The sequence below is a fragment of the Lissotriton helveticus genome, chromosome 9, assembly GCF_964261635.1.
Source record: "Lissotriton helveticus chromosome 9, aLisHel1.1, whole genome shotgun sequence".
Lineage (NCBI taxonomy): Eukaryota > Metazoa > Chordata > Amphibia > Caudata > Salamandridae > Lissotriton > Lissotriton helveticus.
Window position 1 is genome coordinate 686644181 of NC_136070.1, and position 144179 is coordinate 686788359.

General features: G+C 45.6%; 1 protein-coding gene across 1 annotated transcript; it reads right to left on the reverse strand.

Annotated features, from left to right (window-relative positions):
- Positions 1-2121: 2121 nt before the first annotated feature.
- On the reverse strand, positions 2122-92619 carry VPS51 (VPS51 subunit of GARP complex). Its single transcript, XM_078660777.1, has 10 exons — positions 92359-92619; positions 72569-72698; positions 55337-55483; positions 31629-31848; positions 30353-31139; positions 27743-27958; positions 20187-20405; positions 19355-19476; positions 9015-9102; positions 2122-2915 (listed from the first exon to the last, which is right to left on the reverse strand). Exons 1-10 carry the CDS (start codon positions 92536-92538, stop codon positions 2655-2657), a joined length of 2370 nt encoding a protein of 789 aa, XP_078516903.1. The 5' UTR covers positions 92539-92619; the 3' UTR covers positions 2122-2654.
- Between the last annotated feature and the right edge of the window lie 51560 nt (positions 92620-144179).

The following is a 144179-nucleotide window of genomic DNA, read 5'->3' on the forward strand; positions in this document are numbered from 1 at the left end:
TCTTCTAGCGGCGGTCCAGTCTAGGAGAAGAATGCTTTTAGACTAATTTATTAGCTGCCTGAGCAGCTTGATGCATATGCACGATTTTATGGGCTATCTTTTATGTGACATTATATGTATTTATTTTATTTTTCCACTTGTTTCGTATTACTTTTATACCTAGTGGCAACCGAATAAAGATAAATCTGATTCTGATATAGTTTTCCTCATCTTATACTTCTTCAAAAGGTGCAAGCAATAACATCACGCATACTCTCAAAATTAGATTACACTACTGGACTCTACCACTGCATCCTACTCTTAATAATGAGAAGGTGGCAGAGAATTCAGCAACAAGACTACTTCTAAATTAAAACATAAACATTTGCATATCTCCTGTCCTGAAGCCTCTCCACTAGCTATCTACCAATTGCAAGAAGATCTTCTTTCGAGCTGTTATGCTTCACTCACAAAACAGTAACGGCAAAGGACCAATGTTCCTTCATCACCAAATACATCCAACCTAGGAACTTAGGTTCCAGGCTGGCACCCCATTTCATAATTCAAGCTTACAGGAAGATAAACATTGATGACACTACTTTCTCTGTTAAAGTTTTAACTTATTGAATTCTCTACAGGCAAAGTTTAGAACCCCCTTAGAACCATCTGTTGAATTCACAAGAATGTATCACCTTGTTCAAAAAACGATTGCCAACACATATTCTGACCTCGGTGTCGACAAACAGATGTATCTACACTGTCCTCTCATAAACAAGGGAGAACCACATCAGCTTAATCTCCCACAAAGATCAAGGGAGTAGCAGATCAGTAAGCGCTTTAGTGAAAGATTCTATTTAGGTTTTCTTTGGGTAGACAATTGTCTATATAACTCTACAAATCTTGGTATAGCTTGCTATCGGTGGGGATAGGCACTTGCCCACCCATCACATGGGAGTAGTAAGCACTATACAAATGCTAGTGTAATCTGCATTCCCACATGCTAAAAACGTTGTTTCTTTGTGAAGTTCCACATCCTTGGATAGCATGCTATCTTATACAGCCTCCTCTATACCCCTACAACTACACATGGAAAATTGTCTCGACTTAAAACTAGCAACTTTTCTCTCGTCTTCCTTTCTATTAAATTACTCTTTCCTTACCCACCATCCTCTGCAAGCTTCACTCTCTCCGAGTACAGCCTACTCTAAGTTGCATGCCTGTCTGCCTACTTTCTATTGTATTTCTGCAAATTGTCCACATCATGTCTGATATATCACAGCCACCTATACCTTAAAAATACCTTATTGTCTCTATTCATCCCAATGTACATGAACTCATGTACCCCCACTAATAATACATCTTACTCTAATTAGTTAAACTACCACAAAGAAACTGGAGTGAATGCATGGAATGTTGTATGCACAAGACTTATCCCAATAAAAAAACAAAAATCAATAACTGGTGGATCAGCCGCTAACCTTGGGTTTCCAAGTAGCATTTAAGCTGGCAAAAGTGCCTCCTCAGCACTACATAAATGCAATACAGTATTTCTGGTGGAACTGCTTGGCTGCAGTGGATAGTTCCCACTGTAGAGCCTCTCGTCATCAAAAAACATCCGTTCCAGTACCCTGAACATTCCCAGAATATCCATATAGCACATACAGGCCAGCCTGTATGGGGTAAAAGCAATAGCCACAGAATAAGCCACTATATCAGCAGAGTCCAGGCCACATTTTAGAATTTGCTTCAAGGAATCAAAGTTGTCGTCTAACAACTCACAAAATGTACCCCTCAGGTAATATGGGAGACTAATAACAAGCTTCGATTTTTCATACATGGCATGGACATACCATAAGATGAGGCATTCTGTTCACAGTCCAAAGACTACAAGAAACAAAACCTTCACACATTATGGTATCAAGTCATTTGGATTCGCCGTCTTGTGCTGCCTTGCGGAATGCAATGCGGTTTCGCATTAATGCCTCAATACTCTTACAACAGTTGAGCTCAGGAGCCTATACAACTGCGATTTGGTGTGTGCCCCTAAAAGGAGACTGCTGCAGCTTGCCCTGCTATCAATAGATCACAGAGCAAATTAAACTGTTCTCTCCATCTCAGAAAAGAAACAAATTGCACTGTTGATTGCTCTATTTCGTGGCCAATACATTTTTTAATTTCATTTTCTTTCAAGTTGATGTATTTTCACCACAAAACATAAGAAAAATAAATGGTAAGGCGAACAGGAGAGTACGTGTTTTAAAGACACTCTAACCATTTTAATAGGGTGCGTGTACGTAACATTTTCAGAGATCCAGGTAAAAAGTTCCAATTCATTTCCTTTCTCCCTATAACAGGGGCTGCTCTTATCTTGTTACTTTTTACTTTACCCCTTAGTGTTGTCCACTCAGGATGCAGCTTATTCCTTCATTAAAGCCAGTTTCCAGACAAAGCTTTCCTCCTCAAGACAGGATGAAGGCAGAGATGGGTAGCAAAAGCCCCGCTAGCAGACAACTCTGTACTCCATGGGTTATTATTAATAATGTGCAATGTTAGCCGGTCCACAGATGGCTCTCTCCCATAGACACAGATGATATCCATACAGCGTGCAAGGTGTAGTGGTTCGCGCTTGCCATGCTCCCAGACGCTGGAAAGGAAGGCAGCAATAGCCTTCAATGCTAACCACGTTCACAGATGACCTCAATGACACTCTGTTCCATCGGCACGAGGTCGAGGCAACGATGCGCCGTGCTGGCCACAATCTCATCCAGCAGGAAGTGCACCAGGTTTTCATCAGAAACAAAGCGCCAGAGGTAGAGCTGCAGGTAGTAACAATCCACCTGGATCTGCTGAAGGCCGTAGCGCCCAAAAGTCCGCAGGCGCACGCACTCTAAGAAGGTCTTCAAGCTGATCTTAATGATGCCAGTGAGGACAGAGACCTGGGGTGAAGGAGGTAAGAACAGACAATGAGGAGTAATAAGACCACAAGTGCACGCCACAGAACCGAAACATGTCTACTGTTTAAAGCAGAGGCCTCTTTAGAGAAAGGTTTTACAGACCCAAAAAGTACAATTCATTAAGCACAGCAAGATGTTTTCTTTCCCTCTCAACACACCAAAACAATGATCATTTTAAAAAGCTGTACATTGTCCATCATTTTATGTAAATGTAGAGGTACTTGTATAGCGCACGTCTACCCGGGGGCCTCTCGGCGCTTGTACGAATACCGCTGAGGAACCCTTCCTGGCCTTTCCCTGTGAAGTGTCCACTCCTGGGCACCCCCAAGGTGAAGCCAGGCATCCTAGCGTTGTGGGGGCCGTTGTGGAGATTAAGCAAGCTATTGCCCAGAGTTGCAGAGTGGGACTCATGATTAGGATAGGCACCGAGGCGAGAATTATCAGGTCCGAGGAAATTGAGCCCAAGACCCGCCGAGGCGGGAATTGAACCCCCGGGTCCCGGGCCAGACTTCTGCATCAGTGTCTGCCGCTCTAACCATTGAGCCACACTTCTCCACTATCCAAATCTGCATGGCTCTTTGACACAGTTGTATCAGTGTTTCATTTAACCCCTTCAGCGCTGCGCGAATTCCGCTGCGGTGCTGAAGGTTCTAAAGAACCTATGGACTCATGACGGAACGGTTCCGTCATGAGCACAGGCCAACCGACGCTCATGACGGAACCGTTCCGTCATGAGCATGGAAGGGGTTAAAAAAACATAATTTTCAGGCCCTTATCAGGAGGCCACTGCAGCTTGCACCACCCCTTGCCCCTAACAGCGCTGCCAATGACAGAACCAACACAAATACTAACCATCACACCCCACAAATTTGATAATTCAGACTATTCCAGCCTTCCAAAGCTAGAAGAATGGCTTGGGCAGCAGGAATTAGTCATTTTAAATGTTTACTGAACTAATAAACAACTGTTGTGTTCATCTATAATTTAGACAAGCAGTGCCACCATGTGGCAAACTTTCATAAGCGCCGATGTTCAGAATGAAGTGCCTAAGCACAGAGTTGTCTCCGATATGGACAAACGACAGGCACAAAAATACTAACACAGGTATACCATAAAAAGCCCCCTTGATGTGTGAAATAAAGAATGGTGAAATCAGAATAGAGGACAACTCTTGTCGTACTTCAGAGTCACCAGAGATCCTACACCGAATTTTTGTAACAGCGCACAGTAAGACACTTAGCTAAAAAGTATTCCCAAAGTGTTTCAAATCAAAATATTGAAACAATGCTGCTGTGTAAGAAGTGTTATGCGGCAGACCATGGATAGTCTTAATTATGAGCAAGCAGAAAATGAGCAGGCTAGGGTACATGGCAATATCCAAATCAACTATTAATTTTTATTAGGAACATTTTATTACCATTATCTGGAATATAATCGTAAACAGTATAGGCTTCACATGTGATCATCAACATTACAATATACCATTATTATACAATATACACCACAATAAATAGACACTTACAAGCATCCATTCTATAAGGATAACGTACCCCCAGCCATTTATTATAAGGATGCTGCAAGTCACCGAGTTGTTGCATAACCATATAGAGGAACGAGGCTGACGGCCGAGTTCCTTTATAAGGTTATGGAACTCTTGAGGTCACTAGCAATATCTGTATTATATATGCTAGGGGGTGCTTTATCCCATTTAATACATGGTCACACCATCACCTTTCTCACAAGCCATTTAAAACCTTGGTGCATGGTCTAAACTGCTTGCCAATGTTTTTAATAAAGCCTGTAAAGTGGGTTTACCTAAATCCTGGTCGCTGTCAGCGATAGTACCAGTTTTTTAAAAGGGTTCTAGAAGTGACCCGCGCTGTTATAGGCTAATTTCTTTGATTGGTTCTTCTGTGAAAGTGCTAGGACAAGTGGTTTTGGCCAAGCTTACAGACTGGCTGAATGATGGTAACATCCTCTCTAACCTCCAGTATGTTTTAGGAAGGGGAGAGGTACCCCCGATCAGTGCCTTAACTTGCTTTTGTTGACCGGGAAATATACCATTGCGAAGAAGGGCACACTTCATTTAGCATTCATGGATCTTTCTTCGGCTTTTGACAAGTAAACAGGTCCAAGTTATGGCATCTGCTCTTGAAATTAGGATTAGATGAAAATATAGTACATTTTCTGGCAGATCTGCATCAAGATCTGGGCGCCACTGTACGATATGATCAAAGAGGGAACCTATCACGTAGCATCCGTATAATTAAAGGAGTGAGACAGGGCTGCATTTTGCCCCTTTGTTATTCACTGTATATATTAACAATCTTGAAATTGTTCTATCGAGTGCTTGTAGTGATATCCCGCGTATAGGAGAGAGATTAATTCCGGCCCTGTTTTATGCGGATGACGCTGCTCTACTAGCTAGAACGGCGAATGGCCTACAGCAGCTTTTAACCACTTTTGCTTCATTCATGAAGTCCTTGGACTTGGATGTAAATTTCTCTAAGTCCCACATTAGGATCATGGGGACCAAGCCAAAGAAATGTAAAAGTCACTATTGTGAGGGAAAGAATCTCACACGGGTAACGTCATTCTCATATTTGGGAGTGTTATTTGACCAAAAGGGCTCCTGGATCCCACAAATGCAGACCAAAAGAAATTTAATGGCAAGATCAACTGTTGCTGTTTTAGATTTTGCTCGCAGATTGGGCTCTAAACCCCTACAAGCTAAATTAAATATCTACAGGGCTAAATGTCTGACCATTGCGAGCTATGGTTCAGAACTTTGGGGCTACAGAAATGCCGGGAACGTGCAAATAGGGAAAATAAATTTCTAGGAACTTTGCTAGCCGTACCGTCATCGACATCCACCTATATTATTTATCAAGAAATGGGCATAGGTTATATAACAGACACCATTGGAATGGCTCCTCTGCTCAAATGGATAAGTATTTGGACAAATCCAGAGCTGGAGATGAACCGTGTCATCATTCGTGACTGTTTAACTCTTGACTTGGCAAGGAGCATCCCATGGTTACATTATGTCAAAAGGACTGCAGCTTATTTAGGCAGACCTGAGCTCTTTGGTTCCCCGGAGAAATTGTTAAAAGCAGACAAATTGTGGGTTAAAAATATGTATGCTCAGGTTTCTCAAAGTGATAGAAAGCAAACCGTCTGTTCGGGCTCATCAGCTGATATGTACATCATTAACGATTGAGCCATACCTAACCATTGTGTCTAACCAGCACCATCGCTTCCTATTGGTTCGATTTAGGTTAAACCAACTACATTTGCTTTTGCCGAGCCAAAGGGATGGAAAAGCTGGAGGACTTAGATGTATGTACCTGTGACAATTTCTCTACTCAGGATTCTCTGCATTTTGTTTTATTTTGTGAATATTTTTTGCATATCCATAATCGTTTTAAAATACCGATTTTAAAAGGCAAAGGTTTTACTCATGCAAAACCGGCTTTTATTTATTTGCAAATGTTGAATAATATATGGGAAATTTTTAATATAGCTAGTTTTGTAACTGCGGCTGTCAGGATTAAGAAGAAAAGAAATGCTGCTAATAATGTGCATCTGGTGTCAGGACTTGTACGAAATGTTCCCCTTGTTATTCTGTATATTAATAATTTAATTATGTAACTTTTGATAAATCGTGATGATTATGTTTATTTACTATTTTTTGTAAATTTGCTTGTAATGTATTTTTGTAGTATACTTTTATGGTTTTAATTAACCGAATAAAGTGAATTTGACTGACTGGCATAGGCTCTTTCATATGAAAGAGCGAGCATGCTTGCAAACACGAAGAATAAAAATAAAGCCTATAGTGCACAATTAAACACATCAAAAACCTGTTCGATATTTGTTGCAAATAGATATTAGAAACAGTTCAATACAAATCAATTTTTTAAAAAGCTGCAGTATCGACGAAGGCGTACAAACATGCGGAAAGGTTCTAGCTTTTCTCTAACCATCTAAGGAGTGCCAAAAATTAACATGTCCTCTCTGCTTGCCATTGTAAGCTAGAAAAATAGAGCAAAAGAAAGAAAAGCAACGTTCAGTTTTAGTTGCAAAACAGCAGCTCCAATTTTGCTCCATGACCTGGCCTGCCTTTCACCTCGGCTGCTGGCTCTGGCAGCAGGCATTGACGTTAGAACTCAAATGTAATAACTTATAATAGTCGGGTTCTGATGTCTTTTCTTTATAATTGGCAACTGTCTGCGTCACAAGTCACCAATTATAAAGAAATCCGAGATAGGCGAATACACGGCGATTATAGAATTGCATGCGTTATAGAAAGTTATCAACAATATAATCAGTGCAGCAGGGGATACCATTGGAGTCCACATCTCCCCATGGCCAATCAGTTAAAACACTTCTCTCAGCAATAGGCACTGAGCATCTGAAAAAAGATGGAAAGCAGCTGCACCTGCTGTCAATCCATTTTGACCGATCAGGGCAGACATCACACTGCAGTACAGTGACCACTGGTGCACTTCATAAGGACCTGATGAAATTGCCCCTCAGCTCTAGATGCTCACACATCGCTTCCCAATCCTGTACCACCTGGGCTTCCTTCTTCCAAAGATAGCATTTCAACCGTGACCTAATAACGCGTGTCGGTAAGCCGGAGCACGTTCAGAGGAAGTGTTACACTCTTCCATGTTAAGACTTTGTCATTCAACCAATAGAAGCCCCAGTAATTAATTGCCAAATTCTTGAAGTACCACCTGGCTTCAGTCCTTTGAGGCTCCACATGGCTAGACAACAGTGTCAGTTTTCCCTCTGATTTGGAAATGTACAAGGACAGAAAGATGCTACCTTCCCTTAATCGGACGTAGGCTAATTTACGAATAGTAGAGCTGACAAATTATTAAATCTTGCATTGATGGAACATCTGACAGATTAAGGATAGAGCTGTCGACCGACAGAGATGCATGGTAACAGAGAATGGAATTGTCTACTTCTTCGAGCTGCAGATACACTGCATACTCGTCTAACTTTTCGAGCTCCAAGGTGAAAGAGGAAGACAGAGCAACTCACTGACAAACAACGGCTAGGTCCATCAATGGAAATATGAGCCGACTAGCTACTGTGTCTTTCAATCCCTGGAGCCTCCTGCTGATAGAGGATCCATCTCTGGATCTTCACACTGATAAAGGATGGCACCATCCTTCAATATTTCTCCAAGATGATAGGCTCACAATGAAAGAGGGTGGTGTCTTATCACAGGATCTCCATGCTGATAGAAAATGTCATGCAATTTCTATCTCTGGACCTCCCTGCTATCAGAGGATCACTTGGTCTACATGCTGGTAGCCTCACAGTGAAATAGGATGCTGTCTTCCATCTCTGGGATTCCATGCTCAGCAAGGGCACTGGTACCTTCCATCAATGGATTTTAATGCAGACAGCTTCACAATAAAAGAGTATTCAATATTTCATCTCCAAGCTGGCAGATGACATCAACTTCCATCAGCCATAGCTCTACAATGATTTCTTCCCTCTCTGGAGCTCCATGTTGTCCGAGGAAAGAGTATTCCTTTAGGTGACTAACAATGGCTGCTGAGAACACCATTAAACATCAACGGAGCTGCATGCTGACTGAGGAAAAACTAAAGATGGAGTCTCCCATTCCTAGTTCTTTAAAGACCGATGATGGGAATGTTACTTCATGGAGCACAATTTTGACAGGGCAGCACATAATACAAATGTAAATTTCTTGCTCGTTTTCTATTCTTCATGGTGAAGGATGCCTGAAACACATACAATTTGCAAGTACGTGAAAACAAAGGTTTGCCCAAGAAAGATCATGGGATACTTCTATTTAATTACTTTGAACTCCCAATGAACCGACTCACAGAATGCATTAAAGGTGTAAATGAAAGGAGATGGGCTAAAACATATAGAGCTGACGTACTTCACTGGGGAAACATCAAGAGCCACGTGTTGGAGAATCCTCCTAACCACAGAGATGAATCAACATACGGTCCTAGGAAAATGGGGTCAATATTGGGCACATTCCACTTAGGACCCCTGCCAGCATGCAACCACACCATTTCTACTCACCTTGTTAAACTCCACTGGGCTGAAAATGTCAATGCGCTCAGAAAAGAGCTTCTGGATGTTGCTCAGGAGGTTGGTGTCCATGGGGGCACTGGGTGAAATAAGAACGTACAGTTCAATAGACATGCAAAACCCCTGTTTATAGCCTCAGCTCTGATGTACACAGGACATGACGCATGATGGATGGCTAATGCACGTTTGTCGACATATACACTGAAAGAGTATCTTCAGCTTCTGCTGAAGTGATCACTTTAGAACTCCTAGAGGGCCCACAGAATGAAAAAAGTGGAGACTCAGACTCCTGTACTTCAATAAGAGACCTAGAGCCCTTATTTCCTTCCCTGCTAATCTAGGGACTGTCAATCACCATAACACCCAGCTATATACTAACAACAATAAAATAAACTATAACCAAAGAAAATTCGAAATAAACTATAACCAAAAAAGGAATGTCCACATCACGTTTCAGAAGTGTTGGGCTTCAGGCCCAACTGGTTTGCTTCTGAATGCATCTATTATCACATGCTTAAGGATTTAAAACCTTTCCAAGTCCGCAAAGGACACATCTTTCAGGAAAAGAACTCGAAGAGCTTTCATGCAATTAAAATAAGAGCTGAACATGTTACAGACTGGTAGAACCTATGGAAATGTCAGGCCACTGGTCATTAACAGGGAGTATACTGTGAGGATTCCACTGCAACCCAGAAACATTCAGCTTGATGCTGCACCCGTCTGACCTCTGCAGGAAGTCCAGGCACCATGCTTTCATTCACATGGTCGCCTTCCTGCACACAATATTATGCTTGGTAATGGCAGGAACAGTAGCTAACTCGGCCTGTCTAAAGCCATTTGTCATTACAGTCCAAAAAGGTGATGCTTAGACAGTGCCATTGTTCTGCCATGGCTGACTTCAAGGGTCTCATTACAGAAGGCAGGAAATTCCCAGTATAGGGAGCAACGTCTATTACAAGTAGTGATGAAATAAGGCAAGCTTGAGAATTTTCAACCAATTTCAACTACACAAAGCAGGTGAAAAGTCACACTAAAAAGCAGTTGGTAAATCGGGAATAATGTATAGGAACCGTTGTTTAAACCGCAATTATCATATGTTAATCCCCATTTCTTAGAGAGACAACTCATAAAGGTCTGTTATTCTTTCAAGCCAGAAGTACCAATACCTGCAGTATTTATACTTTCTGTGGTGGAAAGATCTATTCGGAATTTTTACCTCACAATCCGGCTCAGACAATGTTAATATGTTAAGGTTATCACCTTAATAATCAGGAAGAAAAATGCTCTTTACACTGTACACATCTGTTCATAGAGTGAAGTGTTGTAGATTCGCATGTTTTGCATACTCTTGCCATCTAGATGTTGTCATCAGACATTTGCAAGCTGTTTTTGTTTGAGCTCCTCTCTTAAGTCACTCAATATGTTGTGACTTCTCCACTTGGTGTACATGGACCATGGGCATGGAGTACATGTTAGATGGTTTTCGCGCAGCGGGTGTGAGAATAGGTGGAGCGAGAATGTTAGTAATGTTAGTATGGTGAAAAAAGTGTAATGTGCAGTGAAGTACAGTAAGTAAGAGATATGCAAAAGATACAGGATTCCCAGGAGGAGGGCGTATCTAAGTAAATCTACAGTACTATACATTAAGAACAGATGCTTACAGGGTAAGCAGCAAATGTGGCTGTAGATACACGTGCTTAGCATGGACAGAAAAGCAGTGCCCACCACAAGCGATGGCTAGCATGTCGATGATGCAGATGTCTGAAACAAGGTCCTTAGCACCATCTGGCCCACCATGACCTGTTGGCATGCTAAGATGTACACACAGTAGTGTGTGGTGGATAAAGTGTGTGGTGTTATCAGGTGCCTTACAAATATCCGCCAGTGTGATGTTTCCTGGAAAGGCCTTGGTCACGCCTTTCTTGCAGGTGGAGGAGTGAGGATGGGTGCTAAAAACCTCTTTGATTTATGATAGTAGCTTTGAATATCTTTAACTAACCACCTAGCTATACTTGTCTTGGGGATGGGATAACATATCTGAGTCTTTACAAACAAGACAAAGAGCTGATCTGATTTACAGAATGTCTTGGTCCTGTCAATGAAATACATAAAAGCTCTTTTGATATCCAATGTGTGCAGTGCTTTATCCGCGCTGGAATGTGGTTGCAGGAAACAAACTGGGAGCTTTATGGTTTGGTTAAGGTGGAAGGGTGATACCGCCTTAGGATTGGTTTTAAGAACAACCTTAGTGGACCGAGATGAAGGGCTCCTGCAACACGAGCACCTGCAGTTCACTAAAGAGGAGTTCATTGCTTCAAGTAAGGCCACCTTCCAGAATAGGATCTGAAATTGGCATGACTGAAGAGGATCAAATGGTGTCCTCATAAGTCTGGTGAAATTCAGCCTGGGATCGGGAGGTTCGCTCAGGGGTATTACCATCTTGAGACCCTCCATGAAGGCCTTAATCACGAAAAGTCTCAAGAGGTACTGTGTTCCCTATTCTGAATGTGGACTACAACTGCAGCTATGTCTACATGCATGAATGTGTAGAGGAAGCCTGCTTTTTGAAAATGTAAAAGGTTGGCGATAATATCCTGAAACGTAGACTTTAAACTTAGAATACAGTAGGGAACAAAACTTTTCAATTCTGCCTCATAACAAGCCCATTTTGTGGGGCATTGGGATTGCTTTAAGATCGACATAGATTCCTGGGAAAGGATGTGGTACCTGAACTTTAGAACCTAGGGTGCCAAATCGCAAGGTTGAGCTGTCAGGGATCCAGATGCCTCACTCAACCACTCGTCTGTGTGAGAATGTCTGGCCTGAGTGGGATTCTCCTGTGAGGGCTCATGAACGTCTCAAGGAGAGTGGAGTACAAAAGTTGCCTGACCCAAGTTGACCAGAACAAGGGTTAGTGATGTTTGCTTCCGTTTTCTCGCTATTTAGGGAAGCACTGGGAGAGGTGGAAAACAGTAAGTAAACATCCCTGACCAATTCATCCATAGAGCTTCGCTCTATGGATGAATCATTGACTGCATTTGTGTATATTTGGAAATGAAGTCAGGCCATTTAGCATTTTCTAGGGTTGCGAACAGGTGAATCTGTAGAGTGCCCTAGCATTGGAAGGACCTGTGTAGGACCTTGGAGCGGAGTTCGCACTAGTGGACTTGTTGCAGCATCCTGCTGAGCAAGTCTGCAAAGTTGTTGTCTACCCCTGGGAGATGATTGGTCATGTGGTGAATGTTGTGGCGGGGTGCCCAATGGCAAATCCATTGGGCTAAATGAGACAGATGAGGGTAGTATGAGCTGCACTGCTTTTGTGTAGAAGTACATGGCACTTAAGTTATCTATTGTGATGAGGACTACTTGGTTCCGAAAGGCTTTTAAGGTGCTTTGAGATCTAAGTCAATGGCTAGCAGCTCCAGTTAATGTGGTGACCCAGTTGTCAAGAGGACCATATTCCCTGAACAGTCATGTTACTGAGATGCTCACCCCACCCATGAGAGAGCCGTTTGTGGTGACTGTCAATTGAGGTCAAGGGTCTGCAAAAGTCTGGCCCTGCAACAAGTTGTTGCTGTTCTATCATTGCAGGGAGTGGCATGCCTTGGCCTGTACCAACACTAGATCTAACAGATGTCCCTCCGCTTGGGACCAATGAACAGCAAGACACTCTTGGAAGGAACTGAATATGAAGCCTAGCCTGTGTAACAATGGTGATGCAGGAAGCCATCATTCCTAGAGGGTGCAGGACAGTCTGCACTGTGAGGGGACAATTAGGCTGGAAAAGAGGAAGCAGCTGCTGAAAAGCTGTGACTCTCTGCTGGTGGGGTATGTTTTCCCCTTGAGTAGATCCAATACTGAACCTATGAAGGGTTAACAAAAATGCACAAGAGCAAGCTGAGTGCGGATCAACAAAATGACAGCCCGAACAGTTTCTTGATGGTAGCTTGAAACATCTGAAGTTGATGTTGAGGTAACAATGGAGCAATGGCACAACGTGGGGAAGTATAGCTTTCCTAAGACCAACAAATAGCAAAAAAAGGCACAAGAGCAAGCTGAGCGTGGATCAATAAGAGGCAGCTCGAACTGCTCCTTGATGGTAGCTTGACACATCTGAAGATGCACCACGGACACTTGAAGTCGAGGTAACAACGGGACAACGGTACAACGTGGAGAAGTATACCTTCCCCAAGACCCATAACTTAGTACTATCTTCACCTCAGGAACTTCAGTGCATAAGCATTTAGTAATCTATTTAATCTAGAGTAATTTCTAATTGTCTCTGGGTCTCGAGGTATTTGAATTTTAACTGACGATGACGAACTGGTATAATGCAAACTTTTAAACTTTCAATCATATTAATGACTATAAACTGGTATTAAGAAAAAAATTTAATTTCAGAAGCTGTATAAAATGAATTCTTAGCAATTTCTAGCAAATCTTCACTTTTTTGTAAAGGTTTTAATGAATCATGTACAAATAAAATATTTTACCTCTACCTTTACCTATAAGGGTTGAACCTGGAGAGCCTTAGGTGGGATTTGGAGGCATTTATGGTGAAGCCCAGGCTGTGGAGCAGCGACACCACTTTTTGTGTGTGTGTGTTAAACACTGCAGCTTACTGCTGTTCTTGATCAGTCAGTCGAGGTTGGGAAAAACGTTAATTTGGATGAGCAGCCACCACTACTACTAACGAATCTGTAAACACCAAACAAAAGCAATGGTGATCCCACAGAGAAGTACATTCAATTGGTAGTGTTTTCCATGTACCACAAAGTGAAGGTACTATCCTATAGGCATCCTTGAGACGAGATCCATGAAGAAATCGATCTGTTGAAACAGAGGGATGACATTCTGCGGGGTCGTCATTTGAAAATGTTTCGATGCTATGTAGCGTTTAAGGGGCCTCCGGTTGAGTATGGGCCAGACAAAGCCATCCTTCTTGAGGATGAGAAAGCAAAGAGAATAGACACTGCTCTCTTGGTGTTGTGGGAGCTCCATCTCAATGGTGCCCCTCTGTAAGAGTGTATGCACTTTTTTTTGAAGGAGAGAGGTGTTCTTTGCTTCAAACATGTAAAGGGTCAAATGTTAGCAGAGGATTTATGTAGTTTGAGGCAACAGCTGTGTTAGACCACTTCTTGGACCCACTTGTCTGGTGTGATTTCCTATCAGCTAGAGATAAACTTGTATATCCTCTCTGCAACAGATGACATGTTATTGCAGGTCGGGAGTAGGGCAAGTTAGTGTTTGGAAGTGGCAGCTCCTTTGCTGGAGCCACCTTTGACCCTACCCCTGCAGTCATCCCATGTAGGAGCCTCTATCCCAGCTTTGTGGTAGAAGGACTGCTGTTACCTCTGCCAGGTGTGTGGTTTCCTCAGGCAAGGTTACAAGACAGTGGGTTGCTAAACAAACTGCCACCCTCTTGCCAGATGCTTCAATCTGTTTGCTCGCCTTGTCTGGAGGAGGGGCGTCACTGATGGACTGCGCAGACACATGCTTGCCGCAAATGTAGACCACTAGAAAGTCAGGTGGAACCTTCCCCTTGATGTATGATGGGCCAGCAGGAGAGGGTTGACCTTTGTTTCAACCCTTGGGGTCATTCCCCTCACCTTGACATGGACTTACAGTCAGTCAGTCAAGTATGCTTTATTCGAGATAAAAAAACTCATAAAAGCAAAACACCTTTAAAACCTTACATTCATGACAATGGTAATAAAAACATATTTACAATCACAAAGAAATTTAAAAGATAAAGCTACAAGACTTCCATTTAAAAATTCAATTTCGAACCACATGGACTTACATTTTTCAGGAGAAAATGTTAACATTGTTCAGTACACTCGGATATGGAAAGCATCTCCACAAGGAAGTTGTTATCTTCCTGAAAGACATGCACGTCTTCCTTGTGGAAGGCTATAGCCCTTGTGGTGTCTTCAGGGGGTGAGGACCCAGTGGATATTTGCCTAGATTCGGGTCATCAGGGGATCCGTATTATAGCCATGCCAGGGATCATCAGTGGGGCCTTCACCAAAGGGCTGGTCATAAGGGTCAAAAGGGCCATAGGGGTCGCAGGGCTGCAAATTAGAAAGAGGTGATCGGAGGCAGTGGGGGTGGTGTGTATGGGTGTCATGGTGGTGGTGGGAGAGGAAGGGGTGGTAGTGGAGGTAAAGGTGTGCTCTGTGGTAGAGGAAGAGGACTTGTTGCTGTGTCTTGGCATTTCTTCAGTGCCGGCTCAAGAAGAGGATTGAAAGAAAAGTTCCCACTCAAAGACCGGTCTCCTCTTATGAAAAAGAGGCCTTGAAGACAGTGTTGAAGATGGTTTTGCTGTGATTTTGCCTGTAACCTGATGGATAAATTGGCCCTTCTGCCTGGTGTCCAGTTCTTGTTAGAGCTTCTTGAGGATTGGAGCCTCAACATAGTCAACGACTTAAACTTTGAGGTGGGACTGTCTCTCAGCTTTGCCGCCAAGGCCGGATTCAGCATCGACAGGGTCTTAGCCACCGGAGCAGACAGAGTCTTAGGTGCTTGCTTCAGGTGGGACAGATAGTGCTTGGCACCCTTGGAGGGTCTCAGACTCAACTAATCATGCAGTCAACGCCCTTGGGTGGAGCCTTACTCGACTCAAGTTTGTTTAACAGTGTGGACCTGAGCCTGGAGATACAAGAGCCCTTGGCTTGCCTTTACTCTGCATCCATGTTTGGGGTTCGACGTCCTACTCCCTCAGGAGTGGTCCTCTACCTTGGTGTGGGACTGCTTCTGGGACCCTGGTTTAGTGATATAGGCCTCAGGGACAGAGGGAATATTCACCACCCTGATTGTGGTCTTAGAGTGAGGGTAAGTCTTTGGTGTCAGATTGACATCCCTCATCTCCTTGAATTCAGACTCGCTCAATCACACTGTTTCTGGGCTGGGTGTTAGATGCCAGGCCGAGAGACCAGACAGTGTTCTTCAGTGCAGCGGGTATCGTCTTCCTGAAGATGTCTAGAATCTCAGAGGTGCTCTATTGGCACATCCTTTAGCGTGCCTATTACTTTTGCCTTCAATACCGGAGGGTCTTTATGGACCTGAAGTAGAGGTACGGCTGACAGAAAGGGTCATCATGGTCGGGGACAGGCACAAGTTACAAACCTCATGGTGATCCACCCACGGATATTTCGACTGGCAGAAAGGGCAATTCTGTCCATTCCATCATGCGCACAACATTCTCTGGTGAAGGGACAGAGGAGGTTCTCGACCCCCAAGGTATGGCAAAGCCCTGGAAATCCCGGGAAGTCAACAACAGTCTTCAGTGCTGACACGATAGGGAGCTAAACTTACTGGAGCTTGTTTAAATTAAAGGAGCTCAAAACACAACTGATCAAGGACAACAAAAAATATTTTCAGGACACAATAAACTCAGAGCCCACTTGGTGCACATCCAAACTCGATGTTGGAAAAAACTAACTAACTAATGTAGACCAAGAGAAAGAGTCACACCAAATCTCGTGACTCGACAAACTCCTTTAGACAACAATAACTTGCAAATATCTGAGCACAGTACTAGATGGCAAGATTATGCTAATTTACAGCCACAGAGGCTACAAACCTAAAGTTTCAACAAAGGAACTATTGCTCCTCTCTCGATGCTATAGATATGGTCCAATGTGATCTGCAAGTGAACATGCTTAAGGAAGGAATGTGTGCATTAGCCAGGAAAGTCTATTCCTCCTTCTTATCGTTTGCCTAGTGGTCAGGTAGGGGGTGAATATGCTGTGTTTTTTTTATGGCCTTGGGCACCTGAATGACAAAGATGGATAAAAAACTAAAAAGTTTCAGCAGCATGGGAATACAAGCCTTCATGGTATCCAACTAAATTTGCTATGCTGCTGTTCATACAAAATAATTTGCCCTGGAGCTAAAAATTATTCTGTTTACAAATACTGAATTTCATTTTAGAAAATTTCTTTTGGATACATTTTTATAAAGGGCCAGTTTTCCATCTACATTGATCAGCCTGGTCCAGAAAATAGTGATCCAAACGGCTTTGTCGCTCCTTGATGGCAAGCATTCCTCTGTCATTCAGAATGTCTCTGACTGCTCTTTAAAAACGGTCAGTGAAATGTCCGATAAACCCGGCAATGAAAACAAGCGGAAAGATACCCGGCTGGCCTCATTAGCTAAGCTAAACTTTACAACAGGAGTCTTTCTAACCCTCCACTAAGACAAGATCCAGTGAGGTTTCAATGAACACTGCCCAAACTATCTGAGGTTTGATGTGATGGTGCACTGCAATATAAATGATGGGAACATTAAATGTCATTGGTCCTTTTTGGTCTTGATATCTGCATCAGTAAGGCAGTCTGATTTTCTATTAAGTAAACCTAACTGGAATTCAGATTGAACCAGCCTGGAGCTATCTGCAACACTGCCTCTATAGAATGAACAGCCAAGTTGCTCGATTACGGACCTGAAATAACATACCAGGGCTGGCACATATAGCCTGTACTCTTGTCCCATTGGCAACATGGATACCTTGTTGCTGTAAAGTCCAGGGTTCATCCTTGTTATTGTGCCTAGAGCTGGAGGTTTTCTTGAAAGAATGTAGCATCTCAGTGGCAGAGGAGATGCCTCGAGAGAAGAGCCAAGCAGAAGGAACTCTGTGGTATCGCAAAGTTGTATTTCCAAATCTTGCCAATAAGGTAACTTGGCACTTACACTTTTGTGCTGTGAAAAGTTCGCTAAAAAGACAACCAGTTCTGAGGTTTCTCGAGGTACAGAATCTTGCAAGAATAGAAGTTCACAAAGCCAAGCTAGCAGTGAACAAATCTTTCCAAAAAGAAAGACATGTCTTAAGCTCCAGCCAAATAACTTGGCCAAGTGGCACCATCAGTCTGGTAAAGGCACAACATCCACGGCCTCTTGAATGTTTCATTGACAAGGTTTTGTGGCCACATAATAGCCATTCGCCGCCAACTCCAACTGATACAATCTAGCCCTGTAAATGCCTTTGAGACAATTGCAAAGATCATCCGAGCTCCTCGGTTTCTGAAACCTAAGAACCAAATGGGAAAAAGACACTGTTGCAATATGACAACATAAAATATTCGCACTTGAGGGGCAATGCTTTCCAAGGTCATCCCCTTGAAGTTTTACTCCATATAAGGCAGAAGGTAACTTTGGGGCCCAACCTCTCTCCTTAGACTGACCAGTTAATTCATGTTCTAGCCCTGCCAGTGCCCATAGTAAAAAGCCTCATCTTGGGATTTTCCCATTTTCCAACAATGTATCTAGCATCTATACTACGATATTATTAGATGTTCATTCTAATTTTGATAATTAAGTGTTTAAGGGCTATTTAATGTTTTATTTCACATCTTCCCGTTTTCCAAATCTTCCGTGTTTTTTAAAATATTGCCTTTAGAGCTGGAGACTAACACACAGCGCAAGCTGTTTGGTTGCAAAAGACCTACTGTAGGCGCACTTAGAAATTACAGGGGCTTACAGTCCATTAACATTGCTTATCATAATTTGGCTTTACTGTCACTTATTTGCTTGCTTCTTTTCCAAGGGTTCCTATAGCCTCCTTACCATCTCTAGGACTGGCTGGCTTCTATCCTTCCACTGCTCACTCTTGGGCAACTGTTTTTTTTGTTCCTTTTGCTTAAGCACTCCATGAGAGTGCATGTGTTTGACAGCTCTCTACCTCTTGTGCTTCTCCGCTCCCAAATACCCACCCCACGCTTCCTCTTGCTGTCTCATTTGTGTTATCAGGGCACTCTTGTGTGCTGATCCCCCATGAACCTCTCTGCCTCCGCGACATGTCATGGTGCTTTCAAGCTCATAAGCTTCTCCCCTGTCAATGTGTTGCTCTCCCTCACGTGCTACTTTTCCCTTTCCTTGCCTGCTCCCTATTGTGTCAACACTCCTGGTAATGGTGCATGGGTGCTCATACAAAATTGCATGGCTGCATCATTTCTACTTTTCTTTTGCTTTTTACTTTTGGCTATGATGCATAGTATAGCCAAAAAGCACTAGCAAAGCTAACATATCCCAAAGGCAAGACCTATTAGCTTTGCCAAAGCAAGTTATAAATACACCTGTGACACCCTCAAGTGCGGATACTTATAATTTAAAATTATGCTCACTGATTGCTGCATATATCCAACAACAACTCTGGTGAATGAAAGCCTTTGAGCTTGGCCAACTCTACTGCTGGTGAGACAAAAGGCATTTCAAGTAGGTGTTCTGATTTGTTTCCAGATAAGGGACATTGTGGGAGCTCAGCTAATGCATTTCCACTAGCAATTCTTCAACTCCTGCATTGAGTAGGTTTTGTGCAGATTCCATATTACCTGGGAGTATAGCTTGGGGCATAGCGGGTCTGAAGACGAGAGCTGCTGTAGACAGAAAATGTCCTCTTACTGGAGTCGCTGCTGTGTGCCTTACGCACACCTTCCTCATATAGAAGCCCAACCTACAGCAGAAACGACAGAAACATGGGTTCTTAAAATAACATAACATAACATAACATTCCCATATATGTCTCCTAAATCTGATCATTTCACCACACTAAACAGGACTACTTTGAGCACTTTGAGCTTTACTAAATCCATACAGTAGAATTTAGAAGCCAGTTTGTTTGTACCTTAATTGGCTCTTAACAAAAAACATGTACCTCTTACTGACACACTGTTCTTTCTTCAGTGCAAGTCTTTGATGAAGAAGCCCACTGGACACCTTTCTCCTGCTCTCTAAACATGTTTTATTCTGTCTTGTAACATGGGTTAGCCTAATGTACAGAATTACAACTGAACCCTTGCTAGCACAATTCGGATGATCAATCGAATTACGGGAATATGAGGGTGACATATTTCTCCTGAGAAAGATCTGAAAAGGATAAATGGCAAGAAACGAATCTCTAGATAATCCCTTTAAGTCATCATATGCATGAACATTCAGCCATATCACACCGATGCACCATCTATTCCCCGCTTCCCTCCAGAAAGCAAATCACTTTTTTTTTTTTTTTAACAGTGACAAAGCCACAGTTCACTATTACCTCAAGTCCAATCAATGTCATCCACAGAGCTGCGCTTGCGGAAGCAGAAGTGTGGGGAAAGGTGTGAACATAAGGAAAAGTACAGCCCCCCCCAGCCTCCTCTTCATCTTTACATACATGTTTACCTGCACATCAATAGAAGTGGTATCTTCCACCACCCGCTTCATGACTGCCCGGACGTTACGAGGTTCAATGGTGTTCACCCAGTCCCGGGTCTCCACGCTCTTGCGCAGCATCTGAGAGATGATCAATCCCTGCACCTTCACATAGTGGTTGAGCAACTTCTGGGCTGCCTCCCGCGCCTCAGTACACAGGCTGGTTACTGCAGTAACAGGCGAGTGATCCTGCCAAGATAAACGCGTGTTTATATTTTGATTTGTTACAACGGACTGAAAAAAGGGTCTCAGCAGCCCCACGTTTTTTATTTTGGGTGAGGACATAGGACAAGAGCTGTTCGTTTGAGGTGAAAAAAAGGAATACTGGGCTCAAGATTCAATTTGCACTTTTAATTACGTTTTTTACAAACATGTAACAAAAGGAATAGGTTACTTACCTTTTGCACCTCTGTTGGTAGCTTATAGTGCTGTAGATACACATGCTCTGCATACTTCTGTCATCTAGTGTTGTGCTCAGACATTTACAAATTGTTTTTGTTCAAAGAAGTCTTTTGATTCACAAAGTATAGTTACTGCTCCTTTGGCTGATAATGTGCATTGGCACCAGCTCCATGTTAGATTGTTTCAGCAAAGCGGGTGTGTAGGGACATGAAGCGTGCTGTGTAAAGGATAGTAACGATGGAAGAGGTAAGATAATTAGAATTGAGAAAAAGAACTATGTGAATCTGCAACAGCCAAAGGCTTCCTAGGAGGTTGGTGGGTGCATTTGAATTAACAGCAAAACATGCCACTAAAAGATGTTTTCAAGGTAACATATTTCGTTCGTGGCATGAATGGCTGTAGATACCTATGCCCAGCATAGACTGTAAAGCAGTTGTCCTCTAAGGGGTGGATAGCCGGAGAATGTTGCAGAAGACTGGATAAGACAGCTTGGCACACTTGTTCTTGTTGACGTGCCAAGACATCCACAAAGCAGTGTATAGTGAATGTGCGCACAGTGTACTAGTTAGGTGCTTTACAAATACTGGTATGTTTCCGAGGAACACTTGAGAGGCTCCTTTCGTGCGTGTGAAATGCGGCATGGGAGTGTCAAGCAGATTTCTTTTAGCTATGGCACAGCAAATGTCTCTGCACTTGACAAACCATGTAGCTATGCATGCCTTTAAAAGAGAAGATCTTTTGAGCGGTTTGGAAAAGCCAAAAAATACCCGTCGAGTTTCATGAAAAGGCTTTGTTCAATCAACATACTACAAAGGGCCAAGCTATACAAGAGTGAAAAGAGCCCTCTCGGCTACAGAGTCCAGTTGTTTTGTGGAGAAGTGTAGCTCAATGGTTAGAGCGGCAGACCCTGATGCAGAAGTCTGGCCCGGGACCAGGGTTCAATTCCCGCCTCGGCGGGTCAGGGGTTCAATTTCCTCGGACCTGATAATTCTCGCCTCGTGCATATTCTAATCATGAGTCCCACTCTGCACCTCTGGGCAATAGCTTGCTTAATCTCCACAACGGCCCCAACAATGCTAGGATGCCTGGCTTCACCTTGGGGGTGCCCAGGAGTGGGCACCTCACAGGGAAAGGCCAGGAAGGGTTCCTCAGCGGTATTCGTACAAGTGCCGAGATGCCTCCGGGTAGTCGTGCGCTATACAAGTGCGTAATTATCATTAACATTATCATGTGTTCAGGATGTGATAGCAATAAGGAATGCCACTTTACAAGATCGGAACTGTAAGGGGCATGAATGTGGAGGATCAAAGGGTGGGCCCATAAGTAAGAACAGTATTAGGATTCCAGACTGGGGCGGGGCGATACTTGGTGGAATAACCTGTATGAAACCCTCCATAAAGGCCTTGACCACAGTTATCTTGAAAGTACTCGAAACGCGTCATTTGAAAAGGTCTTAAATAAATTTAACATCCTGCCTGAAAACGCGGGGTCTGCTCTCTTCTTTCGCTGCGCCGTTGGCGTGGAGGTTCGAGGATTTGCTGTGTGTATATATATATATATATATATATATATATATATATATATATATATATATATATATATATATATAGGCAAGGCCTAATTTTTGCAAGTGAAGTTAACAAATGACTTCTTGCAATGGAGGGTTAAGTGGTGTATATTTTTAGGAATACAATTGTGGACTAATCTGTTCCACTTAACAGCACAGCAGGCCTGGGTAGTGGGCGTGCGTACTTCTTGACGGATGGACATGCACTCTTGAGAGAGGCCGAAGTAACCAAACACTATGACTTCAGCAACCAGATCACTAGATCGAGCCGCCTGGGATTGGGGTGTCTGATCTTGCCAGGGTCTTTCGTGAAAGGTCAGGATGTTCGGATGTTCGCTAGCTTCTTGTGGGGGATTGACATTTCCAGGAAGGTGGAGAACCACAGTTGCTGGCCCAAGTGGGGTCGATCAGAATGAGAGGGAGAGGTTTGCCACAGCTCCCAAACCACGGACGGATGGAAGGGGAAGAGAAAAAAAAGCGTAGGCGAACATCGCTGACCAGCTCATCCATTGTGCATTGCCCATGTACTGTGGGTGTGGGAATCTGGAGGTGAAGCTTTGCTATTTGGCATTTTGGGAGGTGGCAGCAGGTCGATAACTGGTACATTCCCCCTCCCACAAAATTGGTGGGAATAGGACTTGAGTATGTAGGTGCTGAAGATGCGCTCCATACTCAAAAGAGATGCGTTTGTGCTGATGGTCACTTGTGAAATCAGGTTTATGAAATGCTTGCACTGCAACATGATGTTACTGTTCCACCACGTAAGAAAGCGATAAGTGCTGGCCCTTATTAACACTAGATCTTTCCAATGACACTCCCCTGGTGTCCATTGCATTGCAAGGTAATTCTGGAATGGGGACATGTGTAAGCGGGCCTGGGGAAAAATGGCTGCGTGAGGCCATCATGCCTAAAAAGGTGCTTGTTAGGACGGTTAGTTGCTCATTTGGCTGAAAATGAGGCAGTAGCTGCTGAAAGGCCTGCCCTCTTGCTTGGCTGGGGAAAGCTTTGACAGTAACTGTGTTTAGTACCTTCCCCCTCGTAAGGGTTAAAGTTGCATGTGGGTCTTGACAGTTTATATTTAGGAGCCCATTTTTTTGAAGGAGGGAAATTATTGGCTGAGTATGTGTGAGGCAATGTTGCCTGCTTGCACTCTTGGTCAGCCAATCGTCAAAGTATGAGAATACCCCAATGTCATTCTGTCTGAGGTGGGCAGCCACCACCGTGAGCCACTTTGTGAATACTCCGGGGCAGTGTAGAATCCCGATTTGTAGCACTCTGAATTGGTAATGCTGGCCACTTACCATGAATTGTAGGTAGCAGTGAAGAGTGGTATGGATAGGTATATGGAATTAGGCGTCCTTTAGGTCGAGAGCTGTCGAATTCACCTTGCTGTAGGAGAGAAACGACATCCTGTAGGGTGACAATATGGAAGTGCTCTGAAAGGATTTACTGGTTGAGGGCCTGAGATTGAGGACTAGCCTTAGGGAGCCTTCCTTCTTGGGGATGAGAAAATAGATTGAATAAACAGCCCTGCCTTGGTATGGCACTGGCTCTATTGCACCCTTGAGGATGAATACTTGGACTTCTTGCAGAAGAGACTGGTGATCTGCAGGGAGGTTGTGTCTGCATGGTGAGATGTTTTGTTGGTTGCAGTGAGTTTCAGGCAGTACTCGTGTTGTATGATGTAAAGTACCCACTGGTCAGAAGTGAACTCTTCCTAAAAGTAGAAACCCCTATAGCCTTCCCCCGACAGGTGTAGTGTGATCAGAGGAAAGGGAAAGGGAGTCACTACTTTGTGGAGGCGGCCCCTTTGGCCGCAACCTCCTTTGGTTCTGCTGCTGGTGTTACTGCCCCTGTAACCAGCCCTTGACTAACCTCTTGTAGACTGTGGAAGGTATTGCTACTGCCTTAGGTAGGATGTGAAAGATTCGAGGGATGTGGTTCTGTTACCTTCCCTGTATGGGGACCAACGAAATGAGCCCCATGGTGCGAGCGACTGTAGAGCCCCATCACCTTGGCTGCATCAGTGTCTTTGATCTACCTGCGGCCCAAACAGATGTTCATCCAAGAAACAGCAGGTTCAGCAGATGGTGCTGGTCCTCTGGCAGTAAGCCAGAGGACCAGAGCCAAGCATGAAGGTGGACCAGGATGCTGGTGTGAACACACCTGGAGGCAATGTCAGCTGCATCAAGGGCAAAGCGGATTGTGATGCTTGAAAATGTTTTCCCTTCAGCCTCAAGTTCCTGACCACATTGATTATATTGATCAGGGAGGTGTTCCTCCTTTTCGTCCCAGTGTGCCCTATCATACCTGGCAAGGAGGCCCACAAAGTTAACAATTCGTCAGCATCTGGCTGATTGCACAGCCACTCTTTTGCCCGCCACAACATTTTGTTTGCACTCCTTGACCAGCGGTGGAGAGTCCCAGAGCCTCGGGCATTAGCACTCTTGCATGCTGCGTGGACTACTAGGGAGTCAGGTGGAACATGCCAGAGGATACAAGGCAGGTTGTTAGGCAAGGCTTTATGTTTTTTATCTACTCTAGATGTGGCAATCCAGGCCTTGACTGGTTCCTGGAATGTCTCTGGCACAGCCTTCAGCATTCCCTTGAGAATGGGACGAAATTGGAGGGTACACTGTGCCTTTGAGAGAGTTTTGACCAGGAGTCACCATCTTCCTGGACGACATGGATATCTATCTTATGGTACTTTTTCGCTCTATGGATGTCTCTGTGATAGGAGGCAGTATCATCTGGCGGAGACGGTTTTGCCGGAAAAAAGCCAGGGTCTTTGTCATCCAGGGCGTCTACGTTGTAGTCCTACCAAGGGTCGTCCCTTGGTTTCTGGTCACAGGGATCATCATAGCCTCATCTAGGTCTTTGGCACAAGGGTGTACCCATCAGAAGAGTGCTGTGACGCTAGCGGAGGTGGCACATGTGGTGTTGGCAGCGAGGGTGGACGAGGCGGTGGATAAAACTGAGCTGAGATAGAGCTAGTGCCCCTGTCCCTGTGTTACTTCTGCATTGGAGAAGGTGTAGGCTCCAGGGCAATCTGCTCCTCGAAAGACAGCCTCTGCTTCTTTGGTAAAATGTTCTGAGGCATTGGTGGGGGCTTGATGGCAGTTCCTCGTTTGTGGTTGTATGAAGAGCTTTTTCTAGGGACACTGGCGAATGGGTTGTTCTGAGTCCTCTGAACTCGTCATCGATGACGGTGAGTGGATTTTCGGCACTGAGTAAGGTTTCGGCATTGAAGCTGGTTCCCATGCCGTGGTTGGTTTGATCACCTGTGTCAACTGTTCCAGTGCTGTGGTATGTTTGGGCACCTGTGTTGAGTGTTCCTATGGCGTGGTTAGTTTGGTCACCTGTGTCAAATGTTCCTATGCAGGGATTGGATTGGGAACCGGTGTTGTCTTCGGTGACGGTTGGTATTTTGGTGCCAGATTCTAAGTATTTTATACAGGCCTTTGAGGTGGGAGAAGGGAGTGCTGTTGGTCTGAGAGTTTGAGCTCCGAGACCTTCTGTCAGTCCCGACCATGGCCTGAAGGCAGTGGCAAAGCTGTTTGGTAGTGTTCAATCTCCCTGGGCTCGATGCCCGACCCAAGAGTTGCTGGCTTTGCAGGAGAATGCGGTGTTTGTGCAGCTGACAGCCATGACTCTGCCATACTCACAGTTGGAGTCTTTGGATCTGCAATTACCTCACTTTCAGAATCGTCTGATGAACAGGCCTCCTGGCTGAAGTATAATAGTGTTGCCCCAGAGGGCCTGGATTCCTCCTGCTTCTCAATGTAGATGTTGCCTTCCTATTTCTCTGCATTCTCTGCTCGTGTCAGTACCAAACGGCTTTCTTTGATGTGAAGGAGAGGCAGGACTGGCACGTGGTGTTATCATGTAGGAATGGGATAGGCAGAGATTACAGACTGGAAGGTGGTCAGTCTAGGGAAACTTGGAATGACACTGGGTGCAGTACTGGAAAGACAATCTTGACATAAAATGAACCGAAAATGTCAAGCAGAAGACAGCAGAGGTAGGGGCAGGAAGGCTCGAGCAGGGGCTGACGCCCCGGTTGACGGTGTCAAAGCTGGTGTGGTTGTCAGGTGATCGTCGGCAGTGAAGAAGCATGAAGATGGTCAGCAACCGGAGACAGCGAGTCAAAGAGGCCCGCCGAAAGGCACTAAACACTGAGCCCGATCCATACAGGTCCGCTCCTGATGGCGGGGAAAAAAATCTAACAATGAAGCCCATGGGCAAGGAGGAGCCATTATGCCTCGTGACTCGAAAGACTTCTTCGAACAAAAACACCTTGTAAATGTTTGAACCCAACACTATATGGCAGGAGTATGCAGAGCCTGTGCATCTACAGCTACACATGACACAAACACTGTATTTTGGACATACCATTTGGTTCTATGTATTATTACTTTTGCTTATGTAAGTGTAGCTCAAAAGTGAAATTCGTCGATTAGCTATACAGCAGAAGGGGGTGTGGATATTAAAGACATGCAGGCAGGGGGAAGCAAAAGAAAAAACCTAAAAGAAATAGCAAAGCAGCACTAGAAAAACATGAATGAGCTGTGCTAATAATGAGAGAATTCTCATATAACCTTTAGAAAAATATAGTTAAGGCATCACATTTATCAGCAGTTGGTTATTAGTGATATCTGAGTAATCGCTCTGCCAAACTACTAGATACACACAAACATTAAAGTTTGCTATTGGCAACTGAATTCTGAGGATTCAGGGACAGTTCAAAGATGAAATTTGAGTGTTCCAAGTTTGTTAAACTAATGTATAACTGGCCGGTTTGAAAGCTACTTATTTGAACAGAACGCTGTGTTGCCCTACAGCCCAAGAAATTGAGAACCCTTGCTTTTATATCACAACTGTGAGAATCTGTTCTGTGCAATAGGGTTATGGCTGCATGACAGCTGGTGGTGTAATGCTGTGCTGAGGATTTTGGAATGTCTCATCTTTCTCATAAAAGCAATCACTAACGTTTCAACTAGGAATCGGAGGCTTGGCACTGGTGGAGACAAGAACTCGACTAATGGTGTGGCGCTTCAACCTCATAAGCCTGCACCTTAACCGGGATGACAATTGGTGATGGTTGAGTCAGGAAAAATGTTCAAAGAACGAAGGAATGTAAGAAATCACCGACCATACTGTTCCCTAATGCAAAGCATTTTTGATCACTGATGCACATGTGCACAGTGTAGGAACTGGCCCCAGTGACATACTCTGTAGGGTTACTGCACATTACTATTTTAACTCATGCTGGAGAACAACTCTTAAAAACTTTTGCCTTCACTCTAAAGGACCCTGATTTAGACTGCTTGCAGTTGTTAGGGTGATTTGCAGACAATGGAGTAGGTATTATGGGGACTATCTGTCTACTGATTTCCCTGCCTAAAAACATTTTAAACATAAACCCATTTTCAACAAACAAACTGAAATGTATACATAGATTTGAAATATTATTCAATGAAAATAGTTTTTTGTAGCACAATATGTGCTCAATAAGCAGGGCTGTGTTGTCCCACAAACAGGTACCCAGGCTCATTACCTGAACCAAGAACTGCTCGTCTGTCAGAGTCAGGATGTAGCTGATGGTGGACGTCTCGTAGTCCAGGCAGAGGCGGGAGAGGAGCAGAAGCAGAGTTGGTGGGGTGAACCCGCCCTTGTCGCCAGTCGTCTCGCAGAACTGACGGGCTGTCAGGCAAATGTATTTGATAAAGCCAACAATGAGGCCCTCACGCACGCCCTGGCTGCAGAACTCACCCTTAGAAAGCAGAATCGGAGGGGTAAAATTAAGGCCGCAGATGAAACAAAGTAACACAGTAACACAATTTTGAGAGCACTCGCTGGACAGTTCAAATTTGCTGTGATAAATAATTTTTTACAAGGAAGTCGATATTTCATCTCCATTGTTGCTACAGGTATACAACTTTTCTGACTGTCCAATGCCAGAAAGCAAATGTGTTTTTTTAAATTCAAAGTTTTAATTGAGTTTAGCTCAGCCAATTAGATTATTTGACAGAATACTAAATTAGAGCAAAACGACAAGATTTGCCATAAAAGATTGTCAATGGATTGCAACACGAGGACTCCTGTGAAAGTTGTGAATGGAAGAAGAATAACAGTGATTTCAGTAATCTACTACGAGTTTAGAAAAGTGGGCATCAAGAAGGTCATGATAGCTCAGGGTACCACTCTCCATGGCAGCTCAGACCTCTGCTGCGATTCTTCTGCAGCTCTGAAGGCACTGGGTATGATGGTGAAACACTTATTAACACTTCTACCTTAGCCAAATTCAACAACCTGCGCTTTCGGTTTAAGACCTAAACTCACCCAACAGCTGCACTGAGCTCCATTATCAAATAGTCTATTTCCGCATTACTGTCCCTAAACTAATCACTCCCTCCCTCCTTCTAGCTGTTTAGGGTAAGTACCCCTGCTATACCATAATAAAAATGTTTACTCCATTTTTCTCCTGCAATCTATTAATGAATATCCCGATTTCTTTAAATCAGAGAGCCGAACCTTTCCCTCATAGAAAAGATACGTTTTAGGTTTTTCAGTGTCATAATTGTAGCTAACTTCTTAACTCTTCTTACCAGTAACAGTCACAGCAGTTCATACTAGAATGTACTAACAGCCCTCATAAGTGTGGTTTTCCTAAATGAACAAATGCATTTTAGTTCTCCCAGTGAACGGGAATAGATATCATGAGATGCTCTTTGTTAGAGATTCAGTGCATTTGGCAGTCTGGATTGAAATGTTGTTATACATATATAGACTATTACAGTCACAAATATGTAGGAATCTGATGTGCTGTCCTAGTGCTGTTGCAGTGGTGGGTCATACATGTTTGTGAGTGATCTCTGCGCATGCAGCTGCAGACATATACTGTAGAGAACGGCTGCCTGCTCCTCTTCGTCAAATATAGACTATCTAGTTTTACAACATGGAATTCAGATTGGCTGTCCTTAACAGGAGCACTGTGAACAAAGGGGAATCATTTCACCCCATTAGGAATTGCCCAGTTCAAACTATCACTAATTATAGACTTGATTATTGCATTTGTCTTTTTATTGCTTTGTAGGTAAAACTAATGTGTCACCTCTAGATGGCTCTGAATATACCAAACAGGATATTAAGTGACAAGAAAGTTCAAGCGAGGTCTCCATTTGTATATATGTATGCGAGTACTGGTTTTATTTATTGCACTACAAATATCAGAATGCACTGGATGAGGTAAACAACAGGTGGGCAAAAGGAGGGGGCTCTGAGGACAAAATGAGAGGTGCTTCAGGGAGGCACATCTTTCTTACATGTGGAGATGTTTCATTTTTTGGTGGAGATGCGCTGTTAAAACAGTAGGATCTATCATCACCTCCTTGAAAGTAGGATGATCTTTGATGGTTTTGATGCAGGACGTAGGTTATTCAAGAAACCTGGGCCAAGCACATCAATTTACCTTCCAGTTTTGCACTTATTAGCGGGTGTTGGAGAAGACATTATCATGACTGCATCTAAGGATACTTTCTAATCAGCACTTTTGACAGCATGATGTAGGTTTATTTATAATGCGTTCATTCCAGATTGCCTTGTTGGTGGTGCATAAAGCATTAAATTGATGCACATTCCATTCTGGCACTTGATGTTGGACAGTGGAGACAAAGACAAATTTAAAATAGAATGCATGTTTAGATGAAAGGTTGCCCCCCCCCCACTCCCCAAACCAGGCAATCTACTAACCATTTTTTTGTTGCTTATGTCAAAGTGCAGCTCTGAAAGGGTAAACAATTAATTTGTAGGGACATCTTAACTTTCATATACTGAGAGAATTGTCTGTCTTGGAATGTAGTGAACAGGGACGGCCTTGTTGATAAATATACAGCCTGTGTTAACTTGTCCCCAATCAGTCAAGTTACCTCAACAGTGTCTGGTATTTACAAACGGTAATTGCAGAGAAAGTATCCATTTGTTCAGACAATAAATTGCTGCTTTCTCTAAACTCTGCAGCTTAGGGTCTGTGATTTGAGAGCAAGCAATTTTACCTAAAGGAGAGCTGTATACGTTTGAGATGATACAGTGTCATGCCTTGGATAAGCACACATGTAAATTAATGACGATCTACTCAGTTAAGACTGGAGCTCTGCCGTACAAATACCTTGAAGTAGGGCTTGTTGGAGAAGGTAATATCCTTGGCGGTAAACAGGTGGACATAGGCCAGGACTGACTTGATCTGGTTCAAGATGGAGGCTGAGATGTTGCCCAGAAGCTCTGCCAGGTTGGAGTGGTCCTTGCCCATCAAGCGGGGGGCAGCCAATGATTGCCGCACGTCTGTCAGGCAATCCAGAAAAAAACTCTGTAGTGCCAAAAGGTACTGCCGGATGCGTTCCTTGGCAGCCCTCACGACAATCTCTGTTCCTTCCGTAGCAACACTGGAGGCAGGTAGGAGCTTTGCCACGGCCTGGAGCCGCCGGTGAAATCGGTCTAGGGCACGGACAAGGAGAGAGTTGTCGCCAATGCCTTTCTCCAGCTGGATCCGACAGTCCACAACAGCAAAATAACGACCCATGAGCTGGTTCACGAAGGACACCAGCTTTACCTGGGCCATAGCAGAAATGCTCTTGTTAGCCTCTCCACCCTGGGACAGTCGGTTGATAAAAAGTTCTTGATAAGAAGCAATCACCAGACACATGTTGCTCACAAAACTGTTACATCCTTGGTCAACAAACTCCAAGATGTCACCAAGCTGGGATGCTGCAGTGGTGGCAGAGGCTCCAGAGGGTGAGCTAGGCAGTCCCAGATCAGCCTGCAGGCTTTTCAGATCATCAGCCAGTCGGGACTCTGCATGAGACAGAAACTCATCACACAGCTCCTCGGCTGGCTCATCCAGCTGCAGCAGTAGATCAACACACTCTGCCAAGTCCTGCGCACTGGTGCCACCATCCCTGCAAAGAAATACAGTGGAGAATCATGAACGCAGAAGAATAGAAATGTGGGTAAGAAATAAAAGGCAGGTTTGTAGGTGCATTTCAAATTAATAATTCTATGAAGAACATGCGTAACAACCAGATGTAAATTTGTGGTTTAGGTACGAGGTAACACCAAACAACATAGGAAAAAAATAAAGTGTGGATTTGGGGTTTGGGGAAGCGGGGGGTTAGAAGTAGCAGGAAAGGTTGGCTACTTAAAGCGGATTTAGACTTTGGCAGATGGGATATTCTGTCACAAATGGGACCGGTATCCTGTGTATACTATAATCCAAGTGTGTTATATCTTATGACACTTGTAAGGCGGCGGACAGGATACCCGTCACATTTGTGAGGAATTCTGGGAAAGAACCACCTCAGATGACCTTCTATAATCTATAAAGAGATGGGAGCTTATAATGGAAGAATTAATCTAAAGATCTAGGAAGACTAATATAAAGCAGGCACCTGAACTTCTCTCGCAGCTTTTGCGCCAACTCGCCCATTATCTTCTGGCAGTCATTCTGGATTCCCTGAAAGGAGGGCATATGCTGATATTGGTGCAGAATAGAACGTGCCTTGCCATGGTAGCGCACTGCCTGAGCATATGCCTCCATCTCAATGCATTTGTTCAGGCGGGCAGGCAGCTCGAAGAGGAACTGTAACTTCCGCAGCAGAGTGTGGACACCTGGACGTGCAGAGGGAGAATGAAATAGTGAGCAAGTCATAGGTCAGATTAGAACTGTGCTTTGTGGTTAAATGCACTTCACATTTTACATCCTTTGCAGCATCAACGTTTTCCTCCTTTCAAATAGTGGCTGCATGGCTATTGCCCATGCTGGTGACATGCAACTATTTTCACGATAAACAAACCACTACCATTACTAAACACAATTTGAAAGGAGTCGCCAAGGAGGATCTCAACACTGTGCTCAAGAATAAATTAAATGATTCCCTTCATAACAGAATGGTTAAATAATTCTCTGTTATTAAAACAACTGAACAACACTCTTGCAGAGTTGCTGAAATTACTTGCAACATTATAAATAAAAAAAGGATTAAACCCAAATTCGTGAAGAAATTGTGGCTCAAAGACAACCTTAAGAATGCAAAGATACTCTTAAAAAAACTTGAGAGTAGAAGAAAAGGAAAATGTTACTTACCTTCTATGCAAAGGTTTATAGCTTGAAGTGCTGTAAATTCACTTGATGCAAATTCTACTGCCATCAAGTGCTGCGCTGGATTGTTTGCAAGTAGTTTTTCTTCTATTAAAGGCTTTTGGGTCAAAGGATGCACTCGGACTCCTCCCTTTGTAGGCAAGGTACATGGGCACCATCACAATGTTATATTTTTTTCAACACACCGAGTGAGAGCAAGTATGGAGTGGCGAGTGAACGCAGTATGGTGCTCAGGTGATTATGAAAGGAATTTAATTAATAAGGAAGAGATCTGACAGTGTAGACAAACTTCAGTCGAGGACGGTGGGTGCATATGAATCTACAACACTACACGCCATGAACAGACGCTTTTAGGATAAGCAACATTTTCGTTTCATAGCATGTATTGCTGTGGATACGAATGCTCTCCATGGACTATAAAGCAATACTCCCCTACAAGTGGTGGCATTATGCAGATGTTTGAAGTAACTCCCTGGCTGCGGCCGGAATTCTGCGCCTGTGCGGCACATTCCGATCGCGGGCGTGGTTATGACGGCTCCCGACCGTCATCAGCACACGCCCACCGTAACTGATGACGACCGGGAGCCGTCATCAGCACCGAAGGGGTTAAAGTCCTTAGGACTGTTTGACAATCCATGACATGCTGGCGATCTACGATATCCACACAATAGTGCTTAGTGAAAGTGTGTGAGGTTAACTAAGTGACTGCTTGCTTTACATATGTCAGCTAGCGTAATATTGCCCAGGAAGCTCATGATGGCTGCATTCTTGCATAAAGTGTGCGCCATGGGTGTAATAGGGAGGGCTCTTTTGGCTTTATGATAGCAAGTCTTGATGCACTTGAAAATCCACCTAGAAATTCCGGCCTTAGAAATAGGCTGGCCCTTGTTGGGTTTGGCAAAGGCTACAAACAATGGTGAGCTTTGCATAAGGGCTTGGGCCTGTCAATGTAATACAAGACAGTCCATTTCACATTCAGGGTGTGGAGGGCTCTCTCTGCTACAGTTCCTAAAAACACATACTCACTAACCCACCCATACACATAATCATCCACCCATACAGTCTTGCACACATGCTGTCTTCAAAATACATACAAATAGTGAGTCACTCATTCATGCATCTGTGCTCTAAGTAATATCCCCCACCGAACCATACTGATACTGATACTCAAAAAAACAACTAATAACCCATTTACACACTCATGTAGCTCCTCACCAACCCATGCAGCCACTTATACACAAAGTGAGACACAGATACAGATATTTAAATATTTAAACATTACTCGCTAATATATGTATTCACTAAGATACATTTAATAAGTCAGTTAACCAATCAATTTTACACAAAAAAAATCCATTTAGACATTTATTTACCCATTTATTCTTCCATCAACCTTTAGATATACATATATAAAAAAAAATTATTTTTCAGAAAGATACACATTCACTGGATGATGTCATCAGTGATGTCATTTGAGATGTCATCAGTGATGTCATGAGTGATGTCACTGACCATGTCATGAGTGATGTAATATGTGACGTCATCAGCAGTACATTGCACGCGCAAGTTATAGTGAGTCCAACTAACTATAACGTGGGAATTTCAATGGTTTTATGCGAGTAAAATTTCCACCTAACTATAACTGGTGTGAAACCTATGGTTTTTTCAGTGAATTTAATAGGTTTTTTAAATGCTAAATCCTAACTATAACTGGTGTGAAACCTATGGTTTTTTCAGTGAATATATATATATATATATATATAAATCCCACAAGCGAGCGCAAGCGCCCGCAGCGCCCTTTCCCAGCCGCTTTAATGAAGGCGGTCCGTTGCGAGGCAGGCAGCCTCTTCAAATCCCACAAAATCGTGTTTACACCAAGCTAGAACACGACAGCAACGGACACAATAGAAGTCTGTGCAGCAAACGGAGATTTATTCTTCGATGGTCTCACAGGCAAGAAAAATACTCGACGCGTTTCAGTGCAGACGCACCTTAGTCATGAGCAATGGATCTACCGGTGCATACGTTTTTAAATACCACGTGACACTTGTGAAAAAAGTGAAAACAGACTCAGTAATTTAACAGTAATTACAAAACACGTACTCAGCCGAATACATGCATAATATTGTGTACTAAAACAAAACAATAGAAAGATACACAACCGCTTTTCTTTAAATTAACCACTTGTAAAATAATTGCAATGCTTGCCCACAGCGGATCTAATGGTATGCTTTTCATGCATGTCAATAAAGTTTTCTTAGGAGACCTGAAAAGCACAACTGTGCTCCCTTTGGTCCATCAGCAGGGATAAGTATAAATGAAAATAATAATTGGTATATACCAGAGATCTTTCTATTTACAAAGTCAAGCCCAAGTGGGCAAAATCTAATTTACTGCTGTAAATGGTTGCACTGAGAAACGGTGAGATTCTCTCGTCCTGCCTCAATGGTCTTGCTATATTGGGTCTCTTAGAATTCATCGTTCATGAGCAGCATCAATAACATCATAATTCAAGTTCTTTTCTTCAATACATTGCGGTTCTGATCTAAAGTGAAAAAAAATAAAATACAAGGTGTCACTTCTGTCCAAATAAAATTAAAAACAAAACACATAGATCAACAGACAATCAACATAAAATATGTAATAAAACTATCCTGGCTCTGCGGCATCTATGCGACTATGGATCTAATAATGGAATAGTACATACTTACTAACCTAGATGAACGGCTAGCTCTTCATCGAAATTATGGCCTGAAGGGGTCAGAGTCCTATATTGTATGATCAGTTTGGACTCTAATCTGCGGAGTTCTTTTAGTCTGTTGCCCCCACGTATGTCTGCCTTCACAAAGTCCAAGACAACGAAACTCAGTAAGTTCGTGTTCTGTTCATGATGGCTGCGAAAGTGACGGGCTACGGGGTATGCTTTGTCACAGTTTTTTATTGCACGGAGGTGCTCAAGAATCCGTATTTTGGCTTTGTGGATGGTGCTGCCAATGTAGGCTAGGCCACATGGACAGAATAATGCATATACTGCATATTCTGTATTGCATGATGTATGTTTTTTGATTACATATGGCTGACTTTCCGCTGAGAGGGTACACTGCTTTTTGTTCTTGCTATTCTTGCAGGCTTTACAACTTCTACAAGTGTAAAAACCTTGGATCCCTGGGGTCCCTTTCTTATCAGTCTCAACTACTCTGCACAGCGTGTCTCTCAGAGATCTAGCTCTCTTATATGTAATCTGTGGGTTCTGTCCTATGCAGTCAATCAGGTCTCTATCAGTTTTGAGAACAGGCCAGAATTTTTTCAAACAGTTGCGTACTGCGTGCGTTTGTTTATTGTACGTAGTTATGAACCTCAATGTTTGATCGTTCTTTTCTTTGTTCTCTCCTTCTGCCTTAAGTGTTTTGTCAATAAGCAGAGATTCTCTTGAACGGAGAGCTACTTTTTTTAAAGCCTTACTGACCGTTTTCTTAGTATAACCTCGTTGCAAAAAACGTTCTGCCATAATTTTGGATTCTATTTCGAACTTCTCTTTCGTGCTGCAATTACGTTTTGCTCTGAGGAGCTCACCCAGAGGGATACTCTCGATGAGTGCCACAGAGTGACAGCTGTCAGCATGTAGCAGACTATTACCTGCCGTGCTTTTCCTAAACAGGGAACTCTCAATTTTACCATTTTCTATAAATACATTGAGGTCTAGAAATTCAACCGTATTTTTGGACCAATGCGAAGTAAGGTGGAGATTAAAGTTGTTATCATTCAATTTTAGTACAAAGTCATTCGCCTCATCCTCTGTCCCTCTCCATATACAGAAGATGTCGTCAATGTATCTAATATACATTGGGACTCTATCTTTAAATTATGTTACTTTACTTACTACTTCCTCTTCCCATAAGCCCATATAGAGACCTGCAAAAGATGGCGCAAAACAGGTCCCCATTGATGTACCAAGGGTCTGATGGAAGATCTTATTGTCGAAGAGGAAGTAGTTTTGTTTCAAACATATGGATATCATCTCCAACAACATCTCTGTGTGGGCCAGGTACGAAGCTGACCTGTTGCCCAGAAAATGCCTACATGCATCCAAACCTTTATCATGAGGTATGCATGTGTACAAACTTGACACATCCATCGTCAACAAAGAGTATTCATCATCCCATGCAATACCATCAAGTTTACGCAAAAAATCGCTAGTGGATACTCTCACCTCTGAGGCGGAAAGCCGGAGGTGCGCTGCTCGAAATCTGTGGAATTTGTATTTGTGTTTTAAAGTGATTTTAATTTGTGTGCACTTACCCTGAGCTCCTTTGGGGCACTTTCGCCATACTGCCACTCTGCTACGCCCTACAAACAGCGGATCTTAGCGCTGTGTTGCAGGGTAATATTCACGGCCGCCATCGCTGCTGGCACGCGGGGACACGCCCCCCAGCGAGGCCACGCCCCCTCCCGAGCCCATTTAAACGCTGAATACTAGTGCGCCATCAGGATACTCTCACCTCTGAGGCGGAAAGCCGGAGGTGCGCTGCTCGAAATCTTTGAAATTTGTATTTGTGTTTTAAAGTGATTTTAATTTGTGTGCACTTACCCTGAGCTCCTTTGGGGCACTTTCGCCATACTGCCACTCTGCTACGCCCTACAAACAGCGGATCTTAGCGCTGTGTTGCAGGGTAATATTCACGCCCGCCATCGCTGCTGGCACGCGGGGACACGCCCCCCCACGAGGCCACGCCCCCGCGAGGCCACGCCCCCTCCCGAGGCCACGCCCCCTCCCGAGCCCATTTAAACGCTGAATACTAGCGCGCCATCAGGATACTCTCACCTCTGAGGCGGAAAGCCGGAGGTGCGCTGCTCGAAATCTTTGAAATTTGTATTTGTGTTTTAAAGTGATTTTAATTTGCGTGCACTTACCCTGAGCTCCTTTGGGGCACTTTCGCCATACTGCCACTCTGCTACGCCCTACAAACAGCGGATCTTAGCGCTGTGTTGCAGGGTAATATTCACGGCCGCCATCGCTGCTGGCACGCGGGGACACGCCCCCCCGCGAGGCCACGCCCCCTCCCTCTCTACTAATGTGCTTTCCACGCAAGCGCAGCGGACGAGCGCAGCGGACGAGCGCAGCGGGAGCGCCGTTTGCGCGCCGAAGGCGCGCCTAAGGCAAGCCCGTCTGCGCCCGTCCGCGCCTGGCCCGTGCCTAGGGCCAGTCCCCCTGGCGAACAGTCTGCTTCTGGTCGTATTAACTGGACCAGATCCCAGCTTCTGCATTTAAAGCCTACTACCTGCCCCTCCCATCCGCGCTGCTGTCCCTGCCATCTGGAAGACGCCCCCTTCCATTGTCCACATTGCAATTTCACCCTCCCGCCATGGAGCCTACGCCCCTCTCCCTGCCTCAGCCTGCCCAAGCGCCTGAATTATCCTCTGACGCTGAAAGCAGGTTTGATTAACTGTCGCTCACTCCCCCGTCATTCCAACGAAATCTGGGCGTCAATTGTATCGGACGCCTGGGATATTTTGTTTCTAACCGAGTCATGGCTCAAAGACACCTCTAACCCTGATATCCACCTAGCCACCCCTCCGGGTTATCTCTTTAAGGGTATCAACCGTGAAGGGGGCAAAATAGGAGGTGGTCTTGCCATTATCCTAAAATCCCAGCTCAATTTGTCTATTACCAAGCTGACGAATATTGGGATGATCGAAGCTATGTATTTCACTATTGCGGACACTGCGGCAGTCGTCATGGCGGGTATTCTAGTCTACAACCCTCCTACCGCTTCGACTCTCTCCTTAACAGCTTTAATCCACCTGATGGCTGATCTCTCCCTCAAGCATCAACATTTTATGGTGCTCGGAGACTTCAACCTCCACGTGGATAATTCTCTTTGCTCAAAAGCCAACTCTTTGTTGGAAACGATGCAGAGCTTGAACCTGTCTCAATTAGTCAAGGGTCCAACGCATACAGCTGGGCATACACTTGACCTTATCTTTGCCAATTTCTCTAATATTACAGTCCATTGCGCTCTTCCTCTTACTTGGTCAGATCACCATCTTGTCCCTTTTGACCTAGAGATATACTTAAGACCCACACCCACTGTCCGTGGTAAAAAGCTGGGAAGAATGTGGCACAAAGTTACCTGTTCGACCTTAGATCCTTTATTTCATTATCAGCCGGACCCTTTGCCTAGTGACATTGACGAAAATGTGTCCAAACTTAATTCCGCACTACTTCTTGCTATTGACTCCATCGCTCCCCTTAAACCTATTACCTCCGCTCGAACACGCCCTTCTGCCCCGTGGTTTTCACTGACCCTTCGAGAGGAAAAAAGCCGCTGCAAAATACTAGAACGCAAGTGGCGGCAGAATTATGACCCTGAATCCAAAGCTACTTACAAAACTGCCTTGAGAAAATTTCTTAAACATAAAAAAGTCACCATGAGAGATTATCTCTCTCTTCAAATCTCTAAAGCTAAGAACTCCTCCAAAGCCATTTTTAATATTGTTAAAGAGTTTGTAAACCCTCCCGCCAGGGCTTCGCAGAACCCTTCTAGCCAGGCTCTATGTGATGGACTGTCTGATTATTTTCTAGAGAAAATCGATAAAATTAGTACCTCTTTCCCTGTTGAGGAACATCTCCCGGTTCCTCCTAACCTGGCCCCAGAATCGGCTTCCCTACTGTCTTTCAACGAGCTGTCTCACGAGACCGCACTCAGGTTATTCACCCAGTGCAGATCAGGTTCGCCTTCTGACCTTATCCCTGCCAAGGTCCTGGGCGACCTAGCTCCTATACTGGTTTGCCCCTTTCTTTCTATTTGGAATGCCTCCCTCCATCATGGCATATTTCCATCCATTTGGAAGGAAGCTCTCTTAGTCCCCATTCTGAAAAAGCCTGATGCCGACCATACAAAATTTAGCAACTTTCGCCCCATCTCCCTCCTTCCCAAACCCGCAAAAATTCTGGAAAAAGCCGTTCAGCTGCAACTGACAGAATATCTTGAAAACAACTCTTTTCTACACGACTCTCAATCTGGCTTTAGAGCGGGCTTTAGCACCGAAACTGCTCTCTTGGAAGTAGCTGAGACCGTCCGTGAGTGTGTGGATAGGGGCGAGGAGGCCATGTTGGTCCTCCTCGACCTGTCCGCCGCTTTTGACACGGTTTCACATATAATCCTACTTAACCGTCTAAGGCAGGCTGGAATTAGCGGCTCTGTATTAGCCTGGGTTGAGTCATTCCTTACTGGCAGAACGCAGAGGGTGGCGCTCGGACCTTTTAAATCAGAGGGTAAACCCCTGCTGTGTGGTGTTCCGCAGGGCTCTGCCCTGAGCCCTCTGCTTTTTAATGTCTATCTCGCTCCCTTGGCTACAGTGGTGGAGTCCTGTGGGGTCAGGGTGGTCTCTTATGCTGACGATACTCAGCTGATATTCTCTTTTAGAGACCACTCGGACTCCACCTTTGCCAACTTCCGCCACTGTTTGGATAACATCTGTGCCTAGATGACCATCAACCACCTTAGGCTTAATACTGATAAGACAGAGGTCTTATTCTTTAACCAGAAAGTTCCAATATCCCCTAGCCTGTGGTGGCCCACCGCGCTTAACCCCCCGCCCTCCCCGGTCCAATCAGCACGTAACCTTGGCTTTCAGTTTGATGACTCACTCTCCTGTAAAACGCAAATTAACAAGGTCACCTCAGCCTGCTTCGCGAAACTTCGCATGATTAAAAAGATTTTTCCTTACCTCCCTTTAGATGTCCGTAGAACTATCACTCAGGCCCTCATCACATCTCATTTAGATTACGCCAACAGTCTATATGCTGGTGCCCCTCAATACTTGATTGATCGCCTCCAGATCGTGCAGAACGCAGCAGCTAGACTGATTGGAAATATCCCTTACCGTCAGTCGGTTGCTTTTTATTGCAAAGAGCTTCACTGGCTCCCCATTGCAAGCCGCATTCAATTCAAGATTCTCACCCTCGCCTTTCGTGCCATCAACGGTCTAGGGCCAGGATATCTGAAAAAGCGAGTGGTAATATCTCAATCAGTGAGAACTCTGGGATCCAATAATCTACGTCTCCTGACTGCACCTCGTTTTCGACGATCCAGAATGGGCGGCAGAGGGTTTAGCGTGACGACTGCTAAACTATGGAACTGTCTCCCACCTGACCTCAGGTTTTGCCCTTCAGAATCCCTTTTCCGCAGCAAATTAAAAACGTGGCTCTTCTCTAGAATATGATCCTGTTCTCCATTCCTCCTGCCTCCCCTCTCTAGTCGTGAGTTCCTGTTTTAGCGCCGGGACACCCCTTCGGGGGTAGCTGCGCGCTGTATAAGCTACTTAAATAAATAAAATAAATAGTGTCTTTCACATATGAAGGTATCTTTTGCACTAAACCTTGAAGAAAAAAATCCACATATCTGGACATATTTTCCCAAAAACTCCCTCGTGACGACACAATTGGTCTCCCTGGTGTCTTGAGTGGCTCTTTGTGGATTTTGGGCAGCAGGTATAAAGCTGGGAGCTTGGGGAATTTACAGTCTAGAAATTTATATTCACTGTCTTCAATAAGTCCCTGCTTCTTCCATTCTAATATCCGTGTACTCGATTGTCTGATGGCATGTTCATACTCCATCCTGTTACTTCTTAAGTATTTATCAGTTTCACCAAGCTGTCTCAGACCCTCATTAATGTAATCAACTTTAGACATAATAACAACATTTCCGCCCTTGTCGGACTTCTTGATCACAATAGAGTTGTCATTTTTTTAAATCATCAAGGGCAGCTCTTTGTACTCTACTCATGTTGTTCCATTGATTGAGATTTCTACGTTTAGCTATTTTCCATAGCTCATCACTCACTCCTTTCTCAAACACTTCTATTGCCTCGTTTTTGATCTGATTTTGGTCTAAAATCACTCTTGGCACTAAGGTCAAAAGGAATGTTCTCTAATTCTAGGCTGGTTGTTGGATCATCACAATTACCGGTTAATTCTGCCAATACATTCATCGTATGTAACAATGCAACATCACCTATACGCACATCACTGACAACATTGGTAAAAATTGGGTCGTTGGAATTGACTTTAGTGGCATGCCATTTTTTTTAAACGCAATTTGCGTGTAAAATAGAATAGGTCTATACGACTCTGCGTGTAATCAAAAGTGTTTGTGGGGCAAAATGAAAGGCCTTTAGATAATAAATCAATCTCAGTCTTACTTAGTATTCTTGATGATAAGTTGATCACCGTCTTTTCTTCCATTACTTTATCTTTGCTTGGCCCCTTGTTCGACTTCCCACAGGGCTGCTTTGATTTCCGGATGGCTTGTTGTTTCCTCTTTTTCCTTTGCCTCCTCTTCCTCGTTTTGGAAATCCTTCTGATCTGTTGCTGGACTGTCTGCCCTTGGCTACTAGATCGAACTCCGCTAAAATGCTGGTTTTTACTCCAGTGTATTCAGATATTACTGAAAAATCGCTCCCACTTGTGATACCACTGCCACTCGCCAGACTGGTGCCACTGACTGCTGAATGACTATCATCAAGTTGTTGTTCCGCATTGGTTGCTATGGATGTGTTGTGCACTTGTTGCCCCGTTGGTTTTTTTCTCAGATGATCATATTTTTTTGAAAATGTAAGGATTTGACCTTTTTGATAATCCACTAGATCACGTTGGAATTTCTGTTGTTTTTTTAATTTTATCTCGCCTTCAATTTTGTCAAGTCCCTTTTCAATTTTATCCATTTCTTTTTGAAATTCATCTTCTGTGCATAATTCTTTTAGTTCAGCCGTCAAATTTTCAATGGTAGCGCTTAATTTGTCGCAATCTTTTCTTGCGAATTTAACCAGCATTTTCAGCATGTTTGTGGAGCAGTTGTGATTGTTCTCGATCCAATTCTCAACAAGCTCAGGGTCTGGGTCTTCAAACGTCGGGGTTATGACAATACGAAGGCCTCTTCGTATTCTCCGACCTCTATGTATTTATCCAGGGTGGTCCCCTCCTACCATTTGTTCTGTTCTTTTTTGCAAGCTTTCCATAATTTGTCCAAAATCGCCTTCTTGTTATTAGGAGGGGTTAAACTCACCACTTCTCCTTTCGCATTCGCTGATGTGTCACTGTGTTGACAAGCATCGAACAGTTTGCTTGCCGCTTCAGAGCTCTGAAAACGAGTCAGTTTCTGACTCGTTGTGCTCCGATATCTTGTTTGCACATCTCCGAGTGAATTCGTGTCGGAGATGTGCAAACAAGATATCGGAGCACAACGAGTCGGAAACTGACTCGTTTTACAAAGCAATGGCAATGGCAAGATATGAAAAACGCTCTGAAGCGGCAAGCAAACTGTTCGATGCTTGTCAACACAGTGACACATCAGCGAATGCGAAAGGAGAAGTGGTGAGTTTAACCCCTCCTAATAACAAGAAGGCGATTTTGGACAAATTATGGAAAGCTTGCAAAAAAGAACAGAACAAATGGTGGGAGGGGACCACCCTGGATAAATACATAGAGGTCGGGAGAATACCAAGAGGCCTTCGTATTTTCATAACCCCGACGTTTGAAGACCCAGACCCTGAGCTTGTTGAGAATTGGATCGAGAACAATCACAACTGCTCCACAAACATGCTGAAAATGCTGGTTAAATTCGCAAGCAAAGATTGCGACAAATTAAGCGCTACCATTGAAAATTTGACGGCTGAACTAAAAGAATTATGCACAGAAGATGAATTTCAAAAAGAAATGGATAAAATTGAAAAGGGACTTGACAAAATTGAAGGCGAGATAAAATTAAAAAAACAACGGAAATTCCAACGTGATCTAGTGGATTATCAAAAAGGTCAAATCCTTACATTTTCAAAAAAATATGATCATCTGAGAAAAAAACCAACGGGGCAACAAGTGCAAACACATCCATAGCAACCAATGCAGAACAACAACTTGATGATAGTCATTCAGCAGTCAGTGGCACCAGTCTGGCGAGTGGCAGTGGTATCACGAGTGGGAGCGATTTTTCAGTAATATCTGAATACACTGGAGTAAAAACCAGCATTTTAGCGGAGTTCGATCTAGTAGCCAAGGGCAGACAGTCCAGCAACAGATCAGAAGGATTTCCAAAACGAGGAAGAGGAGGCAAAGGAAAAAGAGGAAACAACAAGCCATCCGGAAATCAAAGCAGCCCTGTGTGAAGTCGAACAAGGGGCCAAGCAAAGATAAAGTAATGGAAGAAAAGACGGTGATCAACTTATCATCAAGAATACTAAGTAAGACTGAGATTGATTTATTATCTAAAGGCCTTTCATTTTGCCCCACAAACACTTTTGATTACACGCAGAGTCGTATAGACCTATTCTATTTTACACGCAAATTGCGTTTAAAAAAATGGCATGCCACTAAAGTCAATTCCAACGACCCAATTGTTACCAATGTTGTCAGTGATGTGCGTATAGGTGATGTTGCATTGTTACATACGATGAATGTATTGGCAGAATTAACCGGTAATTGTGATGATCCAACAACCAGCCTAGAATTAGAGAACATTCCTTTTGACCTTAGTGCCAAGAGTGATTTTAGACCAAAATCAGTGTTCTTGCCCCAGATCAAAAACGAGGCAATAGAAGTGTTTGAGAAAGGAGTGAGTGATGAGCTATGGAAAATAGCTAAACGTAGAAATCTCAATCAATGGAACAACATGAGTAGAGTACAAAGAGCTGCCCTTGATGATTTAAAAAATGACAACTCTATTGTGATCAAGAAGTCCGACAAGGGCGGAAATGTTGTTATTATGTCTAAAGTTGATTACATTAATGAGGGTCTGAGACAGCTTGGTGAAACTGATAAATACTTAAGAAGTAACAGGATGGAGTATGAACATGCCATCAGACAATCGAGTACACGGATATTAGAATGGAAGAAGCAGGGACTTATTGAAGACAGTGAATATAAATTTCTAGACTGTAAATTCCCCAAGCTCCCAGCTTTATACCTGCTGCCCAAAATCCACAAAGAGCCACTCAAGCCACCAGGGAGACCAATTGTGTCGTCACGAGGGAGTTTTTTGGAAAATATGTCCAGATATGTGGATTTTTTTCTTCAAGGTTTAGTGCAAAAGATACCTTCATATGTGAAAGACACTAGCGATTTTTTGCGTAAACTTGATGGTATTGCATGGGATGATGAATACTCTTTGTTGACGATGGATGTGTCAAGTTTGTACACATGCATACCTCATGATAAAGGTTTGGATGCATGTAGGCATTTTCTGGGCAACAGGTCAGCTTCGTACCTGGCCCACACAGAGATGTTGTTGGAGATGATATCCATATGTTTGAAACAAAACTACTTCCTCTTCGACAATAAGATCTTCCATCAGACCCTTGGTACATCAATGGGGACCTGTTTTGCGCCATCTTTTGCAGGTCTCTATATGGGCTTATGGGAAGAGGAAGTAGTAAGTAAAGTAACATAATTTAAAGATAGAGTCCCAATGTATATTAGATACATTGACGACATCTTCTGTATATGGAGAGGGACAGAGGATGAGGCGAATGACTTTGTACTAAAATTGAATGATAACAACTTTAATCTCCACCTTACTTCGCATTGGTCCAAACATACGGTTGAATTTCTAGACCTCAATGTATTTATAGAAAATGGTAAAATTGAGAGTTCCCTGTTTAGGAAAAGCACGGCAGGTAATAGTCTGCTACATGCTGACAGCTGTCACTCTGTGGCACTCATCGAGAGTATCCCTCTGGGTGAGCTCCTCAGAGCAAAACGTAATTGCAGCACGAAAGAGAAGTTCGAAATAGAATCCAAAATTATGGCAGAACGTTTTTTGCAACGAGGTTATACTAAGAAAACGGTCAGTAAGGCTTTAAAAAAGTAGCTCTCCGTTCAAGAGAATCTCTGCTTATTGACAAAACACTTAAGGCAGAAGGAGAGAACAAAGAAAAGAACGATCAAACATTGAGGTTCATAACTACGTACAAGAAACAAACGCACGCAGTACGCAACTGTTTGAAAAAATTCTGGCCTGTTCTCAAAACTGATAGAGACCTGATTGACTGCATAGGACAGAACCCACAGATTACATATAAGAGAGCTAGATCTCTGAGAGACACGCTGTGCAGAGCAGTTGAGACTGATAAGAAAGGGACCCCAGGGATCCAAGGTTTTTACACTTGTAGAAGTTGTAAAGCCTGCAAGAATAGCAAGAACAAAAAGCAGTGTACCCTCTCAGCGGAAAGTCAGCCATATGTAATCAAAAAACATACATCATGCAATACAGAATATGCAGTATATGCATTATTCTGTCCATGTGGCATAGCTTACATTGGCAGCACCATCCACAAAGCCAAAATACGGATTCTTGAGCACCTCCGTGCAATAAAAAACTGTGACAAAGCATACCCCGTAGCCCGTCACTTTTGCAGCCATCATGAACAGAACACAAACTTACTGAGTTTCGTTGTCTTGGACTTTGTGAAGGCAGACATATGTGGGGGCAACAGACTAAAATAACTCCGCAGATTAGAGTCCAAACTGATCATACAATATAGGACTCTGACCCCTTCAGGCCATAATTTCGATGAAGAGCTAGCCGTTCATCTAGGTTAGTAAGTATGTGCTATTCCATTATTAGATCCATAGTCGCATAGATGCCGCAGAGCCAGGATAGTTTTATTACATATTTTATGTTGATTGTCTGTTGATCTATGTGTTTTGTTTTTAATTTTATTTGGACAGAAGTAACACCTTGTATTTTATTTTTTTTCACTTTAGATCAGAACCGCAATGTATTGAAGAAAAGAACTTGAATTATGATGTTATTGATGCTGCTCATGAACGATGAATTCTGAGAGACCCAATATAGCAAGACCATTGAGGCAGGACGAGAGAATCTCACCGTTTCTCAGTGCAACCATTTACAGCAGTAAATTAGATTTTGCCCACTTGGGCTTGACTTTGTAAATAGAAAGATCTCTGGTATATACCAACTTTTATTTTCATTTATACTTATCCCTGCTGATGGACCAAAGGGAGCACAGTTGTGCTTTTCAGGTCTCCTAAGAAAACTTTATTGACATGCATGAAAAGCATACCATTAGATCCGCTGTGGGCAAGCACTGCAATTATTTTACAAGTGGTTAATTTAAAGAAAAGCGGTTGTGTATCTTTCTATTGTTTTGTTTTAGTACACAATATTATGCATGTATTCGGCTGAGTACGTGTTTTGTAATTACTGTTAAATTACTGAGTCTGTTTTCACTTTTTTCACAAGTGTCACGTGGTATTTAAAAACGTATGCACCGGTAGATCCATTGCTCATGACTAAGGTGCGTCTGCACTGAAACGCGTCGAGTATTTTTCTTGCCTGTGAGACCCTCGAAGAATAAATCTCCGTTTGCTGCACAGACTTCTATTGTGTCCGTTGCTGTCGTGTTCTAGCTTGGTGTAAACACGATTTTGTGGGATATATATATATATATATATATATATATATAAAATTTCTATGGCAAAATGAAACCCCTCATTTTGTTCCTTTTCAAATTAAATGTATTAAGTGTTACCACTTTATTCCAATCAAGATGACTTCAGGTGTGCCATACTTTTGTCATAAGTAAGACTGTTAGCGTTCTAGTTGTTCTTTAGAACAATCTGGGACATTCTGTCATTGGGCTATAGTTGGGCTACATCTGGCTGATATTTGGGCTACATTTGGGCTCTTTTGTATCTGGTGGCCATCTTGGGAGACTGCATATCAGAATTATTTTAATGAAATATAAGAGGATTTGAGAAGTCACTCAAAATGTGCCCTAATTTTTCTTTCTTCAGCACTAATCATAATTTCTATGGCAAAATGAACCCCCTCATTTTGTTCCTTTGCAAATTTAATGTTTTAAGTGTTAACAATATATTCCAATCAAGATGACTTCAGGTGTGCCATACTTTTGTCATACGTAAGACTGTTAGCGCTCTAGTTGTTCTTTAGAACACTCTGGGACATTCTGTCATTGGCTATAGTTGGGCTACATCTGGCTGATATTTGGGCTACATTTGTTTTTTTTTGTCTCTGGTGGCCATCTTTGGGCTACATTGGGCTACATTTGGGCTCTAACATATATATAGCCCAATGTAGCCCAATATATATTTTTTCAAAGTTAATTTTCGTAAAAACCACTGGAGCATATATCTTGAGACATAGCAAAGGCACATCGGGGTATCAGTCCCAACAATTTTGCCAAGTTTGGTGGAAATCCCTTCAGCCGTTCGGGCTAAAAGTGAGTCCAACCGCCCTATGGAAATTAACATGGGGAAAACACGTTTTGGGACCCCCCTTTTATCTCGGCCCCCGCTTGACGGATCCCCCCGAAACTTTCAGGGAAGGAGCAGAGCGCAGCGAGGCAAAGTTAAGGAAAATTACAGGCAGATCCCTCATTCGGCGCCAAAGTTATTCCCAATAGAATGTTGCAGATTTCCTATGGAAAACGATCCTAACTATAACTACGGTAATATATATATATATATATATATATATATATATATATATATATACATACATCAATAAATTGATAAACAACTATCCAGACAGTTTCCTGCCAAATGCATTAAATGAGAAATCATAACATAATTGCAGATACAAACAAAGGAGAAATGTCGACGTTTCGACCCCTAAACGGAACAACCAATTTTGCACATTGTGAACGGGGTCTTCATCAGGACCACGGTGAAGGTAGGGGAGTTAGCTGTTCGTTGATCCTGCCAGCAGCCCCCAGCCACAGGTTACTGAGCAACTTGGGCCTTAACTTCCTGTTCAACACGAACATCATTGAAGACATCTGAGAGCGTACACAGCCCCGTTTTTATATCCACAGCCAGAAGCGATATAGCTGTTTTTATTGTGAGACATATATGACAGAGAATTTATATCTGTATGTATGTTATGATTTGTTATTTAATGCATTTGGCAGGAAACTGTCTGGATAGTTGTTTATCAATTTATTGATGTATATACAGTTTCCTGCCAAATACATTAAATAACAAATCATAACATAATTACAGATATAAATTATCTGTCATATATGTCTGACAATACAAACAAAGGAGAAATGTGGACGTTTCGACCCCTAAAGGGAACGACCAATTTTGTGCATTATGAACGGGGTCTTCATCAGGACCAAGGTGAAGGTAGGGGAGTGGGCACCAGTAAAAACAGCTATATCGCTTCTGGCTGTGGATATAAAAACAGGGCTGTGTACGCTCTCAGATATCTTCAATGATGTTCGTGTTGAACAAGAAGTTAAGGCCCAGGTTGCTCAGTTACCTGTGGCTGGGGGCTGCTGGCAGGATCAATGAACAGATAACTCCCCTACCTTCACCGTGGCCCTGATGAAGACCCTGTTCACAATGCATAAAATTGGTTGTTCCGTTTAGGGGTCGAAGCGTCAACATTTCTCCTTTATTTGTATCTGCAATGATGTTATGATTTGTTATTTAATGCATTTGGCAGTAATGCATACATGCACACTACTGTCCTTCATCACAATCCAACCCATGCACTTACCACCTCACTTTTCTGTGCACCTTTTTAATTGAGTAATATCCACTTATCAATTGTATTCTACTGTATATAAACTGATTAACTTCAATGTCGTGATGAAATAAAATCACACTCATTTGGTTGTTATATTGTATAGTGGTGCTTGGCTTTGTTCAGATACAACGGATTGACTCTTGTACACATCTATCTTTCTTAAATTGCTTTCCACTGGGACATTATCTTATTGTACCATTATCTACCCAGGCCCAGTGGCTTTGTGGGTTACCCCATTGTTACTTAACTCGCACCACCAGGCTAGTCACACCCCTAAGGTGGGCTACCTGATGTGCTCCACGAAAGAAGGGTTATGCCATCTTGTTTTTGGTGGAATTAGAAATTCCGGGAAAGAGTTATGCCCAGGCCCCATCAAGAAGTGGTCATATATGAGGTGTAGTGACCCCAACGGTAAATAGCCCACCGGCTACAATCCTTCACGCCCCTAAATTTAGTATTATTGTGGCCCCCTGACACCAGGAACTCATATTCGACTCCAAGGAACTGAAGAGGACAAAAGAAGAGCTGTCAATATGAGAACTGAGGACTAATCACAAACTTGAAGCAAAACCCTGCCTAACTTCTGAAACCTAGATAATTGCAATGACCCAGCAAATTCAAAAGCTGTGCCCCCTCTCCAGCGCTTGGAGGACTGCCCATCACTTCGACAACCAGTTAGCATCTCCCTTGGGGAGGAGAAGCTGTAACCCTGAAGCTGCAGGCACAGACCAGCATAGGCCCTGCCCACCGTGTTGCTGGCTATTCGGCCCACCATGGGAGCAGCACTCCAGAAAGAGGTGTTCCTTATTCTAGGAGGTGAGATCGGCCTCCCTACCAAATTTGGAGATGCCAGGACTTCCAGGAGCCACCCAGGACCAACACCCTGTGTATCGGAGCATTTGCAGCAACCAATGCATGTTGCGTGTCCAGTCCGAATATCACCAACCTACTGACGAGGGACTTCTGGATCCACAAGGGTTTGATCAAGAGAGGCCCTGCTGCCCTGTTTTCTTCCTCTCTCCAGGTCACCCAAGAACAGTGAGTCTCTCTAACTCCTGCGACCCGCTGGAAAAAACCCTTCTGCACCTGAGCTCCCCTGCCCGGGTTACACGTAAACGGACGGTGTAACCCCCCCCCCCCCGCCCCCTCCTGGGTTCAGCCTGACTGGTCCCCCAGTCCTCGCTTGCAGCCTTTTCTTGCAGGTAATTTTCCCCATTGACTTTAGCAGGTAGCACTCGAGGCGACCACGGCTGAAAGCATCTGTGCACCGAGACCCCCCCCCCAGGGCTGGTAAACTGGAACTCTTTTTGCGTCTTGGACCTTGGCCCCCTACTTAAGTCCAGAAGAACAGTCCTGCAAGTCGTCTGTAAGTGTACCCGTGCAGTGAATGTTTCTCCCATAAGAGAACATTACAGATTTTGAGGCTCAGGCCTCAAATCTGACAGCTGATTCAGATAATCTTGGTGTAAATAATGTATATAAAAATAAATTTTTCTAAATTGGTCTTGAGTTTCTCCTTGAGTGTGTGTCTCCTTTATTGACTCGGAGTTCATCAAATGCTTAACACTGCCCTCTAATAAGTCTAAACTGCTCCCCCACACTTCCACAAAGAGAACATTTGGGATTATTAATTTAAACCCTGTCAGCCAATAAGGGCCATTTGGACTTTTTACATAGTGTGCCTCATTTTGGTACACTACATTAAAAAAGCCAGCTTCCTACAGTTTCTCAATACACAAGTTATATGCGCACACTAGTCGCAGCTAATAGGGTGACTAAGTAAGGCATTCTCCATGAAACTCCTATCCTGTTCAAGGAACGTGCGCAGTGGTACTACAGACAACTACATTTCCTATAAGTGCCAGAGGTATGATGAGATCAGGACACATCTGTGGAACACTGCCCCACTCTCAGGGCGGAAGTCATCCCTTGGACGAATCCCAAAATGTGCCAGAAGATGGATCACTGATCCTCCTCCTGCTGTGTGGGTGGCTAGTCCAGCCACAAAATGTAGAGCCCTAGTATAGCAGCGAGAAGTGGTCAATGCATTGTGTACTGGGAGGGAAGACACAGTATCAATGTTTGGAATGGAGAAAGGAGGACTGGAGGCAGTGATAACATTCAAACAAGCCGCGTTATAGACATCTGACCCGAGCAGAAGAAAAGTTTGTGCATGAGAGCTAAAATAGCTACACCGGCTAAGAAAACTTGAAGGAAACAGCAAATGCATGGCGCAGGTAACAGAAGTGGGTATGCACAAACAATGAGAGTGCCTTGAAAATAACTGAACAATGAAATCACCCTGGTGATACAGAGATGGCACCAGCAAGTGTCATCTCTGAATCACTAATGCATGATAGTTATGGCAAAATCACGTTGGTGACGGAAAAGCATAACAGACAGCACAAAGCAATATGCCCCACTGACAGCAAAAGTTCAGTATTTTACTGCTCCCATTCAGGTGAAGAAAACGGAACCCTCTCAGTCATAGAAGCACAGGGGGAAACAATGAAAATGAAAGCAAACAAACAGCCAGCAGCCAGAACAGGTAAAGAGATATGGAGATAGAAAGGACAGCAAATGAGAAGGTATGATTTCAGAAGCATTTTGAATAGTGTGAACATTTCTCAAAGAATGAAGGGAGGGCTTTCACTGGTGGGCTGAAAAGGCTGAGTGAATGAAAGCAAGATGGAGCACAGATAGGGTTCAGGACATTCTGGAGGTGCTAGCTGAACCATGAACTAAACCAATGAACATTGACTCAGAGGGGCAGGACGTGAAATAATAGCAAAACATGAAGAAGGTGGGCATGAATAACCTTAAAAATAAGAGGAGGGGTTTCAGTTGGGCTCTGTGGCTAGCTTATAGCTCTTTTGCCTCATGCAGTTAAAAATAAGTGGCACTGTGATGCAAAAGACAGCAAAGTTTGTTTGTTGGGGGGCGTCGGGCGAGCTGTGTTGCGGGTGGCCACCTTACAGACTAATACAACAATCATGACAAGTGTGTTAAGGATACATTTTGCATTGTGAAACAGGAGGCGGAGACTGATCTCTAACATTGGGTAACAATACAGGCAACTGTGGCTGAGGTGCATATGAAGCATAGTAGTCACATTCCCAATTTAATGAGCACACTGACATATCTAGTGATATAGCAAGGGGTTAAAACATAGGGAGGTGTAAAGGGGTGACTAGGCGGGTGGAAGAGGGGTCCCCCTCAGGCGAATGGTGGAATGTTGACTCTACATCCCCTCCCTCTTTCCACTTATCGCAGAACGAGTGGAGCACCGACCGGCATCCTCTGTGTGCCGATCAAGAGAACGAATTGGAGGACGGTTCCTTTAATTGGAATTACATCGACTATGAAGCCACGCCCCCTGCCGGGATTGGGTAAAAGTCAGGAAGACCAAAGCTCGGCGTGTGACGACACCCCGGAGGCGTTTGGAGGTGGTGTGTGGACCGAGGAAGAAGACGACGGAGTTCGGAGAGGAGTGAGGAGAAGCATCCTAGAGGAGGGAGAACGAGAGCCAGGAGGCCAACGTTTCCGCGAAGCGCTGCGACACACTCCCGGGGAGGAGTGTGGCTTCAGCAGGAATGGCAGCGGCTTGCAGGGTGGGTCGGAAGACGGGGAGACTCGCCTCCATAGTCACGGTCGCATCCTGCCTATGTACAGCTTGTTGTATCTTACCTCCGGACCTTACTTTCCCCCTTCCCTGTTTCCTACCCTACCCTACCTCACATCGTTATTCCTCATATCCCTGGCACCGTCGTTATTGAGTCCATAAAGCACATGAGCAGCGGTGACCCCTCACTACCCCGGTTCCCCACGGGCATACGATAGCGGACTGGCGTCCTGACCGCCTCTTTTGTCTCTTCCTTCCCGCCCTGACCTGGATAAGCAAAAGCCCAGCCCAGCCATACCACTGAGGGAGAAGAGCAAGACCATGAAGAGTGGCTCCAACCTTTCCAAGGGACAGCGTTACCACGGATCCAGCCGGGTTTCACCGGGAAAGACTCACTACCAGATATAACAAGCATTTACAATGCAACGGTTTCGCCTTTGGAAAAGTTAGAGCTATTGGCAATGTAACTTATCCCTGTAACTTATCCATACAATAAAAGTGTCTTATTACACTACTATCTGCTGCATACATTACATGGGTCTAGCTGGCCCCAATATGTTATTCTGTGTCTGGCATGCTCTGTATTACGCAACGTAGCCTCTATGCGCCCCCAGGTATAAAAAATCATCCTGCCAAGTTAGGGCATAAGTCCAATATTACAACAGCTAATGGTGCGTGTATTATACGACTCTACATCGAGTACCAACACGTTGTGTACGATCTGCAAGCTGTATATTACACAACAGAACATCAAATGCTCTACAACAGACACACCATTCTAATATAGATTATGATGTGATGCTACCTAGTCTACCACTATATATATATATATATATATATATATATATATATATATATATATATATATTCCTCTCCGGTTAGCTTTACATATTGGCGAGCTTTGCATAGAGGTGTATAGCTGCCACTTGGGCGCTGCTCAGGATCTACACCGCAGCAGATGCCTCCTGTACACACAGCCTTGAAATTAACGTGTTACAACAGGCGTCTGATGCATATATCAAACGCACGCATATCGCGAAATATAGAGACACTTCATGTGTAAAATAAAAGAAAAAAAATACCGTGTTCGGGGCCCCAGCCGACCATTTATAAATCAAAGCATCCCAAATAATAAAAAAACAATACAATTATTGCAGTTACAAGAATGGGCACTTACCACCGAGGATGGCGCTAAAATGTCCACGGAGAAGACTGCCTGGAGCAGAAAAATAATAATGTGTATTTCGGGGCGCTTTCCCGCTCCCCACTATTACTGAGAATTATGTAGGTGAAATGTTGGGGAACCTCTGTTGCACTGCTGCCGGTGGCACCCTGGGTGTCGGTACACGCAGCCCCCGCTGCCCCCTTCGGAAATGAACGAGGCGGGGGGGCTGGGGAGGGAAGGGGAGGCAGGAATAATCCAGTCGGCAGGCCGGGAAGGATACCCGGGCGGCTACACAGCGAGAGGATCTGTGGGGGGTGTGATGCGGATGTCGGGGCCCCCTTCCCGCCCTCCCCGGTGATCATCGGTCCACCGCTGCCCCGCACGGCCCGTCATTTGGGACTGGAAGCCGCTATCCGTTACTGATGCTTGAACGGGCGGCTCTCCTCCCGTAATTACGGTAACCACGGCGAGCCTGGCCACAGCTGCTGCACCCAAGGCCCACAGCCAATCGCGGCGGGGGAACCAGTTATGTTAGCGGTGAGTAAAGCCAGGGGATCGGGGAATGGTTGCTGAAACTAGTTGCGTATGATTGGCTAAATACAGAACTATCAGTTTTTAATTGGATGTGAGGCCACGGAAAGCTTACCTATGCTTACGATTGGCTAAACTAGCCGTTTGACAATTGTACGTGGAATGTGGGGGAGAGGGCAGCGGAAGCTAAATAGCGTCCGGCCCTCGGTTTCAGTGACTCTGGCTCTGGGTGCGAGCAACAAAGCGGGTTGAAGCCCCCATGCAGAATTTTTTTGTGCATATTATTCGAAAATTTGTTCATAAAAAGTTCATAAAGAAAACAAGTCAGGTCCCGGGCCGCGCTGTGATTGGCTGACGTCACGGGGGTGTCCCGGGCCGGCAGCCAATCACAGCGCGGCCCGGGAATGACGTCACGGGGGTGTCCCAGGCCGGCAGCCAATCGCAGCGCGGCCCGGGACAAAGGGGCGGGGCTTAAAAAAAGCACCAGAAACGCCCCCGAATCGCGTTTTCGTGAGAAAGCGCGATTGACAGCCTCTGTCTCCCAATGGCTAGCCTCCATTTATGGAGCTAGCCAATTGGAAACAGAGGCGGTCCGAACCTCACTACTGAAAACAAAAGATTTCGATCTGGGAGGGGCTTTGCCCCTCGCCAAGTCGAAACCTAAAAAGACTCTCACTAAAATAAAGCCTTGTTTACCCCGATCAAGTCTCCGGCCCCTTCCTGGTACCCCGCCACAGGAGGAAAAGAAATGCAGCTGGTCTGGCAGTAATAAATTAATAGAATATTTAAGTTTTTAAGTGTTACTATTTTTAACAGATAAGGGAACTGGTGAGCTATGCAATAATTATATGCCTGTGCTATGAAATAGGGAAGGCATGGTTAGAACACAGCCAATAATTAAGCTACAAGACTGCCTCACCTCCCAACATGATAACAGAATGCCATTCAGATGCAGGGGGAAGTTTTATGAACTTTCAGATCCTTTGCACAGTGAGACTACTCATGGCAAGTGCTGATGCAGAGTGAAAGAAAACACGTGCATGACCCAACTTAGGCACTTATTAGAGGCTTCTATACCCAGGAATCTTCACTATAGGTTTCCTCCTTACCAGACAACTTGGTGATCTGCTCGTGTTGGTCCTGCAGGGTGCTGCTGATACGTCCACTGAACTCTGTGATAGATGCCATATTATTGGCCAAGCAGTCCATTTCATCCTCCATCTTCTTAAAATCATTCTTCATTTTGCGGATGGTGTCTGTGAAACAGCAAGGTGGTGACAAATTAAGAGAAAGAGTACCCCTTTAGAATCATAGGTTTTAGGCAAATCGCTTTAATCCATAATTCAAAATGTAACTATGTCAACTTTGACCTACACACTGTTCTAGAATGAGTAGTTCATCTCTGCAAAACCTTCTCTATGAGGACCTATATTCATGATACACTACCTAAAATATATATTCCGAGACCACGAATTCCACCGAACATATGCAGGAATAGGATTGAGCCCTGGTTTGGAGATCTCTCCATGGAAAGAAAAGCAAAGTTAAGGGAAGTGGTCATGGTGACCTACTTTTTTCAATAACTCAGGAATAGTGCAGTGGCTTGTGACATGGTATTTCTATCCTTCCTACATCGTGAGTTATGTTGACTGGTCTGAAGTCAGATGCTTAAAAAAAGGAAATATTCACAAATCTCCCATTCTTAAGGTACCCTCTTTTTGAGCTGATGAGATGCACTTGATGGAGAGAGATGCTGATATCTGAATGAAGACTCAGGTCTCCAACTCTGCTAAAACACTGTTTCGGCTGGTTAGGGATCAGATTCACTCCTGCAGCCCTGACAGTCCTATCCCTCTTCACAATGGTTGTGTGATAGTTCTATCCCTCCATCACAAGGGTTTTGGAGACACCCCATCTCACTTCTCAGAGAAAATGCAACTGATATGACTGTAAAGAAGTACAGTATTGTATCACAGAATATCCTTGTGATTTTCTGACTAGAAGACCGGTGGACATCCAGAAAAGCCTTCCGTGTTTTAATGAAAGCAAGATTCACTCCTGGGTGTCATATCTTGAATAAAAGGTCCCTTCCCAGTCTCTGCCCTGAAGGCTATCGCACCACACACAGTAGTAAAATCCAACTATAGCCCAATATGGGTATTAGGGAAACATAACTGGCACAGACTCTTGTACCACCTATAAACATGGGATATTCTAGACGTCCATCAAATTACTATAACTCCAGGGATGGAAAAGGAAACCACTTTGGTCATTGTTTTGGAACATCTCAGGATAGACCTTGATAGTGGGCACCCTGTTGGCATTATAGCTTTAGATTTCTCCACACCTTCGATACTGTCAACCATTCTATAGCAATCTACCATTTGGTGGTGGTTAGACAGTAAGGAGCGAAACTCTACTGGTTCCCCTCCTTCTTACCTGTACAGAGGCAGCCTTTTGGTGCATCATTCTTTCCAGTTAAAGAAAATGCCTGCTATGTGTAGAGTTTCACTATGCCAAATTCTTTTCAATATTTATTTGCACCGCTGGATGGTTTTATAAGTTCTTTGGGCATGGAGCTAGTACTGCATACTTGGGATACCTGACTGATCTTACGCTTTGACCGCCTCTACTTAAGTTTGAGCATACTCTCCAGTCCTATTTATCAGCCATCCAAGCTGGAAGGAGCAGTACCTTTCCAAGCTCAGAGCCAACAAGACGATGAACTGCTTCGTGACCAGGCCAGTTTAGAATATCACATTCTGGCCTGATGACTTAAAGCTAAAATTCGCCTCTTCCATATCAATAAGCAGTTAGTTACTTTTGGAAGAACGGGTTAACTCTGATGAGTTCGTTTTTCAGCATATAAGGTTTATGAGAAGGATTCCTCACCATTTGCGAGCCCCAGCAGTGAGAGCGAAGATTCTGATGACTTCTCCTACATGGAGCTCCTCTACAGGATGAATCTGAGGTTGTAGTTAGTTCAGGGCATATAGCAGTCATATAGGTACAATCTGTTAAAATCGTACCTTATTTCTGACACTTGTCTTACATACCCTCCACTCCATGTGGCACAGCACATTTAGTTCAAGACATACAGTTTTGCATGCTGGGTTTTATGGGTATGTTCTAAATTGCACCTGACAATGTCCATTCACGCCCCCTTTGTTCTGGTGCCTTACGTCATTTTTCTGTCACACAATTTAACTGTGCTCATCCTGGTCGCCAGGCTTACTCACGTTGAATCCTGCAGCTTTGCAATTACCTCACCATTATTCTCTGACAGATTGTCGATTATGGAACTTTCTACATTGCTCCCAAATCTCAATTATTCAGTTAGTGGCTATTCTTTTAAAGTATTCATCACCTTTCCTTTAAGTCATATAAATTGGTCGTCTTCTTTCCTTTTAGTCATCTTTCCTTTTAGTTTTGACACCAAGATGTCTTCAGGCAATTCTTGTGCAGTTAAGTACTTCACTCACTAATGCCTTATACAGAACGGAAATGGAAAGCAAACAGAAAGACTTGAGATCCCTCTTTATCCACCCTCCTCTGAACAATTAAAATGTAGAACACCAATTTATCAATGAAGTACTGCAACACTTTAGGACTAGTGGTTCAAAAGCTGGGTATCTACCTCAAAATGAACACATCAGTGCTCAATCTACGGCAAAAAATTCAATACGTGGAAACAATAATAGACATTAAACACAAGTAAGTGTATTAAAGTTGGAGTGAAGTTGGTTCTCAATTCGGAGGAAATGCGGACCTCAACCACAGCTCTTCACTTATACTTCTGTAGCAGTATGTAGCAAACAGGCTAGTGTAGTCAATTTAAACTATCAGTAGTGGCTTTGCAGTCATTTCCATGATGGACATAGAACACAATGAAGAGATGCCTATTACAACAAAATCTCCTTCATCATTAAATAGTAACAGATTCTATTGTGTTGTGGTCCGGTATTCACTTCAGTCGACTTCAAATACATGGAATTTGATCCCCAAATGAGTGTTTGTAGCTAAGAAAAGCTTGATCTGAGAGTAAAGCGTCACACTCAAACACTTTTCATGAGCACTGAAGGAGAGGTCAATGTTGTTTAAAACATTCAACACAACCCCAATGTATTATCTGAGCAAGCATGGAGGAATGAGATCAAGACCATTCTTAATTGAGGCTCAAGCTAACTGGAATTCACTATTTGATTAAGGCGTCTCAATAATGATGGTTCATTTACCAACAGTACCAAATAAACAAGCCGATGCCATAATCGTAAATCATATCAGAAAGTCACATATGGTTAATATCACAGATAGTGCTTTTGCAATGATCAAAAATACCGGGACTTCTTATCCAGAAATATGGTGACCGATTTGAAAAGAAATGCATTTTTGATTAAATATTCAGTGGCATTACTGTATGCTTTTCCTCTATTACTCTGATCCCAAGGGTGATCATCAACCTATAACAGGTGAGAAGAATTATTATCCTGAGAATGCACTCACCAATGGAGGTTCACAGATCCGCTTCATAGGTCATACCGGTCACAGTAAAAGTTAAAATGCAGACCATATTTCATGTTCAGAGCACAAGGCAGACTCTGCACTACAATCTACTGTCACTGAGTTTGGGGGCAAAGTTACTGAAATTCTCAAATACCAATCTTTCTATCCTAAAGTTCTAGTAGATGGACAAATATATCTAACCGCTTACATCCCCCCTTTTTTCTATACTCGACTTTTCCATCAGAAAAAGCTCTTCACATCGACGATATGAAGAGCAATCCATGATATGATGTAGACAAAACAGTAAAGCTTACCAAACTGATTGTCAATTAGGATCCTATTCAGACCAGATTGCAACATCAAATAGCCTATAATTCAGTGGATCCAATCATTTTCAGAAAATCCAAGGCCTCATTCTACATGGAAAATGGCAGATATGATAGTCCTTTTAAGCAATGTACTCATTACTGAAAATTGTGGATTTGCTATCTAGAGATCATTTACACATTCATATGGTGTTACTTAGCCTGCTTGTTTTTTTTTATGTTCGGAGTATACTCCGAACATAAAAAAAAACAAGCAGGCCAAGCCTCTGATAAATAAAATACAAAAATAAAAAATTGTTTGCCTGTCATGGCTTTCTTTTTAGGTCTCGCCTAAGCAGCGCTTGCGCGGTCTCTTCGAGACATGCTGTAATCAGGTATGGACTTTAAGCACTGCCCATCTTTTTAATTGCCTCCTATTACAGTCCTTTGTAAATGGTGGCTTTTGATTTGTGAATAGGCTTAGTAGTCCCTCCCTGTCTTCCGTTGTCACCTACCATGAGGACAGCACATTTTACAATGTGTTGTAACTCAGTTTTTTTATTTACAGCTTGTCAGCACTACTTTTTTAATGACTTTCTCCTAGGTGCTGTTGAAGTGAATGAAATGAAATGAATAAAATGGAAATTTATAGAGCGAGAGGCATTAACCCGAGTGTGTCAAGGCGCTTGCTCATCAGACAGGATAAAACTAAATGGCTCAAAAGCACCTTAGAGGCTGAACAATCATGTTTTCAACGCCTTCATGAAGGCCAACAGGTGGGTTTCTTGTTTCAGCCTCATTGGAAGAGAGTTCCAAAGTTTGGTTGTGCCTACCAAAAAACTTCTTCCACCCCAGGAACATTTTTTGACCCTTGGAACAATCAAGTTATGGACAAGAGATGAACGAAGATGACGAACTGGGATATAAGGCTGTAGATTCTGTTTTAGGAAACCAGGCCTTATGTCATGAGTGGCTTTAAAAGCAATGCAAAGAGCCTTGAACTCAATTCGTCTCTTTACAGGCAGCCAATGTAGATCTTTGAGCACCCATGAAACCGATTTGAGTTTAGGTATATTCAACAGGAGGCGTGCCGCAGCATTCTGCACAACCTGTAGTTTGGACAAGCACTTTTTTGAAGATTGATAAAGAGCCCATTACAATAATCTGCTCTAGACAGAACAAGTGCTGAAACCACTAGTTTACGTAGCTCAGCTGGGATATATGGGAGAATTTTCCTCAAAAGCTTTAACGTGCTGAAAGAAACAGAAGTAACCTGTTTAACATGAATTTCAAACGAATGCTTAGACTCAAATGTGACTCCCAGATTCTTCACTTTACTTACTGGCTTTGGTAGCTGACCCAGCTCCAAAGGCCATAAATCAGGGGACCAGAAATTAATATGGGCACCAAAAAGTAAGACCTCTGTCTTACCAGAATTCAATTTTAAACATCTGGTGCCACCCGGTCACCCACTTGACAAAGGCAGGTAACTGTGCCCTAGTGTCAGCGGGTGAGCCTGACACTGAGACAATAATCTGCGTGTCATCGGCGTAGGAAATAGCCGAGAAGCCCAGGGACCTGATCAACCTTGCCAGTGGTGCAACGTAAATATTAAAAAGGGTTGGGCTAAAAGATGAACCCTGTGGCACTCCACATGGTAACGTAGAATTAGGTGACTTAAACTTGTCTAGTGCCACAAATTTCTCCCTGCTGGACAAGAATGATTCAAGCAAGGTGAAAGCTCTCCCTTTGATACCGATCCCCCTCAGAACTTCCAACAGTTTCTGGTGGTTCACCGTATCAAATGCAGCGGAGAGGTCAAGCAGCATAAGTGCTGCATTGCCTCCCGCGTCAACTGTCTGCCTAATTAGTTCCCAAGATGTGATCTGAGCCAGTTCGGTGCTATGATGTTTTCAAAAACCGAATTGGGTGTCATCCAGAAAACCATGCCGCCCGATATAATCTGATACAATCCCATTCATGGCTTTCTCTACCATCTTTGCCGGCAGCGGAAGTCTAGAGATCGGGCGGTAGCGTTTAGGATCTGCCCCATCCAAGTTTGGCTTCTTCAAAAGAGGGAGAACAGATACCAACTTCCAGCTAGCAAGGAATATACCAGAGGAGAACATTTGATTAAAGATAGGAGTCAGATGAAGGGTGAAAAGCTCTGGTAAAAGATCGACATTTTTTGGGGGGCATGGGTCCCTTGGGGAACCCAATTTCGTAGACCGCAGATTGATTGTCTCTTCCATAGTTAATGACGGAAAAACAGATAATTCAGGAAGGTCACTGGATTCAACGAGAGTTCGGGGGACGATATGAACAACCCCAGAAGCGGCTAAAGCCTCTGATGGGGATACTGTTTCTTGATCTATGGACCTGGAAAAGCCATTATCCACCGTCTTAACCTTCTCTTGGAAAAAAGTAGCCACTCTATTACAGAAGGCCTGGTTTTTAGGTGAATCCAACACCTCAGAGCATGTAGCTAACTTTTTGACAGTGGAGAAAAGTTCCTTTGATGAGTTATTGCGGTGAATATAGCAGTAGTGAAGGAACAGGTTTTTTCCTTATAAACCATTTTTTTGTACTCGAGCAAGGCTTGTTTAAAAATTTCTTTATCTTCCAACTCGTGGGAAGATCTTCATTTCCTTTCCAAACGGCAACATTTTTGTTTTTGTAGCCTAAGCTGTTGCGAATACCAAGGTTCTGTCAGTCTTAACCTACGGCTAGTAATGCATTTGGCTGGTAGCACCTGGTCTATTGACCTTCTAAGCCATTCCTCAAAATCAGCAATTGCTGCATTTGGATCCTCTAAAAAATGTGGTTGATTTTGGGCAAAGGAGTGTTCAAAAGTGTCTACTGCCATCTTGATCCATGGCCAAACCCTTTTCGATTTGCCCGTTTATCAGCTTCTCTATATGAGGATTTTATAAGGGGAACGAAAACATCACCGCTTTATGACCTGACCAGACCGGCGGCAGTGATGGAAGACATTGTAAATGGTTATTACTTGTAAATACTCCGTCAAGTAAATTGCCCCCAGAATGCGTACTGCCGGTCACCTGCTGAGTGAGGCCCTTTCATCGGGTGTGTGATGTATCCGCCCCTCATTAGGTTGTTGCAATTGTTGCAATTCCAGCATGAAAGGACACCAGATTAAGCAGAGAATAAATGCTACATGTGATACATCAAATGTGGTATATATGTTAAAATGCCTGTGTGGGAAACCATATATTGGACAGACCGAAAGAAAGGTTAAAATAAGGATAAATGTACATAAAAGCAACATAAAAGTCAAACAACCAAAATCCATGGTAGCTCAACATTCTATCGAAGCTGGGCATAACATCAGTCAGTTAAAATTCTGCATGTTAGAGGTCATCAATAAACAGGAAGGGAGAGACAATCACAACTACCTTTCAAGACGTGAGAACTATTGGATAAACCATTCAAGCTACTTGAAACCCAATGGAATGAATGAACCCTTGGAATTTCAATGTTACTTGTAGAAGATCAAATGTTGACTTTAATTAAGTAGATATGCTGTTTTCTCATCATGTATACTAATTCACCCGAGTAGAAGTGAACACATATAGTCAGTTTTTCTGTTCACGAACCTATCTTGATCGAGAGAGTCAGTCTTCACTTTTGACGAACAGCTCATGAGTGTGATTTAAATAGCGCACCCGGGGATACACCTATTTAATGGCTAGACGGAGTTGAACTCGATAAACACATCACCGGAACAAAGTTAGAAAGAACAAACGGTAAGCGCGCACTCATGCGATTGTATTAAATAGCGGAGCATGCATAACCACCTTTTTGTTTAGTTACGTGAAGTTCGCATGAAAGCATTACCATCATAAGCTACTTTTTAAACCGTCACCAAAGACTCTGTGCACGCCCTTTTGAACCGTCACCACACACCCCGGGCCCGTTATCATTCACGTAAAGCGGTAAAATGAAAACCTTTGCAGCTTCGACGTTAAAGAGATGATCACACATTGAAGAGGTTGACTCTTAAGCACTTTCCTACATAACAGTCACCATGCGATTTTTTTGACAGGTAAAGAACGACATGACTAACTATTTTTTCACTGTACATATGAGCACGGTCTCCTACCATATTACTTAGATTCTGAAAGAGTGATGAATCTATTTTCAGACAATCCCCTTGACGAAGGCCACCGGACGAAATGCATTGGGAATAAATAGCCTGAAAGAACGTTACACTCCTCATTAGAAATTATGCATTTTGAGAATTGACGTTTCGCTTAAAAGAATTGGTTGTTATGAAAACAACAATTAACAAGCATTTACAATGCAATAGGTCTCGCAGCATTAAAGTTTGAGTTATTGGCATTGTGTATGACAATGCGTTGCATACATTTTTTCGAAAACTCTGAATTAGTGTATAAAGATGATTTGCAAACTGTCAGATGTTGCTTAATAATAAGGAGAGTTGGGAATAATTAGGATAGGCTATCTTTTGCTATCCTGTGTTTTTTTTTGTTATGCTATGCTATGTTTTGTGATGCTATGCTGGTGAGGGTGAGTGAGTGAGGGTGAGTGAGTGAGTGAGGGTGAGTGGTTGAGGGTGAGAGAGGGTGTGTGAAGGTGAGGGGGTGTGAGGGAGGGTGAGAGGGGGTGTGAGGGAGGGTGAGGGGGTGTGAGGGTGTGGGGCGGGGGGGTGTGAGGAGGTGTGTGAGGGAGGGGGTGGGCGTGTGAGGGTGTAAGGGCAAGGGTGTAAGGGTGAGTGAGGGTGTGAGAGTTCGAGAGGGAGTGAGGGTGTGTGAAGGTGAAGGTGTTTGAGGGTGGGGGTGTGAGGGTGACGTGGTGTGAGGGTGATGGGGTGTGAGGGAAAGGGGGTGTGAGGGTAAGGGGGTGTGAGGGAGGGTGAGGGTGTGTGAGTGTTGGGGGTATGTGAGCGTGAGGGTGTGTGAGGGTGTAGCAGGGATAGCATTGCATGTGAATTACTGGCAGCTCTCTTGTGAGGTGTACAAAGACAGAAGGTAAAGAGTAATACACAGGAGCTGATTAATTGCACACACATCTCAGGAACTTTGACTCCCTCCCTCCGCAATTTTGCAGTACATAAAGTAGTCCATTTGTATGCGAAATTCGAACTATCGATGCTTTTGTACAGCGGGCCCTGTCTGGGACAGCCCTGCTCTGTTGCTATAGCTGCAGTGTGCTGTCAGGGGTGTTGGAGAGCTCTTTGCTGCTAAGGTCGCTCCTTCCTCAGCGTGGTTGCTGAGCCAATTCTTTCAGTTATGATGCACCTTCCTAGCTGAAAGCCCAGTAATTACTCTTGCTTTAATCCTTCAGTGTTTCCTCTAAAAAAACAAGTAAGTGTTGCAGGACAGACTGGAGGCCTTGGAAGCTTAGTCCTGGACATGACAGAAAATTGTGGGCGAACAGTGTCATCGCCTGCGTGAAGGGGCCGGTTATAAAGGGAAACCCCTGCCTGCCTGGTCTAAACTTGGGCTGCGCTGAATGTGTGCCACTCACGCTGCGAGAGTTGTTTCTGCAGCTGTAATGGGAAATCATTAAATGACCTCTCGGAACACATGCCCCAAATGGAACCCGCTGCCCCCTCTGTAGAGGAGGACCCCTCCTGGTGCCAGTGCTGTACGGGCAAGTGTGCAGCTACCCCTTGGTTGGACTAGTGCATTGCCCCTGGTGTTCATGCCCACATCCCGGAGGTACCACAGCACAACAGCTGGATGGTCTGGTGTGAGCAGGACTGCGTCAAGCAGCACGTTGTGGAGTGGGAGGCGCTGGCTGCTCGAGGAAGCCGAGTGTCCTAGTGCACTACCACGGATGTGTATTACCACCTTCCGGAGGCGCCACAGCACCAGAGCTGGTCCTTGCCTGGGCACAGGGGGCCAGTGTTGGAAACATTGCCTCGTGCAGCACGGTTTGCACAGAGACACGTTGGTTGTCAGGGCAGGACTGCAGTCAATGTGCCTCCCTGTGAGCAGAAACCGAAGTGCACTCACTAGGGCTGTACGAGATAGGACCTGGATGCAGCAGGAGGACAGAGCAGTCCGCACTGCAAGCACTGTGTTTGCCAGAAAAAAGAAAGAGGTGGATGAAACACGGGTACAATGCGCTACGGCCCTGGCACTGCGCTGTCTCAGAGACTCCGCGCACTGGCGCTGCCTCTGTGCCTCGGGTGAGGCTGGCAAGATACTGAATGCAAAAACCCAATGACTGTTGCCATAACGTTTGTGTGGGGCGGAGAACAACATATACCGCTTCTCGTAAAACACAACGTTTATGAGGGTTTTTCATCATATTTCAATATATCTCTTGGAGTAAGTGGTTACAAGTGTCCTATCCTTTTTGATGAAGCTGCCTCTGTGCCCTCATGGAGTGGGGTTATCTCGGCACCATTATGCTCTGTGCCTTATGCACTGAGACTGGCCTCGGTGCCCTCCAGCACTAACTAGCTCTGGCCACATACTCCGATGCATCCTTGGTGCCTGTGTGCCTGCGCTGCCTCGGAGCCCTCATACACTGAGTCTGCCCCGGTGCCCCCGTGAACTTGCCCTTGTGCCCTAGCGTTGCCTCAAAACATATACTATGTTGCCTTGGTGCCCCCAAGTACTTCTGAAGCCTCGGTGCCCACCCGCACCAGCGTCTCCTCAGTGCCCTCATGCACCGGGCATTCCTAGGTGGCCACACGCACTGGGGCTGCCCTCACACCCCAGCTTCTAGATTAGCGCAGGCACAGCACCCCGGCCGCAGCTCGCATTACTGTCTCTAAGCCTATTAATGCACAGACGTGTAAGACGCGTATTGTTATTTACCGCATGCGGAGCAGGCGACTCATAAGGCTGGGTTGCAGTGTGTCTGGCCTTTGCTTTCTTTCAATACAGCAAAAAACACTTTGCCACTGGATTCAAGCAAGCCGGGCTGAAGACGGCTGGAATGCCAGAAACCGGTCCTCGGAAGCTTGTTCCGGTCCAGGGAAGGCATGGCTTGGCAGTTCGGGCTGCACTGTTCCCATGAGGCACAGGGTCAGACTGATTTGCATATAGCCATGTCTGAACTGGGGTGGCAGAGTGGGCTAAAGAACGGTGATGGATTAAACCCAGATCTTTTGACTGGGTGTGAGTGTTTGATTGATTCAGATGCTCCGTCCATCACCACCCCCTTTTGTACTTCTTTCAATACAGCAGCCTTTTCCGCAAACGCAACGCGCCAAAAGCGGTCCCTCAGTCCCAATACTGTCACCAAATGCGACTCATAATCTGCCTTTTCTAACAGCATAATTTAGCCTCTTGGGAGGCGCTGTTAACAAGGGAGCGAGAATAGAAAAGATGCTTGGGCAGCCGACAGAGTAGGCTGATGGACTGGGGGTATTGAGGGCATGCAGGGAGGTGGGCAGCGCGCAGGCACAAGATGGGATAGGCCGGTGGGACGAGTGGGGAGGTAGTCAGTCCTCCGCTCTTGAAGTGACTGGTGGTCGGGTAGTAACTCGCACGAGAGGAAGGAGACACTGGTGTCCCTGGAAAGCGGTGCGAGGCCCAGTCTAAATTCCCTCACAGAGCGAGTTAGTGGCTCGAACCCGCACATAAGGAGAGGATGAAGCGAGCAGCTGGTGTCCCTTGTGCACCGTTAGATGCCCAGTCTTCATGTCCTCGGCCCTTAGGATGGATAGTATGTTAGGGAGCAAGGTAGTGCTTTGTGGGAGAGGATGGCGCTGGGGGGCCCGGCCTGATGCGGGGGTCGCACAGGGCGGGTATCCCACAGGGGCAGGAACCCGTCTGCGAGAATCTCTTGGTAGCACAGCGCAGTTCTGCCCGAGGGAAGGGAGCGGGGCCACGCAGCAGCGCAGTGCTTGCACAAGCATGGGGCTTGGTTGGCCGACAGTGGGGGGAGGTGGAGTAGGCACAGAGGGGGGGGGGGGGCGGAGGGGCAGGCACGTGTTAACGAAAAGTGCAGCAATAGCTGAGTCGGGTGCCCAAGGGTAAGAAGGAAGGGGTCTATTCACAAAGTTGGGGGGAGGGGGGTGTTGTTAGCCTGATCAGCATCTTGTGATCCTGGGCAGATTTATAAATGTCATCGAAGTACCAGAAAATGGATATGGTCCTGGCGTGCGCTATGGGTGCTCCGGTAAAGAGCATCAATGCTGGAGTCGCATTATGGGTACGAGGTCAAAGGGCCCTCCGTTCGGCAGCCGAAGAAAAGGCCGCAAGGAGTCTAATTACAAAGGAAGGGGGCAGGGGGGGGGCGGGTGTTTCTCAGCCGGACATTCATGGCGCGGCCTGCACGACCCGCTGCCAGCTCTGGGGGCTTTCAGCCTTAGGGAAGGCTGGGACTCGGGCACGGTGAGGACAGTGAGTGCACCCTTTGCCCGGGCCCCAGAGTGCCCCGCCGCTTCGGAGTGATATGCGGAGGGCCCTCGGGGCGTGGGCATTGGGGGCAACTGAGCACCTGGGGGTGGCAGAGACACCTGCGAGCTTAGAGGTGGACAGGGACGCAGCGATGCTCGGGATGGCAGGCATAGCAAGGAGACCCGGGGGGCTGTTGGAGGTTGGTGGGTTGCATAGCGGTGTGGTTTATGTGGCCACTTATTGGTCTGCGGGTGAAAGCATTTGGGTTCCCGAGAGCGGGGAATGCGGGCGAGGGTCGCGGACCAGTTCCCCTAAGGATTGCCTTTTGGGTACACCCGTATGGTGTATAGCTGTAGTTTAAGGCACAAAGTGGGTGGCAATTCTCTCCTGGACTTATCACACGATTGTAGACTGTACTATTACCTCGGTAGACCGGAGATGCATGCCAGGATTGAGACGCTGTCGGGAAATTGCGGAGCTGCACAATTGTGCTCCACAACTGGCTTCGCCCGCGCTCAATAGTTTAAATCTGACGCCTGAGGGCGGCTGGCTCCAGTTTGACACTTCTTCCTCGTCTTCGTCGTTCTCGTCCTCTTCTTCCCCCTCATTTTCGTCTGGAGGGGTAGGGGTTGTGATCCTCGTTACCCTAGGGTGGCTTGTGATTGTAGAGGCGGCTATTGGACGGGGCCGGTTTTGAACTACAGAGATGCTTGAAAATAAGCGAAACTGAAACCTGGTGCGGGGCGGGACTTCCGTCTTCAGAAGCCCGCGCACACGGAGTGCCTGGCCAGAGGAGTGATGACGCGGGGCTCCCATGTCCGAGGGAGAGCCCCACGGAGGCTGCAGAGTCCGGCGATGCGACGAGTGGGGTTAGTTGGGGGGGGGGGGGGGTCTCTCTGTGTGCGTGTGTGTGTGGGCGGGGGAGGGGGGGAATTGTCTGTGTTCGCGCTCGTGTGTGTGTGGGCGGGGGCGGCGGGGGGGGGGCTGGGGAGGTGTGGTGTGTGTCTGTATGTGTGCGCTCATGTGTGTGTCTCTGTGTGCGTGCGTGATCCATGGTGACTGAAGAGCCTGCCGGAATTGGAGCTCGTGACCTGATCCGATTCTGGCAGGCTGCGTGCGTGCGCGTGCCAGTCTGTTGTCCCAAACCCCGTTAGTCCGTGAAAGCCAGAATGATTACAATAGGACTCCACTGCGACAATCGCTTTTGCGATTGCGTCGCAGTGCGAGCCCTAAAAAGTACCTGAACTAAAGGATTCTTGATTGGAAATTGATTATTGAACTGTTGAAACCTTTTTGTAGAGACTGACCCTGTGCCCGGGGAACATCACCCACAGCAGTGGGGGATGCAAAAGGAATCTTTACATTAACACCCTGATCAGAGGGGGATACTCTGGAGCACGGAACAACTATACAAATCATACCAAAAAGTAGCAGTGCACAAGCTGATCCAATATTAATTGTTATAGTGATCGATGCACGTCTCATTAGTTTACTTTTCATTCATTTGTTCACCCTCCACGTTTTACTCACCCTTTTGGAATCCATTAAACTTCACCAGGTTGCACCACTAGTCTGCACGTCATAGGCATACATTTTTAAATCATCGGAACACCTAGTTCACTTTAATCATGTATACTTACCCTGTGTTGCTGGTTGTGTTTATTCCACCAACATTCATTTATCACTTTATAGGAGAGTATATCCCCTCCCAGACAGGGGGGGCGGGGGCAATTAATTAATTTTTATTAAACATAGACACTGTTCTATGTTGCAAATAACTCTTTCAAATATTTGTAAATGTAATGTCTTGCTTCACTCTCTCATATGTGCACACGCCTATTTTTTTTAGCTTCGCCCTCTTCCAACCAGGGAATCTCCAATACTTCGCGTGATCAAAGGAATGTACATATTTAAGTTTCCTGAAATGGTAACACAGTCCCACTGCCCAGTCTACTCACTCTTTTCCTGCACGTTTTAGTGTTGCATTAGAGCAGGCACATGAAGCGCTTAATAATCAAGAGTACAACAAGCTTCCATGTTGTGCTACCTGCCATATCTCACATAAGGAAATGTATTAAGCCAATTATCACCCTTCGTTAATGGTGCAACATTGCTGAAAGCTAAATTCACCCAATCCACACCAGCCCTATTATACTGCATGGCTAAACACTTATATGGTCACCTCAGCGAGACCTTTTCAGAATGATCTGCCTTTTAACTGCTAAAACAGTTACATAGAAGATTGAGGGTCAGCCTGTCTGGCCTAAAGAGAGAGTGCAGCTTTTCATTCTGTCAAGATGTGTTGGCTATCTGCTCACTTTTTCATGTTTCCCTTTAGAAATCAAGCATTAACAAAGGCAGTAATTCTGTCTTGCATTTTGGATACTAACTAAAAGCCCACTGCAGTGAAAAAATACAAAAAGATTATTTTATAATACAGCTCTTTGAAAAATAAAATATCTAATGAATAATGCTTTATTGTACTTTTGAGATGTAAAATAATTCCCCTTCATTACAAAGGAAGCACTCCAGAGGAGACGGAATGATACCAAACCAACAGCATGAGGAGAACAAGTGCCAAGTGCGGTTGGTTGCACACAGGGTTCTTTGGGGTGAGGTTGGCTACACATAGGGTTCTCTGAGGTGAGGTTGGCTACACACAGGGTACTCTGGAGGGGAGATTGGCTACACACAGGGTTCTCTGGGGTGAGGTTGTCTACACATAGGGTTCTCTGGGGGTGAGGTTTGCTACACACAGGGTTCTCTGGGGGTGAGGTTGGCTACACACAGGGTTCTCTGGGGGTGAGGTTGGCTACACACAGGGTTATCTGAGGGTGAGGTTGGCTACACACAGGGTTCTCTGGGTGCGGTTGGCTACACACTGGGTTATCTGAGGGTGAGGTTGGCTACACACAGGGTTCTCTGGGTGCGGTTGGCTACACACTGGGTTCTCTGGGGGTGAGGTCACCTGCCCCATTAAAGGTAAATACTCATTTTGCGTTTAAAAAAAATAATAAAACATTAAATGGGTTTTCTCCAATGTACCTCTGCTTGGCGTCCGATGGAGGGATCGGTTTCAGCACACACCACGCGCGCTCACCTCCCGCGAGCATCTGCAGATGAAGCCCCCCGCAGCCGGGGTCCTGGTGGGGGGGGAGAAGAGGCGCGCGGCTGCCCAGCCCCCACAGTACCACAGATGGCGGCACGGCCGGACTGCTGCACCACGCCACCCCTGATAATGCCACCGTGGGCGCAGGGACTCCTCTCCATGCAGCGGGCGCTGCTGCTTCACATGCCGGGGACCGCTGGGCTCTACTGCCGGAGTGACAAGCGGACCCCCTGTCCCCGGCCGTGGCCTCCCTCCCGGCGGCACCCGACACACTCCCCCTAGCCTTTGTTATTGGGAACTGCAGCGTATCCGTGTGGCGGACGAGGGGCGCCGCTGAAGGGACGGAGCGGTTGGGGCGCCGCCTCCCAGCTGGGCGGACCTCGGCAGCCCCTTCACGGAGGCCGGAGACATCCTTTCCAGCCCCAGTAATGCCCCCCCTTCCCTCAAAATATACTCCTACTCTGCTCCAGAAAAACCCACAACGCTGTGTGCGCCTCTCGCTCATGAAACCAGAAAACGCAATTCACCAAGGACGAAAACTCAACAAAATGCGACAACAAAATGTAAGGAAATACCGACAAGATGGCTGTTCTATTGTATTACTTTCTTTAAGGTTTTGCGCCTTGTGTCCTCTTTTTGTTTCTTTGGTTTGAAATTCACCAATGACCTGGTGGGAAACTGGAGAGGGGCGTTACTGAGCTTCGAGAGAATTCGGGGTGGAATTCAAGGGGCCGAGCAACAATACAGGTGAGAAAACACCGGAGGAGGGTCGCTTCGACAGGCGGCGGCCGAGGTTGTGGGCGAGCTTGGGAGGGAAGAGACAGCGCAAGAAGGGCTGTAAAATGGAGTAGGAGGGGCAGGAAGGCAGTCATACGTAGTGTGGATAGTGAAGCCTGCTTCATTGAGGGATACAATACAGGGAAGAAGACAAGTCCTAACAGGAGCTCGCCATTTGTTTGTTAGCCCCGGCCTTTTCAGACTGGGGGCGTGTTTTTCTTTCTCCCCTCTTCTCCATTGGCTGGAATGCAAAGAATGGGTGCGTTTTTGACTGGTTGTTTACATTCCAGTCAATGGAAAGAGGAGAGAAAGAAACGAAAAAACACGCCCCTCAATCCGAAAAAGACAGGCTTAGACGGAAAAAATGACATCAGTAAAACCTCTTCGCCAATGGCTGGCCGCCGTTTAGGAAGCCAGCCAATGGAGAAGAGGGGCCGGGTTTACCCTCGCTACTAAGAAACATAAAATCTCGCCAGCGAGACTGCGCATGTGCGCAGCCTATGCTAGCTGAGACCTAAAAAGGATACTCTTCTAGGCGAAGCCCAAACTCCCGCTATATATATTTTAAAGTATTGGTAACAATATGTTGTGCAAACACTTGAACTGCCAATCTAGGCTTAAAAAGGGATAGTAAGAGCTTCAGGGGTTTTAAAGGTGTATTTGGATATTTAAAAAAAGGAAAGTACCTCTAGATTACTACGTATTTATATATAAAAAGTAGTTTTTCTCTTGTTCCGAGATTCTGTACAAAGATTGTCAATATTTACAAAAACAGTGAATATTCCGAAAATGAAACTTGTAGGATTAACAAGCAAATACTGTGTATTTTACCTTTCATCACAGAGATGTGTGTTCTTTTCCATACTTCTGCAGTTTACAAATAATTATACATTTTGTGTTATGATCACGTGCCTCAAATTGGGATAAAGTGTAAATCAAAAGGTCCATTTGTAGGTGTAAAAAGGAGTATTGTAAAAAACAACTGCTATTTAGTCAAGTTCAAATTACCCATTTGCTTCCTTGCATCTCCCTCCCATCACATTTTGATTCGTGTAGCCTGGTTTCAAATGAACTCTACTCATTAATAGTGTCCTAGGTGCATTAAACTGTGTTTGAGATTCTCCAGCTGCAAAGCACATTTAATTAGCCGGCAACACACTGGTGTTACTAGGAGCTAGGTTTGTGCTAAATTAATAACATAATAAATAAATACGATATTAATGAGCTCTGCTTAGACCCAATTACATCGATCAAACACCCAGTAAGAATCAAGACTTGGAAAACCAAACACTGCAATGTTACCTGTGGCGGAGATAAACTTGTTGTAGTTTTCATATACGAGCGTCTGCATATCGCTGTCCAAGGCTCGGATCTGCTTCACCATATCAGTTTCACAATCCATCAACTGAGACAGTGAGAGCTCCTTTCGCAGCTGCAAAATAGGAAGAATGAAGAATGAGTGTGCATGGTTTTACAGACACTATCGCCCCACCAGTTGGTCACTTTCCCACCCCAATGGGCACATTTCAATCCACCATATCCAACTATGTGTTTACTAATTCATCTCCAATCTGCAGACAAGCAGCTTCCATGTTCTGAGGGGTGTCTGCTGCAACTCTGATCTCACAGCCCCCAACATAGGAGGGTCAGCATGCATTTTCACCCTTCACTTACACCCAAGGCCCATTTAACAAATCAGTGCATTTTGTTGTGAGTTCAAACACCCATTTAACCCCTTCGCTGCGGGGGTTATTCCCCGCTGTGCTGGGGGGGAGGGGGGCGCGCACAGCTCCCCCATGCTCATGACGAGCTCAGCCCGTCATGAGCTACGGCGCTCCGGTGCTCATGACGAGCTGAGCTCATCACAGGTGCATTGGCTTCCGTGGAATGCTCAGCACAGCGGGGGAATTCTCCCCGCACCTGAGCGTTCCACGGGCCATGACGATCTCAGCTCGTCATGAGAGTCGAAAAGGCTAAAGGCAATATGTATGTTATCAGGCAAAATGCCATCATCCAGAACAAAGCCAATGGCTGAAATGGGCATACCCACAGCCCAATGCTTAATGCTGTCAGGAGGAGAAGCAGAATTGGAACGACACTCGAGCAGGCCAAAGTGGGGGAAAACAATAGCCCTTCATGTACGTATTTTCATTACCTTTTTCAATGCAGGTTCCTGTATACAACTAAACCTCAAATACACAAAAAGCAATGGAGGAATGCTTGCAATAAGTCTAACCAATTGCAAACGCTCCGGGTAGCATTCCAACCCTTCGTTCTTTTGCCGACCATGCGTCCTCAGTTTGGACACAGCAATATGCAAATCAGGCTTGACCCTGCTCCAATAGGAACAGTGCAGTCTGAACTGCCAGGCCAGGTGGTACCTGAACCAGAACAAAAGCAACTCAAGACCGTTTTCACCCTGATTGCGGCTCGTCAGTCAGGTTTAGCTTTGATCCAGTGGCAGAGTGAGCAAGGGGCCCACGCCTGGGCATTCTCTTGCCACTTATGGCAGTACATCAAACACACAAAAAGTGACAGGAAGAATTCTTGCAATAAGTCTAACCACTGGCAATAGCTCGGGCAGAAATCCAGCTATTGTTCTTTTGCCCGTTCATGCCAGCTCAGTGGGCTCCGTACACTAAGAAATAGTTACATGAGATACAACAAGCATTTGCAATGCAATAGGTCTCGCATTAGGAAAGTTTGAGCTATTGGTATTGGAAATGACACATTTTTTATTTATGTAATGGTTTTGAAATTAGCTAAATTAATCGGTTTGTCATTTACAATGCAAATAGTTATAACTTTCACAAATGTGACACCTATAGCATTTGTAATGCTATTGTAATGCAATATGTGTTGCATTTACGTGACTTAGATGTATTGATATTACAAATAACATTGGCTTTTCATTTTTTTTAATAATTAATACTTAATTATAGTTAATTAATTTATAATGGCAATAGCTTAAACTTTTGTAAATAACTTGTGAAGATTATTTTCACTGTATTTTATTGTGACGAAAATCCAAGAACAGAAGTGAAATACTAACATATTTTTGTGGCATTTGTAATAAAGCTTGAAATATTGATAGAACATATTTGAACCAGTTGTTGTTGAATGGTTGCACAGATTGATGCTGTGGTGTCTGTTAAAAATGCAGCCCTGGGCAAAGACCATCATTTCTTTCTCTATACTGGACGGTCTCTATAAAACAACTATAAAATCAGTGTCTGATGTTTGCAGAGTCCACTGAAAATAGAAGCTGTCCCCATAATGAAAACCCTTCAATGGCTCCCAGTGAAGACCACAAGCAACTGTGCTTTGCATGACTGAACGATGCTATGCTGCTCTCACCCACCTTCTTGATGTGGCTTCTTAGTATAGTCTTCTGATACATTCCCAATCAAGATGGCTTTTCAGACTGCATTTTCCTCAACTGGCACGGGAATGGCTGTTTCTCAGGAAAGGACCTACATGACATGCCCATCATATCTCAAGAGCACCTCCCCCAATCCCAGCCAACAATCTGAAGGGTGGAAAATGTCCTCGTCACCAACCCATATTGCCAGAAGCCCTAAATAGTCCTTCCACCAATGTGAGACCAACTTTTGTGAGTTGCGAAAGTTGGTTTACACCAATAAAGAATGGTATCTGCTTGCATTAGTCAAATGTTAATGCTTAAAATGCTTTGGGAATAATGTAATCTACCTCTAGACAGAACTGTACTAGCCCTAGAGGGCAGGCAGTCTAAGGTGCTCACAAATGTGACATTCTAGAGAAAGAAAGAAAGAAAGAAAGAAAGAAAGAAAGAAAGAAAGAAAGAAAGAAAGAAAGAAAGAAAGAAAGAAAGAAAGAAAGAAAGAAAGAAAGAAAGAAAGAAAGAAAAGCATTGAAAATGCAATAGGTCTCGCAATAGAAGAGTTTGACATTTTTCGTTTTGCAAATGGATGAGTGGCGTTGCGTGGGTGAGTGGCGTTGCGTGGGTGAGTGGCGTTGCGTGGGTGAGTGGCGTTGCGTGGGTGAGTGGCGTTGCGTGGGTGAGTGGCGTTGCGTGGGTGAGTGGCGTTGCGTGGGTGAGTGGCGTTGCGTGGGTGAGTGGCGTTGCGTGGGTGAGTGGCGTTGCGTGGGTGAGTGGCGTTGCGTGGGTGAGTGGCGTTGCGTGGGTGAGTGGCGTTGCGTGGGTGAGTGGCGTTGCGTGGGTGAGTGGCGTTGCGTGGGTGAGTGGCGTTGCGTGGCTGAGTGGCGTTGCGTGGCTGAGTGGCGTTGCGTGGCTGAGTGGCGTTGCGTGGCTGAGTGGCGTTGCGTGGCTGAGTGGCGTTGCGTGGCTGAGTGGCGTTGCGTGGCTGAGTGGCGTTGCGTGGCTGAGTGGCGTTGCGTGGCTGAGTGGCGTTGCGTGGCTGAGTGGCGTTGCGTGGCTGAGTGGCGTTGCGTGGGTGAGTGGCGTTGCGTGGGTGAGTGGCGTTGCGTGGGTGAGTGGCGTTGCGTGGTTGAGTGGCGTTGCGTGGGTGAGTGGCGTTGCGTGGGTGAGTGGCGTTGCGTGTGTGAGTGGCGTTGCGTGGGTGAGTGGCGTTGCGTGTGTGAGTGGCGTTGCGTGGGTGAGTGGCGTTGCGTGGGTGAGTGGCGTTGCGTGGGTGAGTGGCGTTGCGTGGGTGAGTGGCGTTGCGTGGGTGAGTGGCGTTGCGTGGGTGAGTGGCGTTGCGTGGGTGAGTGGCGTGGCGTGGGTGAGTGGCGTTGCGTGGGTGAGTGGCGTTGCGTGGGTGAGTGGCGTTGCGTGGGTGAGTGGCGTTGCGTGGGTGAGTGGCGTTGCGTGGGTGAGTGGCGTTGCGTGTGTGAGTGGCGTTGCGTGTGTGAGTGGCGTTGCGTGTGTGAGTGGCGTTGCGTGTGTGAGTGGCGTTGCGTGTGTGAGTGGCGTTGCGTGTGTGTGTGGCGTTGCGTGTGTGTGTGGCGTTGCGTGTGTGTGTGGCGTTGCGTGTGTGTGGCGTTGCGTGTGTGTGTGGCGTTGCGTGTGTGTGTGGCGTTGCGTGTGTGAGTGGCGTTGCGTGTGTGAGTGGCGTTGCGTGTGTGAGTGGCGTTGCGTGTGTGAGTGGCGTTGCGTGTGTGAGTGGCGTTGCGTGTGTGAGTGGCGTTGCGTGGCTGAGTGGCGTTGCGTGGCTGAGTGGCGTTGCGTGGCTGAGTGGCGTTGCGTGGCTGAGTGGCGTTGCGTGGCTGAGTGGCGATGCATGGGTGAGTGGCGTGGGTGAGTGGCGTTGCGTGGGTGAGTGGCGTTGCGTGGGTGAGTGGCGTTGCGTGGGTGAGTGGCGTTGCGTGGGTGAGTGGCGTTGCGTGGGTGAGTGGCGTTGCGTGGGTGAGTGGCGTTGCGTGGGTGAGTGGCGTTGCGTGTGTGAGTGGCGTTGCATGTGTGAGTGGCGTTGCATGTGTGAGTGGCGTTGCATGTGTGTGTGGCGTTGCGTGTGTGTGGCGTTGCGTGTGTGTGGCGTTGCGTGTGTGTGTGGCGTTGCGTGTGTGTGTGGCGTTGCGTGTGTGAGTGGCGTTGCGTGTGTGAGTGGCGTTGCGTGTGTGAGTGGCGTTGCGTGTGTGAGTGGCGTTGCGTGTGTGAGTGGCGTTGCGTGTGTGAGTGGCGTTGCGTGTGTGAGTGGCGTTGCGTGGCTGAGTGGCGTTGCGTGGCTGAGTGGCGTTGCGTGGCTGAGTGGCGTTGCGTGGCTGAGTGGCGTTGCGTGGCTGAGTGGCGTTGCGTGGGTGAGTGGCGTTGCGTGGGTGAGTGGCGTTGCGTGGTTGAGTGGCGTTGCGTGGTTGAGTGGCGTTGCGTGTGTGAGTGGCGTTGCGTGTGTGAGTGGCGTTGCGTGTGTGAGTGGCGTTGCGTGTGTGTGTGGCGTTGCGTGTGTGTGTGGCGTTGCGTGTGTGTGTGGCGTTGCGTGTGTGTGTGGCGTTGCGTGTGTGTGTGGCGTTGCGTGTGTGTGTGGCGTTGCGTGTGTGTGTGGCGTTGCGTGTGTGTGTGGCGTTGCGTGGGTGAGTGGCGTTGCGTGGGTGAGTGGCGTTGCGTGGGTGAGTGGCGTTGCGTGGGTGAGTGGCGTTGCGTGGGTGAGTGGCGTTGCGTGGGTGAGTGGCGTTGCGTGGGTGAGTGGCGTTGCGTGGGTGAGTGGCGTTGCGTGGGTGAGTGGCGTTGCGTGGGTGAGTGGCGTTGCGTGGGTGAGTGGCGTTGCGTGTGTGAGTGGCGTTGCGTGTGTGAGTGGCGTTGCGTGTGTGAGTGGCGTTGCGTGTGTGAGTGGCGTTGCGTGTGTGAGTGGCGTTGCGTGTGTGTGTGCCGTTGCGTGTGTGTGTGCCGTTGCGTGTGTGTGTGGCGTTGCGTGTGTGTGTGGCGTTGCGTGTGTGTGTGGCGTTGCGTGTGTGTGTGGCGTTGCGTGTGTGAGTGGCGTTGCGTGTGTGAGTGGCGTTGCGTGTGTGAGTGGCGTTGCGTGTGTGAGTGGCGTTGCGTGTGTGAGTGGCGTTGCGTGTGTGAGTGGCGTTGCGTGTGTGTGTGGCGTTGCGTGTGTGTGTGGCGTTGCGTGTGTGTGTGGCGTTGCGTGTGTGTGTGGCGTTGCGTGTGTGTGTGGCGTTGCGTGTGTGAGTGGCGTTGCGTGTGTGAGTGGCGTTGCGTGTGTGAGTGGCGTTGCGTGGCTGAGTGGCGTTGCGTGGCTGAGTGGCGTTGCGTGGCTGAGTGGCGTTGCGTGGCTGAGTGGCGTTGCGTGGCTGAGTGGCGTTGCGTGGCTGAGTGGCGTTGCGTGGCTGAGTGGCGTTGCGTGGCTGAGTGGCGTTGCGTGGCTGAGTGGCGATGCGTGGGTGAGTGGCGTTGCGTGGGTGAGTGGCGTTGCGTGTGTGTGTGGCGTTGCGTGTGTGAGTGGCGTTGCGTGTGTGAGTGGCGTTGCGTGTGTGAGTGGCGTTGCGTGTGTGAGTGGCGTTGCGTGTGTGAGTGGCGTTGCGTGTCTGAGTGGCGTTGCGTGGCTGAGTGGCGTTGCGTGGCTGAGTGGCGTTGCGTGGCTGAGTGGCATTGCGTGGCTGAGTGGCGTTGCGTGGCTGAGTGGCGATGCGTGGGTGAGTGGCGTTGCGTGGGTGAGTGGCGTTGCGTGGGTGAGTGGCGTTGCGTGGGTGAGTGGCGTTGCGTGGGTGAGTGGCGTTGCGTGGTTGAGTGGCGTTGCGTGTGTGAGTGGCGTTGCATGTGTGAGTGGCGTTGCATGTGTGAGTGGCGTTGCATGTGTGAGTGGCGTTGCATGTGTGAGTGGCGTTGCATGTGTGAGTGGCGTTGCATGTGTGAGTGGCGTTGCATGTGTGAGTGGCGTTGCATGTGTGTGTGGCGTTGCGTGTGTGTGGCGTTGCGTGTGTGTGTGGCGTGTGTGTGTGGCGTTGTGTGAGTGGCGTTGCGTGTGTGAGTGGCGTTGCGTGTGTGAGTGGCGTTGCGTGTGTGAGTGGCGTTGCGTGGGTGAGTGGCGTTGCGTGGGTGAGTGGCGTTGCGTGGGTGAGTGGCGTTGCGTGGGTGAGTGGCGTTGCGTGGGTGAGTGAATGGTTAGCTGTTGCTTATGCGACGTATAGCACTTAATACTAAAGTAGGCAGACCTTCTTAGCCTTTGTGAGAATAATAGCAAAATAAAAATAAAAACCAGATCAAGTCAAGGACGCAAACGGCACCATGCTATTGTTTTTTTACTCAGATGATTTGCATAAAAATGTAACTTGTGAGCACGTTTCTCTAACTCTCCAATAATCCCATTACAACACTTTGTACAAATGAGATTGGGACTCATCCTTCCGAAGTCGAGAAAAATGTGCAATGCTGTGTTGTAGTTAATTTTTTTAATTAACAAAATGCAAATAATGTGGAGAGATTTCAAGTGATTCAGGAATGGGCGCCCTTGTAAAGAGAAAGTACGGCCGGCCTGGGCAGTGATAGGGGAGGAGGGAGGAGAAATGCGAGTCACGGCAGCAGCAGCCTTTGATGTGCCTGCCGGCCGGCCGTGAATAATTAGGGGGTGAGAAATGCGCTCGGAGGGCTGCCTTTGATGTGGTAATGCGAGGCAGGCAGGCAGGCGGCTGGTGGCATTGTGCACGCGCTTTTTAGGGCTTGCGCAAGCGCAATGACCTAAAAAGCACATGCACTTGAAGGAATCGCCAGTGGAATCGCCAGTGGTGGATAAACACTGGATAAGCCCCTATAGAGCTTCGCCAGCTATGCGCTGAAGCGCATCAGCAGGCGAGCCCTAAAAATGGAACATGACAAAGCCTATGGATGCAAAGGCAAAGCGGCGAGGGTGCGGCCAGCAATACCAGGGATACAATTATACTGGCCCAATCGAACCAGTCAGATGAACGTTACCATGAGGACCCTACACAAAAATGCCCAGCTAATTTTTATATGTTTCATAAAAAAAAATGTTTTGCCTTGGGTTTTTAGCCGACATTACAAAATGGGAATATGGTGGGGTTAATTAATCCACTGTAAGAAAACACAAGCCAATGCAAGCCGATTAGTGGACTAAGAAAAGTAGTGTTCAATGTTGGGCCATTCTAATCAAATTATTTAAATGGATGTACTTGAAATTTTATCATTGGGCACACAGGTCAGCCTGGGAATTGTTTCGGTTTGTAAGTTGTACAGTTGGGTGAAGTAAAAAAAAAAAGAGAATGGGAAATGCTTGTATGTTGCTGACTGCAAACACTCAGCTTTTGCTTTAAAAAATGGTATGATACTTGAAACATCTAATAGAGAACACATTTTAAAAAGTGCCTATTGGCTTTAACATGTTTTTCACAATAATATGTCAATCATGTCTTTGTCCTAACTTTTCATAATAAGCAGTTGAGACCAAAGGCATTTGACATAACCAATGCAGTAATCAGGGCTACAGCTTTAATCATTGACTTGTCAGTATAACTGAAAAGCCTACTGTATTGTGGTCATAAAGTTGCAAATATGTACAAAATTTGAGTTGGTTAAACAATATACAACCTCACCTAAGAGGGCTTAACAAGGAATGTCAAAGTGCATTTCTCCAACCACCAGGTTGAGTCAGAATGTCCAATAACAAAACTATTGTCTAGGTCAGCAATCTGTGAGATTGCATTTAATAGAATCCCTGTCTACTGTCCCCAACACAGTCTAATAACACCCACCACCCTTAAAAGCCTAATGGTATTAAAAATTGGTTTTCACAATAAAAATGTCAGGCCCTCTGACTCTTGTTATAACTTTTCATAATAAACATAACATGTTTATAGGTTTGATCACTGGCATTTCACGATAAAGAAGCAATCCAATTGTATTCTGCATAAGCTTTCCACAAGACAAACATTGCAAAAATGAGCACTCATTTTCAGGAAAGCACACAACTTCTGTCCATTCAAATGTTGTACTCAAGGTTATGAACATGTGGATAAAGACAAAATCCCTCACTAAGTTTTATTTCTTAAAGCTATTTTTCTATTGATCACATACAATACACAACAGTTGATCTGTCAAGCCAGACCTAAAAAGAATTCATAGCTTCTATGAATGCTTTTTAGGTCTGGCTTGACCGATCAACTGTACATATCTTAATTACAAATGTACACATAAATGATGATGATGATATGTATTGTTTTATGTATTGTGAAAGCTTGTTTGATCCATCTTTGTCCTAAAGCTGAGCTGCCAGCATAATCCATTGTACATATTTTACCCACAACCAGAGTAGAATTTAGGATTATCTAAAAAGCCTTAAGAGGTTAGAAGTGCACTAAGGGCCAGATGTAGGTAGGCTTTTACCGGTCGGTAACGGCCGAATTCGGCCGTTACCGACCGGTAAAAGGCATTTGAGATGTAGGGGGCAGAATCGGTAAATTTACCGTTCTGTAAATTTACCGATAGGTAATTTTACAGAATCTGTAAATATACCGGTCGGTAAATTTACTGACCGGTATATTTACAGAATCTGTAAAATCGATATGTAGGTGGGACTCTTATGAGTCCCACAAGGCCTTAGAAATCGGTATTTTACCATCAAATTCAATTTGATGGTGAAATACCGATTCAGGTGTGCATGCAAATGTGCGCATGCACACCTGTGCCATATGACAGGCAGACCTGCCCTTAGGGCAGGTATGCCTGCCATATGGCCCCCGAACCTTTTTTGGGGGTGCTAGAGGGTGTCAAAGTGACACCCCCTGCACCCTTGCCAAAAATCTGTATTTACCGATCGGTAAATACCGACCTGTAATGCCCCATTCATTCCTATGGGCTTCATAGCCCATAGGAATGAATGGAGCATTACAGGTCGGTATTTACCGATCGGTAAATACCGACTTTTACCGATTCGGTAAATAAACATCTGGATTTCCCTACATCTCCCCCCTTCATATTTACCGACTTTTAAATACCGAATCGGTAAAATTCGGTATTTAAGGGTCGGTAAATATGCTTTACCTACATCTAGCCCTAAATCTCTTAAAGAGTTGCCTTTAAACCACAAGCAAACTAGGTTCCACAAGCAGGCTAAAAAGCTAGATAAACTCTGCTGTGAATGGCACGCACACACTAAGACGCATGCTTTTCCCTGCCGGAGGGTGGAACCTTCGACATCAACATTACAGAACACACGAGGGTACACATTTGGACTATGTACGTAGGGCAGAAGCAGGCTAGAAGAGAGGCATTGTTAGAACTGTGAGCCATCTTCGAGGTGGCCCGACCTACAATTCTGCACAGAGCCCACAAGCAAGGCGTTCGCACTTCCAGCACCACACACAGGTAGAGAGGTACTCTATCTGATGCCAGCCATGTCAGCTGTTCATGCCCTGGGTTCATGCCCTGGGTTACACCAATCCACCAGTCGAGGGGGCCAGAAGCCCCCCCCCCTCCACTGGGCAGCATACCCTAAATTAGGGCAGGGAGGTTGCCAGATGAGCAAACAAGACAATTCCTGCCTCACCCTTGTTCGGTGCTAGAATGCCCGGAAGATCAACCTCCCTTCTGCCACATTTAGCCCAAAAAACATACATTCCACGAGCAGCCGGGAACATCATAGGGGATATAAACAGTAACACGACTAGGGAGAGCAAGGAAGAAGACACCAGCTCCTCAGGATCCAACAGCGAGGGTGAGGATGCAGGAATAGTCCCGCCAGAAACCAACAGGACACCCAAAGACACACACATACACACACTACTGTTCGCTCCAATTTGCCCTGAGGAGGACTCCGTGGTCATGATGTTGATAAACAGGACACCTTACCACATTCTACTGGAGACGGGGCGACGAGGTGGTGCCTACAGGAGGGGACAGTCCCCCTATCAAAGAGCACACACAAGGGGTCTCAGGTTCACAGAACACCTCGAGTTGGAAGTAGGGGTGGAAAGAGTGAGGGAACAGATGGTGTACTTTCCCTCTTCCCTGACTAATATCTTGGGTCGGGACCTAATGACCAAACTGAAAATGTCAATACAGGTTTCTGAGGATGGGACGATAGCCTGCTCCTCCCCTGGAGTTCCCCCCTCAGGGCATTAACCAGCAATATAGCCACATGGACGCCAGCCAGTGTGGCCTTGGCCAGTCGGACCCCTTTCACAGGGACGGTCCTGGAGTACACGAAAATCTCCTCAAGCTATAGGAATTAGCTCGGCAGTGGGCATGCCGTGCACACCACCTCTTAGCAGAGACATCCAAAAAGAGGAAATCGTTGTTAGCCAGTAAAGTATACAAGGAGAAAGGGATCCAGGACCTTAACTCGTGCATGCCTACTGACTCTCCCAAAGCTAGGTGGGGAGTGGGCCCAATGTGCATATGGTCAATGGCGGTGACAAACTGACAGTGCGTAACCCCGGGATTAGCTAGCTCAGCCTCTGTCGCCACTCTGGGAACTTCCTGAGTGAGGAAGTGGCGCAGACAAGGTTACCTGACACTATGCAATGGGTCTCCTGTGTCCGAAGCCCCCTACCTGCTGCTGAATGCGGTGCCAACACGAGTAACCATTGGGGGAACTCAGCACACCCAGCAAATGATACACCACCCCAAGGAAGTGCCCCCACTGGCCACATGGGGAGAGTCACAGAGCCAGAGAGGGGATGGCAACCACATGCACCCCCTACGCAATGGCCTACTAGAAAAGGTAAAAACCAGGAGCAAGCCCAGAAAAGCTCCACTAAGCCGGGCCCCCACAAACTGAGTAAGACAATCTCAAACAGGCTGCATTGGTTGCAATTGTGCAAATGGCACCAGTCTTGAAAGTGACTCCTCCACAGTACCCCAAAGGGTTCTGGCCCAGTTATGGTAGCAGGTCAGGAAGGCCGGCAGCAGCCAGACCCTAGAGAATGTTTCTACTGCCTCAGGATGGGCCAATTGGCTGACCACTGCTGCCTGAAGGTGTACCATGAGCAAGAATCAATAGGCCTGGGCAGTCCCTGCAAAATCCCCATCCACAAAACCAAGCCCAGATCAACCAGAGCACACAGCTTATTCAGCCATAAGGAAATCAGTCAGCAAACACACTACCGCAACAAGGACCAGGTGGTTGGCTAAACACATGGCAACAGCAGCAGGCAGGGAACCTAGCCCAGCAAGCACCAGGGCCACAGCCAAGGCAGGGAGGGGTGACCGTCTGGGGAGGCAATGCCTTTACGCAATCCCCCAATCCAAATACGCAATAAAACCAAACCCCCAGTTTGACACTAACTTAAGAAAATTAACCACAACAATAAAGATAAGGGACGCAGCATTAGGAGAAAACTCAAGCCTTCACATGCGTTCAGAAAAACCTCAGGGCTGCCGTATGTTTAGTCGATCGGGAATCAGCGCTAAAATATGCCATTTGGGTGCCTGCAGCGGCCTTGGCCCCACACTGCTGCTAGCCCCCCTGGGCAGGTTTGGCTCACCACGCCCCAGGGGGAGGACAGTCTGATGAAGGGGCAGGGCAGACCCCGACGAGTGCATAAAAGCTGGCACATAGGTCCCTTCATCCAAGTCCAACTGGGATGGGTTCCTATTACGAGATCGAAAGGACCCCATTTAGGTCGTCAGTTATGGAAGCCCCCATTCAGTTCCAAAACGAGGTGACGCTCCAATGCCAGAAACCAATTCCATGCACTTGGGATAATGGTGTCCCCCATAGAAATCAGTAGTCCACGCAGTAATAAGCAACAATTTGGCACCAAGTCAGTAGAGGAATTCACATGGGCAATCACCATCTCAGTTTGTTACTTGCAGTACAAGTCCCAGCCGCACACCTTGTAAGTAAATAAGTAATTTTTAATTGTTTTTGATTAGCTAAAACCATTACAAAAATTCACATTGGTAAAGTCATATATATTAAAACAAGTCGTAATAAGTTTCTAAAAAACAAAAGTCTCCAATATAAGAGACGCACACCTGACTCCCAGCTTAAGCAAGATATTTTGCCTCCTCCTCTCCCCTAATGCTTCATAACATCCAAAGTCTGCTAATCGGATCATGTCCCTCCAAAACCACTGGAGTAGTGTTTCACAGGGTAAGACAGCCCAACTCCCACCAAGGGCGGCATACCCAAAGCATTCTGGATTCAAGGGAGAGAGGGGCGCCGGGAGGGAAAGGGGTTCTGTAGATGACCATCGCAGTCCCCAAACAAGTTGCACAGATGCACTCGCCATCGCACCAGGCTTGTCGAACCAAATAACACAGGACCTCACAAATATTGTCCAAGGGAGCAATAGGCCTGATCCCAGTCATTGCAACTGCTTCTCAACCTCCATGCTATACCACAATAAAACCAACACTACATATGACCTTAGGAAGGTGCCCAATGACCTGCAGGAAGCAGCCCAAAAATGAGGCTTCCAGAAAAAGGGTATAGTCAAAACACCCAACTCCATTAGAGAAAACCTTGTTACACGCGACGTGTAGGGACCAGAGGGGCATACATGGGTCCACAGGACAAGTTGCAATTACCTACAAACACCAAGCAAAGACATCCCCGAATGCCAGAAAGCTGCAGAGGACCCCTCCATACCCCATCCCAAGATCTGCAATGTCCCAAAACACATGTATTATTTCACCTTTGTACACAATCTGCTTAGCATCGGTGTGGCCGCATCCATCCGTAGCGAGAAATATGCCTAGTCACATGGAGCTTACCTTGACATTTCTACAGCGCATGGGTAGGGACCTCTCCCACCTCACTGACACTGAACCGAACACTAGTATTTCACATACACTACACAGTGCACTCTTACACAACCCATGGTATCGGCATATGAACACCATGGGCGCCCAGACATCAGCTTGGTCGTGCTATGTCGGTTCACTGATACCCCATACCGTGTGCGCAGACAGACTTTACTTATCCCCAGAAATAGCACTAAAAAAAAACAAAATGTCTCATCCACATGTACCTATGTAAGACTAGGGCCAAGACACAATCTAGTAGAGTAGAACCACATAGAGTAGTAGTAAACGTCACCCGGTATGAGACCAACCCCACCACACTATACCTTCCCACCGAGCAACGTAATATTCAAACTGAGCTAGACAGGATACACAGTGGGGGCACCATAGTGGAGGTCCCTGTTTGGCCCAAAGATTTTCCAGAAAAGAGGTTCTTGGAGGTAGCAAAACCACTGCACCAATGCACAAATATGTCCGCTCCAACCTCTGTTGTGGTCCCAGGGTGGCCCTTAGAGTGTCTGGGGCAGTCTTCTTTAATAACAAACAGACCCCAGGCATGGAGTCCCAGTGTCGCGCCATTCACCTCGATGATACAAGGGGAAATAAGTCTACAACGGAAGGTTAGAATGCCAGCATGGATACCCGATGTCAGGAAATCTGGGACACTGAGATAGAGAGGTACACGTGGCTAGAAGTGAAGGGGCAACCCCTATTTGCATGAAAACTTACACTGTATTCCTTGTGTTTCAGAGGCAAATGAACTATACCAACATTCAGGAAGAATTTAGACTGTTTTCTAACACTCAAATAAACGCGGGAGGGTCCGTATCCTTCATCAATCTGCAAACAAAGGCGAACGCCCACTGGTTTCAAATAACCAGGTGGGAATTCTGGAAATGTCAACAATACTGAGCTCAGCCTAACTGCTATCAAGAAAAAACTAAGAGCCATCCTCCTCATGGTGATGCAACGTTGGTATGTGTTGGCGTCGATGACCCCAATGGAGGGTGGGGTGTGTGCCAAGATCGGTGCTAACTGCTGTAATTTTATCCCAGGAAATGACATGGACAACAGATGCTAACTCTTGCCATCCAAGCATTGCATCCTCTACAAGCTGACAAGGAAGAAGGTTCCTCCGAGCAGGACTGGTTTATCGATTTGTAGCAGATTGAGCATGTCATTGCTCCCAATTGTAATTTTTTTGATGTGTTGTGTGGCTTCTTACAAGTGGGGTTTTCCTGCTGTTAAAAATGCAGTCCTCGAATTAGGTAGAATGCAACTAACTAGGGAGGTAGTAACAGACACAACAGAAACACAACAGAAACACACCAAACCTCAAATAATGGGACTGCCATGATCTGTGGGGCAATTGATGTAGTTGAATATTCAACTAGAGGGGGGGGAATGTTAATATTGTGTAGGAGAGTAGGGTCTGCTTTCCTATGGTCACCCCAATTTTTGCTTTTTGCTTCACTGGTTTTCGACTTAATGTGGCTGTGGGCCTGCTAATCAGACCCACAGCCTGCTGTTCTCTCTCTAAATTCACATACATGTACTTTAGGTACATCACCAATTGGGTATTGGGTCACCTTATGAGCCCCTGTACAGTGTACTATAGGTACCCAGGGCATAGGTGCATCCAAGGCCTACCAGGGGCTGCAGCATAACTTTTGCCACCCCTGGCTGGCCATCCAAACTGACACAACTGGCTGATCACTCAGCTGGGGCAAGGTCGTGTAATCACCCCTTGCTTAGATATAGTATACCTATATCTAAACCTATATCTGGACACATATACACCTATAAGTCACTCCTATGGCAGGCCTTAGCAATCCTGGAGGCAGAGTGCTTTGTTTTATGTGAGATGGTGCTCTAGCATGAGCTGAGCCTGTCTGCAGCTTTCGGAACCATGTCCTTATAGCTGTTCTGGGATATTGCCATACCATATACTCTTAAGTGCATTATAATCCTTGCGGTTATTGCTAAATTTGGTTTGGCTTTATCAAAACATGTTGTGTAATGTGTCATACGCTTTGGAATACTCCCCCCCCCCCGCCAGTTCTGGCGACAGGGGGTAGCATTCCACCCTTCTAGAGGGGTAAGACATGTGGGTGACAGTAAACGCGGTTCAAACTAACCAGAGCCTCAGCATCACAAAATGGATGCTGCTGCCACAGACACGAGTCTGGCCTCCTGCTGCTGACCGAAACTCCGGCAGGGGAGGTGTGGACAAATGGTATCCTGTCACAGGGAGGTGTTACACCACCCCAGACAAGAGATAGTGGATTGAGGCAGGCAGGGCGAATGAAACTAGACACTGCCTGGGGCGCACAAGGCTCCCCATGCATAGCCCAGTTCAAACCGGTGCTGGGGCACTCCAGCCCCAGCTATGGCGCGAAACTGGACAAAGGGAAAGGGGTGTAACCACCCCCTTCCTGGGTCCCACCCATAGGAGGGACCTAGCAGGTAAGCCAGCCTCTTGATTTGGAATAAAGGTAGGAGCTGTGTCCATAGACTTTAGATAATCCTGGCTGAAACTTTGAAACAAAACTCTGGACCCTTCGACATCGAAGACTGAAGAATCTCCCTTGTGGTCAAGGAGTGACCACCCTGTGCAAACAGGCACCATCCAGCGCCCAACGGTTTGCTTTGTTGCAGCTCCCGCCGGAGCTCGAGCGACAGAGATCGACAGGAACCGGATTCCCAGACATCCAACAGCCCGATCCATAGGCACAGCAAAGCTGAGACCCGTGGAGGCGACGTGGAGGCGACGTGAGACGTGGGAAAGGCCATCTTGAAAAGACTGCGAAGTGCTTCCCGTGCAGCTCCCGAGGCACCCTCGAAGCTGTGCATTGGGGACTGAGAAGCCCCAGCCCCGAGCAGCTTTTGCACCGAAGACCACCCCTCCACACTCACCGAGTGCTGCGTGGGGCCCTTTTGCATTTTCCTGCTCGACGCATCTGTCCGGTCACTTGCCCGTTGGCTAGTGGCCTCTACGACGACGAACCTTTGAATTTACTCTGCTAGTCTGGTTGCTCGGCCCTCGCTCCCCTGAAAAGGGGCAACCGCTCTGACCTTGCTGGTCCGAGTAAGAAGCGATCTTCAAATCCTGCGTGGGTTGCCTTTGCCAAGGCCTGTTGACTCCAATCCGGAAGCCGACACCGCCGACAGCGAGAGCCTTCGTGGGTGAGTCCGTGTTCCACTCCTGGTCATCATCGATGCCCCCGAGTCCACATGGCAGCAGAGACAAGCTTCTCGACAACCACCTGATTGCGCCCGACATCGCCTGGTTCCTTCCCGGTTCCATCCTGGTCACTGGCTAGTGACCCAGACTCTGTCCCCTCTGCTTTCAGGTACTCTACATCTTCGATCCACCCTTGGATCCAACTGGACTCTTCTCTCCTGGCCGCCTGCAGCATCTTCATCTCCAGGCTCCATAGAACTCCACAACGAAACCCGACACACTTTGGCACCTATGCACCCGCTTCCTGTGGGTGAGGTAACGATCAAACACCGGTGCTCCTGTAGTGGTTTACACCTCTAGTGTCCTAGTTTAAAGTGGCCAAATTCTAGTCCAGTCGGAAGACTTCCAAAACAGTAACTTTGTAACTTTTACGCGCCATTGACTTTGCATTGGTGCATGCGTGTGCTTTAGGCACTGCACCCGAGTCCCGCGGGCCTCTCCCGTCCTAACTGCTGTTAGTCCAGAGTAGCCCCAGCGATTCACAAGGCCCTAGGCCCTACCATTGTTCGAGAGGTGGTACTTATACCACTATTTTAGTATATGGTTTAAGTGGCCACCGGGCCTATCCAAAATTGTGCAACTTGTGTATGTTTAACTGTGCTTTTGTTTAAACGCTTGTGCCTCTGGACTCATAAAGAGTACAGAGGATTATTCTAGTAATAAATACATATATTTTTATAATATATAACTTGTGTGGTGTCCTTTCATTTGATATTACAGGATTGCATAAGGTAAAACAGCTGGCTCCACATGCCCTCTTGAGTTAAGCCTAAGACTGCTTAGGCCTATGCTACCCCTAGGATAGCTTGTCTATAAGGTTGACTTACAACCACCACCATAAGGGTTGTTTGGACTGATACAAGGTGCTCACTAGAATAGTGAACATCATACATCAGGCCAACTTCTCACATATTGATAAATAAAATATTGATGCAAGCCATGATAAATGCACGTATAACAACGAATTTGCATCGCTGTTGTCGATCCACCCGATATGACCTCCACATCAACCCTGAGTCAGAAAAACGTGGACAGGCAGGCCGCGCGACATAGACCTGAAGCAACTGATGGACAGATCACTGGTGCGTGGGACACGTAACCCTTAGACAAAGGCACGAACAAGAAAACCCAGATCGATCCCACAGATAGTAAGCAACATTACAATGGTCTTAGGAGATAGGTCCCAATAAAACACTTTTGGCCAAAGGAGTGCGTGTTCCCAAAATACCATAAGGTCAGATGCCACACCAAGTTAGGAACACTCAGCCAATCAGAACACAGCATGCACACTACGCGCAATGATCATGCGCTCCCCATGGCGGACATCTGGACACGTACCCACTGGCCCCACATTGTGTCCACGTAAGGTCGAGACCCACCTGCACTTCTTCTCAAATGACCAGATATATGGTCAGATATACTAGACCCAGATTTCTGTTTCCAAAGGAATGTACAAATTGCTTTATGATGTAAAAAAAGACGGCCAAAACCAACATGCTTTAAAACAGTCTTCAGACCCCACTCTGTTACCTGTTCTCTCAACCACTGTGTTTAATTAAACCAACTGTTCCTGTTTTGACAAATGCTGCTTGTCTTTTTGCAAGATAAGTTCATATTTGAGCAGCACATCAACACATGTTGCTGCATTTTTAGCACCCTTTGGTCCACTTGAGCTAGAAACAATGTTTGTTTGTTAAAATCTTCAAGTTATGCAGCAGATGGTGGGTTATGGGGTAAATTCATAATTATGAGGAAACAATGCATAACTTCAGTGGGTATGACTATAGAGGTCCTTATACACTCACCCATTATTCGGATTACCTCGTCCACCTCCCAAATTTCTTTCACAACCGTGCCCCCCTCTTCCTCACCTTCCTACCAGCATTCAAATAGTGAGGGAGAAGTGTGGTAGTTGGAAACTGCAGTCTGTTTTTCCTGCATAACCAAAGTATATGACCCTGAGCAAATCACCATCTACCTAAACCACAATGTCCTTAATTGCCAAACACGGAGAGAGCCTAGGCAAAGTAGCAGTTGCGTGTTATTGTAAGGCAATTAATTCACACATCTTTCTTTGAACCCTTGCCTTGCCAATAACTCTTCAACTTCAGGGCACCATATTTTTTCTTGATTCTTCATTCATTGACCACTATTTCGCTACATCCCTGTACCCCATCTCTCCCTACATGGTTGTTACACTGCCCCTCGCCCAATCTCATCCAGGTCCCTTTTTTCCCAAGCTTCTATAAAGCACTCCTGTTTCTGTCCTAGCACAAGTTTTCCGCTGCCACCAGCCTGCACTTGACCAGCGCATTATCTTTCTCTTCACTCTCACTCTCCTGGCAACCCGCTTATTTACCACCTGTCTTTCTACGACCCATTCTCTTTTTCTATACCCTCCCTCTTTTCAGAGGCTTTCCGTACCAGGTTTCAGGGGTTTCCTTGGGAGGCTAGAAGGGTCGGGCTGCTTTTGTTAGGGGGCAGTTTTGTAGCAGAGCAGCAGTTTAAAAGCAATGCAGTGTTCCTTACATATCCTACAGTGCCAAGATAACGCTGGTGATTAATGTACATCTTGGAGAGAGATCAGAGTTTTGTCTAGTGGCAGTGTTTAATTTAACTTAAACTGTTCCGCAGGATCTGATTATCAAAAAGGAGACCAGCTGTTTTGACTTATCTACGGTAACATAGCGGGTTAATATGCCTGCTGCAAACAGCGTATACTATGCAGATCACAGAACAGTATTTTAAGTGCATAGCTTGTCATGGAGACCCTTTTGTTGCTGTGTACTTCACAAGTTACAATCGTAACATAGGTTAGAAAGTTATGTTTTTTTCAATCCAGTCTTTCATTATCCTAATTTTGCTAAAAAAAAAAAAAAAAAAATTGCTTGGGGAGAAATAAATTCTTATTAGTAAAGTCACCATAACCACTGTGTTACGTTCTGAATCCTGAGTTTGTTCTTCCCTAGATCAATAAATCTTAAATAATGCCCACCAGTATGGGTGACAGGTGAATCATACACCTTTGTAGTCCCCTTTGTCTTATGTAACATTTTCTATACACTAATTTACACACGTTGACGTTGTCTCTGTATGTTTGAGTGATGTAAAATGTTCTGTCACCCTAAACTGGCATGAGAGGTGCTGTAAGACAAATGAAATTCTGAGAGAGAGGTATTATGGAGAGATGAGAGTCACTGTTGTTGGGCGATAGTGAGGGAATCATTGAAGAACCCCAATAAAGATCGCCGTATCCTGTGCACTGGAAGGTCATCGTTTACTAGGCTTTAAAAACGAATGCAATTGAATATATAATGAAAATTGTGTAGTAGAATGCACAATTCTTTCTTAAATTTCACTGGGGGTGGCGGGGGGGACGACAATGCCATTACCGCACCCCCTGTAGTGGTCAGGCTGGCCTGTCAAAATGTACCAAAGTTGCTGTGATTTCCTAGTCTAGCCGGGGAGGTGTAAAGGGGTTTGTTTATCTTTCATTATGTGTAGTCTTTCTTCCATGTTCAGGATTCTTAAAAGATTCTATATTCCATGTTTCCTGATTCGCTTGGATTATAAATTACAAATTGCCTACTTTACAGGAGGCTTTCATGATACCTTTGTAATACTTTAACACTGTGGATCCCTTTTTACATTACTTTTCCATTCCAGTCAGTGCGACACAACCCTGTCAGCCCCAATATGTTACCGCACCTTCCCCAAGAAGCTCTCGGGGCTGAAGTGCGCCCCGTCGATGTCAGTGGGGTCTAAAGGATCTCTGCCACTCCCATCCTCCGGAAGCCCGTAGTACAGCTTCAGCATCCCGTGAGCTTTCCGCCGGCGAATCGTTTCTGGGTCCATTTCTGTCCCTGGTGGGCTTTCGGGTGATGCCATCCCTGCTGTGCACTCTTACACCTGGAGACAGCAAGGGGGCGGTTACTTCCGGGATCTACACCGCGGTACCAGGAGCTGCTCAGGAAACAAGCGCAAATTTCTGTCAAAAACAATTTGAAACAACTCCTGCCCACAAAGGCTGGCGAACTGTTACAAGACAGAATGTTTTCCTTCACAAGTTTGGGGATTTCACTGCACACAAAACAGAGCTGGAAATGGAAACAAGCATCGACAATGGTAATGTCACTCTGGCTTTTATCTGCAATTACCGCGATAGAGTGTCTTAAGTGATTTTTATGGAGAGGCATGAGGTCCACAGATAAAACTGGTGGAGCAGCTAAAAACGTGATATCAGAAGATTGTTACATGTGTCTAATAAGTATGTATATACGTACACATATATGTATACATATATACCGACACACATAGATACAAAGTAATTTAAACATTTTTAACAGATTGCAAATTAAACCATTTCTATGGACAGTGGAGTGGATAGTGGTCTTCAGAGTGCCTCAGTCACTCCTGTTCTCTTCACACAGCTTTCTTCTGCAGTCTATCGGTTAGACATGTATGCCCTTTTCCTCCTGATATCTTTCTAAAACCCTCATTCTAAATAACTAACACTTCATCTTTCCTCTTCACCATACTATTTTCACTCTCCTGCACATTTTTCCTTGGTTTCGTCATCATCCGCTTTATTTTGATTTAAGATTATAAACCACAATTCCATCACACAGATATTAAGAAACAACATCAGATAAAATCACATAAAAATGCAGCAGCCTTTGGCAAGAATGCTGGCACTTTGGTGCCCAATGATACAGCAAAACACAAAAACAATTAAGCAGCCATAAATATAAAGTGCATACTGGGTACTAAAAACCCATTATCATAAATAAGATAAAAAAAGATCGGAAGGCCGGGTGCACACAGTACGAAACAGGAGTCATTTAAAACATTAAAGATCGCCTAAACTGTAAAGCATGTTTAAAGAAAGTAACCACACCAAGACAGACTTTGGGGTAAGGGGTGGGGATGCTGTAAATACAGAAATGGAAGAGAGTATTTGAAAATTATGGTGCCTCATAGCTGCCAAGGTTTGAGATTGCTATGTGTGATATTGTCATAATTTCGGTGTAATTGTGAGTGACATTTCAACAACTATGAGTGACACTTTCTTGCGAACAAAATCAAGCAATTTAAACAAGTGCGATTTACCACCCTTTAACAGTGACCTTCAAGTCTCCATTACCACTCTCTTACATGCTTTTGTTTTGTTTTATAGCGCTACTCTTACCATTGTAGGGTGTCAGAGCACTTTACATCACACAGAAACAATGAATCCCAAGTGTATAAATCAGTGTATAGCAAATGTTACATAAGAGGTGTAGGAAAGGAGTCATAGGGCATTCATACTGGGTATAGTTTGAGTGCTTGATTGTGAGAAGCACAAACTCAGAATTTAAAATTAAATGCACCATTGAGGCTGGGGGTTGTCTTTACTAATAAGAATTGATTTCTACTCAAATGAACCATTTTTGCATTATTGGGATAATGCAAAACTGTGAGAGAAATCAACTCTAACCTATGCCTTGGAGTTTCCACACAGCTCTCTGATGAAGGTTAATAGTTCACTGTTCAATATTAAGATTTTAATTTATAAATTGCAACTAATAAATGGATCTCTCGGACAAAAGCAATAACCCACTGAACTATTTACATTATATGCATTTCTGTGATCTGCATGGTGAATGTGCTTTGCAGCAGGCAAATTAACCCTCTGCGCTAATTTTAAGTCAAACTTCCACTAGAGAAAACTCAATTGATTCCCAGCAGGTCCATTAATCACCAGAGTCCTCTTTAAATTTTGTATTGTTGCCTAAAACTTGCTGGGTGCATGAAACCTGTCTGGTGCCATTGGAATGTGGCAGACACATCGGCGGGCGTGGGATATTAGGTGACACAAAGTCAGTGCCCGTCACTAAGGCCAGTAAGTGTGCAAAAGGAGGGGTGTACATTACCACCGATCTGGGAAAAGGCCTGGGTGGCCTGTGGGGATGAGTCTGCAATACCATGTGGAAACTGGTCACGTCAAAAGGGGCATTCAGGTGAGCATGAACAGCTGTGCACACCAATCATGTGTGACAACGTCGGTGCGTAAACCTGTCTACCGAACATTGCTCCATTTGTGTAATTTGGACTTCTCATAGAGTAATTAATACTTATTGCAGCCAAGCGTCTCACTGACTCATACAAAGGATTACTATTAGTGGAAAAATTAAATATCTGTCATCTTTTCATAAACATTATTTCAGGGTCACTTTAAAGTCATGAAATCATGTTGGCCTTTCTTCAGACCAGAACCCAGTTATATTGATTTATTGCCTTGGTATGAAGTGTTCGATTGGACTCGTAAGACTGGAGGGCTGCGAAGACTACCCAGCCTGACCTTTGATACCCGTATGAATGGTGCTTTTCTTGGCGTTAGTCTTGATATAATTCGTAGGGGTAGGGTCCACGTGTCTTTCTCTTCGTCAAAGGAACTTGCAGTGGGTTTTCGAGCCTGTGTGTAAATGCTCCTTGTCACTCTGCTCCCGGTTTGTGACCCTCGTGCAAATAGCATTGATCGAAAGCAAGTGGTTATGTCCCTTCTCATTGCCGTGGAATGATGAAGCGTGTTTAGAGATGCCGCCCTACGACTGATGCACCATCTGTATGCCACCGCCCGCTGCCTCCATATGCATACATCAATTGCCCCTCTCTGCGATCCCTGCTCCTTGGCGTCCATCTGAAGGCCGCGCTTCCCCTCATTGTATCAAATTACACTCTATCTAAGTATTAAACACACTGACTCACTTACTTTTTTTGCGATCGGAGCAGCAATACGATTTTGGCCGCAACGACTTCTGCTTCAAAAGCCAGCCGCCCGGGCATGATTCAGACCAACTCTCAGACTGAGTCGGAACAGTAGATGAGGTTCCAGGCAGCGGCCACTGTGTGGGGTTTGGTCGGTCGCGGCGGCAGGGATCTGCCTTTTTATTTTATTTCAATTAAATTATTGACCTGTGAGATGCGCACTGCCATTACCATTGCTGTGCAGCCAGCCCTGCCAAGTGTCACACATTCTGTGTGACACTAACGCATTTTAAGTTTCATTACCGCATTACCGCATGTGAAATTTTTGTCACGCAAATCAGCGTACTTAAAAGCTGAGCGTATTACCGTTATTTGTGGTTTGGAGAGTCTGATTAGGTTACAGAAACACAAAGCAGACGGGGCACAGCAGCCTGTGGGAGTTCTGCTATGTTGATGGTTCATCCTGATTGGACGGTGTTTTTCTTGTATTACCTAGTAGGTAGGCTGACCCCGGCACTAATTGGTCCTTCTAGGACACACGCACGTGCGTGCAGACGTTCAATGGTATTTTACCCGCTCAGCGAGCGCAGGATTCCTGATAGATGACGTTGTTGAGAGCGGCGGCGTCACTCTTGCGCGAGTGGTTGTGGGGGGGAAAGGCTGCACAGCAATGGTAATGGCAGTGCGCATCTCACAGGTCAATAATTTAATTGAAATAAAATAAAAAGGCAGATCCCTGCCGCCGCGACCGACCAAACCCCACACAGTGGCCGCTGCCTGGAACCTCATCTACTGTTCCGACTCAGTCTGAGAGTTGGTCTGAATCATGCCCGGGCGGCTGGCTTTTGAAGCAGAAGTCGTTGCGGCCAAAATCGTATTGCTGCTCCGATCGCAAAAAAAGTAAGTGAGTCAGTGTGTTTAATACTTAGATAGAGTGTAATTTGATACAATGAGGGGAAGCGCGGCCTTCAGATGGACGCCAAGGAGCAGGGATCGCAGAGAGGGGCACTTGATGTATGCATATGGAGGCAGCGGGCGGTGGCATACAGATGGTGCATCAGTCGTAGGGCGGCATCTCTAAACACGCTTCATCATTCCACGGCAATGAGAAGGGACATAAGCACTTGCTTTCGATCAATGCTATTTGCATGAGGGTCACAAACCGGGAGCAGAGTGACAAGGAGCATTTACACACAGGCTCGAAAACCCACTGCAAGTTCCTTTGACGAAGAGAAAGACACGTGGACCCTACCCCTACGAATTATATCAAGACTAACGCCAAGAAAAGCACCATTCATATGGGTATCAAAGGTCAGGCTGGGTAGTCTTCGCAGCCCTCCAGTCTTACGAGTCCAATCGAACACTTCTTACCAAGGCAATAAATCAATATAACTGGGTTCTGGTCTGAAGAAAGGCCAACATGATTTCATGACTTAAAAGTGACCCTGAAATAATGTTTATGAAAAGATGACAGATATTTAATTTTTCCACTAATAGTAATCCTTTGTATGAGTCAGTGAGACGCTTGGCTGCAATAAGTATTAATTACTCTATGAGAAGTCCAAATTACACAAATGGAGCAATGTTCGGTAGACAGGTTTACGCACCGACGTTGTCACACATGATTGGTGTGCACAGCTGTTCATGCTCACCTGAATGCCCCTTTTGACGTGACCAGTTTCCACATGGTATTGCAGACTCATCCCCACAGGCCACCCAGGCCTTTTCCCAGATCGGTGGTAATGTACACCCATCCTTTTGCACACTTACTGGCCTTAGTGACGGGCACTGACTTTGTGTCACCTAATATCCCACGCCCGCCGATGTGTCTGCCACATTCCAATGGCACCAGACAGGTTTCATGCACCCAGCAAGTTTTAGGCAACAATACAACATTTAAAGAGGACTCTGGTGATTAATGGACCTGCTGGGAATCAATTGAGTTTTCTCTAGTGGAAGTTTGACTTAAAATTAGCGCAGAGGGTTAATTTGCCTGCTGCAAAGCACATTCACCATGCAGATCACAGAAATGCATATAATGTAAATAGTTCAGTGGGTTATTGCTTTTGTCCGAGAGATCCATTTATTAGTTGCAATTTATAAATTAAAATCTTAATATTGAACAGTGAACTATTAACCTTCATTAGAGAGCTGTGTGGAAACTCCAAGGCATAGGTTAGAGTTGATTTCTCTCACAGTTTTGCATTATCCCAATAATGCAAAAATGGTTCATTTGAGTAGAAATCAATTCTTATTAGTAAAGACAACCCCCAGCCTCAATGGTGCATTTAATTTTAAATTCTGAGTTTGTGCTTCTCACAATCAAGCACTCAAACTATACCCAGTATGAATGCCCTATGACTCCTTTCCTACACCTCTTATGTAACATTTGCTATACACTGATTTATACACTTGGGATTCATTGTTTCTGTGTGATGTAAAGTGCTCTGACACCCTACAATGGTAAGAGTAGCGCTATAAAACAAAACAAAAGCATGTAAGAGAGTGGTAATGGAGACTTGAAGGTCACTGTTAAAGGGTGGTAAATCGCACTTGTTTAAATTGCTTGATTTTGTTCGCAAGAAAGTGTCACTCATAGTTGTTGAAATGTCACTCACAATTACACCGAAATTATGACAATATCACACATAGCAATCTCAAACCTTGGCAGCTATGTGCAGCCTTTCCCCCCCACAACCACTCGCGCAAGAGTGACGCCGCCGCTCTCAACAACGTCATCTATCAGGAATCCTGCGCTCGCTGAGCGGGTAAAATACCATTGAACGTCTGCACGCACGTGCGTGTGTCCTAGAAGGACCAATTAGTGCCGGGGTCAGCCTACCTACTAGGTAATACAAGAAAAACACCGTCCAATCAGGATGAACCATCAACATAGCAGAACTCCCACAGGCTGCTGTGTCCCGTCTGCTTTGTGTTTCTGTAACCTAATCAGACTCTCCAAACCACAAATAACGGTAATACGCTCAGCTTTTAAGTACGCTGATTTGCGTGACAAAAATTTCACATGCGGTAATGAAACTTAAAATGCGTTAGTGTCACACAGGATGTGTGACACTTGGCAGGGCTGGGTGCCTCTCATCAGGGGAAACAAAAACATCTAGGCGTAACTATTGTATCATTCACGCTGATCGCAGATCAGGTAAACTCGGTGGGGGAGTGGCGGCCATTTTCCGCCATTATCTTGAAGTCACTGCCTTGATCAGTCTGAACCTCCCAGACACTGAAAATCTGGTGCTAAAAAATTAACACCACCTACACAACAGTGGCCTGTGTCCTCTTGTACAGACCCCCTAACAATATGCCTGTCTTCCCTCTTATGTTCAGCGAACAAATCGCTAATCTAGCTATTGACCACGCCAGGATTCTCCTGGTAGGAGATTTTAATTACTGGTTTAATGACCCTTTGGAAGGCCCTCAGTCATGTGAATTTACTGAGCTCCTCACAAATGTAAACTTCGAACAACAAGTGCTTTCTCCAACCCATTGCAAAGGCCATACCTTGGATCAGGTCTGGTCTAATTCTCTCTTAGTCACAACCCCGGTAACTACCCCATGTTTATAGTCTGACCACTTCCTTCTTAAATTTAATCTAATTTATTCCCCTAAAATGATAACTGCTACAGCAGCAGGCGGACGTGCCAGGAAATGGAACTCCCTAGACAGGTCTGAATTTTTACAAACACTCGGCAACTCCATTCCATTACATCACCCTGATATTAATATGTCAGAAAACAATCTCTCTTGCTGGCTGCAAACAGCCAGAAATGTCCATGCTCCATACAAAAAGATTAAACTAGCTCGGCGCGCATACGCCCAAAAATGGTTCTCGCCGGATCTTAAAGCAAAGAAATTGGCCTTGCGCCAACTAGAGCGCCATTGGCGCCGCAATTACGCCCCTGACTCTAAATCCCGATACATCATAGTTAGGAAAGAATACATGAAATCTATCCTGTCTACGAAGGCTGCTTATTTTTCTTCTCGCATTATCAATTCTACAAATAAATCAAAGGAATTTTTTTCCATTCTCAATGAATTAGCGAACCTTGACAATGCCCGTCCAAGTTTACCCCCGACCCAGACGCTCTGCGATTCACTGAACGTCTTTTTTATCGAGAAAATTGCTACCATTAAAGCCATTATTCCACAAATTATAAATCCAACTTTCCCGGCTACCGTAAGTCCTAACATCATGGGCTCACTTAGTAGCTTTACTCCCATCACCTTAGAGCAATTTCAGGAATTACTGGTAAGAGTAAAATCAGGCGCACCTTTGGATAAATGCCCTCCTTACATCTTGAAAGACTGTCTTTCAGTTATCCCGGCCCCTGCCTGCACCCTTTTAAACAAATCATTAGCCTCTGGACAAGTTCCCCTTGCATTTAAGGAAGCAACAGTAATACCACTTTTAAAGAAATCTGGGGCAGATCCCACCTGCAAGGCAACTTATCGCACAATTTCCCTTCTCCCCTTTTTAGCAAAGGTGTTGGAGGCCCATGTTGCTAATTGTTTGTCCAACTTTATGGAGGCTTCTAACTGCCTCGAACCACATCAGTCAGGTTTCCATCCGGCCCACTCAACGTAGGCGGTGGTTGTCTCAGTGATGGATACTCTTCGGGATTGTGCCGACAAACGTCTTCCGCAGGCCTTGGTGCTTCTGGATTTGTCGGCCGCATTTGACACGATCGATCATACCATCTTGATTGACCGTGTCACCCAGGCCGGCATTGGGGGCACGGCTGCCTGCTGGCTGAAGTCCTTCCTAGAAGACCGCTCCCAGGCAGTTCGTTTGGGTGACTTAGTTGGCACCACGCAGGTCATCACGTGCGGTGTACCTCATGGCTCGTCCCTATCACCCCACTTGTTTAACCTTTACATCTCCCCATTAATCCAGGCCCTCAGAAATAAACAGGTTACTGTGCTCAATTATGCAGATGACCTGCAACTACTTTTTACAATTGATAACTCGGCAACGTCCATTTCCATCTTTCAGTCAACAATGAGGTTCATCCAAGCGTGGATGGACCAAAATCATTTGAAACTGAACCCAGGAAAAACCGAGCTGGTTTTGACAGGGGACAGTGTTAAATACTGGGGCTCACATTACTGGCCTACAGACATGGGTCAGGCACCTATCCCCTCCGTCTCGGCAAAGACGCTTGGTGTCACCTTGAATAGCGACCTCTCTCTTAAAACACAAGTGGGCCAGGTGGTCCCCAAGTGCCTTTTCCAACTCAGGAAAATTCGGAAGGTCCGTCGTTTCCTGACCCTAGAAGCCTTAACACAGGTGGTGATTGCTACTGTAATCTCCCACCTTGATTACGCAAATTCGATCTATTTAGGCCTCCCTCAGTACCTTCTGAAACGTCTTCAGATGGTACAAAATCAGGCAGCCAGACTGATTTTGAACCAGCCCAGATGGCAACCTGCCACTCCCCTTTTGAAGGCACTTCACTGGCTTCCTGTGGCTCAGCGTTGCATCTTCAAAGTCGGCTGTATGATCTTTAAAGCGCTTCATTGCAAAAGCCCTAAATTTATTACAAAACTCATCATGAAGCATGCCCCGTCCCTGAATCTACGCTCGGCACACCAATGTCTCCTACAGATACCACCCGATGTGTGGTCGGGTCAATTCAGAGTACAGCCATTTTCACTTGGTATATCTGGGCATGAAGGAATGCCAGGCATGATGCTAGCAAAGGCAGGTAGCCGTACTTATGGTGTATGTTTTGTATTATCTCACTGGCAGGCTGCCATGCAGGGGGACCATTAACCTAGGTCACTCACAGCGGGAAGAGGTGCCCAGTGGAAGCATGGGGTGGACTGCACAGAACAGGACACTGCACAGGTTAGATGCCAGTGAATTGTGGCGGCACTACTGCACAGGGCAAAGTAATCTTTGACAGATTCACATAAGGGGTAGGGTGGTGGTGGTCCCTACCTCATTTCTCAGGCTCACTCCCTGTTGGACTTAGCTACAATCAGCTTAATGGTCTTATAATTTACAGCCTCTCTTGTCCCTGCCATACTGTGAGTAGGTTAGCCATGGACTCTAATAAGTGCTGCTATGGCCTTCTAATGCAATAGTACAGCATCTGGTTTACCGGTCCTATTTGTACCATCATTAGCACCAGCAGCGGCTCACAGGGGTAGCAGTGAAGCTTCCTTTTATTTCGCATGGGATTGGAGCGGCAATGTCATCAAACTTTGCAGCCAGAAACGGATTAGGCAAAGACATAACTGTGATGGTGCAACAGGCACTCAGCGGAAGAACCAGCTAAGTTTCAACATCATCTTGGTATACTGTCAGTGATAAACATAAGGTCGTGGGCTACACACGAATAGGCACTTTCTGTCAGCTGGGGCGTGAGTGTGCCATTCCCAAGAGAGTGTGGGTTGCCTGGTTAGTGCTGATATGGAGTGGATGGTGCACTTATATGGACAACTACCAGACCACATTTTGCATTCCTAATTAAGGTTAAATGGATTATATTGTTGGCATGTTACCAGTTGCTTCAGTTAAGCGAACTTACCTTGGGAGTTGTCAGCGAACATTCGGACTACAGGGTTGGTCGTTAGCCGGTTGGCAGGCCTTTTAGAGGTGGGTTTCTAGCTCAGGCAGGTCCAAGTATGGGTTATAGTGCCTGAAGTCTGCCCTGAGATACAAGTCCACAGGCAGTTGGAGCAGCGGAACTGAAAGGGGCATGGGTTTGAGTTATGGTCACAGGTTCAGATCCAGGTAGGTCCACTAAGCAGTTCATCCTTTGAGGTCAAGGAAACAAGTACCATTGAGTTGAGTAACACTATCGTGTGCAAATTCTCCCGCCCTATATCCTTGGCTGGGAGCCATGCAGGCTGTTGAAGTGGTCATCCAGCGAGTGTGCTATGGTCCATAAGATTGGGGAAACCCCTGGGTTAAACACAAATGGGATATATAGTATTTTGAAACACTTGGCATTCCCAGTATTCAAGAAAGGGCAGGCATTTGCACTTAGTTCCCCTCTGGTTCACACGGTCCTGTCAGCTCCCTGGTATACTAGAAGAAGTTTGGGAGGGCAAGGCGTCACCTAGGGTGGTGACTGACTGAATGCGATGGACATACTTCAACAAGTGCTATATATACAGATAACTTGGTGAAAGAGGAAGTAAGGTGGGCTTCTTAACTCTTACTTCCACCCGCATTGCCACTTCCGGTCGGGAGTGGCTAGTCAAAGGTATTGCTCTTCAGCCAGACAATGTTAACATTGAACCAACACCAAACTATTGGTTTTAGGTCATCCTAGGTGCATATACATGAAGGGCTGGGCGAGGTGGGTACCACAGATACTGGGTCCCCCTCTGGGTTGCAGACTAAGCAGGACATGCTAACAGGTGGGGCGATGGTAATCCCAAGGCATTTAAGGGGACAGCCGCCCTGGGAGTGGTGGTGTAATTGTGCAGGCACTCGAACAGCTTCTGTAGAAGCAGCGGCCTGGGCAGGGGGGGTCTCCCTTCTCACCACTGGGGTCGGACAACTGAGAGGCAAAGATTTGACTTTTCAGGATAGGAAGGTCCTGCGGCCAGAATTGAATTCAATCTGGTATAAGTTATGCAACCATCCCTAAACAGAGGGGTTTTGGTTACCAGTCTAAAGTTTACAGGGAGTTTAGAAAGAGTTGGGGGCACCTGCCCAGTTGGGGCATGCTGGCCTCCGGTCCTGTATGGGCTTGGACTTGTTTTGGCTGAATCTGGGAGAGGCCCGGTAATCAGCAGGATGTAGGTAAAGATGCCTACCTTGGTGTGGAGGCCCTGGTTGTGTCGGTGGCCACCCCCAGGGCTGTGGAGGAGTTACAGGGCGATCCAGGGTCTGCAAAGTACAGATGGGTACGATATGCAGCAGCACAAGGGTGCTAAGCCAAGGATACCCAGGGATGTCTTACCGTGTCCCCTGGAAGAACTACGGCGCCCCGTTAGTCCTACGGGCAGTTGTGTGCCTGAACAACCGGGGGCTGCCTGGAACGCTCCGCCCCCTTCAGGGGGTGCGAGAAAGGGGGTGGACTGGTGGTCCACTGATGGCGACGGCCACGGTGTAAGTTGGCTCATCAGGCGAGCAGGCAGCAGAGGGGCTGGCCTGCCCTTGGATCGCCCGTAAGATAACTCACCATGTTGGCATATTTTGTTATGCAAAATAAACATGCAGCAATATTCTCCACTAACAAAGTGTCTTGTGCTTTATTTATGTATGTTGCGTTATTAGAACTGATGAGTGTTGCCGATATTGGCACTATGGAGCAGAGACCCCTTGTGGGAGGGATGAGCGGATAAAGAATCGAGGAGGCTGAATGTGTTTCTTAATATGTGAACAGATAGTGGTTATTAACAAGATCAGAGGTCTTCTTCCTTTTCTTTTGATCCTTTCCTTATTCGCTCCCTCTAGGTCGTCGTCTTCTGCTTTCAGGAGGGTTTTACCCCAGAGACTCTGGAAAAGAAGAAGGCTGTGGTAAGTATAATTATTTGTTTTGGATATATGTAGGATAGAATCCTTCACCACACTTAGGGGTGATTGAGAAGCCTAAGCTCAATGTTTGTGAATTCGAGGTAAGAATTCCTAACAGGTCAGTTTTTGTAGATCTGTCACCTTTGCCTTTTGGTTCCCTAAAGGTAGGTAGCAAAATGAAAGAAGGGAAAAATAGGATAAAAGAAATCCCAAATGAATACACCAAAGATTGCGGTTAAATCATTCTCCCGGTTTTAAGAAAAAAGAAGAAAGGGTGTTGGTTTAATAACAACCGGGCTGTTATCTCGATGCTTTCAATGCTTAACAGGGATGTGACTCATATCCCGTGTATTGTCCTGTTTTGTTTGCAGTCACCAGTTAGGATTAGTTTAACTTCACTACTCTCTAGGTTTTATAATCATTTCTGGAACATTCCTTTGCAGCCTGCAATCAGGATATGCATTTTGGCAATAAGGCAGCGAGCAGTAGCTATTTACTGTTCTTCTTTAGCTGTGGAATCGCAGCAAAGGGCCGGCCCCTACTTAAGGAGAAGTGGGGTTAACCGCTCAGTGTACCACAGGGCCTCCTCGTCACTTTTCATATGTTCCACCGTAGTTGCGCATTCAACAATAATTATGGCGCAGCTGCTAAGCACGATCTTCCGATAAACTACAGTACCTTAAAAGACTTTTCATTGACAGAATAAAACCTGGCATCATGTGGGAAACATTAGCGCTGGCCCTCGTCCTTGTCATAAAACGGGAATTCGGTTAGTGAGAGAATTAGTCATCCTGCACGGAGTAGATGACAACAAATGCGTAAATCTACTTAAACTAATTGAATTGCTTGGGAACGTGATCTGTAAGAGTAAAATCCACTCCCGACAAAACAATAAAAGCTTAAAACGGATCTTACCATCATTATGTTTCTGGAATGTCACCGGAACTTCAGTAAATGCTTTTTTGGCAGTGATACCTCTCTCTCTCTCTCTCTCTCTCTCTCTCTCTCTCTCTCTCTCTCTCTCTACCTCTCTACCTCTCTTCCTCAACCTCTCTACCTCCTTCCTCAACCTCTCTACCGCTCTACCTCTCTCTCTACCCCCCCCTCTCTCTACTGCCCTACCTCACTCTCTACCTTTCTCTATCTCTCTACCTCTTTCTCTACCGCTCTCTTTACCGCTCTCTCTCTACCTCTCTCTAACTCTCTACCTCTCACTCTCTACCTCTACATCTCTCTCTACACCTCTCTCTCTACACACCGCTCTCTCTCTCCCTCTCTACACACCTCTCTCTCTCTCTCTCTCTCTACACACACCTCTCTCTCTCCCTCTAAGTGGCAGCCGGAGCCTGATAGCACTGCTTGTTCTTTTTAAAAAAAAGAAAAACATTGGCATAGCCAATAGGTCTCAACTTTGGGGCCTTATAAGTGTTTAACCATGCAACAGTTAATGTTGTTGCACCAAGGATATTGTGCTGCATAACTAAATACTTATGGTCCCAGAAGCGAGACCTACTGTCCAGGCTCTCTGATTGGCACCAAGTTCTTGCAAGTCTGCCTTATTCCTGTCTTGGGCAAGGAGAGCCCATTTTCGTTTTTATTACTCTTTGCCATTTTTCCTTCCAGGAGCGATGTCGTCAATTGGAGGACGAGCAGGGAAATCGCGATAAAGAAGGTGAGTTATGGGAAACTCCCTGAGGGTTCCTACCTCTTCCTTACACCCCTACTCCCATTCGTAGAAGGTCAATTTTTGTCGGATTTCATATTGAATTTTACTGAGTTCTTTACTTATGGGACTACACAGTTCCGAAGATTGAAACTGCGGTGCTGAATTTGCATTGATTTAGTTAGGAATCTTGTAAGGGTTCCAGGCGCCAATATATCTTGGTAGCAGAAGACGATACCGATTGGAACTGACATATGTCTCGATATTAATTAGCTGTAGAACTGTGTATATTACCTTCATGGTCCTGACAGTTTGGCAAGAGATTTAAATTCTCGCAGCAGAAAAGCCCAGATTCTGCAGGTGAAGTCTTTGATGACCCTGAGACTTCCAACAGGGGGCAAGCTGAATTCAAGCCCTTGAGAAAACATTGAAAGCAGGATGTGGAGAGCAAAGTCCAGTCCTCTCACTTCCAAGACAGAAACAGCAAGCAAAAAATCATTCTCAACCTCTGGGTCTCCACAGCCTCCCTGCCTGCCAAACAGGGCCTTAGCACCTTTTGCAGCTCCTCCTTTCTAGTGAGGCATTTAAAAGTACATTTAAAATCCCTACAGAATTTCTTACGGTGAGGCACTGTATAGGTTTTCAACCTCTCCCGCTCAAACACCAAATCTGCAGGTACTGCTGAAGGCTGTCCAGACTGAGATATGATTTTGGCAAAAACTCCAGGCTTGCATGCAGAGAGAAAAACCAAAACAGTATGTTGGGGTGTAACGGTCTGCGGTATGGAAGTGGTGTACACCAATCACTGCATGTAACAGACAAATTCAAGTCTTATCCTCATTGCTGAACACCAATGTTAGAAATTATATCTCTGGTTGCCAGTGGTTCACACATTGTCCAAGCAGGGATCCTCATTCTAGTCAGGGCACGTAAGTTACTCCCTCAGAATAACCCGTGCTCACCCACTTGATAGCTTGGCAAGAGCAGTCAGGCTTATCATCTGAGGAAATGTGTAAAGCATTTGTACACATGTACACACACACACACACACACACACACACAGAGTAACACAGTAAAAATACCACAAAATACTCCACACAAGTTTAGAAAAGTGGCTAATATTTACTTGAACAATAGAAGACCAAAATGACAAAAAAAAAACAATATAAACAAATCAAACGGCTCCCTCTCAAAGATTAAATGCAGTTATAGCACTTAGACACACAATAGCTCCAACAGGGGCGATAACAATATAGTTGAATCTCAAAGTTCGGGTCGACCGCAATGAAGCAAGGGCGGGCTACAGAGTTGTAGAGACCCAGGTTACACTACTGTGAGGAAGCGACCCTCGGAATGGCCCCCTATCTAGGACTAAGGCTACCAGAATCCCACAGTACAAGGAGGCGGAACCGTAAAGGGCATAATGACAAAAACCCAACCCGGGAGGAAAACACACCTACCTTTCCTGTGTTACCACAGTCGGGTCCGGGCGCGAGAGGAGGAGGAGCCGACCCCGGAAACACAACAACTGCTCCTGTAGAAGAGAGACCGAGCGAGGAGGAAGGGGTGTCGACGACCGAAAGAAGGAGGTTCCTAGAGGAGGCGAGTCCGGAAGTGCAGCAAGACGCGGAACAAGACGCCGAATGGGAGAATGCCGACCAGGACAGCGAAGAAGAGGAAACTGACGACCACTGGATGGAGGAGTGGTGGCGTCCACTGGTGGAAGCTGAGGAGCGGCCGCAACTCAGGAGAGTTGCGGCGGAGCCGGTGAGTGGGGCAGGGACAGGGGACATCGAAACGTTGCTGCAGAAGGAGGGAGCTAAGGGTTTTATGCCGATATCAGTTTAAAGAGGGGCCGGTTTCTTTGCAGTGCCCCACGCTAGCACTAGAAGGCTGACTATTTCATTTTTTTGCCACAAGACAGAGTTTGGTTTACTTTTCTGCACTGTTTTTGCACGCTAAGACAGAGTCCCCGTTGCATTAGTGTTTTACTCGAAGGCAGAACCTGCTATCATCTTATAGGGGTAAAACGCTGCCCTAGTTTAAATTGCACCGGTCCCTGCAGTTTTCCCTAGACACTACTGGGTGTAGATGACTGTAAAAAGCTGTCGAGACTCCCAAGACTTTCGATGCCGCTTGGTGCAAACCACCTCTAATTTACCTTAATATTAGCTATCAAAATAACGAGGCAGGCGCTGGCAAGTGGAAAATGAAGAACAGGTTTATTACTCCAGGAGGAGAACACATCGCATCCGACACCGGGGCTATCGTCAGGAGGTGTTCTAACTGTATCTCTGAGGCCTGGCCTTTTATATGTTTCTTTCGTCACTTTATTGCATGGTCAAACATTCCTGACATCAGTTTATTACTTAGTGAAACATCCTTGGAATCCCCGCCTTAAACTACTTCCCACACAAATACAGCAGCAAATGTCCCCCCACCCGGATCTTACAGATGATCGATATCTCGCAGCTGGACATTCCGACAGGACCTAAAACATGTGGGATCGATCAGATTAGAGGGGTCGCGCTAGTGATTAGATCAGACTTCTTTGTTAGTGCTACAAGTCCTGCCGTGTGGGGGCAATAAACTATGTTTGCAGGGGTCGGTTAGTGCCTGAGACCGGACTGAGTGGCCAGATGCAAGGAAGGAGGTTATAAAAGGGGGCTTGCCTGTGCATGGAGGATGAAGGGACAAGTGGGTTTGGCGTGGGAAGTGACTCCGGGGCATTGTCAGGCTGACAAGGTTTTACGACCCTAATACGTGTGTTCAGGCTTGGTCAGGGTGCTGGGGATGATTGCGAGGTCAGGGTGAATCATAGTGACTAGCAGTGAACGGAATGGCTGCAATATCTAAAATGGTTGCTGTTTAGGCAAGATGGCGCTGGCACTGTTTCACGATCTTTACTTTGCTCTCAACAGTGGCTGTGGCGAACATAAATGAACGCCGCTTATGTATACTTAAGGTTTATCGATTTCCACAGTCCCCAGTTTTTATACTTAGTTAGTTCATTTGTGTTCATATCTGTTGTGATGATGTACAAGTTGACATAATTATACACAAAAGCTAAGTATGCAGTTGGGCTGTCCATTTCGGTCTTTGGTGGCCTATATGTATTACTGGCAGATGAAAACAATCCTGCTATCAGTACAAACAGTATTGTCAATAACCTATGCAGTCAATGTAACAAGCGGGGAGACAGTGCATACAAAATGACATTTGTCGTACCATACGTTTAGACCTGGAGATGAGCATAATTCTTAGATGATGCAGTAAATTCATTCTAAATGCGAAAATGTTATCAAACAATTTGTTCTGATGGGATAAGGACCATTAAGTGCATTATTTGAGGTCTAGACTCCATGAGGATCCAAACTAATAAGCATGTTCATGAGGACAACTGGTGTTCTACAATTATCATTATACACAGTTTACTCTTTCTTCTATATTTCTACATTAATTATTCATACACAGTGAAAGCGACCGATGTAAGGTTTCAATGGAAAATCTTTTTCCTGTCCAATTGGGGCATAATCAATACGAGGTGATTGGGAGAGAAATTCAACCTAATATAAGTGATGGTCAGGGAGTGATAATGTTCAAAGGCTCTTCTTTCTAGTGTCTTTTACAGCGAGCCATCACTGGTAGGCCCCCATTGTTCTCTTCTTTCCAGTGTCTTTTACAGTGAGCATCACTGGTAGGCTCCCATTGTTTTCTTCTTTTGTTGGCGCTGTTGAGCACCGGCGGTGGAGCTATGCGTCCAGCTCTGATCCAGATTCCACGTTGCAGGGCAAGGTCGTTCTTTGCTCTCGGACCATAGTCCTTTTTGCCCTGTTCCCTAACTAATCTATCATAGGTACCTTAGACAGGGTACCCGCACCCTATTCTTGATCTGTGAAGTCCATCCCTACTAACTCTATTCTATCTTCGTGCTGTGTTTTCTTCATCAAGTCAATTACAAAAACCCCATATGAAAAAGGGGAGGTGTGTTTGGGGAGGTCAAGGGAAGAGAGGGTGGAGTGGGGTCAGATCTGAAATGGACCAAGGGGGGCAGAAATTTCACGCAAGTGAGCCCACCAATTAGGCTCAATGGCTGGGACTTCTGGCACAGGTGGATCAACAGATTGGGGGCTTCTGGACAGCCCTTCTTTCTTTCATTTTCCTTGTTGGGAATGGTGCCTCGTCCAGCATCTCTTTGCTCTGCGGCTCCACCTTGGTCGTGGTCATAGGTGTTCCATGATCTGCAGCCAGGCTGTGCATTGCGTCCGGCCCCTCTCTTCCAAAGACTGTATGATATTTTTGATCTAATAATGAGTATAAAACAATTTTTAGAGAACTGGCAGGGGAAGACGTTTACACAATTCAATTTCTCTCCCAACCCCAAGTAGCTGGGGAAACATTTATCGTTTACTCAAAAATGACGATAGCATGGATTCTCTTAATCCTTACATCGGTGCATATTATTTACTCATGAACCATTACTGTTGTGCAGGTCTGCAAGCATTTCTACGAATTTCCACCATAATTTTTATCTTCGTTGTCCATTCCTTTCACGTTCTTGATTGTGGCAAGAAATCTAATATCTATCAATTATATAGTCTGTCAAATTCAAACCGGCTCCTCCGGCAGGGACTTGTCGTTATAAACTAAATCCTGTTGAGCTATATTTTTCTTCAAGGTCTGCTAACTATAAAACGTGTGATGTGCTATTATCATGGGCATACAGGTACCCTTCCTAGCTATTGTTTACCATAAAGTACACAGGCTAAGCATTGTTCCATCCTGTCAATGCTCCTTACTTTTAGCTAAACATTTCGACTTCAGTACCCATTCAGCAGGGCTTACTACAACATTTCTTTCACTTTAGTTCAAATCATTTTTTATAAACATTATTCTTGTTTCTGCATTATCCTTTACAACCTAGCTACTTCATTAGTTAATGAAGGACTTGCGATGTTCATACAACTTATATGTAGGGTGACCGGAGTCTTGAAGTCAAAACAACCGGGGACATTTCACAGAATTGGAAGAAGGACTACGATCTTGCTTCAAGCGATGAGCGAGTTCCTTAGCAGAAAGTTACAGAACGGTCAGTAAGAACTTACATAAATTGCGATTTTTAAACCCGGTAGCTTTCTTGTTAATTAAATCTTTTCTTGAAACAACTGCTAACTCCTACCAATTTTAGTCTATTAATCTTTAAAAAAAAAACGGGACATGAACTCCATTTCTTGAAATTTTCTGGGACAGCTGGTACAAAACTGGGACCATTCTGGTAAAACGGGGACGTTTTGGTCACTCTACTTATGTGCAATGTGCGGGGTAACATGAACGATGATGGTTGTGCCACTAAGGCACTAAAACAAAAGCCACTGACATATAGCTCCCTTTTAAGGGCCAGATTAGGGGACATCAGTCGTCTTACCTGTCCTTTCACTTTCAGCCAATTGAATTCCATCATTTTACAGAAAGGAGGGGTAGTAATATGGCAAAATATGGTACTTTTGTCTCTGTCAATTTGTTCAAACACTGTTGTGTTAAAGCCAATTAGACGTGTACCGATGTGGTACGGTGTCGTCATTTATTCAAAAGTGAATTCACAGCATTCTGTGAAGAGAACGGCTAGGGGTGAGTCCACCCAGTTGTCTTGTGGAATTGATCCCAGCATGGTCATTCCTGGACAGCGTAGGTAGGCTCACAGAGAGAGAGAGTGTGCACAATAATAGGCTATTAAGTACACGTACAACATAGGGAGAGAGAGAGTGTGTGTGTGCACAACAATAGGCTATTCAGTACACGTACGAAGTAGAACAGTACAGGACGATTTACATATTAAACACACAAGCCAAGGGAAAACATAAATGCACAGTTTACATACACACAATACCAAATAGGACATGACAGTACATGCACCAAGTACAAAAACCGAAGACAAAGACGTAGGGTTAGTTTGGACAAACTGACTTTTTCATGTATATTGCGCATCTTGTAGTTCGTTTAATTGACTCAGGGGCCAGGCTCCTTCCTTCCCTCCTTCCTCACAGTTGAGCAAGTGACTTCTTTTGAAAATACTTACTCCCTTTAATGATCTGATACTAGCCCAGTCGTACTGATACTCACAGTGGGGTCCCCCCAACAGCTAGCAACGATGGTCCAAGTTGAGGTAAAGGAGGGATGCCAGTCAGACGTGCAATGGTACGATTCTTATCTTTCTATGTGGATGGAAGAAGAAGGGGTAAATCTAAAACATGATAATATCTCTAACTTCTAGGTGGAGGAGGATTTGGATGAACCCCAACCCGGGGGACTCTTCACTTCTCTATTTGGTCAGTACATAAATCAACTCACTGGTGCGCATTACTTTGGTCTAAACAGGATAGGAAGTGTTCCTAGAAAAGGGTCGCACACTTGGGATATCAGTTGGAGTCGGCTCGTTGTACTGCAATAATCCTTCAAGCTCCTGATGTAGGCTACCCTCCCATTCACTGGCTTCAGACAGACTCGTTTCTAAGTAAGGAATGTGCTATATTTAAAAAAATGCTAGTAGTCTTTCGCATGTGGGCACCATGTTCAGGCCTATTTTTCGCATCCCATTGACTGCTCGATCAGCACCTCAGTCATACAAAAAGCGTTCTCATATTGACTCAGGCGCACATGACACATATGCATTCATACCATACAAATATTTCACGTACGCATTCGTACCATACAAATATTTCACGCCCCCAGAGATAGCCTCTGCATACAACGTACCATCTCACAGTACTAGCCTATTTTTCGCATGGAATACCGTGCGTTTAGGCCTTCTCCATTCTTCAGCTGAAACTCAGATGTAAAATAAAGAAACAAGCATTTACAATGCAATGGTCTCGGCAATATTATTGGTAGAGCTATTGGTATTGCTCTTTTTTTTTTTTTTTTTTTGTATCCCTAAATAAATGGCATTGTTATTTCTATTGGCATTAGTTTTTTTTTGCGTATGTGATTCCTATTGCATTAGCAGAGAGAGAGTGAGGTAGTGAGATAGAGAGAGAGTGAGGTATTGGAATAGAGAGAGAGTGAGGTAGTGAGAGAGAGAGTGAGGTAGATTGAGAGTGAAGTAGTGAGATAGAGAGAGTGAGGTAGTGAATGAGTGAGGTAGTGAGGGAGAGGGATGTCGCCCCTTCATGAGACCCCCCCCTATGCAGTTTTTACTGGACACCCCTTGGCCCAGCCAACAGCAGACTAAAACACTAACACACACACAAAACCACCAACTGCTAAACTTCTTGTCAGAATAATGCAAGCATCTGCATAAACACCAAGGGGGTGTGGCGCCAGAAAGAAACGTGAGGGAAATTTAAAAACGAGGAACTCGAGCGGGCGGTGAAACATGAAACGGCAGAGAAGAGAAGAATGATGCTGCGATTGATTCTTAACGGGCCCTGTTAATTAGTTAGACCTGAGATCCTGGGCGCAAAGGGTCAAGCTCGCAGGACTGAGGCCACGGTTTCACTTAAAAACATGCCGTAGGTTTGCTAAGGGCTGTATGGGCGCTCGCTCCATGCACTTCTGCTCTGTAGCAGTGGGGTAAAAAAAAAAGTCAGAAAATTGACTTAATGTTTCCAGCGCCTCCGCAAAACCTTAATACATAATCCATGATTTTTGCCACACCCACACTGAACAGGTGTGCTGCAACATTACACAAAGAAAACACACACCCTACAGAAAAAAACATAATGCTCCGATGTAAAACTAGCCACCACTTGTGTTGCCCCCTCTCACAGATGCCGCCCTTTCCTTTGAATCGGGTGACACAGGAGCGCACGAGGAAGGACCGCGCATCTCTCATCACAATAGTTCACTCAGGTCTCCCCCTTGGTTTGTTTCCCCTTTTTAAAGCTTTTGAGGATGGCCACACCAAAGACCAACATCTTCGCACGTTCCAATGTGAGCACCGCACAGTACAAGTCCCACACGTTCAGCTTTGCGCACACTTCCACGCTCTCCCATACCTCGGCAACTGCACTTCTCTATTGTGTATTTGTACAGATCGCACCCACATATCAAGGCGCACAATAACATATGTTTATTGTAACCCAACTCACTACTTCAAGTTTGCTCCACTTTGGCAGGATGAAAGGCTGAAAACAGCCCCGGGATTCGAACCTCTGACCATGATGTCAAACGCAGATAAATGCAGTGGATGCAGCAGCCACCCGCACCTACAGTCACCTCCAGTGACCGGACCTACACCAGAAAGGGTTGACTATCCATCGAGTGATAAAAAATCCCAATCATCTATGCACAATACACAGTGAAGAGTTATGGGGTTGCCCCATCCCCAGATCACATCTTCTGGCTCTTGACAGACCGGTACAACAGGAGCAAAAACTAAACTTGGCGGACTCCAGGGCCACAACAGAGATGCACCATGAAGACGAACACACACAACTCTAAACTCGCATAAGAATAACTTACATATACACGTGGGAAGAAACGACCCACCCTACGGCCAAGCCTACAGTCCCTCGACCTAAAAAAGCATTAGGCTGTTCAAAGTATATAACAGGCTCACACAATATGCGCAAAAAGTGACACAAACAAAAAAAAATGAATTTGTCCATCTGTAATGCAACTGGTGTTCACGTAAAGCCTTCTGTTACCATCGGGTCGAGTTTGAGTTACATAAAACTCCAACTAAAAAACACAAGGAAAGAGTTGCGCAGGGATTTACTTTCCAATACTAATGCTGATTTGCATTGGAAAGTGGCCTAACCTAAACCAAAGTAGAGCTATGTGCTACTTTGCAGCTGGGGTTGTATTTGTGCCAAAATATCTGTGCTTCCTCGAGGTGGCTGTAAAGTTTTGTGAAAGTTTTAAAAGGTGCGCCACCATTCCAAAACCTATGCTTGACTTTACACATCCATCCTCGCACTATTACAGAATATAAATAACAAAGCATACTTGCAAACTGTGACTACATGCCGGTCTTTCATTTTCACTTCAGAACTATGCGATTGTACTTGTTTACGTTTATAGGAGCCTGAATGTGCAAAGTGACCGTTGCTCATGGAAAGTGCTCTAATACCTTCAGGTCGAGTTCGTGCTATATAAAATCTAAAACAGAAAAAAAACTTAGGGAGCTACCAGTATCCTACGAGCTACCCGTTGGAGCTTGTCCATAGATAACAACCGCAACATCAGTCTAGAAGTAGAATAAATCAAGAGGAAACCATCCGATTGGCTGTTCCGTTCTATTTGTCAGGAGCTCAAGGCTGACAAAACTGATGCCGAACTCCTAAAGGAAGTTTGAGAAAAAAGGCGCTTGAGATGAGTAGCAACCAAATCGAAGGCAGGCAGATTTTGCTTCATTTATATTCATTCATTCATTTATATGTTGTCCTGAGCGGCACCCTCGGGGCAACAAAAGCCGCTGCCATTGCTAAATTAAAACACTGCAAACAATGTTTTAAAATATGGTGCGCAGAAGGACCTTAAATACAGCCATAAACCCCTTAATCCCAGCTAATTGTACATAACACCCACTGTAACGCAAGAGTCAAAGAGCGTTCTGACGTATCTCGCGTCGTAGTTTTTGCAGATGCGTAGGAAGTAGACAGAGGACTAATGCTGCCCCCGGGTAGGGTGAGGGGTCGACCATTTCAGAAGAGAGCGTTTCCGGTCGAGAGGAATGGCAGCTTCTCGGATGGCCACCATACCCTGAAGATTTGCCGTTTGATTACACGCTTCGCTCTGGATGGCGAAAGTAAACACAAATTGAGACAGAACACTTTATTGGTCTAAATGGAGGGAGTCTCCCTACCAAGTAGAAAGCCTGCTTTTGTGTGAGCTTGAGGTTCTTTCTAAGCGTTTCGAAGCAAGTGTGGTGCAGACGTAAAACACTTTATTGCATTTCGGGTTACGTTATTAAGTGGAGAGGTCATGGAGTCGGTACTTGTTTTTTTAGCCCCTCCAGTGCATGTTTTGTTTGCTTCTTTCATTTTGTAGCAGGTAGGAGGATCCGATAATGTACCCCGAAGGACGGCAATAAGAGACTATACAAAAATACAAATTCAAACAAATCTCCCATCAAAACGTTTGCAAGTCCTGAAACGCAAATAGATTTTCTGCTTGTGGCAGGCCAGCTGTTTGTGTAATTCTTACACCATTACTGTTAAATTCGATTATTCTGTGAATGATGCCGTAACATTTTATTGCCTAGCACTTGTTACGAGTGCTCGGCATATTCGTATGCTCTCCAAATTTGAGGTAATGTTGGACCTGAGGTACATGCTGACAAAAGCCTGTAGGTGCTCGGAGAGACAGCTGCAAAATGGCGGCTGCAAGCTTCCGATTTTTTCGGAATTGGGGGCGTGGTTTTGTGGTTCTGAGTGACAGACTACGTCACTGTCTAAAGAACAGCAAAACTTACGCCCCCAAATCCGAAAAGGACGGAGCCTATTCGGAGGGACAGCTCTCTCCTCCAATGGCTGGCCTCTGTTTAGGAAGCCAGCCAATGGGAGAGAGGCAAAAACAGAGGCGGGACAAATAGTCCACACTAAGAAACATAAAATCTCGGTACTTCCGGTTCTGCCTTCGGCAGACCGGATATTACCTCGACCTAAAAAGAAAAGAGGGGGAGGGGCAGCATTTAAAGCACATCAACGCACGTTATAACGAAAATATTTTTACTTACCATGTATCCAACTTATTTTTTGGGATGCAGTCCTTGGCATATCGGCATTGAAGCCCAGAAGAACTGTTAGTGCGGCGAAGATAACTAATAGTAGGACGCTCACTACATAGATCATTCAAGTGCGGTATTACGGACCGCTTGTGGAGAAAGGGGGTCAAATGCCAGAGGTACTCAGTATAAGGTGAGGGAGGTGATGGATCAATGCTTTCATTGAAGAAAACAATCTACAGTGGCCTGGGGCTGTTCCTATTCGTGGAGCAGGGAAACTATAGGAGGTAGCGAGTTTCATTGGGTGCATTCGTGTTTCCAATGGTATGCATTTTTGCTACACCTTAAGACCACTAACAGACTTGTCTAATGTCTGCATGGAGATCAGCTTTCGCGGGCGGGTGGAGGACACAGCGCAGTTCTAGTTCGATAACACGGGGGCACAGCTGTGCCAGAAACTCACAGATTCGTAATTGCCAAAGCTGGCAGACCTATTCATGGGGTCCACAAACACGGACTAGGCCATGCCTGAAATGTTTGTATAAGGCGTACCAATCTATAACACATAAAAGAAACTGTGCCTTTCGAAAACCGGTGTTAGAACTGGCTTTTTCTGGTAGGCTAAGGCTGACGCCAAAGCCAGGCAGAAACCACCATTCTAGTCAGGGCGAGGCAGTCACACGCCAAGATAACCCCTGCTCACCCCCTTGGTAGCTTGGCACGAGCAGTAAGGCTAAACTCGGAGGCAATGTGTAAAGCATTTACGCCAGCGCACAACAGCAACAACATACTAGGCACACCACAAAAGGAACTCCACACAAGGTTATATTAAAATAACTTTTGTATTGTCAAAACACATCAGATAGAAATCACACATGTACATTGTGCCAACTGGCACGGGCAATATTCATAAGGGATTATTTACAAGACAGGGCCACATAGGCCACTGTCAGAATCAACACTTTTAGAAATAGAAATACTGTCAGAAATTAGAATAAAAGGATATAAAATAACAGTTATAAATCACATCCAGTAACTACTGGGAACAGGTAAGTACCACCTACGCAACCCTAAACACCTTAGGGGAATGTCACGCAGGGGACCAGGATCTCACTAGGACCACCTGTACTGGAAAGAACAACCACCTAAGAATAAAATACATTTAGGGGTATCAGCAAGAACACATTACACATGATGCCTAAAACATTCAGAGGTGTAGGGAAAAAGGAAAAACACATGAAGCATAAAACATACATTCAGAGGGAAAGAAGAACACATGATGCATCAACCAACACATTCAGAGGTGTAAAATTAAGGAAGACACATGATGCATTAAAAACATTCAGAGGTGCCAGCAAAGAAAACACAACTCCATAGCGCAAAGACACATGATGCCTAAAACATTCAGAGGTGCAAGGAAAAACCACACAATTGCGCAAAACCTACATAAGCCACCACCTGTGGCAGTCCCTAGGCCAACTGGCCTTGTTGGGGCTAGGACGCCCTGTGTCTCAATGTCAGGGGCCTAAACGGTGCAGGTGCCCACTACTTGCTGGGCACCTGGGAACATCCCAAGACCTAAACGGTGCAGCTGCCACAGGGCCCTCACTAACCCTTTGGCACAAACTGCGCCCACTGCTGGAGCCACACAGGCTCTGGGCATGTCACGTGCCCCAAACGTTGGAGCCACACAGGCTCTGAAATAAAATATGTTCCATGGAGCCCTCAGGCTCTGAAAACAACTATGCCCCCTAGGAGCACTCTGGCCTCTGAGGCTCCCCACACACTCATGCCCCTCGGAGCACTCATGGACTCTACTCAACGTTGGGGTGACCCACTGTCAACCGGGGACGCCCTTCTTACACCCACTATGCCCCCCCCCCAGACAGAGGGCAGGACACGGGCCATCGCGAGAGCCTACGGGGCTCTAAAAGCACATCGCAGGGAGCACTTCGCAGGAGGGAGCGGGCACCGGCAATGTGCCCCGACGCTCCCTGCTGCTCCAAACCGTACCAGCACCACTCACCGGCTCGCAGGCTTCCTCTACGGGGCTCTCCTCGCGCCGCTCGGCTTCCTTCTCTTCCCGGGGCTCCCTCAGCACACGGGAGCCCCGCATCAGGCAACGCTTCCTCTTCTCTTCGGCCACGGGGCTCCAAACATCTCCCCGGTCGCGGCTCTCATGGCGGCTTCTCCAGACACCGGGAACCAGCCAATGGCAGTGCGGCTCCCGGGACGAGCCTCCAATGACGTCACAGCTTCTGCGGCACTGCAGCAAATCGGGAGCGCGGCTCTCTGGGACAGGCCTACGGCGGAGGCCAATCAGAGCGCGGCTCCCCAACGAATGACCAATCAAGTCGCGGCCCCTTCGCCTCTTTCTCCTCGGCTTCTGGTCAACTTCAGGCCCCCGGGCCGCGGCGGTGAGAACACGGGGCAATGCCGGGTGGGCACCGGCTTCAAACAATCACTCAAATCGAGGTGGGCACTCGATAGGCCCCTCAATCCTAGGCAAATGCCGGGTGGGCACCAGCCAAAGCTCTCCCCAGCGCTAGAACCACATAAGGCGCTATGGACAAAGATAAAGCGCTCCTAAGCGCTAGGGACAGCATACAAGCGCTTCCAGGTGCTAAAACAGCAAAATAAGGCGCTCTCAGCGCTAAAGGCAGAGATAAGCGCCACCAGGCGCTAGGGGTGAAAGCAAAGCACCCCCAGCGCTAGGAACAAGTAAAGGTCCCCAAGTCCAGCAAGGTCCTTCAGTAAAGTGAAGCATAGGGGACCCAGTAAAAGGTCTCCAGGCATCCAAGACATCAGCAGTCCATCAGGTATCATGGGGCTGGGCAGGGCCCAGGGATTCCCCTGGGCCCAAGCAGCAGCACGCCCCTGGCAGATTCAAGTCCAAAAACAAGAACATTTTGGAAGGGGACACAGCCCCTTCTTATACAGAGAAAAATCTATGAAGTCTTTGTGCAGGCAGTGTGAGAATCAGCTAGAACTGGTTATAGGGAAGTCCTTTCAGTATCAGGGACAGAGGTGACAGTCGTCCAGCGGGGAGGTGGAGCCAGCATTGTGGCAGGCAGGCACAGCCTAATTCACTCCCAGGTGCTATCTCCACCCACTTCCTTGGCAGCAGATGCTGCCTTTCATCCACGGGCTGACTCAGACAACCTCCTGGGGCTCTGCAGCCCCTGTCACCCTCAAACCAGACAGTCAATCCACAAGCAGGCCCAGGCACTCTGGGCCAGGCTCACCAGCCAATCACACGCCAGGCACAGATTACACAAATATGCCAACTTCTTAAAAGTGGCACTTCTAGACTAGACACAACCATGCCACATACACCATTACGCAGCATTCAATCTCACGAGTTTGCATATATCAAACTCAACCCTGCACTCCCCACACATCAGGAACTACCATGGGCATACATATTCCCCATTCATTCCTATGGGAGGGCAGGTCACTCACCACACATACACAGAGAGCTCACGCACTTTACACTGTACCACAGTGAAAATGTGCCAAAGGCCTAAAATCACCAACACCAGGTTCCAGGAACAGGCTAGGAAAAAGCAAAAAGTTTAGGGGTGAACCTGCCAAAAGGGCCAGGTCCAACAACCGGTAATATGAATTTGTGCCTGACTGCTAAAATACAGTTTCTAGAAATGTTTTCCCATATATAATCTAAACAGATGACCGTTGCTTTGGGAGGTTACGAGTGGTTAAAACAGAGTCGGACTTATCTAAAAAATGCTCATTCCAATCACGTAACTTGTGTGAGGACATCAAACGCTAACATTTAAAACAAGCTATCTTGCGATGTTTTTCGAGCCCTGGCTTTGGTCTTGCAGACAACTAGGTTTAGAGAAGATATTTTTCTCTCCTTTTTATTTAATACGCTTATAACTCACTTCTGTCTAATGTTAGACTGGATGGCATTCCCTTAGTGAGGCTCAGGAGCATTTGAAAAACTTCTCTGAAACACATGGTGCACGAAAATAAAGATTACGATGTTTAGTACTCCAAGAACCAGAATGCACTTGGGGTTCATAGCTAACCAATTTCGGGCTAATGTACTTCCTTTGGAACCTTACAACCGTGATATAAACAAAAATTCCTAATGTGAAAAAGGTGTGTTTTTGCTCCTCCGAGGGAGCTGCTAAGTAAAAGAGGTTTGATCTTCTGTCCTCTTCATTGATATATCTAAACGTCAGGATCTTTACCAATTGCTCACGTTGTAGGAGTGCAAAATAAAACAGATCTTGACTATTCTTTTGACGTTGTTTCTGCGTACTGTATCTTTTTAACTGTTTAGAATCGAGTAACTTTTTCTACTGGCCATTGAAATTCGAGTTTATTCTTTGCATATTTGTTCCATAATGAGTCATACATTATGGGACAAATACCATACTTTTTATTCGACAAACGATCCAGGCTTAAACAACCATTTTCCAATAACTTCAGAAAAGACAGGCATGATGGATATCGGTCAAAACAAAGCTCTCAATTAATCCTAAATTCAGACAAGAAGTCTACATTACCTGTCCTTTACTATTTACTAATAGTAACCATTGTTCAAAACTACCAATTAATCAATATTTACGATGCTAATTCCAGGTTTCTTGTGACGGGCTATTCCTAGCGCTTCCATTTTAGCGGGGTCAAAAAGATCCCATCAGTGGCCTACTGATTTCCCCGGTCTTTTCCTAGCGCGTTTTATGCCATTGTTCGCTATACATTACAGTGGCTAATCCATATTTCGCATACATGTCCTTATTAGGGGTGCCTTCCGGCGGTGCCGGATGACTGACCTCTAATAAACGGTCCGGCCAAAACAATCAATCAATTTTGAGAAGACAGGCATGACGTAACAAGCGGTCAACAAAAATCTCAATAGGTCATGGACAAAGGTCCCCACTATCTGCCCTTCGCTGCCTGCAAAGAAAGAGAGGATTCCTAATCTCTGTTTGTTTGCACTTAGGAAATGTCTCAACTAAGGGGAATACTAGTATTCGGTCGAACCTATTCAACCAGTCAAACAATCAATAACAAGTAAGAATCGATCTTTCACGACCTTACCTGGACCGTTGTGGACAGTTCCTTCGTCGTCCCCTTCCAGCGCCCGTTTATCCTCTCACTCCAAAAATGCGGCGTTCCTGTAAGGTCCCAGTCAGGACCGTTGGTCACTCGAGAGAGAGGTCCATTCGGAACCGGTGAAGTTCAGGTTGATCGGCAGCCAGACGAGGGTCCTCTCAAGGCAGGTTAACTCCAATCGGTTAGTTGTTCAATCCATCGTTAGAACCTCTCTCACTGGACCCAAGTGTCTCTGATGGGCCCGACGTTGGTGCGCCAATTGTAAAAAGCAGCAGTGACTCCCAAGACTTTCGATGCCGCTTGGTGCAAACCACCTCTAATTTACCTTAATATTAGCTATCAAAATAAAGAGGCAGGCGCTGGAAAGTGGAAAATGAAGAACAGGTTTATTACTCCAGGAGGAGAACACATCGCATCAGACACCGGGGCTATCGTCAGGAGGTGTTCTAACTGTATCTCTGAGGCCTGGCCTTTTATATGTTTCTTTCGTCACTTTATTGCATGGTCAAACATTCCTAACATCAGTTTATTACTTAGTGAAACATCCTTGCAATCCCCGCCTTAAGCTACTTCCCACACAAATACAGCAGCAAATGTCCCCCCACCCGGATCTTACAGATGATCGATATCTCGCAGCTGGACATTCCGACAGGACCTAAAACATGTGGGATCGGTCAGATCAGAGGGGCCGCGCTAGTGATTAGATCAGACTTCTTTGTTAGTGCTACAAGTCCTGCCGTGTGGGGGCAATAAACTATGTCTGCAGGGGTCGGTTAGTGCCTGAGACCGGACTGAGTGGCCAGGTGCAAGGAAGGAGGTTATAAAAGGGGGCTTGCCTGTGCATGGAGGATGAAGGGACAAGTGGGTTTGGCGCGGGAATTGACTCCTGGGCATTGTCAGGCTGACAAGCTTTTACGACCCTAGTACGTGTGTTCAGGCTTGGTCAGGGTGCTGGGAATGATTGCGAGGTCAGGGTGAATCATAGGTGACTAGCAGTGAATGGAATGGCTGCGATATCTAAAATGGTTGCTGCTTACGCGCACGCAAAGGCTCTGTTTAGGCAAGATGGCGCTGGCACTGTTTCACAATCTTTACTTTGCTCTCAACAATGGTTGTGGCGAACATAAATGAACCCCGCTTATGTATACTTAAGGTTTATCGATTTCCACATGACGGGTCCAAACACTAAGTCAGTGATACTGACGGGCTCCTTTTCTTTCTCCTTGGCGAGCCTCCGGGCGAAGTTATCACAACGGACGAGCTAATCAACCCCACACCAAGCAGAGGTCCTGACCAGGAAGGAGTGGCCCAAACCACCGAAGAAGCTGTTCAAGTCACCGAACCAGCCCAGATTGGAAGCGAAGCAAGAAGACCTATGCTGAAGAAGAACCTGTCGTAAAACCAAAAAACATTTCTACTGACAATAAAACAGCTTTTGTCCGACAATACATCCATCCTCCTCGTCTATATATCCGCCCAGCACTCCCACAGGTGGTGTCAGAAGTGGGATCCCGCAGAGACATGGAGGCTGCCCTGGAAAAGATGGCCGAGAACCAGGAACACCTGGGCAAAGTAATGGAACAATTCCTGACGGTAGTGGAGGAAGACCGAGACAAGATCCAGAAAGTGTTGGCTGGACAAAACCAGGCTCATGGGGTAGCCATGGACAAACTCACCGAAGCTTTAGGACACCAGAGGGGACCCACCTCCCTTTCCTCAATGGTCTTGCAGCGATATGTCAGTGGAAAAGATCTGGACTTTTTCTTTAATAACTTTGAGAGAATAGCCACAGCGGCAGCCAGGCCTGCGGATAAATGGGGACAATATTGGGGGCCTCTCCTTCCAGGGGATCTGCAGACGGCATATCAGGCAGCCACGGTGCAGGGTACGGTCCCCTACGCCGACATCAAACGGTGTATAATGGAATGGCTTGGCTTGGATGATGAATCCTATAGGATAAAACTAAGACAGATAAAAGAAGATCCCAAGAAAACCCCTCGAGCACTGTGTTTCAGGGTAAAGGACATGACTGATCGATGGCTGAAACCTACAACCACTGATAAAGATGGTATCATGTCAAAAATTTACTTGGAACAATATTTTGCGTCCCTTCATTCCCCTATACAAAGATGGGTCTGACAACAAGCCCATCTCACTCTGGAAACAGCGGTGGAAATAGCCAGCGCCTATAGCCGGGCTCAAGAAATTAAAAAAGGGAAGGATGATCCGTCTTGGAAGCCGGGTAGTGCAGGGGCTCCTAGATCCACCCGTCCCCCACCACCCAAGAAGCCAGAACCTGTGACCCTCATCCCTGGAATCCCCAGCACACCAAGTTTCAGACCTCCTTCAACCCCTGGACCCCAATGCTTTCACTGGGGCGGACTGGGTCATATTGCACGATTCTGTCCACAGAAAGAAGAGCCTATGGAGATAGGAATGGCCCGTAACTACTATTGTGCCTCCTCTGAGAAGAGACCCCCACCGTATCATTGTACCATAACAGTGAATGGACAACCCACCCTGGCATTAGCAGATACAGGCTGTCGACAGAGTGTAGTCAGGCTTCAAGATCTGGAACCGTGGATAGGGCCCATTGACGGAGCAGTGGCCATAACATGCGTGCATGGTGACACTAAACAATACCCAACTACTCGAGTTCAGATTCAACATCAGAATGATTCCGGCACCACCTTAAAAGTCGGACTCATTCCTAACCTGCCAAAACAAGTTATACTTGGGAACGACTATCCTAAGCTTCCCCAAATGATAAGAGATACCCCGAGTCAAGAAGAAGACTGGTGGGCCGCAGCTCCGTTTGCGGGCGAAGAGAAACCAGAATGGCCGGCTTCCAAACCCAAGAAGAGCCGAAGACAACGCCGGGCTGAGAAAGGGAAACCTCCGGCTGTATTGCCTATAGTACCAGAAGAGAACCCTTGGGAAACAGACCGCAGTTTCAGGGCCGCCCAAAGAGAAGATCCTGTTTTACAAGAAGCCTGGAGCAACGCCATAGATCAGGAGGAGCCCCTTCAAGTATGTCCCTACTTCTTCATTAGGAAAGGATTGGTATATCGAAAGGGAAATCACACTCACAAACCCCAGCTATTGGTCCCCATTACCTTTAGGGAAAAAGTATTATTTTTGGCCCCTAGTCATTTATTGGGGGGACACTTCGGGGTAGAAAAAAACGAGAAGCAAATCACAGAGCGATTCTATTGGCCGGGCATTTATCAACAGGTGAAAAGATATTGTAGGGAATGCCCCATATGTCGAAGGAATAGCCGGTATAAGCCACCCCGAGTTCCCCTCCTACCCCTTCTGATTATAGGAGAACCCTTCAGTCGAATAGGGATGGACATTATAGGCCTCCTCTTGCCCTCCCGAAGTGGATGTCGTTATGTTTTAGTCATAGTCGACTATGCCACTCGATTTCCCGAAGCGATAGCCTTGCGACGTCCAGATGCCACCAACATTGCTAAGGCCATGACAACCGTGTTTTCGAGAGTGGGGTTCCCAAAAGAGATCTTGACTGACCAGGGGATCCCGTTTATCTCAAAAGCGATGAAGCAGGTGTGTACTCAATTGGGGATCCATCAGATAAGAACCGCTGCATACCATTCCCAAACTGATGGGCTAGTCGAGCGTTATAACGCCACCCTAAAAACCACACTTAAGAAACTCCTAGCTTTAGAAACCAGGAAATGGGAGGACATGTTGCCCTTGGCTCAGTTCGCTTTGAGGTGCAAGGTACAGAAAAGCACCGGTTACTCGCCCTTTGAGCTCCTATACGGACATCAGCCCAGATCATTGCTGGCACAGGAACGATGGGAAACTGAGCCAGATAATACCAAACCCTTAGTGGACTATTCACAAAATTCTCTACCTGAGCAATACTAGCTAGATGTATATAGATCAATTAACCATAGAATACACTTAGATTCAATAACAGTAGATATCAATGCAAATATTTTCATTAAATCTTCTTTTATTTCTTCATTTTCTTTCAGTATTTTCATAATATAATGTTTGTTCTCTTTTGCCAACACGTGTTTCGTCCAGCTTTACAGCAATTGGACTTCGTCAGGGCATTTAAAATCAATGGTCTGTAGATTGGCGAAACCAATAGGTGATTACGTTACTTTAAATCCTAGTCCTTCAAACGATCGGTCCTTACAACATCTGGTGACTCAAAAGCGTAGTACCGGTGTCGAACCGGTTATTGAATCTAAGTGTATTCTATGGTTAATTGATCTATATACATCTAGCTAGTATTGCTCAGGTAGAGAATTTTGTGAGTATTTAATCAGACAAAGTTATAACTTTAGGCAAGGGTTGTATCTCATCCTTAGAGCATAGACTAGAGAATCCTATTAACTCTCAGATATTTATACACTGTTTTAGCGCAAATTCCCCTCTTGCCTTCTGTATATTAAACCTTAGTGGACTATGTATCCAACCTCAAAACTCATTTGAGTCAGATTAGAACCATTGTCCGTGCTAACTTAGAAGCTGCACGGGCAGCTCAAAAGTTTCAATATGACAAAAAAGCTAAGGATATGTCGTTTAAGGTAGGTGATTCAGTCTTACTCATGATGGCCTCTTCTGACCATAAACTCCTAGAGCAGTGGCAGGGTCCATATACTGTGACAGAGAAAGTGACACCGGTGACATATCGTATAGAAACAGACCCGATACGGGGTACTTCACAAATTTATCATACAAATTTGCTGAAGAAATGGGAAGGCCCCGTACCAGCCTGTGTCGTGCAGGCAGTGACAGAGCGCCTTTATTCGAACAATGCATAGATTCGGGGCTTTCCCTCACTCAAAAAACTAAACTGAATGATGTTCTTCTTCCTCCTAGCGATAACTTCTCCTTGATTCCGGGGTGGAACATCCTTGGTAGAACATGCCATTAAGACCCCTCCTGGCCAAAAGGTACGCCTCCGACCTTATCGAGTGCCTGAAGCACGACGACTTACCATCAGAAATGAAGTATAAAAGATGCTACAGATGGATATAATAGAACCATCTGTTAGCGAGTGAAATTCGCAAATAGTTTTAGTCCCGAAGCCAGACGGCTTGGTACGCTTTTGTATCGACTTCCGTGAGGTGAATAAAATCTCGGAATTCGATACATATCCTCTTCCGAGAGTGGATGAAATGGTGGAGAAAATAGGCCGAGCTAAGTACATCATCACCCTGGACCTGTGTAAAGGGTATTGGCAAATTCCCTTGAGGCCCCAAGATAAAGAAAAAACAGCTTTTTCCACTCCCAATGGTTTATACCAATTCAAGGTATTGCCCTTTGAGCTGCATGGAGCACCGGCTACTTTTCAGAGAGCCATGAATCATATTCTCCACCCTCATGAAAAGTATGCTGGCGCCTACATAGACGACATAGTTGTAGGAAGGTGGATATCTGACTACCTGGTTACCCCAACTTTTTGCCTAGTGTTTAGCTGGTTTTCGACTTAGTTGGCCTGGGATCCTGCTATTCAGGGCCCTAGGCTATCTGCTCTCACTGTAAAATGGACTCCATGTACTTTAGGTACATACCAAATTGGATATTGGGTCACCTTTGTGAGCCCCTGTATAGTGTACCATAGGTACCCAGGGCATAGGTGCATCCAAGGCCTACCAGGGGCTGAAGCATGTATTATGCCACCCCTGGCTGGCCATTTAAACTGACACCACTGGCTGATCACTCAGCTGGGGTAAGGTGGTGTAATCACCTCTTACTTAGATATAGTATACCTATATCTACCTTATATATAGACACATATGTAACCTATAAGTCACTCCTATGGCAGGCCTTAACAATCCTGAAGGCAGAGTGCTTGGTTTTATGTGAGAGGGTGCTCTAGCATGAGCTGAGCCCTTCTGCAGCTTTCGAAACCATGTCCTTATAGCTGTTCTATGATATAGCCATACCATATACTCTTAAGTGCATTATAATCCTTGCGGTTAATGCTCACTTTGGTTTGGCTTTATCAAAACATGTCGTGTAAGGTGTCATACGCTTTGGAATACTACCCCGCCAATTCTGGCGGCGGGGGTAGCATTCCACCCTTCTAGAGGGAGAAGACACGTTCGTTACTGCTTTACCCGGTTAAAGTTAAACAGAGCATCAGCATCATAAAATGGATGCTGCTGCCACAGATACGAGTCTGACCTCCTGCTGCTGGACAAAACTCCGGTAGGGGAGGCCTGGAAAATAGGTTTCCTGCCTTGGGAGGTGCTGGCACCTCCCCAGACAGGCTGTTAGTGTATTGGGGCACGGAGGGCTGCAAAATGAGACGCTGCCCGGGGCACACAAGGTGCTCCACGCGTAGCCCAGTTCAAACCAGTTGCTGGGGCACTCCAGCCCCAGCTCTGACGCAAAACTGGACAAAGGGAAAGGGATGTAACCACCCCCTTCCACCCATAGGAGGGACCTAGCAGGTAATCCAGCCCCTTAGTTTGGTATAAAGTTAGGAGCTGTGTCTAGAGACATCAGATTACCCTAGAAAGAAACTACGATACAGAACTCTTGGACTTTGACATTCTATGCTGACTAGAAGACTGAAGAAGATCTCCCTTGTGGTCAAGGAGTGACTACCCTGTTCAAACAGACACCACCAGTAACATGCCGGTTTGCTTTGTCGATGCTCCAGCGGGAACCCGACGACTCAGCGACTCAGAAACTGGACTTCCAGACTTCTCCGACTTCGATCCACATCCACAGCAAAGCTGAGACCCGTGGCGGACACGAGAGACATGGGACCGGTTATCCTGGACTACCTGCACTTTGCCAATTGTGCAACGACCGAGGCACCCTCGCAGTTGTGCATTGGAGTAAGAAAAGCCCAAGACCCGAGCAACATCTGCACCAAAGCTCAGCCCTCCATACTCCACGAGTGCCGCGTGGGGCCGCTCCTGCATTTCAGCTCGACGCGTCTTCCGGGTTGCTAGCCCGTTGGCTAGTGAGCCCTCTGAAGAAGATCCTTTGATTTTCCACTGCTTGCCTGGTTGCTCTGGGCTTGCTCCAGCTTCCTTCCAAAAGAGAAGCGCCTCAGACCTTGCTGGTCTGACCTGAAGCCAATCTTCACTTCCTGCGTGGGTTGCGGTTACCAAGGCTTGTTGGGTCCAATCCGGATACCAACACCGCAGTCAACTAGAGCCTTTGTGGGGCAGCTCGACTCCAGCTCCTGGTCGTCATTGACGCCTCCTGGTCCTCATGGCTGCAGAGACAAGCTTCACCTCTTCACCTGTTTGCATCGCGACATCACCTGGTTCCATCCTGGTCACTGGCTAGTGACCCAGACTCAGTCCCCTCTGCTTTCAGGTTCTTCACTGCTTCGATCCACTCTTGGATCCACCCGGACACTCTTCCACTTCCAGGTCTCTGCACTTTTTTTGCAGGCCTCCATTGAAAGCATCGACGAAACCCGACACGAAAAGAGACCTATGCACCCGGCTTCCGTGGGTGAGGTAACTTGAGTACTCCAGTGCTCCCGTGGGTATTGACTATCCAAATGTCCTAGTTTAAGGGGCTTTCACCGTAGTCCACCCGGAAGTGTCCCTAATCAGTAACTTTGTGACTTCTTCGTTCTCCATTGTAAGTCTATGGTAGCTTGCGTCTGTGTTCCCACACTGCACGCATCTCCCGTGGGTTTCCTACTTCCGAACCTTTGGTCCTGTAGTGTAGCCCCAGCGATTCCCTAGGCCCTAGGCCTATTCACCTTTCCTGAAGTTCTTCTTATACCACTTACTTAGTATATGGTTCGTCAGGCCCCTAGGGCAGAATTGTATTTGTGCAACTTATAGTATGCTTAATGAGTAACTTGTAACGTATCTCGAACTCTGACCTCATAAAGAGTGCAGAGGGGTTGTGTTAGGAATAAATACATATATGTTTGATATATACCTTGTGGTGTCCTTTCATTTGGTATTCAAGGGATTATATATGGTAAAACAGCTGGCCTCACATGCTCTCTGAAGTTTTAGCCTAAGACTGCTTTGTCCATGCTACCACTAGGATAGCTGGGCTATAAGGTTGACTTTACAACCATCACCATAAGGGCCGTTTGGATTGGTGCAGGGTGCCCTCTAGAATAGTGGACATCATATACCAGGCCAACTTCTCACAATAGTTATTTATAGTGATACTTGGGAACACCACATGTTTCATCTATCACAAGTTATCACGGCTTAGGGACGTCATGGTCTCAAAATTAACCATTTGGCAGCTCAAACTGTCAAATATTTGGGTTATCTATTGGGCGAAGGTGTGATAAGACCCCAAGACTCAAAATTGACTGCTATTTCTCAAATACTCTTACCCAAAACAACAAAAGATCTCAGAGCCTTCCTGGGGTTACTCGGTTATTACTGAAGATTTATCCCTAACTTCTCTCAAACAGCTGCCCCTCTCACTAATCTATTACAGAAGACCACCAATACTGAGGCAAGACTAGCCCAACCCACTCAGGACATCCTCAGAGCCTTTGAAACCCTGAAACAATCCCTTACCTCTGATACAGTACTGGCCAGCCCTGACTAGTCAAGTCAAGTCAAGTCAAGATTTGTATAGCGCACTACTCACCCAGAGGGTCTCAAGGCGCTTGAGGGAGGGGGTGTACGTTACTTATCGAATATCCAAGTTTTAAGTTGTTTTCTGAAGGAGAGGTGGTTCTGTGTGAGGCGGAGGTGGGTGGGGAGAGAATTCCAGGTTTTGGCCGCTAAGTAGGAGAAGGATCTTCCCCCCATGGTGGATCTTTGGATGCGAGGAATCGCGGCGAGGGCTTGATTGGACGATTGTAGTTGGCGGGAGGGGGTGTAAAAGTTCAGGCGCGTGTTGAGGTATTCGGGTCCTAGGTCGTAAAGGGATTTGTGTGCGTGGGTGAGGAGACGGAACGTTATTCTCTTGTTGACGGGGAGCCAGTGGAGGTCTTTCAGGTGATCGGAAATGTGAGCCTGGCGGGGGATGTCTAGGATGAGTCTGGCTGAGGCGTTCTGGATGCGTTGGAGTTTTTTCTGTAGTTTGGCTGTGGTTCCGGCGTAAAGGGTGTTTCCATAGTCCAATCGACTAGTGACCAGTGCATGGGTGACCGTCTTTCTTGTTTTGGTGGGGATCCAGCGGAAGATTTTTTTGAGCGTACGTAGGATGTTGAAGCATGATGATGAGACGGCGTTGACTTGTTTGGTCATCGAGAGGGAGGAGTCCAGGATGAAGCCCAGGTTACGTGCGTGGTCCGTTGGTTTGGGTGCGTTTCCCAGGGCCGGTGGCCACCATGAGTCGTCCCAAGCGGAGGGGGATGATCCTAAGATGAGGACTTCCGTTTTGTCCGAGTTTAGTTTTAAACGGCTGTTCTTCATCCACTCGGCCACTTCTTTCATCCCATCGTGTAGGTTGGTTTTGGCGGAGTTTGGGTCTTTGGTGAGGGGGAGGATCAGCTGGGTGTCCTCTGCGTAGGAGATGATGTTGAGGTTGTGTTGGCGCGCGATGGATGCGAGGGGGCTCATGTATACGTTGAAGAGGGTGGGACTGAGTGATGATCCTTGTGGAACGCCGCAGATGACTTCAGTGGCTTCCGATTTGAAAGGGGGGAGGCGGACTCTCTGGGTTCTTCCGGCGAGGAACGAGATGATCCAGTTCAATGCTTTTCCTTGTATTCCGACGTTGCTGAGGCGTTGTATAAGGGTGCTATGACAGACTGTGTCGAAGGCTGCGGAGAGGTCAAGTAAGATGAGGGCAGCTGTTTCTCCGTTGTCCAGTAGAGTTCGAATGCTGCGATGAGGGCGGTCTCGGTGCTGTGTTTGGCTCGGAAGCCGGACTGTGATGGGTCGAGGGAGCCGTTGGATTCGAGGAAGGCGGCGAGCTGACTGTTGACGGTTTTCTCAATGACTTTGGCAGGGAATGGGAGGAGGGAAATGGGGCGGTAGTTCTTAAGTTCAGTGGGGTCTGCTGTGGGTTTCTTCAGGAGGGCGCTGAGTTCGGCATGTTTCCAGCTTTCCGGGAAGGTAGCGGAGTTGAGGGAGCAGTTGATGACATCTTGGAGATGGGGTGCGATAATGGAGACTACTTTGTTGAAAATGTGGTGGGGACATGGGTCGGTTGGCGATCCTGAGTGGATGGAGTTCATCAAGCGGATGGTGTCTTCAGTGGTGATTGGGTTCCAGTCGCAAAGGTTGTTGGAGGGTGGTTTTGGTTCGGAGGCGGGTGGGGTGGACTATACACTTCCCTTTGTCTTACAAACGGATGCATCAGACAAGGGAATAGGGGCGGTATTATCTCTAGTGACGAAACAGGGAGAAGAAAGACCTATTTTGTATATCAGCAGGAAGTTGTTTCCGAGAGAACAAAATTAAGCTGTAATAGAAAAAGAAGCCCTGGCCATCAAGTGGGCTATAGAAACCCTGCGATATTACTTAGAAGGGAGGGAGTTCACATTATATATGGATCATGCCCCTTTGGAGTGGCTAGCTCGAAATAAAGGAAACAACGACCAAGTTTTGAGGTGGTTTTTGGCCTTACAACCTTATAGATTCCTATCCAGATACCCTCAGGGAAACACCCCTATTGGTAAGACAGCAAGGGGAAGGGGATGTGAGGAAGCGACCCTCGGAATGGCCCCCTATCTAGGACTACGGCTACCGGAATCCCATAGAATAAGGAGGCGGACCCGTAAAGGGCATAATGACAAAAACCCAACCCGTGAGGAAAACACATCTACCTTTCCTGTGTCTCCACAGTCAGGTCTGGGCGCGAGAGGAGGAGGAGACAACCCCGGAAACACAACAACTGCTCCTGTAGAAGCGAGACCGAGCGAGGAGGAAGGGGGGTTGACGACCGGAAGAAAGAGGTTCCGAGAGGAGGCAAGTCCGGAAGTGCAGCAAGACGTGGAACAAGACGCCGAACGGGAGAACGCCGACCAGGACATCGAAGAAGAGGAAACTGACGACCACTGGACGGAGGAGTTGTGGTGTCCACCAGAGGAAGCTGAAGAGCGGCCGCAACTTAGGAGAGTTGCGGCGGAGCAGGTGAGTGGGGCAGGGACAGGGGACATCGAAACGTTGCTGCGGGAGGAGGGAGGAGGGAGCTAAGAGTTTTATGCCGATATCAGTTTAAAGAGGGGCCGGTTTCTTTGCAGTGCCCCACGCTAGCACTAGAAGGCTGAGTATTTCATTATTTTGCCACAAGACAGAGTTTGGTTTTCTTTTCTGCACTGTTTTTGCACGCTAAGACAGAGTCCCCGTTGCATTAGTGTTTTACTCGAAGGCAGAACCTGCTATCATCTTATAGGGGTAAAATGCTGCTCTAGTTTAAATTGCACTGGTCCCTGCAGTTTTCCCTAGACACTACTGGGTGTAGGTGACGGGTCCAAACGCTAAGTCAGTGATACTGACGGGCTCCTTTTCTTTCTCCTTGGCAAGCCTCCGGGCGAAGTTATCACAACGGACGAGCCAATCAACCCCACACCAAGCAGAGGTCCTGACCAGGAAGGAGTGGCCCAAACCACCGAAGAAGCTGTTCAAGTCACCGAACCAGCCCAGATTGGAAACGAGAAGACCTATGCTGAAGAAGAACCTGTCGTAAAACCAAAAACCATTTCTACTGACAATAAAACATCTTTTGTCCGACAATACATCCAGCCTCCTCGTCTATATATCTGCCCTGCACTCCCACAACTACCTTGGAAACAATGATAAAACAAAGACATTGTGAGGTGCCATGGAGGTGAGGCGTCATGGGTGCTGGTTCGGCATCCGCTCCTTGCTGTCGTGGGGACATCGGTGTTCAGGACGTTGCAAGGCCCAGAGGAGGTGATGCGGTGTTGGTGACAAGGCATTTGTTCCATTGGTGGTGCAGGGTCAATGAAGTGTCGAGAGTCAACCCACGCAGCGTCGATTTCACAATGTTGATGTCACATCACGGAGCTATCGGTGAAGCAGCAGAGTCGGCGTCGGGTACAATGGACTTTGGTGATGCGGTACTCTGAACTGCCTTTGTGGGGTTTACTCGGAGATGCTGCAGCGGCGTCAGGCCTGCATTGCAAGTCACTGTCATTGCGTTGAACGGGAACCACTGCTCCAGTGCAGGCAGTGGCATACTGTCAGAGAGCGGCGCCGGCTCCGAAGTCTCACTCAAAATCATTGTGCTGGTTTGTTCTTTGTTGAACACAGCAAGCTCACATCCAAAGGCCCAGAAACTGGATTTGGCACCACTTTTCAGAGTAGGGTTCTCAGCAGAAAAGCCTAGATGCTGCAGGTGAAGTCTTTGATAGCCCTGAGACTTCCAACAGGAGGTAAGCTCAACTCAAGCCCTTGGGGAAACTTTGAAAGCAGGATATAGAGAGAAATGTCCATTCCTCTCACTTCCAAGACAGAAGCAGAAATCAGCAGGCCAGCACAACAAAGCAAACAGCAAAGTGGCAGTTCCTCCTGACAGCAACACAGCTGCTCTTCTTATTGGCAGAATATCCTCAATCCAGAAGTGTACCTCTTGTCAGCAGTCCAGTACTAATACTTATTTCAGCCTTTGAAGTAGGAAAACTTCAAAGTAAAGTCTTTGTAGTGCACAATACCCTGCACTTCCTGGCTCAAGACACACTATGGGGGTAGAGACTGCTTTGTGAAGGGACTGGCACAGCCCTATTCAGGTGCAAGTGTCAGTTCCATTACCACTCTAGCTCAGGAAGACCCATCATCCTGGTGATGGGCCATCAGGATATGCCGGGCACACCTCAGGTCCCTTTGTGTGTGAGTGGCTAGAGTGAATTCACAATGCACAACTGTCTTCCAACCCAGATGTGTATTCAGAGACAGGAAGAGGCACAGAATGGTTAAAATAAGAAAATGCTAACTTTCTAAAAGTGGCATTTTCAGACCTGCAATTTAAAAACCAACTTCACTAAAAGATGGTTATTTTTAATTGTGAATCCAGAGACACCATACTTCAATTTTCTTTCAGCTGCCAACTGGAAGACATACTTGTCAAATGTTACAGGGCAGCTCCAATGCTAACATATGGGAGACATAGGCCTTGCTGTAGTGAAAAACGAATTTAGCATTTTTTCACTATCAGGACATGTAAAACTTAAACCCACATGCCCCACCTTTTAAATGCACTGCACCCTGCCCATAATAAAGGGGATGGTTTGGGTTTGGCAAGTGGATGCACTTGCCAGGTTGAAATGGCAGTTTAAAACTGCACACACGGGCACTGTGGTGGCAGGCCTGAGGCATGTTTGCAGGGCTATTCATTTGGGTGGCACAATCAGTGCTTCAAGCCCACTAGTAGCATTTCACTCTAGAGGCCCTGGGCACACCTGATACACTGTACCAGTGACTTACTAGTAAATCAAATAGGCCAATCATGGAGAAACCAAATACCATTACATTTTAGACAGGGAGCACTTGCACATTGGCATTGGTCTGCAGTGGCAAAGTGCCCAGGGTCCAAATCAAAAGCAAGTGAACATGAAATCCAGCGCACAGTAAAAAAACAGGAGATCAGAGGCAAAAAGACAGGGGAAACCACGCCAAAAGATGTCAGGTCTAAAAGGCTTATTCATGGAGAAAGCAGCAAGATGAGGAAAGGGTGAGAAAAGGGAGAGAGGAAGTCATCGAGACTGTAGGAACCTATCCACTGTTGGAAAAGGAAGAAACTGAGAAAGTTAAAGAAAAACCCAAGCAAGAAGCAGATGTAGAAAGTGAGGAAGAAGTCTCCCGGATAGAAGAATTGCTTAGTGTTAGACCCAATTCAATTTCAACTCAATTCATTTATTTTTGTTTTGGAACTCCTACGGCTTAGACCCCCATACAATGCCACTACTTTGGAAGTGCCGAATGCCACCGCAATGGTAATACCCAAGAATACAATAACTGTGGGATCCTTAGTGGAGACTTGTGAGCCCCCAAGACCCAGACCTCTGTCCTGACTCCGACCCCTTTAACATTTGTAATAAGTACCTTACCCTTACCTAACATATTACCAGATTCTATAATTGAGACTTTTTCTTACCCTGCCCAAAGGCAACCTGTCCCGAGTATACCACATGATGCAGCCTCAAGTGAAGGAAGAATGGCTATAGTTCCTTACCAAGGGTGAAATCTAATCAGCAGCGAAAGTCTGGGACAATCAACTAGTACAGATTCATCTATTGCTTCTCTCAGTTTAGGGATACCCACCTAGAGAATTAATCTATCACAGTTAAAGACAGAGGGGCATATTATCAAGGGGCTTTATCTCCGCTTTTTTGGCTTTAAAAGCCAAGAAAGCGGTGATAAAATTATCTCCCTATTACCAAGCTGTCGCTAACACCAGTTAGCGACAGCTAATAGGAGATAGTGACCATCTTGGGCCCCGCTTTGCATGTCAGTGATATTTATCACTAATGACATGCAAAGTGGGCGTGCCAAGATGTTAGCGACTGAAAACAGTCGCTAACATCGCTATCTCCTATTACCAACTTTTGGAGATATTCGCGCTAAGCGCGAATATCTCCAAAAGCTAACACTTGCCCAGGAGCAGTTCTTAGCCATGTTATCCAATGGGAGGTGGATAACATGGCTAAGAGCATTTGCTCGATAATGCATGAATATCGCGGACTTTTCAGCGATATTCATGCATTGCGGCCGTTTTTTATCGCATTTGCGATAAACCTTGCTAATAGCAAGGTTTATCTGCGATAAAAATCGCCGATTTGCGGCGATAATTTTTGTCTCTAAACAAGTTAGAGACAAAAATTATCTCTATTGGTTGGTAATATGCCCCAGAGTTTGAAGGGATGGTGAAAAGAAATGTGGGAATTAACTGGGAAATAGGGAAAACGAAATGCTGTATTTATGTTAGGAAGCAGCGACAGCGGTGAGAGCTGTATACGAAAAGATGGAAAAAGTAGTGACTGAATGGTATGTTGACATAAATCAGCGGATGACGCTGCAAAGGAAAACTAGAATGGATGCAACCGAAAAAGAGCTGCGAATGTTAGAAGATTGAGAACACATGTGAAGGAGTTAAGTGAGAATATAAGAGAATGGAATGACACATATAAACTCTGAAACTTATGGTAAAAAAAGTCAAGGTTATAACAAAACTAAAGGGGAAAGAGGGAGAAGAAACTGAAATGGGTGAAAAGATAAAAGAGTTTCCACTACGAGAGGTTCAGGGTGGAGCATATGTGCATGTTTTGTGGTCTCGTTCAGACCTTTTCTATTTTACTAACACTCTTCCAAAACATAAAGAGAATCCAGATAAGTGGTTCAGATGTAGCATATTCTGATCATATTAAAGGCTTTGTGGCAAGATTTGGAAGTGTTATTTGAAGTATCGGTCCCAAAAGACTTGTGGGTAGAATGCAAGAAAGCCACTGATTGCCCACGCAAGAACCACCACGGGCGCAAGTGACTAATACCCCTTCACCTATAGTGAAAACCAAATATGAGGAAGTAATGAGACATTTAAAGACTAAAGTCCCACAAAAGGAGATTAATTGGCCAAGAATATTTTGAACTTCACAAGAACCAAAGGAATCTGTGAATGCATACTTTGAGAGATTAATGCAGGTGTACAGAGAGCATAATGGAATGAATGATCCTAATTGGCAAACATAGGGAAGGATTTCTTGCATCTTTTGTGAATGGGTTGAGACCAGAAATTAGTAATCAAATTACGCAAGGTGTTATTTGTTGGCAGAGCAGATGAGATCTTACAGTATGCCAAGTATTGTAGATAGAATCTAGAAGCCAAACAAAAAGGATTGAAATAAAGGTTTATGATCGCCCAGACCCAATTAGCTTAGAATTTAGGGACAAAGGGATTCAAGCCTTCAGTACAGGTTCTGAGTTAGATGCAAATGAATCAACACAAATGCAAGGAGTTCGAACAAGCTATGGTGGAAATATACTTGGAATAGGAAGAGGTAGGGGAAATGTGACAGGGGCTAACAAAAGTACCTTGAAAAAGTTACTCCGTGCCACATATGCCACAAAGTGGGGCATTGGAAGAGAGAACGTATATACAATCCAGATCGATTTACAGTAAATTCCCAAGGGGTAAATCTGATTAGTCAAGAAGAAATGTTACCAAAACCCTATGGCCGTTCAGAAAGTTCCAGAAGCTGGTGTGCTCCCAAAACGTTACAATCCAATGAAGATGCAAGAAAATATTACCAACACCAGCACCAACAGATAAATTACAGAGCTCCCCAAACCCCAAGACTATGCAATGAGACCCAGTCCCCATGATTTATGAAACTACCCTAAATCAGGACCAATAATGTTGCCTGATGGAGGAGGAGGAGTGCGTACGTGGATCAGAGTGGACCATATGTTCAAGGAGAGGTAAATGGCCATCCCACTTCTTTCTTAACAGACACAGGAGCTACTCGTTCGACAGTTAGAACAGCTGAGGTGCCTTAATTGCCCCTCTAAAGGAAAAGAAGTACAAGTTGTAGATATCACTAATCAGAAGCGTACTAATCGAATGACTGCTCCAGTGTCAGTAAAATTAGGAGATATCAAAGGACACCATGAATTTGTAATTTGTGATTCAAGTCCTGTAAAATGTTTAGGTAGAACTCTTCTTTGCAAGTTGAACTGTGTCATATATTGTTCGCAGGATGATGTAAGAATCAAGACTAAGCAGCTGATGCTGAGTTTAAACTACAGTCACCAGAGTCTGTTGTCACACTCTATCCTGTCCCTACCTAGTGATTTAAGGGAGACAGTTAAGGAGGAAGTTTGGGATTTCAATGGAACAGAAATTGGGTTGATTAAAGGTGCCCAGCCTCTTATGGTTACCCTTAGACTTAATGCTGTATTTCCTCAGATGTGTCGATATAGAATGACTCCAGAAGCCATTGAAGGAATCAATGAAGGAGGGTTATTGAAAATATGAGAGAGCAAGAAATCTTAAAGGAAGTAATTGGAAGTCAGCTCAACTCACCTATATTGGCCTTACAAAAATGAAATAAGAAATGGAGAATAGTCCAAGACCTCTGAAAGATTAATCAGATTGTCGTTCGATGCTATCCTGCAGTACCAAACCCTGCTGTAATTATGTTACAAACTCCTTCAGAAGAAGAGTGGTTTACGACCATTGATCTTTACCAGCCATTTTCTCTGTTCCGTTGAATGAGGGGAGTCAGTATCTCTTCACGTTTGAGTTCCAAGAGAAACCCCTCAAATGGTTTTGTGCCTCACAAGGCTATACAGAGAGTCCTTCCTATTTTAATCAGATTCTGAAAAAGAACCTGGAGACTTTGCAGTTACCATGTAGTTTGACCCAAATCTACTGATCCGCTCCATAAAAAATGAAGCTTGCAAACAAGATACCATTGCCTTACTCAACCATTTAGCTGAGAATTGACATAATGTTTCACCTAAGAAGTTATAGTACTGCTAGGAAGAAGTCATGTACCTAGGTCACAAAAGATCAAATGGTGTGAGACGAGTGTCTCATGAACAAATAGAACCAGTCCTTAAAATGTAATTCCCAACTACTCAAAGAGAAGTGAGAATGTTTTTGGGAATTATTGGTTATTGCTGACAATGGATACCAATCTTCTCTTTGGTTACGCAGCTTTTGATTAGGCCGACGCATGACGATGTCAATGACCCGATATCAAAGGGTGATGATTGCATGGAAGCCTTCCAAGAGCTTAAAAATGTACTTTGCAATGCACTCCCTCTTGGATGCTAGACTATAAAAAATATTTTGTGTTCTTTTTTCACAAAAGAGATGGGTGTACATTTTCTGTACTAATTCAAGATTATGGTGATACCAAATGTCCCATTGGTTATTTTTCAGCAACTCTTGATCTTGTGGCCACAGCTTTGCCTCAAAGCAGTTGCAGTGGTTAGATTTAGCATTCAGCAAACAGAAGAGAGTGTGTGTTAGTAAAAAAATACACTATATTTGAGTCACTGCTAATACGGAACCATGGGAGTGCGGGTCGAATAAACAGACGCGGAGGCTGTATGTAGTGTGCCAGTCGGTGGCTTTTATTTACAGATTCAGATATTGAACTAGAGGGGGTTGGTAATTCTTCGGCTTCCTTGGGTTTTTTCTCTCTTTCAGGCGAAACGTCTTCTTCGTCAGTTCCCTGGTCTGTCTGATCTTCTCCTCAGACAGGGTGTCTCTCACGGAGGCTCATGGGAGTAAGTGAAAGAAAAAGGAGCCGTCGGTCCTCTCTTTGAAAGAAGATACCCGTAGGCTTTGGCATTCCCGTCACCACACAAAAGTTTGTGGCCAATCCCACGTAAGTGTCACGATTCGCTTCCTGTGCTCTCGTGCCCACCACCAGGGGGCTGAATTGTGGGGCTTGCCAGTGTTCTAATATGCCTCCAGACACTCCCCAGTATGCATATCCTGACTTCCAGGCATTTGGACATCATTTAGGAATTGACATCCATTCCCAATCCATGCCGGGTTTTGTGAAAGCCAGCCTGCTTATACTTGAAGCCAGCCTATTCATGCCTGAAACTCCATTACCCAGAATTCCCTGCTCACTGCTTTGTCTCCACCCCTGCAGGCCAAGGATGGGTGGAGGAATTCAGCTCACCTGTGGCTGACTGCTGCTAGCCTGCTCACACCAGCTGCATGTGATTACTGTGAGCTCTTTTAAGCCCCAGCTCCCTTCAGGCAAAGGTTGGTCATTGTAGCTGTTTACCGGTGAGACCAATCCTTGTTTCCAGAGTTCCCTGAGCTTTTGCTATTCTTGTTTCCAGTGTTTCCTGAGCTTTAATTATGCCTTGTTCCTGACCTGCTGCTGTTTTCCCTGTTCCTGAATTAGCACTGCCTCCAGTGCTATCCTGACCCCATAGCCTTAGTATTCCTTGTTCCTGAACTGCAGCAGTTTCCCTTCTCCTGAATTAGCACTGCAGTGTAGTGTAGTTCCTATTATCCCAATAGGCTCTGCGCATTGGAATAATACCTTCAATAGTATAGGCCTAGACCAGACGTTAACTAGGTATTCTATTGTCGATATTAGACTTAAAGTTTTGGGTTTGCCAGCTAGCTCAGAGTTCACTAGAAACTTTCTCGAATAGGCAAGGAGGAGTTGAACCTCCCTGGATAGACAAGAAGGGATTTAGTTTCTGACAACCATAGAACATGACAACTTTGCTCTCCCCTAATCAAGAGTGTATCTCTAGAGTCGTGTGAAAACAAAAGACAACTTATTTTACTCAGTCAGTACGTGCATTCTTAGTCTCACCAGATTGTAGAGAAAAGGAAGAGACGGGCGTGTTCAATAAAAGATGTTATTTATTGATCAGTCTCTTTTCTCATACAAGAGAAATGGATCGATATTATCGCAATACTTATGGTTAAGTAAAGTGCATACAATAAAAGCAGAAGTATAAAATAATACTGTAAAAACATTTATATGGTTTCTAAGCCATAAGGTGGTTTAAAATGGATAAAATAGCTACATACACATATACATTTGACTAATCGTACTCAACTGGTGTTTCTAACTACGCCTACCCCGGTGTACCTGACCTAAGCCTAATACGTGGGCGGGAATAGAAAGTAGCAGTTTAAGTTAAGTTTGTTTTGCCAAGTGACTGACTCAAGAATTCTCTGCAAGGGGTTATTCAGTTCTGTACCTTGAATCTAGGATGAATGAGGGATGGTATCTCTCGTCTCTGGTCTCGATATTCCAGGCTGCCTGCGAGGGCTACCCAGAAGCGCCGGAGCTGGATTTCTCGGCAGGAGAAAGCAGCGTCTCGTTCTCAGCGCGTCAGGAAGGCGGGGCTGCGCCAGCGGGGTCTGCTCTGCTCTGGGCTTCGGCAAGTCTGGCTGCTCCGATCTCGTCACCACCGCGTGTGTTTGCTTAAGGCAATACCGGTAATATTTATACCTGTAAGGTGCCGAGATTGACGTAAGGATGGACATAGATACGTCAATAAGGATGTCATACGACTTGGTCCTTAGCACATTCTTTTGCTGAAGTTCTCGATGAAATCAAAACAATGGCCGCAGGGTTTTTCCCAGGTTGTCATAGGTTTGATTTGTTTTGAGAACTCTGTATGCCTTATCGGGGGCTGGAGGAATATCGCTTGTCTAATTAGATGGCAAGCGTTATGACCTAATCAGATAACACGTTCCTGTGCCGTAGTGTGGCTTAATCAGATAACGGTTTCTGCATCATGGGATGGCTGCTAGTTAACTTGTTAACCAGAACAGGGTCAGGAATAGGGGGATCGATACAGAACCTATAAGAATACATCACACCCACTCCACGCTAACTATGGCCATGTTTACGAATCTAGGCATAGTAAAACATACTGTAGAGTATCGTGTATACCTTACCACCCCAAAATACATATAATGCATTTCGAATAATGTAATATACGGAAAAAATATTCACATGTACTATATGCACTCAAGCTGTAGAATAATGCTAAAGTAATCACGCATATGTATACATTATTGCTAATTGGTATATGAGAATTTACACATGAAATGGCTCTTAATACAGAAGAAAAAGGTTCGAGACCATTTCATCACAGAATAAAAATAATTATGAACATACTAGCGGGCAGCTAATGTCTATAAAGGTTCTAAAAATAGAAATTTTAGTTCTCTAAGAATAGTTCTTACTTTAAGCAGAAGATAAGTGTCCCGAAAAATCGTAAAAATATTTTGGGGCTGCTGAAAAAATTGCTGTCCGTGAACTGGAGGGAAAATTGTTCATGTTATTTTGCTATCAAAGTTGAAGGCCAAATTCAGGGTGTTGGGAACGCCGTGTGCTAGCTTGCTTAAAAGTCTCTATTTCTGCTCTGGTGAGAACATCATATCATTTAGACTGTCGAAAAAGCTGTCAACAGCTTCCTGGGAGAGTTCCACTAACTCGGAAAAAGGTGTAACCATGCATTCGTGCGCATGATTGTCTCCATTGACGTTTTGATTAGTATTGCTGACAGAAGGTCGTACCTGATCGATGCTGCTTTCATCTTGAACTCCACTACCCCTTAATCGTAGTGGTGAAGTTTCCACGAATGCCGTCATCAGGATTGGCAGCCGTTGAGGGCAGCACAAAGCATGAGCCTTTATTGGACTCAACAATGTTTCTGCATCCATTGGCGCATCTGATTGTAGCGTCAGACAGGTGTCCAACACGCATTCTTCTCCGCACAGCAGGCACCTTAATACAGGTAAAACACATCGATGCCACATTGGTCGAAATGAAAGAAACCAAGTCATGTTCAGGTCTCTAAGCCGGGATAGTCCCAGGATTTTTGATATCCGGTCCCGGTATCCAATGGCTCGGATTGTTTCTTCCCTTGTCGCAGGTGTTTTGTCTGTGACACGGTTTGCCATAACGAAATATAAGGACCAAGAATAGGATTCCTGCAATTAGTCCTAAAATGAGGGAAGTCCGCCAAAAATCGAATGGACGAAATCTGGAAAAATACCCAGTATGGCTTTGAATGGTGTTAATGCCATCGAAAATGCTGTCTTAAATACCTTTGAGACTCCACTGGTATCAGAAATATTTAAGATTTCATTCAGGATTTCTGCGAAATGTATGGGGGAATTAGTTGATAACAATGAGTGAATCTCTGCAGTCGTCCTTGCGACTAGGAGATCATACGTTTCTTTTGATGACGTGAGTCTGGTCGGCGTCTGAAGAAGCACTGTTTTCATTCTGCTTAAAGTATCTATTCGAATAGAAGTAATTTTCAAGTTAGGCCATGCCCTTGCCTCCCTGTCTGGAAAGGAGCTGGGGAACAATGAGTGTCCACAGCACATGACCTTCGCAGTCGTAGTTACGAGATAAGGAGTCCCGGGCATAAGACTACAACATCTGCGATCCACAATTAGAATGTAACTCCCGTTATAGAGTCTTTTAAGGAATGGTTCTATCTTTGTTGCAGGTGCGCCTAGCTGGTGACATGAAAGGTTATTTGAGTTCCCTTCACAGGCTCCATGCAAACTAATTCCATTACACAGAAGTGTACCGCTTAGTGACATCGCACAATTATTGCCACTAAGAAACACTTTCTGTCCTTTATTACTGACACATGCATGTGAATAGGGCAAGTTCCAAGTTGTCTTAATGTACCCTTTTCCCAATTTTTCGTACATGCCAGCCTGTATATATTTTTGGCAGTATTGAAACCTGAAGGTTGATATTGGAATATTAATTATCCCATGTATTATCCATTCACTGACAGGTCGTTCTGACATTGTCACTGGTAATCTCTCGAGTTTCTCAATGCTCAGGATTGTATAATCAGCACCCTTTTGTGCCATACTGATTTGTTTATCAGTAAGGTTAAAGATATTGAAAAGTGACGTTGTGTTGATTAAACGCCAAGGCACATAGCCTGAACGCAGATTTTGTAACGTCCAGCCAAGCTGTACAATAGAACGCAATTGAGACTGACCGTGTTGTAACAGCAGTAAATCTTGCGATATTATGTCGATTGCTGAAGACACAATGCTGTCCAAAGAAAAGATTCTGGAGGACAGAGTCATTAACCCATTGTCCACTACAGAAAGTGATTTTTCCAAATTAATACGGTCAATTTCCCGTATACTTTCTGCTGTCTCAATTTGAGTAACCTTCCAGGCCTCATTGTAAGCTGCATATACAGAGGCTGCTATGAAGCGTTTTTGACGCTGTTTGCGCGGTCCCATAATGAAATCACGCAAGTCAGCACCATCAGTAAGTAAAGTTAGGTGTTGTTTAATTTCTGTCAGTGTGGAAGTTTGTAGCCATTGAAGGCATAATTTGCCCACACTGTAGGTGGTTATTATCCCTGGGTGTTGTCTTTGGGAATATCTAGGGTCTGGCCTGGTCAATTTGAACCCCTGTTTTTTGTTCAGGAATCTGTCTTGACAGTTATTAGTATCTGTGGGCCAGATCAACCACT

Excerpts from the sequence above, each read along its gene's own strand:
- VPS51 (XM_078660777.1), bottom strand. The coding sequence starts at position 92,538 with ATGGCATCACCCGAAAGCCCACCAGGGACAGAAATGGACCCAGAAACG. Across the intron at positions 31,140-31,628 it reads AAGCTGCGAGAGAAGTTCAG|GGATGGTGGCACCAGTGCGC; the intron begins GTGCCTGCTTTA and ends ATTTCTTTGCAG. Across the intron at positions 19,477-20,186 it reads CCACTTCTATTGATGTGCAG|GTTGGGCTTCTATATGAGGA; the intron begins GTAAACATGTAT and ends TTTCTGCTGTAG.